Genomic DNA, 121,896 nt, shown 5'->3' with positions numbered 1-121,896 from the left:
CTTTGAGGCTCATAAAATAGTATTTGCTGATTTCGACATAAGGGCGTGATTCTACAGTTTTTGGGTTCGTTTAAAAATTTCCACTACGCGCACTCGATTTTGGATATCTACAGCGGGGGACCTTTGCCTATGTATAAACTTGGAGGAAGTTTACGATTTGCTCTACCAGATTGCCTGGATTGCTATAACTTTTACATTTAAACATTATGACATTACATTGATTTCACTAAACTCTATTGATGATTTAAGCTTAAATATTTTAGGTTTTTCATTACGGTATTCGTTAGAAAGTCAAGACGTACATATATCGAAAAGAATCGCCCAACTGATATGACAAACGTTTGAACACTTATAGTCGTTTTGCCCTTGTCTATGATATAGTTTATTTTCTGGTGGCCTTCAATGCGAACTTCTGATGTGCTAATGCCTTGATAACAATTGCCAATGAGCAGTACGATGATCGAAAGAGTCTCGCCTCTATTTGAACTGCCATTAGGTGGCCGACCCATTTAAGGGCCCATAAATAATATTTAAGAATGCATTCGTTGTGTGTGCTCAGGTCCAACTGGTTAATGTCCGTCAATAAGGTGTCGGAAGTGACCAAAATCGGGCCCATCAAATCGCCATCTAGAGCTGTAGCTCCGGGTCTTTTATCCCGGCTCGACCCGCATAAATCATTTTATTAGCTTATTAAAAACTTTTCCATTTATTGTCATCGTTTTGCGCTATCGTGCGCACAAATCCGTGCCCAGTTCTTGTTCTCCTCCACGCTTATTGTGCTCTATACCCATTCAATCGCTCGTGAGCTTATCATCGGGGCAGGGGATTCTGGATGGGGATTGGGATATTTTTCTAAACTTTTCTTTATTGCTCACTTGTTGGCTGCCTCCGCTGCGAATGTCTAATGGCAGTGGGGACCCGGGACTGGGATACAGCGGAGGATAATGGAGGAGCGGGGTCGGCTGCTGTGACCATTAAATTCAAATCTGCTGCTGTTTTTGGCGCGTGTTTAAAAGTTAAATAATGACCAGCACTGGGCACGCAATGGCGCAAGACGTGTCCAATATAACTTTTCCTTTTTTCGGGTCGGCCCGACTTTGATCTCGGCCTGCGACGGCAGTTCAAATAGTTGCGGCGGGCTTTTTCGGCTGGGCAGGAAGGGATATGTTTTTGGGGGATATGTCCTTCTCCTATTTTAACCGGGACAAACAGATTTAACAACGAGTTCGGGAGTGAGGGAGCTCTGCCCCCAGCATCTCGGCGAGTCCAGGGCTTGGAAGATTAGTTTCACCTTGGGGGTTGTCCCTTAAATTAAAGACTGAACTCGATGCACGGAGCTGGGAACAGGCTCCGAATTACACCAGTCAAAGGTATAGTATACAAGTACAACTACGGTTACACTTAGCTTAAACATTTACAAACGAACGGAGACACAGACACACGCATTACATATACATATTCGTACTTTAGCTACTCCTCTAAATCTAGTAATTATTCTAAGCGACGTTGCCGAACAGGTTTTCGATATGCAGGTGCGTTCAAATTAGTTGTGGTAACGGTTTGGATTTTAAATAATATCGAGATAGAGAAGCCAGAAGTTTATTAAATTTAACTACAAAATCTTGTTAAAATCTTCTTTTTTCAATCAGGGAAAATTATTTTATTCAGATTTTACAACGAATTTTTTTACAAAAGCTTCCCTTTATAATATTAATTTAATTTATTTTCATAATTTAAAATATTCGTTCTTAAAATCACATAATATTCTGATTACTTTAAACTTCCTTAAAGATTTTTCAAATTATTTCTTCATAACAAAAGATTTGATTTTAAATTAAAATTGGTTTATAGATTCTATTTGTATCTAAAGCTTATGTCACAAAGTTAAACAATTAATAAACGGCCATTTTAGATTTGAAATTTTTCGATGACATTTTTGACTATTTACTGTATTAAAATAATTATCCCTTTAGGACTCATTCAAGTCGGATTGTTGGAAATTGTAACTTATAATAGTAGTTTTATACTTGGAAATACTTGCAGCCTTGGCCTTCTGTATTGGTAAATGAAACCAAACCAGTTAAACTGAAAGACTTTATAATCTTTTTTTTGAAACTCTCCCCACCACTAATTTGACCGCAGCTCCACAAGACTAGTTAGTAGTTAGTTCGCTGTCACTTTGATTCGGCTGTGTTTTTGGGCTACTGCTGTGCGCCAGTCTTTTGGTTGGATGCCAGGATGCCAGGACGCCAGGATGACAGTCCTTAGACGCAGCTCTCTGGTCCTGGCAGTGTGTCCGTGATTATGTGGTTGCGTCCTGCCGCCGACTTGTGCGTGATGGTGTTGAGCTGCGACGGCGACAGGCTCGTGCCGGCGGCCATCACGGATCCCATGCCCAGTCCCGCTCCAGGACCCATTCCCATTCCTCCTGCTCCCACTCCGATCCCCATCCCCAGGCCCAAGCCCATGCCCTTGGGCAGCGTCATGTGCGCAGCGGGCGGCTTGTTGAGGCCGTAGTCTATGAGGCTGCTGGTGGTCAGGTAGTCGGCCAGGTTGAGCGGATCGTGGCCCCGCTGCGGGGCCATGTTGTGGGGCAGCGTGTGGTGCAGGTGGGCGGCATAGCCACCTGTTCCGGCGCCTCCGTTGGCGGCCATTGCACTGCTCACCGTGCTGCCGGCGGAGCTGAGGGTGCTGCTGCTGCCCCCTGTTCCCGCTGCTCCGGCTGAGTAGCTGGCCATGCTCAGGCCCAGCTGCTCGTAGCGACTCAGCGTGGGCATGGCGTCGTAGAGGAGTGGGGGGCCGTTTCCGCCCCGGGCACTGGCCACGCCCCCTCCCGCCGCCGGGTCACTCTCCAGCTTCAAGGTGCTGGACTGCGAGGGCGGGCTGTTCAGGTGCGGCGCATTTGCGTCCTGCAATAAACAATGGGTTAGCGAACTACATGGATGATTCCAAATATTGACATAACCGGTACTCACAAGGAATTTGTCTTTCAAAATCTTGAATGGATTTAACCAACTTGGATTTAAGGCGTAATATTTGGTTTTTTTTAAAAAGTATTTTTATAATTTGTATGAAATAACTGAATCGATAAAATCTAATAGTAGAATACCTTTTTTTATCAGTATAGGTAAATTTTACCAATAAAATTTTTTTGTGTGTTGGTATGCTTGAATCATACATTTTACATTAATCATATCGTTTTTTTATTACAGAAACAAATTCGATATGAAATAGGGCAATTCTACTTTATTTCATTTCGAATTTGTTTCTGTGTATTCGTTCTTCAATGTAATCAACGCAAACCGATGTCTTTACAAATATTTAAACTACGAAACTAACTACCATAAAGCGGTTAAAATAAATTGTTAAAAAAATGCTGATCGCTATCCACTCTTCTCAATATGTTAAAGAATTATATGTTTACGACATTATTATTTACTTTAATATATGTTCCATTTATTTAAAGTGCGCTTAAGCCCTTTCAATGAACAACAAACTCCTGTGGTACCGGCTACACAAATGGCACATTCAGGGGGCAACGCCTTCTCCTGGCCACTGGCACTTACATAATCCGTGGTTTTGTGGCCGCCAGTGCTGCCGGTCATGGGAGCGCCAGATGCACCACCGGCACCACCCACTCCTCCACCGGCGAATAAACCACTCGGCCGATTTCCCAGCGGCGACGAGGCGTCACCGCCAGTTGGAGCGCTCTTCTGGGCGCTCAATATGTCCGGCTGCTTCTCGATGCCCTGCTTCAGGGTGTAGGCCACCACGAGGCGCTGATGACCAGCTCCCGTTTCCAGGGGCGCCGTCACCGTCACATCCATGCCTGTCAGGAGTATAAAACATTAGCAAACCGCCTGGAAATGGGTATATCCTGGGGCTTCGAATACCCTGCAGGCCAGTACCTCGACCACTTCGAGAGTACTTTACTTCGACCAAAAAACGTAATTCTCCAAATTATGAGTCATTATTTAATTTATAAGATCAGCTTTTTGGGTGGCAGACGTTGGAGGAAATTATTTTACCCTCTGCAAGGATATAAGAACCTTCTCCATATGGTCATGCGAGTGTTGTAGTGACTCACCCAGGTGCTTGTCCTTGTCATCGCACATGTTCCGGGCTCCTTGGCCACGACGTCTGCGAACTGCGATGACCACCACGGATAGAACTGCTATGCCCACGGTGAATAAAGTGCCGGCTAGGAGGGCAGCCAGGGGCAAAATCGACAGGCCCATGCGACCATCTAAAAAAGCAGGGAATAAATGAGTATACGATTAGGACATTGCTGAAGGAGCTGAGTCTTTACTACATTCTTGCTTTCAAGTTCTAAGCGGATGGATAAACCCGATTTGTAACCAGTTTTATCACCATTGCAGGTTTATATGTTTTTTATATTTTATTTAAGTTTTTCTTTAAAGAAGTCCACTCTTCAATTCTACCCTATCCTCCTCTTTTAAGATATATTTGCTTTTAGTAATGTAAGCAATTGATTAAAACAAATTATTAAAACAAAATACATCATTTGTAAAATGTTGTTTGGTTGATATAACATTATTATTTTACTTCGCTTATTAAACTACTATTTAAGGAGAATTATTTATGGATATGCTAGTATTTTAAATTTACAATTGTACTTGATTTAAAACAAATATTTTAGTGTTTTTAAATCCGATTCATAAAAATAATAAAAGTAAGGAGAAACTGGAAACCTAAAACATGATTTTTAACTAAAATTGTATTACATTAAAATTTTACTAAATGAAATACTAAATATCCGAAGTGCATATTTCTAAAGTAAAATCGGATTTGCAATAAATCCCTTTAAGTCCAAAAGTGATATAATTGAGAATGAGCCACTTAAAATACAATTTGTAAAATAAAACACACGTGAGCAGCACATATACACGTTATTTTTCCCGGTTTCTGATGATGAAAGCAATATGCCAGTTCTTTGTTTGACTGAATTCGATAAATAGCCATTGGTCGTCGAGGGCCCAATAAACTGGATGCGGCGTTGCCCACTTGACTGCTGCTCGCCCAGCTCTTTTTCAGCCGAGCCAGCAGGCATGCCATCGCCTCTGCCCCTGCCACACCCCTCGATATCTATCCATATCTACCCATATCGGCGCGTATTTCCCCGCCCCCGCTATTTGGTGCCCATAAAACGCACGTCGCATGTCAAGTGGCTGCCACAGGCAGCGGTCCTTCAGCCACTCGCTCGCTTAGTTTGTTGTATTTGCGATGGCTTTAACGTCAGCGCTAAGCATTTCAATTAAAATCCGTTTGCCAGCTGGATTTTCGGGCTATTCGGGTAAATCGTAATTGAATATGCATTACAAGGCCGCACACGCTGCGTATACGCAACCTAAGCGATGCGACGCGCCGCCCGCCTTTGTATACTTCGTATTCAACAATTCGACATTCAACAAATCGTGCGCGCCTGCGGATATGCAACGCAGAATTTCAATAAGCAAACATCTGAACTGTCGAAATCAGGCAGCCCAAATACAGGGAAAATTAAATAAAATAAAAATGGAAATAAACCTAGGAAGCAAATTGTGTAAGGATAAAATAAATATAATTATTTATTATATTTTTTAGGTACTAAGTTTTTTTAAATATCTGACAACATAATCTTAAGAGCATTCAATAAATTAAAAGGAACAGTTGAAAATTATATTTAAGCAACAAGCCTATTAGTTTTCACGACCATGCCCTTTATAAATCTTTATAAAGTTCCAGTTTTATGCAGTAGTTACTGTAACAACCAACGACATGCTACCAACAGGCAGCAATGGGAAGGTAATGCATGGGTGGTGCAGACTGTTGCTAATTTATAAACCTGGACTTGTTGTCAGCCAAACGCCAAAGTTGCAAATCAATAAATATTCTTTGGCTGCTGCCGCTGTGCCAAATGTTGACGAAACTGCGCCGCTGGCGAAATTGCTCATTTATGCATGGCTGCGTCTAAGCGAACACATCCGTACAAAATACACATCACACACCAAAACTCCCGCCCACACACCCACTAGCCATCGCTTATGTCCAATTTGTATGTGGGTTGTAATTGCTGGCACATGACTTTTAAAAAAATACAAATGTATGCTTGTAGCTGTGTATCCAGCCGTACACCACATTCAAAATGTGAAAGTTAAAAGTTTTTGGTATTCCGATTTGTATAGTTTGTTTATCGAGTTTTACCTAGCTAAAAGCAATTCAGGCATCCTTTTTTCATGTTATTTAAGGCAATGGTAGCGGGTGCAATTCGTTGTATTTTAATAGTAGATTAACCGATTTATTATTTCTGATGAATATAAATTGTAGGGTTTAGTGATTTCCGTATGAATTTTTACTAGTCTAACTAGATTTTGTAGTAGTATTAAAGTGTAAATAATATACATTCATAATACTGAATTATTAGAAAACTTTTTAAAGTCCCTGCGTTAATATATCATAATATTTTTTAATGGAATAAATGCTTGAATATTTTCTTTCTTCTTGGTTTAGTGTAAGTGTGGTATGAACGCCGTTACAAACTTTTGCAGCTAGCTGTATTTGATTTGAATTCCACAAAAAACTATGGGAAAAGTGGGGCAAAGGGAGAACAGCTAACAAGCTGACGTATAACATTTTTAATTTTAATTAGATCGGGCTAAATGCCTGGCAATTGCAGCCGGCAAACGAACTCTGATTTAGGACAAGGCATCAATCATGGGACCTATTTGCATGGCCCGAATCCAGAGCGCTTAACTAATTTCCAAATTGGACACGGACATAAATACGATTCGAAAAGCTGGCTCCCTATTCATTTCTTAACGCTCATCCGAGCAGATAAATAAAGTGTTATTTAATTTTGGTATGCTCATATAGCGTTTAAATGATTTATGAATCGATGCGCAGATTGGCGAGCGAGTGAATTAAATTAAATGCCAAATTTATTCATTTTATTCAATGTCATGCCAGAGTGGGAATAATTCATTATAAATTCATCATTCCGTTTGGTACTCAGCAATACGATACCACATGGCGGATACGTAATTTACTATCTCATTTATGGCAGAATGTGAGGAATTGGCACTAAGACAGGGACACCTTTGCATGTGAGCGGGAACATTTTCGAATTATCCATACGTATGTGTAGGTATCCGTATTCTTATCCTCCATCCGCACTGCCGGCGACAAATCCCCAATCGCATCAGCCAACCCAACACAAAGGGCATAAAGGAATAAAAACCGAATCGAGCAATCGCTTGCCAAATAAAATGTATATTTGGCAACCAGGAAGAGGGCACTTGAAACAGAAACAGAAACTGAAACGGAGACCGACGACACGGCACACAAGAAGAGATGCCGAAAGAAAAAGAAATTTAATTTAAATATAAGCACACTGGCGTAATGAAATTTTCACACTTGTGCAAATATTTACCAATAAAACCACCTGGAATGGTGTGCCAACCAACTGGGGTCCCACTCTATGCACATGCCCCGACTTAAGCGGATAAGCCAGACAACCAACCCGAGAGCCGTCGAGCGAGTCACTTCGTGTGGGAACCAGGAGCTCAGTGGCTCAGTGGCCCCGGTCCACAGTCCACAGTAACCGTATCCGATACGGACCTCTAGGAAACCACCAGGCAAAGGAGCATCAGCAGCAGCAGCACGAGGAGGAGCAGGTCCTGCGTGCCACTCATAAGCCAATTGTTTGCATGGGCTTCATTTGGATGAGTGCAGGACCTGGCTATCCTCCTTCCGGCTGCGTCTTCTCATAAGCTTAATTCGATTTAATGCTCCCGTTTGAGATATAAATGATTCGATGAGATGATGAAAAAGTGGATTGGTTAAAATGTATTGGGAATACTGAAAGCACTGAGAGGAAATTCAAAATCAAGTGCGAGGAATATAGTACACATATTTAATAAGAATATTTATTTTATTGGACAATCTATTAAACCCAATTCTAAAATCTATTATTAAAAATTATGTTGATGGGATTGAAAAACGCAATTGCGAACTGAGTCTTAATAACCATAGATTGTTTAATTTATGTTTAATTTAATTTGCAAGTCAAGACTAGAGAGTGTTTTTTTTTCAGTGCTGAATTCCGCTTTCTTCCACCAGTGTAAGCCAACGTGCCCATGTGGGTTTTAAGGCAGGAATGCGTTTACACAAAGTAAGCATAAATAAAGAAAACGCTGTCTGCGTCTGGCGCTCCATTTCAAGGAAACAAGGCAGACAGCGGTATAAAAAGTGAAAAGTACAAAAAGTGGCGAAGAAAGGAGCTGGCTGTCATCTATTGCAATGGCGGTCACATTTCCCTGCCGCACCGCTCTTCGATCCGCCGTAACATATAATTTTATTTTATTTTACTTCACTTTCTGCACCGTTGTCTTTTGGGATATTGTATTCAGATAAGACATGTTTAATGTATTTTTTCTTGTCGTACAGTAATCGTTTATATTTTGTGCGCCTGGGCTTTGGGCCCGAGCTCGACGTGAGGCTGTATCAGAAGCTATAGCTCCGGTGTCTGTTCGGTTTCCGTTCCTGCTTTTGATACCTTGTTACCTTGCGACCACAGAGTGGATGTGTGTGCACTGTGCAAAAAATAATATATAGTCCAGACCTTTGTTTATAAACTCTCTTGCAAATATAAATAATTCAATCTTAAAAATATCAAAGTCGTAAAATTAAATTAATTTAAAAAAATAAACGCCTATACCTTTTGTTTAAAGAGAAAACTTATAAAAAGTATATTTCGAGTAAACTCAAAAATGATCATATTTTTGAAAAAGAAAAGATATAAATCATTTCTTGAATTGGTAATGTTTGAACATTGTTATATTATGTTTTGAACATTTCTCGCAGTGCATGTGGGTGTATGCTGGTGGAATAATGTAACTCCTGGGGAATCTCTGTGTGTCAGTTTAGCATAACAAGATATTTCTTTTCTCTGTTGGGGTTTTACGTTGCCATCGCTTTTTTGGCTAAAACATGAAATTGATTATATTTACATTAATGTGCCATCAAGTGTTGCCATTGTAAAATGTTTCTGCCGCCCATGTTTTCCCCCGCACCTCTGACCGATTTTATTCGGCTGTTGGCAGAAAAGCTTTTAGATTTACCAAGGTGCAAATATTGACACTTGGATAGTAGGTGGATTGCATGTACGGGCGTTGCATGTTCCCAAATTAAGTCGCCCACACACAGGGCCAATCGGCTCCTTCAGTCTCGTAACCGAGCTGTGATATAATACGCCGGATAAGTTGGCCAGCATTCAATCTATCCCACACTCGGGACAACGGCCATCTGCTGAAGCCATCCCTTCGCCATCGCCATCTCCATCTCCATGGGCTGGGCTGTGTGCCTGAAGCGCATTAGGAGATGATTGAGTGGATTTGTTGTTCATGGCGATTGGCAGCCCAAGCGTTCAAATATGCAATTGTGCAGATAAACATTATTGGCTGACCAAGTGCGGACAGAATTCGGAACATAAGTAATACATAACTCTCCGTGCGGTGCGTTTAATAATGATGCTGGTCAGGTAGTGTTGCCATTGGAATTGCTGATGCAATAAATACTTGGATGCTGGTGCATAATTCGCTCGTTATGGTATTCGGCTGATTTAATATGGGACAACAAATGCAATTTACCCGTAGTATCGGTGATGCCAAAACGATGGGGAATACAATTGTCAATGTCTCCTCAAAACAAATTGATTTCGGCCTTGCAAAAGTGTTGGACTAATTTAGGGATTTACCGGAAAATCATGCAAATATTTAAATGGTTATTAGAAGCAATCGTTTGCGGTTTCGAATCGCCGAGGTATTTTGATAATTTGTATATCTACAATACTGAAGTCTTGGACAGGCGAAGAATAATTTCTTGATACTTTTGTTAAGCTGCTTAAATTACTTTTCAGAAAATAAATTATAACAGGCTTAAATTTATGCAGCTCAAGCCCAGTACTTGATTTTGCTTACTTTCGAAGGGATATTAAATTATTATGATGTTGTTTGGTTCCCAATTATATTTGGGACAAAAGGAATCGGTCGGCATGCGGCAATGTTGCCCCTAACGAACTACACACAGATTGAACCATAAATAATTTAATTCGATGTACACAGAAGTATTGCTCCTTATTTGTATTAATGCATTGCAGGCAAGTCCAGAGTTGGTTAAACTAATTTCTATATTATTTTTATTTACCCATACGATGTTTAATAAGATTTTATCAAAATGCAAATTGAAGTTAAAAAAATAACTTCTTTGAATAGAATAGAATATGTTCATATCCTTTAAGGGTTATTTTAAAAAAATTTATCTTAAAGAAGCTAAGAATATATAAAAATTACTTTTGTGAACACCAAATTGATAACATTATCAATATTGTTTGGGCGTACATTGCGTGTAAAAAACGTTTTGCTGCATTTTACCAGGTACTCTTCCCCACTTTGTTCAACCCCTTACACACTCTCGAAAAACAAGCACTTTCACACTTTTTACCTCGATTGTCGCAAGAACGGAAAAACTTTTAAAGAAAATTAGCGTCAAAGTTGAATAACAAAGCATGAATAAGAAATCTTTGTGTCACTACTTTGGCCAGCCAGGGATGTGGAGTGAAGGGATGGGATTCCGGGGGATGAGCCGGGGGAAGTGGAGTTGCACTGTCGCCCCAGCGTAAACAAAACTCGTTAAATAAAAGAGCAATTGTACTAACAGCGGCAGCAACAAGAACCACAACAAAGAAATGAATGAAAGAAGGAAACTAAAACGGTTAAGCGGAATATGCAAATACTTGAATGACTTTTTAAAGGTGAAATGGTGCTTAAAAAGCAATGAATGCTCTGGTCCTGGTCTAGGGAAAGTTTCCCCTCCCAACTCCAACTCCATCTTCTCGCCTGGGAAAACTTTGCAGTAGTTTTCCCCTCATTTTTTTGTACACCTACCTGAACGCTTGTCCGCCTCATTGATGGGCACATTCTCGAGGACAATCGGCTCCGAGCGGCCTTTCTGATTGACGCTGTAGACGACCAGGTGCAGAGCAGGATGGGCATCGGGATAGTAGTCCATGGGCATCAGATCTGTGTGGGGACAGGGAAAAGGAAATTAATTAGTCCCGTGATTAACTGAAGGCCAAAGTGATTAACTCCTTTGCTAACTCAGAAAGATTGTCCTGAAAAGCAGAGGTTGTTCCCAAAGAAAGTCTAGGGTTTGCTTTTTAGGTTGCTTTCACAGATGAGATCCGAAAGCGATTTGAAATAACAAAAAAATGTGTAAAATAGTATATATTCTTCAGATTTTACTATATTCAAAACATACTAATGTATAAATTGCAACCTTTTAAATTATTTAAATTCCATAGAGACTAACTAAATTATTTGTACTTTTATTATATTTATATTATTTTATATACACTTATCTTGAATTAATATTTAAAAAAATAATAACAAATAGTTTCTTTTGAAATTCATTTTAGAATTTCATAGAATATTTTTATATATTTTTTATAACCTTTTCATAAGCGTCTAACGCTTTATATAAATTTGTTTGTTTTAGTGCAATGATGGTCAGGTCATCTTTGATCATTAATTTAAAACTTGTAGTGCTCTGTGCAAACTTCATTAGGCAAACAGGCATTTAATTAGCACGTCGCGGTGCGAAACTTCGGTCGCATAAAATGAAAAGTTCCCGGCTGCGTGTGTTTTTCTCCCTCCAGCCCTGACGCGGTGTTTTCTGATTTTCCGATTTTCTGTTTTTCCGTTTTTCTGGTTTTTCTTAATGCGCGCATCAAAAGTTTTGTTTGTGCTCGTGCTCTCCTTGCACCGATAGCAGCTCATTAAAATGGCAACTACTGCACAAGGGCTTGCGAGGTGGTGGTGGCAGAGGTGGGGCGTGGCAGGACTAATACGCATACATTGGCAGGCCGCAGGAACAAAAACACTTGGTGGGAGCCCCCAAGCACCCCCAAGCACCCTGATCTACCCCCTCCAATCCCCCATCAGCGTCGTTAACACGCCTGTCTAACTAATCGTGACTTTACGCTTCGTTTGACTTTGCAAATATCGCCGAAACCCCTTAACCCCGAGTCATCGATGATATGCTATGGAGCTGGCTGAAAAAGATGCCACTGCAGCACGGGGAGCAGGGATCAGATCTCGGGCCATCCCTCCCGTTGCCAAGTTGCCAACTTTAATAATCCGAAATGTGGCTCATTAACTCGCCTCATACCCGCAGAATCAAATGTAATATTATAATTTTCGGCTCCCTTTTAACCCCCATGATAAATCTTGCTTTTTCAACAGCTCGATTCGAATTTTCTTCTGCCTCGTGGCCAACCACGCCCCCAAGTCATCCCATCCCCGCACCCCTCGGCAGCATTCTATTTCATCCAATTCCCCACCTCAAAACGCCATTGGCATAAAAGTTTTGCTGACTAGCTAAAATTCATTACAACAAAACAGGCAACAGCATGTGCCAGCAATGGTTCAGGGACAAGAAAGTGGGGGAGTTTGAGGTCCTGGCAGCCTCAACTAATTAATCTGCGTAGTGCTGGCTGGCTAGCTACACAAAAAAAAAAAAACGCTATAGTCGGGTTGGTGTCCCGACTATCTAATACCCGTCACTCAGCTAAAGGGAGTTCGAACGCTGTACTCAGGTTGGTGTCCCGATTAATAATCGTAACTTAGATAAAGGGAGTGCGAGGGAGATAGATATATAAGTTTTGATTGCGTATAACTTTTTAATGAATGGTCCGATTTGAAAAATGTCTTCTACATTTCGATAGGTATAAGTATACACAACAAAATTGCATTTATACTTTTTGGAAATCTTTAAAGATGTGGGCGCAGGACCCATTTTAAAATCGTTAGTGGGCGTTAGAGGGGGCGTGGCGCTCGGCTAAAATAAACTTGCGCTGCGTAGGAAGCCAAAGAATATATGTGGGAAATCTCAACCTTGTAGCTTTTGTAGTTTCTGAGATCTCAGCGTTCATACAGACGGACAGACGGACAGACAGACAGACAGACAGACGGACAGACGGACAGACGGACAGACGGACAGACGGACAGACGGACATGGCTAGATCGACTCGGCTAGTGCCCCTGATCAAGAATATATATACTTTATGGGGTCGGAAACGCTTCCTTCTAGCTGTTACATACTTTTGCACGAATCTAATATACCCTTTTACTCTACGAGTAACGGGTATAAATATGATGTTTGGCCATAAGGCATATACTTATATTCATATCTTCTTTAAAAATTATGAAATGTGCAGATAGATGTAATAATTTTAATTTAACTGGCTAGACGTTAATATTATTTTAGCTTATTCTAGTAATTCTAGCTTTTTGAAGCCATTATAAAAATAAACCCACAAATTCAAAACTAACTAATTTCATTAATTAAATACGTTATTAGTTTTTTTGGAAACAATTTTTAGGACAACATTTTGTGTGCAATTTTTTGGGAAGTTTCATTTTTCGATTTTGTAATTTAATTTATATCCAATATAGAGGCAATTAAATTCTCATGGATGGCATTAAAAGACCATATAAATTTAATATTTAAAAAAGTTTAAAAACTATGCTGCTACTATTTTCGCTCACTGCAGCTATTCCTCTTCCCAGCCGCAGGATTTTCTCCTTGTCTTGAAGGCAACGCGCAATTTCGCCAGCTCAACTTTTTGCTCAGTTTGTTACTTTGATTTGTTTTTGTTTTTACTGTTTGCCCTGTTGTTGCTGCTGCTGTTGTTTTGTTGCTCCTTGTTGCTGGCCGCATAAAAGTCAAGTCTTTAGTTTGCGGCTTTCGCACAGCACTGTAAATATTGTACCGCCAACACCCTGGGCCTCGTGATTTCTAAGCCAACCTCATTTAAATATAATAATACATAAGCATCGTGTAATAAAACATGGCTCTGGGGCTGTGAGAATCTGCGGAAATATTGGATTTCCCCGGAACCATTAAAGGCCAAGAAATTGAGTGGCCCGTTTAACGGACTGCTGAAACAAGTGGTGTACGTGGAGATTTTTAATTTCAAGGAATCGGACAAAAACATTTGTTTGATTTACATTTAAAATCCACAGAAATAGGGTAACTGTAAAAACATTTGTAAAATTATAGAAAAAATGCGAGTCCAAATTTTATTTGAAAATAAGTTAAAGTTAACTTCTTCTTTATTATGAAATAACTGGAGCTCAACAAAAAGTAAATATTCAATTAAGTTTCGAAAAGTCATTTTAATTCACGTATTTATAAATAATTTTTCTTATCTAAGCCTTTTGAACTTTTTTTGAACGGTACCTAAATAAGACTGGCTTAGCTTCTAAAAAAAGTGTAATTTACCTAATATGTAACAATACCACTAGGACATTACATTCCATTTGAAGAAAACGATTTATTATTTTACATCACAGCTCAACCGTAAATAGTTCAAGTTCCCAGCAATTAAACGTTTTCCCCCAGAGTAAAGCCATAAATAAAGAAACAGACTCACCTGATAGATCGATCCGGAACACCGGCACGTCAACATAGGTGCTGCTCATGTTGAGCCTCAGTTTCTTGGTCTTCGAATCGTAGGCTTCCAAGAAGAACTGCTGCTGCAGGCCGCCGTCGTAGCCGGGCATGCACTCTAGTTCCATGGTGGAGTAGATGATGTTGTCGTAGTTGTCGAAATTTATGGTTCCGCCGCCCGCAAAGCCGTCGTGTCCGCTCCCGCTCCCGGCCCCCGATCCGCCCAGCAGACTCTGGGTGACGACTCCGTTGCTGAAGCTGTACTCCATGCGTGAGTAGTCGAAATGAGGAAGCTGCCATTCAGCGGCGGACTCGGTGGCTTTGTCCTGGATGTGAGGTCCTTCCGTTGTCCTTTGAACGCCGGTGGTTGTGGCCGTGGTGTCGGATGTGGAGAGAGCCACGCTGGCCACAAAGTCATCATCGCTAACATTGTACATATCATCGACCTCGCCATCGTCATCGTCATTGCCAGCCTCCTCCTCCTCGACATTGTCCTCCAGCGACTCCAGATCCAGTTGCTCCTCCAGGGACAACATGTGAACGTGTTTCGGCTGCCCATCCACCTCCTCTACGGTCTCGTACTCCTCCAGGTCGCTGGGCACAGGACCGTCGGCCAAGTAATCGGCATCGGTGGGCAGCTGGGCAACGTCTTCATCCAGGTCTGCATCGTCATCATGGTCCCCTGCCCCTCCATTCTCGTCCTCCTCGTCGTCATTAGTCTCAGTTTCAGCATCCATCTCTGCCCCATCATCATCATCATCGTCGTCGTCGTCGTTTTCATTTTCATTTTCGTGTTCGTCCTCGTCGTTGTTGTTGTCAGCGGAGTCTTCCTTGGAGGACGTCTTGTCCTTGACTCCCGCTCCCGCTGCAACTGCAACCTGGGCCGATGTTGCTGCTGCTTCCTTGGCATTGTTGCCGCTAATTGCTGCTACCGGCTGGTTGCTTATTTGCGGGGCATTCGGCGGCAGCAACTGTTGCTGCTGCTTCGGCTGCTTTTGCTTCTGCTGCAGCTGCTGCTGTTTGTCAAGGATGGTTAGGGATTTGCGAGACCTCTTGTTGTTGCTGCTGCTGGCGGAAGCAACATCCTGCTCGATTTCCACCGCCACGGTGGCAGTGGCTGCCAATGAGGTGGATGCCGAGGAGGATGATAATGATGCCGATGTGGCTGCTGCCGCCGCAGTTGCCAAGATGTCATTTGCTGCCAGCCGTTTTCTTCTCCTCGAACTCGAAGTTGCATAATGATGGATTATATTGCTGTTGTGCTCGTTTGTTTCCTTCTGCTGTTGCTGTTTGTATTGCTCTTGCTGTTGCTCTAGCTGCTTCTGTTTGTGCATGTTTTTCTGTCGCTTATTAAAATACTTTGCTGGCAGTTTGCCATTGTTACTGTTCCCGTTGCTGTGGATGTTGCTGCTGCTGCTGCTGCTGCCTTTGCCTACATGTGACATTGATAAATTTGATTCTGCCGGCTTCTGCTGGCTGGTTATTGATGCTGCACCCAGCTGATGTTGCTGCCGTCTCTGCGGGATTTGGCTGGCACGCCGCACTCGCTGCTTTGGCGACTTGGCCGGCGATCCATCAGGTTTGCTATCGCCACCGGACTTGCCGGCAGTGGCTTGGTGTTGCTGCTGTGACTGCTGATGTTGCTGCTGCTGCTGCTTCTTCTGCCGCTGCCGCTCGATAGCTGCCAATGTCTGCGACGGTGTGAATGATGTCCGCTTCTTGAGGCGCTGCAATTGCTGCTGACTGAGCTGCTTATTATTAGATTTGGCCTGGCCAGCACTTGTTTTGCCCCCCATATTTTTATTGGCCACATTGTTCCGGGCAGTCGCATTCGCATTCCCATTTGCTTTGTTGCTGCCACTGCTGTTATGGCGCTCACGTACGTACTCCATGTGCGGGTAATTCGACTCGTGTCTGCCGTATTGTGTGGGCAGCATTTGATTGGCGTGCATTGTCGTCTGATTCGATGAGTTCAGCGAGGCGGAGGTCACCACATACGGCCGGAGTGTACAGTTTCGCAGTGCCCCCGGCTTGGCTACAATGATCGAGTAAGCGAAACCAATCAATGGCAAACAAGATTCAAAGCATACATATTAAGTTGCAGAAATAAGTCTCGTTTGAAAAGTACATTGAATCAACCTAAGAAGCCCAATTAATATTGTGCTTACTTTTTTTTAACATAATTAAAAAACAAATTGAAAATTATTGTTGCTGCAAAAAAGGGTTGATTTACAACGTTAAAGATTTACAAGAAACGATGATCTTTTTTTAGCTTTCGCGACAAAGGGCTTCGCAAATGGAAAGATATGATATTTAAAATGTTGTATTAGTTAAAAAAAAATTAATTTTACTATAAATAAACGAAGATAATTTTTGACGATTTAAATAAAAATTAAAATTTTAGTAATTAAATCTTTGAGAAAATCCTAAAAATTCCTGTGACTGCTCTCTGCCTTAATTCATCGACGGGCGGCACTTGAACTCACCTGCTGGCACCACCTGGAACACACACGGCTCAGACTGCTTTCCAATGGCATTCCGGCCGTAACAGGCCAAGGTTCCGTAGTCCCGCTCTCCTTTGGGCGTGTAGATCAGTTCGCTGACGGTCTCCACTGCGAATGGAATAGAACGGAATATATAGAATACAGGTGTAAATTGCAATTCAGTTTCGACGCTTATTAAATTGCCCTTTTCGGCAAAGTTAAATGAAATAAGTTCTGCTCGCCCGAGCAGCTCAGTCAAGCCAACTGGGACGGCAGCAGATAATCCAATTTGCGACCGTGCGGTGCGAGTATGTGCATGATATTGATAAAAGTCTGCCGCCGCCCACAGCCGCCCACCTCTATTGTTCAGTTATATAGGTGTTTACCACCCCTGGCCGAACATAGGCCTCTGCGAAATGTTAATTTCTAATGCCTGCTCAAGCGCAAGCACATGCAAATGTCTCTTCATTGCATTTGCACCATAGGCTGGCTCTAAGGTCGCCCGGAGATGGCAGAAACTATGGTCTGTATAGTCTGAGACTTTAAGTAATGCACGGCAAAAAAAAAGTGCAATATAATAATACTGAAAATATTTTTTGAATTGGCTGTCCTTTTTCTATTAACCCATAAAAAGATTGTTCTTGATTATCTTTTTTTATAATAGATTGAAATTGCTATGTAACATCAAGCTTAAGCATGGCTTTGTTATACCGAACAATTTATAATGATTTTTATTTTCAATTATGTTTGCTTTTTATCTATATTAATTTGCAGTGTATGGACTCACCATAGCTCTCGAAGTGCGTCTCGTTGGACTCGACGACGGTGCGCCGGACATCGCTGGTGGTGGTCATGGTGGGGTCCTGGATGGTGGCGTAGTGGCCCGAGGGCACCTCGAAGTGCTCTCCGCTGGTGGAGAAGGTCCATTCGAAGTCGATTTCGGGCGGATCCGAGTTGACGCGGCACGGAATGGGCACGGCCTCCTCCAGGGAGGCCCCAATCACGGTGATGGTGCTGCTGCTGCAGACGGGCGCATCTGTTGGCGACACGATTGAGAGATCGAATTTAGATTTCGAGCAGGATGGGGAAGGGCGAAATGCAAAATAATGAGCAGCTGCAATTGTCCGATTGTCCTCTGTCTATATCAAGTATTTATATTGCAAACAGTCTGCTGACAGGCCGGAGGACGGGGGTGAGCCGGGCAAATTGACAGCTCAGATTTTCAATTTAAACAAAGCAGCTGGCGTACACTTTTTCCTCAGGTATGAGTCTAAGTTTAAACTCGCCATCTTTAAATTTACGCTTAGACAAGATGTATTAAATTACTGGACTTCTCATACAAGATATTAAGAGACTAAAATATAATTTATATCTACACAGAGAAAATTATCAAAACTTTTAGGTGCAAAATAAAAGGTGAAACATTTAAAAAAGTAAAACGTTTCATACAAATTTATTTTACTTTGCATTTTTAAAACGTTTTCGTTTTTATTTTTAAAACGTTTTTATATGAAAACGGCACCTAAAACGTTGTATAATTTTCTCTGTGTAATTGATACCTATATTTGAAACAGGATAACAGTCTAAAAGGTTATTTGATGTGTAAAAATGTTTTTAATATAACATTTTGATTTCTAAAAGGAATGTTCTTAAACTTAAGCTGCATCAATATTTAAAGCCCTAGTCCTTAAGCTTGAAATAAAATTTCCGCAAAAGTTTCGTCATAGCTTAAAGGTGGCGTACTCCACCCATTTGACTCATGATTTATTCAAAGTAAACTCATTTTGCGTTTTTGGTTACAAACGATTGAACTTGAAATTTTATGTCATACACGAGGCATGCCAAAAATGTACCCTCGCCTCCCCGAAATTCCCATGCAGGGAAAAAACTTTTGCTAGCAACTTTTGAAAACTGCGCCAAGTGTGCGATGTGCGTGGCATTCTGTTCCTTGTTTGCCCTGTGGCAGCGGAATTCTGTCATAAACAACCCAACAACAAGGCAGAGACAAAGCAACAACAGACAACAACCAAAACAACGCGGCAGACAACCCACACAACACTCTAAGCACCTGAAGGCATTTATTACCAAAGCCGCAACACTTTTTTTTGGATTTTATTAAAAATTATTCGAAAAGTTAGAGTGTGTCGCGACGTAAGCAGAAAATCGTGTAATGAGTTTATATACAAATATTTGATGTGGGAAAGTGTTGCATAAACTATGTATAAGTAAATTATTGGTTGATAGAGTTGCCATTTTAGGATTGATAGGATTAGGAAAACGTTTCTAAGTCGTAATAAAGACATTTTTGGCTTTGAGTTCAATAAATAATTTAACATTTTAATTTACGCAGCAAAAGCAAGGTTTTATAATAATAAATATGTGCCTTAATATTTAAGATATGCAAAAAAGATTAAAGAAAATTGTAGTATTTATTTTGTGCAGCAGAAATTTCATTTTATTATTTCCCTGTGAATTCAAACTTTTAGTTATTAAATTCCAGCTTTAAGAGGTAGTCAAGATAAAGCCATAAAGAAGACATTTAAAGATGCTTCATTTTCCTGCAATCAACTGTTTTAGTCTACCCTCCACACCTTGAAGTCCTGCCATTTTGCATCCTTCTCATTTGGGTTTCATCTAGATGTCGCTGGCACTCGCACAATTCTAGGCTGGGCCTTGTGGCCAGTGCCAATTCCCCGGAGCACAAGGTGCAATTTGCTGGGAAACTCCAGCCAAGAACTTCGCATGGTCACAAACCAATTAGATGGCCAAAGCGGAGGGAAAACCACGGCATTGTTTGCAGAGCAACGACAGAGCCAGTCGGAATTTTGTGAAAATTATGAACTCGAGCGCATGTCATATTTCTTACTATGCAAATTGGGAAAAGCCATGAATCTGCGGCATAAGAACGCAATTTCGGATTATTATAAACATCTAGAGGGATAAAGCTGCAGTTGATTGCTCCATTTTACGATCCCATGAAAGCAGTCCCGTCCTTGCACTCATAATACTTTTATGACGGCGTCAATTTCGCAATCGTAGAATGTCAATTTTAACCTTTGCTGATTAATTTCTGCGAAGATATGAGCGAACTGCTGGCAGCCATAAATCAATTTATCTCAATCGTGGTTCCACAATAAAGAACCCCCGACCCCAGGCATATGGGGCTCCGCTCTATCTGATCCCGCCCTATCCAAACCCATTCCGTATCCAATCAACCATCAATCCATCCACCCATCTGTATGTAAATGTTTACGTGGCGTATGCGCGATGCTCGTGTAAATAGCCCACGTAGTATTTGCACAGCAGTCGGTGGCGGTGTATGGTGTATCCTTATGCATTGTACTCGTATTTACTTTCAATTATCGTAATTATCAAAAAGGGTAACGGACATTGGGCTTTGGGTATTGGGTATTCTGAATTCCGAATTCTGTATGCGGCGGCGTTAACGATAATGGCAAGGCAATGCAAACGTTTGCTGATGTCTTCGTTTTTCGTTTTTCGCTTTTCATTTCGATATTCCTTTTTCGCCTTTGTTGCCCGTTGTTTCTCATTCATTTCGATTTCATATCCCCCATGCTGATGCTGCGTAAATTTTGTTTAACTGAACTCCACCAGTTGTAGCTACTTATTTGAGTTTGGAGGTCGGAGTCCCAACCAATTCAATTTGGAAGCTGTGCAGCGAGGCGCTCAAATCGGGGATAATTACATGTTTTTCTGGCTTCATAATTTGGTCTGTTTACAAGCATGGGAAATTAATTAAATAATATTGCATAAACTGCCTCACATGATGATCATTATTTGCTGGTTAACTTTAAACTAATTACAGAGTGCTACACATCTTCAACACACGGGCTAAAGTTTTGTATATGCGGAGCAAAAAATCATTGCAAATCGTATGGAATAACAAATTTTAAATTAAGTTTTTTAAATTTTAACGCATATACCTCCATGGGCTGGCGTTTAAAAAGACATGTTTTTCCTATTTATACCCGTTACTCGTAGAGTAAAAGGGTATACTAGATTCGTGCAAAAGTATGTAACAGCTAGAAGGAAGCGTTTCCGACCCCATAAAGTATATATATTCTTGATCAGGGTCACTAGCCGAGTCGATCTAGCCATGTCCGTCTGTCCGTCTGTCCGTCTGTCCGTCTGTCCGTCTGTCCGTCTGTCTGTCCGTCTGTCTGTCCGTCTGTCTGTCTGTATGAACGCTGAGATCTCGGAAACTACAAAAGCTAGAAGGTTGAGATTTCCCACACATATTCTTTGGCTTCCTACGCAGCGCAAGTTTATTTTAGCCGAGCGCCACGCCCCCTCTAACGCCCACAATCGCCCATTAACGATTTTAAAATGGGTCCTGCGCCCACATCCTTAAAGATTTCCGATAAGTATAAATGCAATTTTGTTGTGTATATTTATACCTATCGAAATGTAGAAGACATTTTTCAAATCGGACCATTCATTAAAAAGTTATACGCAATCAAAAAAAATATATCTATCTCCCTCGCACTCCCTTTAGCTGAGTTACGATTATTAGTCGGGACACAAAGCTGAGTGACGGGTATTAGATAGTCGGGACACCAACCCGACTATAGCGTTCTCTCTTGTTTTATTTTAAAATTTAAATAATGTTGAAGTTTGAAATCCCAACCAATTAAATTTGGAATCTGTGCAGCCGAGCGGACAAATCGTAGAAAATTACATTTTTTTTAGTTTAATAAACTAACGATGCAAATTCAGGCTTAAATGGCATCAAAATATTCATTTAACCGGGCAATTAATTAAATAATATTCGTTAACCTGCCTTGTTTGCATGTGGGACTGCCACGCTTTTTTGTTGCATTAAAAATGCAAAATAAAAATTGAATTTCCCCCAGCGCACCTGCTGAATGTGTGTGCACTCGCCTGACCCACCTGCCTGACCAGCGCCCCGTCCGCCTGACCTTTCCCATAATTATAAATGGTTTAATAATGACTGTGAGTTTCGATAATAAAAGCAGATCATTCATTTTTATTACCCGCCCGGTGAGCCCGCCCCCAGCTGACACGTTAAGTTCGGGGGCTAAACTTTTGGCCCCGATGGAAATGCCGGACGGTTACTTTATGAAAGCATATGCATATTTATGCACAGGCAAACACAAAAGCAAACACAAACACAGCCCCGGACCCCCACACAAATGCTGTTTGGTATTTAAGCATCATTAATTATTTAGAAATACAGTCGGAAGTAAATGCTCTATAGCGGTAATTGAGACATTTTCAATATGTGCACACAAAGGCTCCGAGCGGCGTTTATCGGTCATTTATTTTTGTGTTGTCCACAAATTATAATTACATACACTTTTGGCCCCGAAAGTGTGAAAAAGCCCATACTTCGGTTTGACTCCCAGTTAGTTTGCCTACGAATAATAGAACTTCACGTCAAATCAGAGCTGTGACAATTAGAAATCAATTGAGTTATCACTTGTTTGGTTTCAGTTTACACTTGCGGCCCGGGTTTGTTATCAAGGAGCAGCCTGTTTGACTCCGATGGTAATTGGAGTCCATTAAAATGGCTGGGGATTCCACAAAAGTGTCAATTAAGTGGGACAGAGCCATGAGAACTATGACAGGTGTAGAATATTCTAGCACACTTAATGTGGAATGGCCTTAAATTAAGTTTTATTAGAGAAGAAATTGCCGCTTCTATGATTTAACCAGCTATTGCGAACTAGTCTTCGTATGGTTTTTGAGTGTATCCCATTTCAATTATTTCCCTCCACTTAATTGTTAAAATAATGGGCACAATTTACCCCAAGGAGCTATTTTATTTTATATAAATAACAATAATTGGATTGTTCAGAGAACCCGAATTTTGATATGCCCCGAAGAGCTCTTACTAAATTTACGTGATGGCAATGCTTAGAAATTTAATTTAAATTATGAAACTGCCAAAAGCACAGACACGAGCTCTATTTTATTTGTTCAAGATTTTCAGCTATTTTGTATATACAGAAATAATTTATATTGTAAAACAGCCCGTAATAAAGCGAATTAGATAAGTTATAAAATGAAATCCTAGGTATTCTAAAACACGCGATATAGAGTATCGACCATATTTCCGGTGAGAAAATTTGAATTAAAATGTGTGCAAACAGGCACTCATATTTGGGGTTTGGCCAGTAAAAATTTGTGAAGACTAGTCGTTTGTTTGATAAAACACAAACTCAAAATGCACTCACGCACAAAGCTACACATACATATATTATACATATTTCATATGTATTCTATACGGTATGTGGCGATGTAAGCGGATGACAGAGGAGCGGCACAATATAGATCCGTTGCATTGTGCATATTACGGCCTTTTGCACAAAATATTTTCTGTCATTTTAGCATACTTTAGTTTTTGGACATTGTTGTTGGCCATCCTGTGAGTTCGGTTGGCAGCGGGGGAGGGATATTGTGCGATTTTGTCAAGTGCACAGCCGATGTTGTTGTTATTGTGGCTGCCAGTTTTCCATTTGGGCGTGGGCCCGCCCAGTTACCACTGCGGAATGGTATGAAATAAATGTGCAAATGCGACTCATCTCCCGCATTTTCTCTCGGTGTGTGCCCATTTGCGCATAAATTTATGCATATGTATTTTTAATGCTCCGCTCCACTGACATCAACTGTCAGCATAATTTTTGTGCAAATTTTCGGTTTTTTTCTGGTAAATATTACAAAATTGGATTTTTATGTACACAATTTTCGTGTTAACACCGATCGCAAGATATACGTTTTATTCTTTAATTTTGTAGTAACTAATGCATTTAATAGTAGATTTTCATATAATTACTAAAAAAGACAAATATGATTTTACCATTAATAAATCTTTGAAAGCAATATTCAATTTTAGAAACCTTCTATTTAAATCTAGTACTAAACGAATTGTTTATAGTGACATCTCTTTTTTATATCCTACAAAAAAGTTTAATAACTTTGGGAACTGAGTTGTGAAGTTTATCTTAAGAGCACAGCTTAAAAGTGAAATAACTTGGGGAACTTACATCGTATCCTCAAGTTGACCGGAGCTGACTGGGTTTCTCCGCGGTCATTGGCTGCGGAACAGGCGTAATAGCCGGAGTGGACTCGACCCACTCGCTGGAGAACCAGGGAGCGAGTGGAGATGATGATGCCCCAGGACACATTCTGGGTCACCGGTTGGCCCTGGTGGAGGAAGGAGAATCACCCAGTTAATTAATACCAGTTTATTTCCATTTTGGCGGGAACTCACGTCATGCGACCACATGATGCGGTGCTCCTTGGGATTGGACTTGATGTGGCACTCGAAGTAGACGTCGTCGCCCTCTTTTATGTCATCCGGCCGCAGTGTGGAGCCCAGCGACAAGGTTACCTGTGGAGGATCTGGAAAGCAGCGAAAGACCCACTTGTTAATAGTTTGGTTCCCATTTTAATTGCCTGTGCTAATTTCCAAATTCCACTGTGAGCTCCTCGCCTTTCTTATATGTTTATTTAAATTGCCAGGCTGCCTGCAGCCCCATATAAAATATAAAATCGAAAAATATTATTGCATAATAAAACGACGAAATATACGGCGCGTTGTTGTCGCTGCGCAGACCATAAAAGTTAACAGCGCGGCGGAGGAATCGCGTTATAAACCACCGAGCCCCTTCGATCCGGATTCCGTATTCCGGATCCAAACAGGCTAACCAATGAGTATGACAGAAATTTTTAAATTAAAATCGTTCCGCTGCCGCGAGCAACGCCCCAATATCAATGATGGATCATATAAAATATTTAGTGTTTTCCCATCCCTTTTGCCATTTTTACAACATCATGATTGCCCGCCGAAGAAGGTGGATGAAACCGAAGCCCTCGCGAAAGGGAAAGCAACAAATTGTTACTGTTATGGCCGGGTTAAATGTGTGAGAAGGGGTTAACCAGACTGGAAACTGTAAAACAGTTGGTTCCAGGTAGTTACCATGTTTTTCTTTCAGGGGAAAAATGAATCACAGTCTTCCATTTGACCCACTGCGCGCCATTAAAAGCTTAAGCCATCGCCGCTAATCCTTTAAAGCAGGTTTTCCTTGTGTATATCTAATTTTATATTTCCACGCTGGACCGGGTCAAAAGGGCAGAGAAAAACTTTCTCCAACTTTCAGTTCGAAGCTTACGCGCTCGCCATTCAATATTTATGGCTGAATTTCGCATACATAGCTGGGGATCTATGCGTGACTTTAAAATTCAATAAATTTATGATTATCCAAAGAAAAAACCCGTGGCAAAACAAAGTGACAACACGAAAATAACTAACCCATGGAACTTTTTAGTGTGGGACGAACCTTAACCGTTTTCGTTTCCCTTCGACAAAGTAGAAGGTCGCGATTGCTGTTGATTTTAAATTGATAATCATATAAAGTAAAATTTATGACATTTCGCTGGCGCTGCAGCAAATATGCGAAACGAAGCAAAGCAGGCAACAAATTTTTCGCCAGCTTTTTTATGGCCACGCTAAGAGTCAACGGAATAAATATTGACATACAAACGAACGGCTTCATACTGGGCCACTTTCGATGGAAGGAGCGGGTGCTGTATGTAAATAATGCCATATAATTTAGACTTATTTGCACAGGCGACTTTGATTTGTGCCCTGCCTGCATTTATGGAAATACTAATCGCTTTTATGGAATGCGCTCCAAATAAAATGTTTCATTGGCTGTTGTCTAAAAAAAAGTTAATAATTCGGGAGTAGAAAGCCCCTATGAGCTATTTTTTAAGAATTCGCTTTGTTCCTTTGGCCCTTTTCGGTGTTTTTATTCTAGGGTATAAATAAGTATTAAGTATTTTCTTTAATTTCCCTTTTAGGGCTAGTACTCAACCCAACAAAAACTCGTCCAAAACAAAAACTTCATATGAAACAAAATATTTTGACGTTGTTTTTCATATGAAGTTTTTTGTTTTGGACGACTTTTTGTTGGGTTGAATACTAAGCCTTAAGGTAACGGAAAAGAAATAAATATTTACCTAGCTAAAATAATACGAAGAAATTTTCAGATTGAAATTTAACTCAAAAATATTTTAAACTAAAACCAAACTTATCCAATTTCAATTATTTTCTTTTAGTGTGCTCGCATAAAGCGTCCCACTTACAGATGACATTCATCATGAGCGAGTCCTCGATGGCCGAGTTTTGCAGCCGTGGGTTGGAGCCCTCGCACTTGAGCATCGTACCGTCGTCCTCGGGCTGAGGATAAAATGTCAATGTGGATATGACTCTTCCATTGCCCTGGCTCGTTGACAGCTGTGTGGGTGGAGAGATGAAGTGAAATCGATTAGAAAAGTGCCCGCTGGCCAGATCCACCGGAGGAAATTCATAAATAGGGCTTTCGCCTGGCCAAGATTGAGTTAGAGACGCTGGACGACTGAGCGAGAGAGCTTACCTGGCCACGTTTGAAGGGCCGATTATTCTGCGTCCATTTGATTTCCGTGTCCGGCACCGAACCGGCCACAATGCAGGTGAGATTGTACTGCGTGTTCGAGGCGAAGACCTTCAACTTATTGGTTAAATTGACTGATGTGGGTTTGACTGTGGGTGTTTAAGGTTTAAGGGGATTAGGCGTGACTGGCAATATTGACTACTCGTTCCGGCCACTCACGTAACATTTCGATGCGGATGCTGCGCTCCACGGGCGCCACCAGCTTCGTGTTGGAAGCCTGACAGCGGTACGTGTTGTTCAGGGCGGAGCGCGAGATTTGAGCAACCTCCAGGCGGTTGACCGTCACATGGCGGCCCATGGAGACCCCACTGCCCGCCTCCAAGGCGCGCGTCCCGTTCAGCCAGGTCACCGTCGGCTCCGGTCGTCCTGTTGATGGAGCAGGAAAAATCGCAATAATTAGACACACCTTCGGTTTTAACTATTTAACTGAAATTAAAGGTAAAGTGTGCGATGTCCAAACCAGAATAGCCCAAGGTATATTTAAGTTGTTTTAATGCAATACAAGTTATGTACAGATTTTTACAATTAAAACATGTATTTGGTATATATAATTCGGCCAGCCGACATTTTTATTAATCTAAGAAGTATTACGCCAATGGTAAATAGTGATTTACTATCGTGTATGTAAAAAAATAATAAGCTGTTTTGGTACTAATAATTAGTTTCTCGATCTTTGTATTGACGTAGATTTCTTTCGCAAAAAATATACTTATTTTTAACCATTAAAGTTCTATGGCATTTTTTAAAAGCTTTAATGTTTAAGCTATTAAATTTCTGTATTCTCTTATAAATAATTGCGAATTGCCAAAATTAATTGTTGGTGATAAAGGAGCAACGAATTCAGAAACAATCGTGTGTAATGGATTCCATGCTAGAAGCACAAAGGGAAACAGTCCTGCCGTACCCTCGCAATCCAAATTCAAATTTAAATTAATGTTTAATGCATAAATTAATTTTAAATTTCGTGCCAACTGTTTTTCGCTGGCAGCAAACTTTTCCACTCATGCATTATTAACCCGCCCGTCTAGAGAGAGTTTTCCCGAGGTGGTTTTCTAACGGAAGCGGCGTGACCACAGAGCCGCGTTCGAAAATTTATGACCGAAAAAAAATGAAGGAAACTTTCAACATTTTAATGATAATGCGCATTTAGCAGTGTGTACCCAAGGCTTTTAAAAAAGGCTTAGCCAGCTTAACTAGCAAAGTTGGGGCACTGGATGGCCGGGACGGATGGGTGGATGGATGGATGGTCAAAAAAGGCCAGGAGGCGGTCATGGGTTTCCCAGCAAACGCATAAGCGTGAATATTGAATTAGTCGGTTGGGGAGCCAAAGGGAGAGATGCGGAAAGTTTTTGGGGACCTGCTGATGACCCCGAATACAAAAACAATACTGGCACAAGGAGAGAGCGGATGAAAGGCACATTTTGATACATTTGGTGGCGTTGGCAAAGCTGATTAGTGCATCACAAAGCTATGGGCTTTATCAAAGTCTGTTTAAATATTTAAATACATATTAGACAATAATTAAAAGTGAATTACAGAATCGGTCCAATATTTACATTGAATGTTTGATATCACTGCCTCTAAAGAGGGTATAATTTAGTTTTGGCTTTTGTAACGAAATAATGACCAAATAAACTAAATACGTTATTTTATTTACTTTTGTTATGAACCCTTTTCAACGTTTAATAATGGGCAAATTAAAAATTCCAGCAGAGAATATTCCTATTTCATTTTACTACATATAAAAAGTGAAACATGAATTTTATTCAATACCTTTTCGTTATGATTTAATGAAGCAAGTATACCCTTTTGTTGAGTACTTACTCCAATTAAAAATGTTAATCCGAGTAGCCCACCAGATTGACGTATGCTCAAAGGAAGATGGATCCACTCATTCACTTTCGTTTTAAAAACCATCTCTACCTGTCTCAATTTACCCAATGAGTACAAATATTAAATTAATAAAATATGACTTGGCCATATGTTCGATTGACTATCGATTCACTCTCCCGAGCTGGGAGTTCTCGATGCAGTTTTCCGAATCTGCAGCCCGGCATTTCAATTGAAATTCGGCAATCACTTTTTCGCTCTGCTGCCATCGCTCAATGCTCGGAGAAAGCGGTAGGGAAAGGCATTTCACTCGCTCACATATCAAATGTACGAAAATATTTTTAATCCGTTTAAGTGCCCAAAGCTTGGGCCCCAACTGCCCGCCTTTGGCATAGCCATTGGGTTTGGTTTGGGCCATTAAGTGAGCCAAGTGAATGCGGCGGAAATGAGCAACAATAGCAACAAGCAGCTGGGCATTGGGACTGGCATTGGCAGACGCAGACGAGCAGGGGATTGGGTTCCTCGGGGGTTGGAGATTGGAGATTGAAGGGCGAAAGTAGCTGATAGCTGGAGTGTGGACTTGGGAATTTACTGCCAGAATGGCAGAATGGCAGAATGCTGGCTGATTGCAAAGGATACTCGGCGACAATAAGCCAGCGAGGACACACGCACACACGCCGAAAGTTGGGATGGGAATGCAGGGATAATAGACAAATAACAGTTTCCCTGCGGCATTTAGCTGGCTTTCACCTCCCCCAACTCTCGGCACTTTCTTTCTCTTGCTCCTCCGCCCATACACCAACCACCACCCACTTCCTTTGTGTAATGAAGACAGCGCGTTTGCCATTTGCTAAGCCATACTTACGCTTGTTGACAATTGCCCCACTGGACAATGCTCCAAAGGAGTCGGGGGGCAAATATGCAAAGGACTGCGGGACTGAACTCAACTGGAACCGGACACAATGGATAACCCCGGCGCTTTTATGGGGGCCTGCCTAGATTAGCTTTTTATTGCCGGTATTAATTGCTATTAGTCGAAGTTAATAAAGTTGATAAAGCAATTTGGCATTTGGCGTTTATTGTGCTGGGGGGCTATGATTAGTGGCGGGCCATAAAAATGGCGTCAGGATTTGCATTAGCTTTAATCAGGATGCGAGCACCCACCGTTTCTTTGGGCGAATACCTCACCATCGCCCTGTCGACGCCATGTGGCGCTGAAATTGCGATATTAGTTAATTTGGCTTTGAGACCTCCGAGGGTGCCAAATGAAATACAAGCCTGCATTGCGGTCTTTCAAGGAGCCAACCCATGCACTGGAATATAATGCGTTCTACGATCGGGAATAGATTACACATTTTTGGTCAAAATAAGTATTAAAGTCTTAATGGGTATTTTAAGCTATAAGTATTAGTATATCTAAAGGGCTAATTCATTTTATTTTGAATAAACTGAAAGTGTTTACTAATTTATTTAATAATTGACATAAATTCATTCTGCTAATAGATATTTTGAATAGAACCTAGACGAAGTACAGCTGCCAATTACAAAGAGATAACTATCCTAAATGACCTAACTTTTATCTCAGTTTTAGGAAAAGCAATTTCCCTAAGTGCAGGGGGTGGCAACTCGGGGGCGGTGCGGAAAATGTTGCATACAAATCAGAGGCAATGCCACCTGCCAAGAAGCGTGTCGCTCAGCAGGTGTCAAAAGCGAATGTTGTCGACGTCGTCGTCGCAGTTTCACATGGAAGGGGACCCCCCTTGGCACCAAAACCCCCCTCTACGCCCGGGAAACTGGCTGTTTAGCTCATTCACATGCGGTTAGTCAAAGCGGCGACGTGAGGCACTGCTGCCAAAGCAAACCAAGAGGCGAGATGCCAAGGCGCAGGATGAATCCTTTGGCAGGAGAGTGCTGCACGTGAACAGGAGCACTGCAGGCGGCGGTGACAGCAGCCCAGGAATCACCATCAGCCGGAGCAACCAAACACCAGCTGCCATTCGAGAGGTGAGGCGAATAATGAGCTAGCATTTGCCAAGAGTGGGTTGCACAAAGCCCGGAATCCTTCAGTCGAAATTGGGCCACTACTTCGGCCTTTGGAGCCTGATAAAGTTCAAGAACAGGCTTAAAGAAGGTCCTTCAGGATTCCTCTTTGGTATTCGGAATACAAAAAGGAAAGTTGGCTTGGGCAGGGAAATTGTGTTTTCCCATTAGAACATTTAGTTCTGCAGTCGGTTTTTGATGAGTAAAGTCCGATCTGTTTAAAATCAAGCTAGGGACAGCAGAGCTCTTGATGAACAGCGGCAACTTTGCCAGCCAATTCAAGCAGTTCAATGAACTGTATCCACTGGCTGTCTGTAATAATCAACTTATTTCACTATCAAATGGACTTAAAAACTTTCGCGAGCTTCAGTAACAACTTCTACACCATCAGCTGCATTTTCGACCTTAAGCTCTGCCAAAACCCATTTAGTATGGCCAGAGAAAAAAACAGCTCGCAAATCGCGTTGCTAGTTGACATGGAAAATGTCTGGGGTGTGCGCCGAAAATATTGTTGTCAGAAAAGTTAATGATTTATAATGCTGATGTCGGGCATTCGTCGCCGTCGCCAGTTCCGTTGGGTTGAGTTCGAGGCGCTCCGGTTCAGTTTGGTTCGGTTCGTATCCATGGGGTTCAGTCATGCAAGGAGAGCCCCTCAAGCCAAGCCAGCGAAGCGAGCAACTTATACAAAAATTTTTCACACTTGCCAGCAGAAAAGCAAAAAAAAGGCGAGTAAAAAGTTTACTGGATGCGGTCGATGGGGTGCGGGTGCGGGGGTTTTTCCTTTCACCTTGGGGACCTCTTTAAAGATTTACGATGCCGCATATGCCTACAGGTCATAGCTTGGCCAATGGATGTGCCGTGCACGACAAAAGCACGCCAGACGCTCGAAATTGTTGCATTTTGCCTTAAAAGCAAACTGGCAATGACAGCGGCCGCAGACGCAGGAGGATCCTCCACAGACGACGTCCTGGTGGCGTCTGTGGAGCGGCAATGTCACCGCAGACTTTGACATACATTTATTTTTATTATTTACGATGACTTAGCCAGCCTGGCCCTGTCCCCCACTCGAACCAGCAGACTCGGTCACGGCTGGGGCCTATCTGGGGCTTTTCATCTTTAATTCTTTAAATAGACTGCCAGGGTGGGGTGGTAGGAGATGCGAACGAGGCTGAAACTGAATCTCTCACTAAAGATTGCACGGAGAAAAATAAGTATGCAATGTCGGGGTCACCTACCAAGGTGCACTTCTTTATAAACAGCCCCTTATAGTGGTTCATTTTTAAGAAAGGGTGCTTAAAATTAATTAAAGTTTCACTGTCTTCAGTTATTAAAATTTAAAACTTTAAAGTTGTACTCCTACAATATATTAAATATATAAAAAGATATAAAATCTTTAATACCAAATTGCACTGCAACTGAGAGTAGAACCTTTTTCTCTGTGTGCAAGTGGAATCAGTTGCGTTTTTGTGCCGACCTCCCCAGCTTGATAGCCTTTTGTCTGAGTGCCACATTTATGTGGCAGAGGGTACGTGTATGCGTTGGTGTCGTTTATCATGATTTACTTACCGCCACGCACTTCACATGTCAACACAATATTATCGCCCTCGAGCAATGGACCCACAGCTCCGGCAACATCGCGACCGGAGGCATCGTACACGAGTATTTGATGCGGAGGAACTGCAGGAAGAGCGGAGAAAAAGGGACAGTCGTTATAAAAGGGATGCACTAAGAAAAAAAAGACAGTCGTTATAAAAGGGATGCACTAAGAAAAAACAGTTTCAGGTGTTTCAAATTAAACGTCAATCTATTATAAGGAAAAACAGGAAAAAAAGGAAAATCTATACGTTGTAGTCCTTTTAGCTTGGGTAAATATTTAGTCATTATCATGTGTTTTATTATTTGAAATTGTTTTCTTTAGTACTTGTAATTTGAACAAACCATTAGCCAAAGTGTTAATTTTTATGTTTTGTTTTTTCTAAACTATTAAATTCACTTATTATTGGTTGACTTCAATTCTGAATTGACGTTTGATTTACTAAATTATTAAATTCGTTTATTGTTGCTTGGCTTAAATTCTGAATAAAAAAAGTTGCTTTAGCTATGCACTATCTAATAACTCTATAATATTTAACTTTGGAAAGAATATTGAAACAAAAATTTTAGTTATTCTCTGACAATAAAGAGGGAGTTCTTCTTATCTGCAGAAACATTTCTTAGAGTGTTCGTGATAGGGGGAGGCGCAGAGCTTCCTTTAATGGGGGTGCACTGCCTTTCGGGTACTCACCAATAACCGTTAAGTTAATTCTATGATTACGCGTGGGTGAGTTCTGAAAGTCGACGCGGCAGCGGTAAACCTGTTGAGGGAATCCAATAAAAAATATACAATAACATAGCGCAGTTTTCGGCTGGTAATGGTCCAGCTTTAGCCACTTACGCCCTCGTCATCCAGCTGAATGTTGTCCACCGATAACTTGGCCGGCTGCTGTCCGGTAACGAAATACGCACGTGGCCCAAATGAGTTGGTGTCCGACCAGTAGAGGGCCTTCTCAAAGGGCCGTCCTCGGACATCGAAGCTGCAAGGGGAGAAACAGGGTGGGAAATGTTAAAAAGTTGCCTAAGTAGTTCCTCCTTCGTTATCTCTATCTAACGGCCGCAGGGGAAATGAAAAAAATGAGTACATAAAGGGAAATAAAACCAAAATATTGACGATAAGTTGTGTCAGCGATTGCCTACCAGAGCATTTCAGATGTCGCAGCCAAGGTCGTAAATTTTAATGCGATCTGAAAGTTTTCACGGGGTGTGACCTCGGGGATTGACCTTATGTTTTAAACATACTAAATGGATCGCCTTTCTTTGGAACATACTTCTTAGCATAGTTAAAACCTCTAACATAAGTGGAATCAGAATAAAGCCGTTAACCTGACACAATCTCACACATGTATGGCTCTCTAGGAAAATGCTAAGTAGTCATAAAAACTGAAATGAAATGAAGGCACAGAACGAACGGCAAAAGCTAGAGCATGCCACTTAACACTTAAGCTGAGCTAAACTCTGGAAAACTGAAAACATAGTAGCACACAAGGTGGCATGCTTTTTATAAAGAATACTTTAAAGCCTCAAGAGAGGCCACTGCATAAACATAGCAACTTATTGGACCAGCTTGGGCTGTTATTTCTAGTGCAAACCATAAATATTGAATGGAAAATTGTAAAAAACGACACGCTCGAAAGTGGCCTGGGCCAGAATTTTCACGCGTCTACGAAATGACCCTTTTCCTGTGCCCGATGACCCGCGGAGCGACGGGTCGACAAAACGAACCCCGAGCATAAATTTGCACGCAACTAATTTCTTCCGTTTCGCATTATTTTCGCAGCCCAGCACAGACCCAGCAAACGTTTGCAATTTTGCGCATTAAAAAGCCTGACGTGCTATCTTTGGCGCTTTTATTGTATTTGTTAATGTCCGTCTGAGGACTTCGGACGTTCTGGAGGGTAGGTTGCCACCCCTTGTACCCCCACTCCGGATGCCCCAGCGACACGCCGTAAATGACTTGACGGTGGCAAAGCTTTCCCACAATTCTTTTCATGACACTCTGAAAAATATGTTTCATCTGCAAACAATCTATTTCTATTGTAAGGACCAAAGAAATTTCGAAAAATTTTTTAATAATTTAATTTAAATGGGAATTTAGTTGGTAAAATTTATTTAGAAAAATTTAAAGTTCCATTAGTCATTATTATTGATTTTAAAAATAAAAGTAAAATATTTGTCGCCGAGCAAACCCATTTTCTAGTTATACATTTTAATGTATCTGGTTTTGTCATAAAGGAGTAAATCAATTATCTTAGCATTCATACAGGGAAGAATTATGTGTGGAAATAAGTTTAATTTATGGATAATTTATAGAATGACCTAATATTGCGCATTAGATTAGTTGAACAGGTCGAATAACGTACATATATTTTAGATTTAAATTTATTGCCTTATTAGCAAACATTTAACACAATAATATTAATATGAATATGAATATCCACCAATGACACATAATTTTCAATTGGACCAGTTGTGGCCGATATTGCGTATTCGACCTGTTGAGCCAGGGAAAATGTATTAAATTATATTGAAATCAAATAAAAAGTAACTTGAATCGGTGCTTTTCCGATCCTTTTCTTCCAGTGCCCCTTTCTAGTGACCCACACACCAGCACATCGTCTTTGCACAGTCATCGCCAGTTGTGTCCTTTTGTTGTTTCCGCTGTCGTCGTGCAGTCTGCGCTATCTGTGGGTCCTTGCCACGCCCCCTTACCACCCTCCGCCCAGTTGCGGTTAGCGGAGCGGTTTGTCATTGTGCCGGCTGGCAGGATTCTTCGCGGCCTCCGCCCGGCGGCCGTATTGTTTGCGCCTTTAAGTGGTTTTTTATCATTTTGCCGCTGACACAATTTATATCCGGTGCTCATATTTCTTATGCTTATCACTGGGGCTCCTCTGCTACCGTTGGCGCTTTCTCCGTTCTCCCATCTCCGTTTTCCTTGGCCTTGTCATGTGTTTGGCCATTCCTCTAATTGTGTTCAAAGTGCAGTAAGCCATGCGGCGAATAAATTACAGATTCTAAGCCTTGCCCAAAGCCAGGGCACGTACCCTAATTAGCCTAATTAAATATATGCGCGAAAATGTAAACATAACGGACTGCTGAGAATGGGGAACTCCTTGGGAAATTTCCTTTTAAAAACTGCGCTTCAGGTTCGCGCTTTTCCTGGCTTTTCCCGCTTTTCCGCTTTTAATTTTGCGCATTTGCAAACAATAGAGAAACGCCGAATAGTCAACAAAGGCGGAGGAGCAATAGCGATAAGGCAAGGTGGAATGGAATGGAGTTTCCTTTCCCATTCTAATTCCCATTCCCATCCCGTCACCCAAATATGGCCAGAATTCGCCGGTCTTAGCCCGGCTTGCCCTCTGTTGACGTTGTGTTTTCTCGTTGTTGGCCTTAGGAAACAATAATGCCAAGTTTGCACAATGAGCAAAGCAGCAAAGCATCATGGAGACTTCCAGGAGCGGGGGACGTCGAAAAGGACAGAAAACAGAAAAATAAACGCCAAATGCTCGGGCAGTAAAAATTGTAAAGCAGAAAAACAGGGGAAAGCAAACGAGTAGCAAGGAGCAAAATAAAATGGGCCAAGCCAAGAAAAGAAGACAACATTGTGGCAGTTGCAGAAATGTTGACTGTCGTCGAAGACCGGGATAAGAGGAAGAGGGTTGCGGAGAATGTAAACGAAGAAAGGCAAGAAGGTGGAGAAAGAGGAGGAGAAAGTCCGGGAACAAGAAGAAAGCATAGGAGACAAGTGGACGCAACCACGCGACGTCCGTTTCAAGACTTCTGCACTTCAAAAAAGTTTGATTTGTTAGATAATTATATATATAATGTTCAAGTACCTCCTCTTTTAATTTCCACAGATAGCTAAACACAAAACTCTTAATTCTTAATATTACAAATTACAAATTTAAGGAAACTGTTAATCGAATAGGATACATACTATATACAGAATAGGTTCCACTAAAAGTACTTTCAAGAAGTGGTTGATATTAATCTTTTTTTAATAATATTAACAAATAACTTACAACTTTAATGACTTGACTAATTTCCCCAATATTTTTACAAGTGCATCTGTCTCATTCACATTGGCTTTCTTCCACTCACCCATTCTTTGGCTTTTCCTTTGTCGATGGTCTGCTTTTTTCCGACAATTAGTTGAGTTTTATTTATTTTGCGTTAATTGGTAGCACTTTATCTTGGGCCGAATGAATGAGCTGTGTTCTTTAAACAAATCCCGGAGCGAGACGGACCTTGAACTGGACGTTGGTTGCATGGGTTTGGTAATTACGTTTTGGTTTTTTCGGTGGCTGGGCATAAACTTTGACCGCCACACCCCTGCCCCTCAAATTTAGTATTCGCAACCGACGATCCCCGCCCCGAAATCCAATATCAAAGCAAGCTTCTCATATTGCCATTTAATGCTTTTCCTTTTTGTTCGTTCTTCAGTTTGTAACGCTTACAAAATCCTATTCAAAAAGATTGCAAAAGGGCTGAGGGGGCGGGATGGGAAATCTCCCCAAAAAAGTATAAAAAAAATAAAAAAAGGACCGAAAACTTTTGCACTCACAATATCCATTGAATAATTTTATGACAATATGTGTCAGACCGTGTCGGTGTGTGCGTGTGTGCTCGTGTGTGTGTCGGTATTTTCTGACAGTTTAAACAGATGCTGCTGTCGTGGGAACGGTTTTGGCCGAGATTCCGTACGCGACTGCCGAATACTCATGCCAGCTGACTGGCAAAGCTTAAATGTATCGGATCCGTGGGTATACTTTTAATTGATGAAATCATCTTTAACTCCTGTACCACAAATTTAAAAGCCATTGTACGGACAGAAAGCAATTTAAAAATGCACTTATTTTTAACTTGCTTAAAATGTATTATTTATTCAAAATTATTGTGCAAGCTCTTTTTACCGAAATTGCAAATCTACTATTTATATTTTAAAGGCGGTATTTTTTCTTGTTTTATAATAATACATACGAGTATACATTTTATTTTCCGGTTTTGCAATGAATTCATATTGAATCTTTGACCCCGACCTACAAACTTTTCTACAGGGTACCTAAATTGTGGAATCCAACTATGCATCGCTTGACAAAAGGCAATAAACTATGAGGGCATGAGGGTCTGCCAACACACTACCCACTTTGGGCGGGTTATCCACACTCACATCCACGTCCATGGACAAAATTAGACAGGTGAGAATAGGCTCTCGCACATTGTACAGTCGCATATTGTCTGGCGGCCCGTATCAAATTATGCATAAAGAAACCCTATCGCACGGGGGGCGGGGCCTTCCACGCTGAAGCGCCAAAAAGTATGCTCCGTAACTCGACCAAAGTGGCAACAAATTTAAAATTGGTTTCCACACAGAGCCACACACATCGTGCAAACAAAAGAAACGCAGCACCGAGAGAAATATGAAACAATAATAACACCAAAAAAAGGGGCTGTTTACACGCCCCCATATACACATACATACAAAAGTATGCAAATGGTTTTACTGCCCCTTTGTTTTTGTTTTGTTTTTCCTTTTTTTGCAGTCGCCCTTTGTGTGTGGGTATTGGTGTTATTATGGAGCCATGCTGTGTAATATCTGTAAATTTCTTTTGTTATTGCCAACAACAGTTTTCCCTTAGCCACCTCCCCCCCCCCAAATTTTCCCGATCCCCTCGCTTTTCCAGCGAGCGGTGTTGACATTTGTTGGCATCATTCCACACATTGTTGCCGCTGGTGTTGGTTTTTGTTTGGTTTTCGCTTCATCTTCTTCTTAACTTTTACTATATAATTTGTAGCATATGAATATATGAAGGACCCGAAGAAAAAAGCAGGGGCCGCAGAAACAAAAGACACAAACAACGCCGTTCTCGTTGTGCTCGGTGGCCAAGTTCAAATTTATGCAGTGTCGCCCAATAAATTCCGCAATAAATTCAAAATAAAACTTTCATCTTGGGCTTGCCTATTCGGTTTTCGGTATTTCGTGAGTGTGGCCGCAGGTTAGGGTTTCGAGAGCCAAAAGCCATTCATACTGGGAATCCAGAGTTGAAGCACAGATTTTAATATTTTGATTGGGGTTAAAAATTAGCTCGAAAAGGGTTCGCCGATGATAGGGTTCGCTACAGCAGTAGGCTAACAAATATTTTAGTGGGTTTTCGTGCATATTCAGCATTTTTAAAGTATTATCGAGATAAATAATAATAAGTGCTTTAAATCTTATATTAAAATTATGTTGAAATTATATTGAATTTTCTGCATGTTACACATATATGTTTGTGGTGTACAAATTTATTTTTGAGCGGAACTAAACAATAAGCAAAACAATTTAAAACAAAGCGGATTCGGTTTCTATTTTATTGAGTTCAGTCATATACATTTCGGTCCATTAAAAGGAATATAAATACTTAATTGTGGGCACCTAAAACAAGAACAGATTGTTCAAATATACAATGATGTTAAATTCCCAGAATTTTCCAATTACGGCAAATTCCCTCCGTCCAATTACCGAAATCGAAGTCATTAAATGTTAATCACGACGATGGAGAGAAGTTTGGTAATCGGCCTCTCGCCTTGGAATGCACAATCAGTGGAAGGATTGGACCACCATTTCCGACTGTGACCAAGTGGTGAGCCGACAAAGAAAATCCCGACGTTGGCATTTCTCTGTCGGCGGTGGAAACCAGAGCTTAGTGGCGGCCAAATCGATTTGCATGCGCCGCTTGCATTTCCGTTTTCACACACGCACACCCGCGCACCCGCACACATACACCCACTCAATTGCATATACATTTGAAACTTAATTACAGTTTTAAATATCCCATCTAACCTGAAATTCGCGCAAAGTGCGACTACAGAGCAGCCTGCCGCTCGTAAAATGGCCCGAAAATGCACTCGACTTAATTGCCTTTGGACCACGACTTTTGCCTGTCCTTTTTGCTGCATTTTAAAAAATTTTGGTGAACGCAATTCGGATTTTACTAAGAAACTCAGGGAAATATTAAGCTTAAATGCAATAAACTAGTCAGTTCATATATTTTAAGCTTGCCTATATCACCTCATTTATAGTTTCATAAACTATTTTTGATTTAATCGCCTGTAGATAATTTCGCGAAATCCATTTTAAACATTTTCCTTTCCGTGTAGGGGTATCCTTCTCCAGGCAGTGATTCGCCATCTTCAGTTTCTCTTCGCTTCCGTTGGCGTTGGCCTTTATTGCCAGCCATTTTGAATACCATTTTGTGGTTTATTACTTTTGCGGCAGACCGATTCTCAAGCAGCAAGCCAAATACACACACGGCTCAAGCACTTCGAAGTGAATGCACTTTCGATTGCCCCCTCCATCCGGATTTTCCCGCCGCCCGGCTCAGCCTGTATTTATGGGGCGGTTGGCAGGCGGCTGCCGGCGATTATGGCAGTTAGCGTGGCACTCAGATTATCCGCTTTTGACAGCCAGTCCTTTGCCGAGTTCAGTTCAGTTCAGTTGGGAAAGGAGCAGGGTAGAGCAGAGCAGAGCAGAGCAGAGCAGAGCAGAGCAGAGCAGAGCAGAGCAGAACAGACCAATCCAATCCGACCCAGTGCTCGCAGCGAATTTAATTATTCATGCCACGGAACCTACGGATACCTGGCACCCAGCAGCCGGGCGTTCAGGTGAGCTTTAAAAATCAATTAACCTTGATTGTGGCCCTGGCTTAAAGTCCACCGTAACATCGATGTTTACATAAGGCAGTCGGGTATATTTGTTTTACGGAATCTGTGCACTTCGCTCCCCCTAATCTATAAAAACGATTGCTTTTGTTCATATAAATCACAGCAGATCATTGGTATTTTGGTCAGCCTATCATCGTTGTTGAACGATTATTCATAATTGAAGTAGCCCGTTTAATTAAATATATTATTATGTAATTGGGTTAACTTGCAGTTAAATTAACAAGTGTAAAATTACCGAAGAGCTTCTTAATTCTTAAACCATAAATCTGATTTAAAGTCCGTGTCCATGTATAAAAAAAATCAAATGCTCTTTAAATTAAATATACTTATGTTTCCACCCGAGCAGCTCATCAAGAGCAAGTGCAGTTAATTTAATTTAATTTGAACACACTTTCATCGCTTCATTTCGGCTGATCCCAGCGTGAATCGCAGTCGCCAGGGAGCAGGGATGTGGCGAGTGCAGTGCTCCTGTTTGCCTTTTGAATCGCTCCAGCAGTGGCCATTTCCTTTTGCCTTTTGTTTGTTATGTCGGCTTTGTGGGGGGCTGTGGGCGTGGTTGTGGAGGGGCTGCCAATGCCATTGACGGCCTGCAATATTGAACGTGACAGTTGGCCTGTCGACCCACAGAGCTTTCCCTCGCCTCGCACCTCGTTACAGGTGGCTGTCATGGCAAATGTTAATTTTAATAATGGAAGGGCAAGCAGAACGGCCCCTGCTTTTTGGCCTTATATCGCTCACGATTCATAACAAATAAATGTATAAAAATCTTATGAAAATCGCATTCCAAGGGTCAAAGTCAGCAGAAACAAATCCCGGCCAGCAATCCGAGCCATAAAAATGAACCCTAAAACCCGAAATAGCCTAACCCTAAAAAACTGTCTGCTTGTTGGCCAGGCCAGTCAAACAACAAAGCAAAAGTTAACATTATAATTTTTAATATTTTTGCTTTTAGCCTCCTGGGCAGGACATCGTTTTGTTCGTGAGCCTCGGCTTTTGGCTTTGTATCTGGGTGTAAAGCTGTCAAACGCAGGGGAGCTGCTAGACAGGACCTTGCCCAGGATATTTGGGGCGGAGGTGTGTGCGGACCCGTTTAGGTGAGGCTGCCAGCTGTGACGTGCCTTTGGAAATGTTGCAAAGCCTGCCCCACAAAAAGGATGTTCGACACTGAGGCAAAAGATCATGCAGAGTTGGCTTCTTGAATACAGGATGTTAGAATGTAGTCCGCTGAGCGATGGAACATTAAAAATTAAATATTCGAACTATTAGGGTTTACAATTTTCGTGATTTTACTTAAGAAATGCAATATACAAAATGGGCCAATTCAGTATGTCCCTGCCATAATAACTTGACCTATTTTTAGATCGTAATCACCGAGTAATTTCTCCTAGTGTACTATCACTACAGTGGTAAACCTTGGGGATCCCGTTCTGTGTCCTATTTTCCCGCTCTCTCTTTCCGCCCTTCACATGCTGCTTTCAATTTCGGCGCCTTTTCGGTTTTAGCTTTTGGTTTTGATTCTTTTCTAAGCCCCATTCAGCTGCCCCTCTGTGTGTCCTTCGATTTCACGCAGAGCTGGCAATTTTACGCCGCAGCCCGAGTCCTGACTGGAGTTTTTCGTTTGGTATCCTGGCCTCCGCCTCGCAGCTGTTGCTGTTGTTCTTGTTTTCGCCTTGTTATTTATTTCCCTAAATTTCATTCCTATTTCTTGTTTTCCTTTCATTTTTTTTTTGGGCTCCGACTTGTCCTGGACGGGAAATCGAATTCGAATCACTTTCGGATATTTTTGGTTATAAAGTCGGAAATTTTTGCGACATTATTGTTTTCCACATTTTTCTAGTTTTCCGTTTTTTTGCTATTTGTTTTCGCCGGTCCAAACACTCACCTCCTTTCCTCATATTTTCCTCTTTGTCTGGTCTGAAATTTATTGCTTCCAATTGAGTGCACGAAGTGGCAAGAACAACAGCATCAACAAGGATCAGAGTCCTGGGCGGCAGGACTCGTGAACAGTTCGCGCTCGCCCTTGAGATACACGTGCGTTGGTATACGTACACTCGTACGTATCCGTATCCGTATTCGTTTTCGTATTCGTACCCATATCCATGTCGTTGTCTATGTCCTTATTCCCGAAAAGCCCCGTCCACCCCTGGCAACATATTGAAAAGGAAGCACATGTAAGCAAAATTGACAAGGCTAAAGGATATCGATGTCTGCTTATAATGTGCAACATATTAAACCTAAGCACACGTTCGCCAGCGAGCTCTATAAATAACAGCAGCAGGAGTTCGAGGACATTGCCGGGTGGTTGAGGGGACGATGATGAGGATGTGGACGGAGCTCCTCCCACAATCAAAGCTGCCGCCAAAACAGTTTTCACTTTGGATGCCATTATTTTGCTGCCCCCGCATTTCACCCCGGATGTCCTTTGCCTCGGGCCCTCCGGCTAATATATGAGCCCATGTCGCCCTGGTTGGCCTGCCTGGCATGCCGTCGCTTTGTTTTGCTTTGACCCACTCCTGGAGCCATGTCCTGGCCCCTAGGACGCCAGGACTCCAGGACTAGGCTCAAGCGGCAGCTACACGTTGAGAAAATTAATGCTGGGCTAGAGGGCAAAGTAAAGCGGTTGTATCGTTAAGCCGTAATTCTACATTTTAATAGCTATATCCTTGTTTCAAGTTAAAATAATAAAGGAACGCGATAATGTTTATTTTAATTGCTATTAAATAAAAATGGTACACATCTTTTTTTACATAACGTTTACACTTTCGCCCAGTGTAGTCTCCACTCGAACCGACTCCAGTTGAGTTGATATTGATGATGTTATTAAAATAATAAATTATTTGAAAATTATGAACTGCTGCCATTTCTCATGAAGCTGTCGGGTCGAATGAGTGGAGGGAGTGGCCACTGGAGGGGCATATAAATCAAAGGTAGTCGGCACAGGGACCCCAGTTGGCCAGCCCCGAAAAGGGCGGAACTTCTGTCAACCGCACAGGCACACATCCACACACTTATACTTGGAATCTCAAAGAGACTATAAAATTAGCAAGTGGCTGCTAACCTGAATTCAAATTCGACTGCCTCGGATGGGGGAAGACCTGCTTACCTGTAAAGTGGCTTGCCGGCGCTCTCACGGAACCAAAGCACCATGTACACCCGATCGTCCTTCGCCTCCGGCTCGATGTCGCACGGCAAGGATGCGGTTCGTCCCAGAACGGCCTCCACGGCCACTGTGGAAACTGAAAGGGGAGGAGAAACACAATTATGAGTGCACTGCGGTAAAATAATCATATGTGGTCTAGAAAATACATACGCAAATTGTTTTAAAGACTATTTCGTATTTATAAGAATTAAAATCTCTATTTTGACAATATAAGGGCACTTCGTACAATAGAATAGTTTAGTTATACGTATTCGACAAGGTTCTGGACAAGTCGTAGTTCTGTTATCAAGAATTTAACTTATTGACATAATGGAAGATTCTCTTTTGCTTTTATTTACTTTACAATAATTTTGTACATTTGAAAAACTACACACAAAAAATTTTGCTTGGTAAAATTGACCAACAAAGATAGTTACGTAACTATTAAAATAGTTACGTGTATTTTGTTTTTGCTTTGGGTTTGTGTCTTTGCTAATTGTGTGTATTTTGTTGTTGTGAAATGACAATTTACTTAGTAGAATTGACAATTTTGCTGGTTGGGGCCTGTTTGACAATTATTACAGTTGATTTTACCAAGTTTTTTTTTTGTGTGTATGTTTCGGAAGAGAGACATGTTATATGTTCCGTGTCAAAAGAACGGGAGCAGACCGACTTTCAAACTTATGTAAAAACATTTATATTTTTCATAAATACTATTAACATTTACTTGGGATTAAATTAAAATTGAATAAGTAAATATAAATAATTTTCTTCCAAATCAAGTTTTTCTGCGAGTAATCCTTGCCTCATTTTCCCTTGGTGTATCATTACCGTTTCCACCCAATGCAATTGAATGAAACGACAGGTGGGGTGGCTCTTTTGAAATGTCATGACAAAACTATTGCCAAAGTCATTAACACAATATGAAAATGTCCTTTTTGCTCTATGCCCGGGCTGAGCTTTTGGGGTGTTGCCACAATTACTGGGACTCGACTCGACTCGACTCCTTCGTCGATTTCCTAGCAAATGTCAACAAAACGCTGCCTTTTAAGTGTCACGTTGAGACTGCCGTCCCACAAACGCGGAGCACGCAAGGCGGCAGCCGCACGACAACCTCAAGCCAGCTCCATTGAACCAGCCAACCATCTCCCCATTGAACCACCCAACCACCCCGGTCCTTTCAACCACCCAGCTCCTTTCAACCGCAATAGCCGCTGACGTTCATCGTTGTACTCGCATAATCACAACCAAGTACGTGAGTGGGAATATTAATGCCAAATTGAAGCCAACGACAACGATGACGTCGGCAATGGTGATGGCGATGGCGATGACGATGGCCGGTCTGCGATTTCACGGCGGCCTCATCTTTTGCATTTAAACTGCCAATTGATGTCACTGAAAACAGACAAATGCTAAGGGCATCGTCGTCGTCGCTTCCGGATGGCTAAAACTCATTCCCAATCCAATCTAGACCGCTGATTTCCCCATTCCCTCTCCCGAACGATCTTAGGAAATGACAATGGATTAAAGTTGGCCGGCTGGTTGCCTGGAGTTAAAGCCCCTAATTGTCCTTTGGCGTGAGAAGGATCAAAGCGGTCGTAGTGGGCGGCACTCTGCTGTTTAGTTAGTTTTGTCGTCACAAGTCGTAAATTAATAAGAGAAACATGAACTGTAAATGCATGCCCATCAATCAGATGGATGAATAAAACATTAATAGCCATCAAAGAGTTGTGAATGGGTAAATTTAATTGATTAAGTAAGGATCAAGTTGTGACGTCGAATTTGTATAGTTAATAGAACTGGGCACCGTGAAGAGATATTCATGATCGTACTAAAAAAGCCACACATTCTTTTTTATTTCCAAAAAATCTTCTCGTTTGTGCCCCCCAAAATGGTTCACATGCCCAAAGAATTTTAATATCAATTGAATTCCCCACGCAAATCAGAGAAAAAGAGACATTTGCCAACGATTGACGCCCGACACACTCATACGAATCGATTTCGGTGCGGAAAATTGAAAATTCAATTGCTCACCTGTCCGGCTGTCAAAACCCAGAAACTCGAGCACATCCATCATGAACCTATTTTACAGCCTGATGCTCATTAATACCCAAAAGGGAGCCTCACAATCGTGTTACGCGTAATTTAATTTCAGCAGCCACCAAACGAGTGAAAGGAATAAAAGTGCGGGGGCGAAAGGGGCGCAAATGCTCAGCTTGCAGACGATGCCAAAAATTGTTGACATTTATTTAATATGCGCACGTTTTATAGAAAAGCAATTCCCAGTCGGATAATTTATGGCACACTACAGAAATTTGCACATGAAAACGCCGACCCAGAGCCACCCACCGAAAAACACTCGCCCACGCTGGAGAACTGAATGACAAACGGACAAACAGACCGTCAGACATTCAGACAGATATGTGTTGTTGTGCAGCTACAGCTGTATTGGTGAGTGGGCTGTCGCCGAACATGGTAGCAATTTTCGTGCGTTTGTAATTCCCATGTAAGATGTCAAATGCTCGACGAGCAGACAGAGTTAGGCCCTCTATATCAGCTGGCTGGGGCTCCTGCACTGAGAAAAGCCTCTTTAAATGAGATGTGGAGACTCAGATTTGATTGCCTTTCAATTACTCAGTTTTTATTTTATTTTTCATGGTGTAATATGATATTATTTTACTTTCCTAATTCCTTAATCAAAAATGTGTACTTTAAATGCTATGTTTTTCCAGGGAACTAACTTAAGCTAGTTAAGTAATCTGTTCTAGAACAAATAAAAATAGAGTCCACAATAATAGTACAGAGGTTTTGGATCACACGGTTCTATCGATGTGAATAGACTTTTATAATTTGTATTCTAAGGGGATTTTGTTATACTAAGGGCGCTTTTGGCAAAAATAGGTTCCTAATGAAATTCAAACGAATTTAAATGTTCCAAAAACGGATCTATATTATTTGTCCAACTTTTAGGATTTTTTTTCCAGTGTCCTAGTCCTGTTCCTGTCGCTGTCTCAGAGTCCCAAAGGCGGGAGGGCTGTTGCAGCAAATTGACATAATTTGTGATATGCGCCTCCGTCGCCGCCTCCGCCATCTCGTCAGCGAGTCCTTCGCTTGTTCCTGCTCCTGCTCACCCTTCGTATCCTTTTTCCTTTCCAGCTCCATCATCCTGCCGCTCGTCAGCGTCAACGTCGCGCAAGCGTAAGTGTGTAATGAGTGATTTGCCCGTGGGGCTCACTGGGGAATTGAGTAGAAGGAGGGATGACTGGGAGCACCGATTTCGTCCCATCCACAGACCACGGAATCAGGCAGCCAAAACCAACTGCCTGGATTTTGGACAAAGTGGCGCGTGCTGCGGCTTAGGTGGCAAGCTGCTTCTGAGGTCACCGGATTGGGCTGCCACAAGCGGCAACAGTTCAGTTCGGATAGACAAATGTCACTCCATCCAGTCGCGTGTGTGCCGTCGGGTAAATATGTGCCAGAGTTCGTGCAGGCGGCAAAATAGGTCAATTTGGGATTATTAGTGCAAATCGAAGGAGAAACTATTTTTGGGAAATTGATTTCGGAGACTGTGAACACTGTAATCCGTTCGTGATTTTCAAGATTAGGTTACTGCCTCTTGTTTTGTTTGTCAAATGAAATTAATTTGATTAATCACCAGACACTTAAAGAAATTGATTTATTCGATGGGTATTATCCTTAAGAAGATAATACTTTTAAGACACTATTAATTATTATTAGAATAATTTTTAATTTGTGTTTATGTTAAACTTATAATCAGCTTAATAACGTTTATGCAATTTAATCTTGTATTTTATGATAGCTTGTCAATTAAATTTTCTAAACTTTGCATGTATAAAAACTTTGCAATGAAAGAAAGCTTAAGTGGGCTTTAAACAAGTTCAGTAAAGTCTTGTCGCTCTGCCATTTGCATCAATAGCCCTCCCGTATTTTCCTTTGTTTGATATCAATAAAAAGTGATATTCAAGCATGTAACCTTTACCTACATTAACGACATTTTCGCACACATGCACAGGGGAAACACCAGAGCAAACATCTTAACAAGGGAATGGGAATTTCCTGCTGATTTCCGTTGGTTCCTATATGCTACGGCAACGTTTTTTCTGCGTTACCCAGTGTCATTTCACTTTTTATGCTGGCTAAAGTAGAAAACAAACACAAATTTCATTTTGCTGCACGCCCCGCATTCCCTTCGTCGCTTTTTATATTTTTTTGTTATGAAAATTGCCAACAGCTAGGCAACACATACTTAGCACGCACCAGGGCAAACACACAGACACCCAGATGCGGATGCAAAGAGTGGATAGATGGCACATACTGACTACGGCACGTCGTTCGGCGCACTTGGGCTATGCACATAGTATTTATATTTATATAGAAAAGTCGCCGTTCCCATCCCGCTCGCCCTATATAAACGAAAGAAGCTGTGAAACTTATGCAAATTGCATTTCAGTGTCTGCGCAAAAGCTCGACACAAAACACAGCGTGGCGAGAGGAGCTCGAGGAGCACAGGGAGCAGGAGCAGCGGCACAGCGCCTAAAAGTATGCAATGCTAACGCGCCTTGCTCCAAAAAGTTGTAGAAAATGCGCATAATGAAATCCATGGCTACGGCAGCATCTTCGATGCACTTGGAAAAATACTGAACTACAATTTGAGTGGGAAAATCCATTTATTTTATTAAAATAATGCTTAAGTTCCCGAAAGACCCAAAAGTCGATACTTAGTGCATACTTTTAGGCACCTTTATACACAAAATAATTAGTAATTCTTGTGGCATGAATTTTGTTAAATAATAATATTATGAAGGCTTAAATTGGTTGTCAAACTAAAGGCGAAACCATTTTATATATGTATGCCTTCTCAAACTCTTATTAATTTCAATAATTTTGAAACTCCCTTTATTTCAGTGTCGGACCACGGCAGCTTCTTAGCTTGACTTGACTCGGGCTGCTTGCCTTTTTCCACGTTCCACTTTCGCGGCAACGCTTTTGCTGCGCTTTGGCTTATACGTCTTCCTCTTCTTATTTTCGCTGGCGGTGTGTGTGTGCTTGAGTGTGTGCTCGGTGTTGTTGTTTAAGAGAGCGCCAAAGTTTTTCTTCTCGTTTCACGCTACAACCGCAGGGATGCCAACGACAACGCCAACGAGTCCTGAGCATGGTAATTTCTGCAGGTCCTGGATGGCCGCTTGTGTGTGTGCCGGTGTGTGTGTGAGCACTTAACTGTAGACACTTGTAAAAATAGTGTGCGACTGTAAAGGCAGCCACTGATGTCGACCCTGGCCGAAAGCTAAAGCCGAGCTGGAGCTAAAGCAGGTCACGTGTGGCATAAACGTGCCATTGCGTCAGTCGTTGCTGTTGCATTGTTATTGTTGTCTTGGGTGTAGGAAAATTCCTTAAATAAATATGTATGCATATATGCACGACAGTGTGCTAGCGTCTTTCACGGCGTACACCGGAAGAAATTGGTTATTATTCAGTTAGGAAAGGGAAAAAGAAATTGATATTTTCAGATTTTCATATCAATATGATTGGCACTAACAAGCTGGAAATAAAAACTATAATCTGAAATAAAGGTATTAAAGAAAACACAAAAAAGTATTACCTTCCAGGTCTTTTTCTTTCCATTCTGCAAGTCTGAAATGAATTCTTACGGTGCGTGTGTGTAATTGAGATGAAAGTTAATGACCAGCGTAGCATACTTTTGAGCGCCCGAATCGCAAGCTAACAAAATGGCAGACAATGCCAACGCACATAGGTGTGCGTGTGTGTATGTGTGTGGGAAAGTGAATGCCACTAAAAACAACAGCCCAGTGGCATTGTTGCTGCCGCTGCCGTAGTGCCTAAGTGGCACAAGGTAAAGTCGCATTGCTGCAGCCTCCACGTCCTCAGTTTTCATCCTCAGCCTCAGGTTCTCACGTTCTCAGGTGCCACGCCCTCGTTTTGTTTGCGGCGTGTGCGCCAGTGTGTGTGTGCGGCTCTATCTGTGTGTTTGCACTATTTGCACTAATTTAGTTGAAAAACAAACAAAGTCCTTTGTTCAATTTTCGCCTTTCAGATTTGAAAGCATGGAGAATGGGAGAGGTAGGGAGTTTGGTTACCACACTAAAAGAAACATTTTTTAAAGGTCTTGATTCGATGTGGAATCCAGTGCTGCCATTTTGTCCTCTTTCCGGACAGATCTGTCCCTTTTTTAACGACTTTATCCGGAAAAAAATTCAAACATCCCCTATCCGGAAATCTGTCCTTTTTTCAAAAATAAGGTTTTGAGTGTTATTTTTGCTAGTCGAAAGTGTATAAACCTGCTTTTATATGCTAAAACGCCGTTTTAACCGTTATTCTTATAGTTCGGCACTTTGAAAATAATTCTTTTTACAAATTATCAAAGAGATGTAATGCAGTCGATGGACTTTCTTTATAGTACGAATTTTTCTGTAGCAAAAATAGAGGAAAACACTTTAAAAAGTTCTCAATTTTTACTCTCAGCCTTTTTGTCAGAAAAAAATTTCATATTTGAACGACTCTTATTCGGGTTTGACGCAAATATTGCATTTTTTTGTATTACCAATATAGTTACTTGAAATGCTTTTATTATTTTAATAATTTTAGATTATTACGTATACGCACAAAAATTGACCATGGTAAAATGATCAAACGAAGAAGGTTGTGAGTCGGGCGCAATAGATCATTACATAATTGAATTTAATATAAAATCCATTTATATTAAGTAAATATATCACCCTTTGGTAAAAACAGAATAATGGAGGCGCATTTACTTTTGTCCTTTTTTTTGTCCTTTTTTAAATTTTTTTGTCCTCTTTTTCCCTGTTTTTTTTGGCTTTTCTGTCCGGTTTTTCCAGCTGAGTAATGGCAGCACTGGTAGAATCAGTACAAAAAAAAACTGTTTTCATTATTTTTGTAAAATATATCAGTAAATTAAAGTGTCTGCATAAAGAAAAGGCATAATTTCGTATTAGAAAGTTGAAATACTTTGACGTACTTTAATCGTTATAAAATAATAGAACAAATGAAAGAACAAAAGCAATACTCAAATATTGAATTTTGTAAAATTTACTTTGAGCTTTCAGGTTTTTTTCTCAGTGCTCCCTCTGAGATTCTTAGCCAAGGGCTGCATTTTTGATGCCGCTTAGTAAAGCAAGAAGAACAAGGCTGACAACAGCCCCGGGAAAGTGTTAGCCCATTTTCCGTTTACACCTTGCACTCGCATTTTGCCTCTCCGTAATTAGCAAAGTAATTTTTCTGTGCTTAAATTTTGCATGGCTTGCAATTAGGGCGCTTCATTCACTCTGATCCCTGGCAGTGGGAGCACGGCAATTAGCATGTCAATTGACGGGCCGAGTCAACAAACACAAATTCAATTTCGACATGATAAATAAAATGCCAGGGCCAAGAGCAATCGTGACAGTCATGATAGCAGTCACAAAAGTGGCACAATGGCAAATACTTTTACTTCTTTGTGGCCCCCGTAAAACAACGAAAGAAATAACAAACTGACAAGCAGGCATGCCGCTGCCTGTCTACTTGTACATTATTGTTGACCTTCGGCTTGTCGCAGATGAGTGGGTGTTGGGTTATTGATTTCCCATCGCCTCCCAGGGCACAGAAATATCGAATCGATATTTGAATATGTGTGTGCTGGCTGGGTGCTTAAAGTCGAGCGAACTCGGAGCTTTAAGCGAAGGAATTCTCAAGAACCTGGCTTTTCACCCAGTCAAAGGGCAGGTGGCAACCCGAGGCATGTGAATCAACTGGCAGGAGTTCAGATCCTGACCGCACAAACACTGACCTCAGTTCACAGCGTTGTGTAGTTTGATGCCTCGGATGCCAGGGATTACATCAATTACAGAGCCGACTTTCTTCAAACCGACCTGGCCGAAGGAGTAAGAATAACGAGTTGGGCAACAGGACCTTGCCGCCGCCTTACGATGCCCCAGTTTGCCCCAGCCACGCCCCCGGAACTACCTTCATTTTCATTTTTCCAGATGCACAAAAGTCGACGTCGTCGTTCCACTCGTTCGCACTGTGTACATTTGACCCGAAGTGCATTGGTCATCACGTGTGGCCATGTGTCTGCATTTGAGTGCACTTTGGTCAGCAATTATTTTACGTTGAGGTCGCATTAGAGGTGTGCGCCCTCGCTGCCAACAAAGTTGCCTTGGCCAGAACGAGTGCCACAGCGAGGGTCGATTGAGCAGAGAAAAAAGGCAATGGAAATAGTTTGAGTTATTGTCTATAACATGTAAAGATTTTTGTGTATCCCCATATCTCACATTTAAAGATACAAAAAAATTAAATATTTAAATGAAAAACCACAAAAGTAAATAATAGATCTAGTTTTAAAATATAAAAATATAAAATAATTGGTTGGGACACTTTTTTTTCTTATCCTGTAATTTTTTTTTTCATTCGCTTACGAAACGTTTTGGGTATCGTTTGTAAGCTTTCTTTTTCTTTGGGAAGTTAATAAAACTCACCCCAAAAGCACTCCAAACTTTAAGAAAATATTTATTAAAAAACGTTTGTATATTCTTAAGTGTTTAATAACTCATGTTTTAAAGCTTAGACCTCTCCTATACCATGCTATAAGATGAAACACTTTTTCAAACACTTTAATTGTTTTCCAGCTTATGAACTTGTAATTTCAAGTCCTATTCACATAGTTCCTAGTTAAGCAAACGAATCCCAAAGTTTTCAATCCACCCTCTTCACTCCCGTTGGCTGGAAAAAAGCGACTCTTCGGACACCAGAACTAGTCAAGGCATAAAGTACAAGAGAGTTTGCCCAGATCTGCCATCCCACCTAATGGTGGTCTCGTACACAAGGGATCGAAGAGCAAGGAGCCAGGATAGTCGGGATAGTGGGGATGAGAATAGAATGGGAGGAAAGTTGGTAGCCCGCAGGAGTAGTTGGCCACTGGCAATGGCAATGGCACTGGTCCTGATCAGGTCCTGGAACTGGTAGTCGTACTGGCACTGGCTGGCAGCATATTGAAGTGCTGTTCGACGCCAGCATTTTGCAGCTGCATTGTCATGTCAACCGATAAATTCACACATACGTGCCCGCATACCAGCAAACAATTGGCACCTTTGGCTATCCTTTTTTTGGCCTGGGCCACGTCGATGGAGCAATTGGAGCAGCTGCTCGGTGCTTGAAGACCCGAAAATCCAGAGTCGGAGCAAAGTGTGTGCACTGAACTGTTAGTTATGTTTGCTGGCAGGCAGGCAATCGGCTCACGGGTCGCATACGTAACGTTTCCGCTGCTTGACTACTGAGCGGAATGTCTATCAACCCAATACGTTTGCCCTTTTTTTCTGTCCAAAAGCGCTTTGTGTGCGTGGAATCGCGCCAGCGATGATAATAGCCCCAATTGACAGTCCTGGCCAAACTGTGTGCACCGCATAATTTAGTGGCTTCATAAAAACTGCCGCAAAAAACAAAATGTAACGCAAAAAATAACAACCGGGAATTCCAAGAGAGAACGGGTTTTCAGCTTAATTATATTGTTTGCAGAAAAACAAATCGATGGCTGAGTGCAATGGCAACATGCCGGCTTTATGGCCTATTTTCAACGTGGTGTTTAACATCAGATTAAGGAACTGTTACTGTGTTGGGATTTAAGATTACATCTATCTTGTTACTACTTACTTATGAAACTTTTTCATCTTTGTTATAAGTTATTAAAAGTTATATTGTATATTACAAAACAGCATTACTCTTTGTATCTTTTCTCTTTTAGAAATGAATTGATATTTATTATTATTCTATAAGTATACTTTAATCTACAGGTGTATTATCTAAAAGTCGTTAATTAGCTTTCACAATGTAATATCTATGTGTTTTGATTTGCAATATCGTTTAAATTTTGATGGTGATAGGCAATGAAGTTTAATTCACTTAAAAATTGTTAGCGATGAGCACTTTTTATCATCTAAATTTAAAAATTAAAAAGTCTGTTTGATTTGTCAGTAACTGCTATTGAAAACAAGTTGTTGGAGTTGGAAGAGATCAATAAGTGATACATAAATTACTTAAATATTCATTTTAAACAACGAAAAGCTCCCAGACTCCTCGGCCAATAAATATTTTAATTCAATTTATTATGACCGCATTCAGAGGGTATAAGTCGGGTATTTGTTTTAGCGGCAAAAAGTTTACCAATTGCCAGCCAAAAAAGGTCGTTCACGAGGTTTCACTGTACTGGCCATAAAAACAATGTTTGCATCACGCAAAAAATCCCACTGATTCGCTGCACTAATTGAAGCCGTACGAATGGGCATTATATTGGCATTATTCCATTCATGGCGGGATTTCAGCTGTTGTTAATCAGTTTTAATTACTCCGCCCCCAAAACAGTAATGTGTGTGTGCCATGGTGGGCGTGTCATAGATTACAATGTGTGCAATTTACAGAGCCGCATGCAGTGTGGCCATATAAAAAGCCGCAGCATACTTATGCCGAGCTTCAAAAAGTTTTACCAGAATGCCTATGGCAAACATTTTGGCAAAGATTTTCGCAGAGCTCTGCGATTTGCCGACAGTTAGACAAGGCAAAAGTTTTCCCCCTCCTGAGGGGCTGGGGGCGGGATCCTTATGTGCGAGGGGGCGTGGTCGCCGGGCTGGGGACGTGTGTGTGCTGCAGTGGAATTTGCAATTATTGCCGCTTAGCACAAAAATTCCTTGCATGCCTGCGTGCCCACATTGAAAGTAACAACTTGGCAAAATTATTATTGTCAAGAGTTTTCAGCCGCCGCCATGAATGACAAAAATGAATTTTAATAAAGTTGAACAAATATTTGCATATTTGCCGGGGCGCTAAAAACTTTCATTGACTAACTTTTGCCAGACAATAAACCAATTGGATTTCTGTGCTGGCATTTCGATTTGCATGTGATGCGGGTCACGCTAATTAGCTTTCGGCATCGGCCTCGCAAACCAGAAGTACTAAAGTCAATATTATGCCTAAACCTGGCCCAATATTTGACCAAGGCCCAGGTTCCCGGATCATCAGCAATCCCTCTTTAAACCGGCTTTCGGCTTTTGGAAAATCAATTTTCTCGACGGTGGACACGTAGTCGGGCGTAATAACTTTAAACTGTTTCAGAACTCGGCGCGAAAAATTTCATTACCTTCTTGTTTCGGGGGAGCTGAATGGTTTTGGAATGGACAACCTTTTTGGCTGTTATTTTCCGCGGCTCTCAAAGTAAATATTTGACAAGACACAGCAAAAACAACAAGAGCGCTGTCCTTGCCGAAGCACTTAAAACCTAATTAAATTTGCATTACAATTTTTTCGGTTTTTATTTCTTTCTCCCGCTTGTTTTTGTTGCCTCTAATTTTGTTTTGAAAAACAGCCACGAGCCATAACTCGGGGACCGAGGAGACAAAGGCTGCGAAACTGGGCTGGCTGGTTGACAAACAGGATATACCGGACCCGGACAAGGCCAGCTAGCTGGTCAGCGGGAAAGCGGGAAAAGCTTCAAAGCCGGGCCAGATTTTTGAATTAAAATATTTCATAATTTACGCTTTGATCCCACAGCCATCGCGTCGGAAGTATAAGTACTCAAGTGTACAATAATAGGTATAAATATTATGAAAGTATTATTTTTTTGCTCTGAAAGACGAGTACAGGCCAATTAAGAACTTTGAAATATATATAATCTTTTAAAATTAATAAATCAAGAATTAACCGTAATGTGCAAGCTTTTTAGTTTTCCTTATTTAATCTTTCGTTACTTTATTTCTCTTTATGCAATGTAATGAATCACGATTTCAGATGGTTCTGTGGCTAGAAACTTTGCAGACTACTAATGACCCTCGTGATGTCGCTTTATACCTACGACAAGTGCCCGTTGAATGTTTGACACCTTTGAGGACTAAGGCTTCGGCTCGAAAAAATAAATTTCAGTTCACAATTGGTGGCATCCTTTTGAAATATGTCGTTACCACTGGAAATCTCAAGTTGAATGGGCCGAGGAATGCATTTTTTCCGGCTGCTGCAGAAATATCAAGCAATAAGTGCAAAGAAATAGCAAAAGAAATGGAAAAGCAGACGGCATAAATATGTATATGCACAGAGGACATGGTTGCATTTTTCACTCGCAGCTCCAAAGAAACATTTAAACTCGACTTTCCTGTTTCGTCTAGCTTTTGTTGATTTTCCACGTGTACTTTCTGTTTCCTTTCAATTTTTGTTCGTCCCCCACCAAAAGGCTTTATTCACATCCACAGAGTGTTTTCAATGTGCAACTGCAGCTGAAGCAGATGTTGTGCCCAAGCCGAGAATTTATGAAGGATCTTTCACCGCCTGGTTGGACTTGAATACCGAACTAAGTCGGGTATTGAGCCTCTAAAGCGGGCTCGTAAACACGTAGAATATTGGCCATTAAGTGGTGTCAGAAACGGGGAGTGACGTGGCCATAGATCAAGCCCTTTTCGGGCCACCCAGGAAATCATTTAAAAGACATTAAAATTTATTTGAGCGCTCGTTAAAATGTCCGCGGTACAAGTACACACAATAGGCAGTAAAGAGTGCGTGCGTCAGTCCGAAAAGGTTGTACTAACAGTAGATTATGTAAATGCTGCCAGCGAAAACACGTGTTCCCTTAAAGCCCCCTTCAGACCTTCAGACCAGCAGACCATCAGACCGTCAGACCTGGCGTATACGCAATACGTTGGCTGAAGCTGGGGGTGGGATGTATGTAGAGTCGGACAACTGCAATAAAGCAAAAACTTGAAGATTTATTTCCCCTGAATTTGCTCCTGCTGCTGCTGCAGCTGCACACCCACTGCCAGATATATATCCAAAGATATAGATACAGCGCAGTCCATATGTTGCGTGCAAATCACAGAGCAGACGGGCTGGTTTTCGGGTTGGGTTGGGTCGGGCTCCTCAACTATCTCTTCCTATGTCCTTCTGTCTGCCACCGCCGGCTACTAAAGACGTTGCCAACAGGAAGTTTGCAAACCAAAAACGGAAGCGCCAAGATTTATTATAAAAATGCTCATAGCTCAGGCAGGCAAGCGGCAGCATATTACGTTAAAAGTGCCCAACACACACAAAGATACGAAAAGTTTGTACGCACACACAGGCACACACAATAGTTACACAGAAAAAATTAAATTATTAAATTTAATTATTTAATAATTATGGATTAGGTTTATTTTATTATAGAATTTTATTTCTTTGGCTAAACAATTTTGTATAAGAAGAAAGCAATATTGTGATTTATCAATAATAATAAATTATTATACCTCACTGTTAATTACATTTGACTAGCTACCAGACTAATTTTGATACCTGTTTAAGGATTCTATTAAATGCAGCGAGATTTTATGATCTGGCCAGTAATATAGCTGTTTAGATTTTATATTTGTGGATAATGAGAAAGACTTTATGGGCGCTCATAGAATTTCATAATTTAACGACTTTTCCCTCAGTGCTTGCATATACCCATAAGTATTTATGTGGACTGGGCGAAAGTTGGCAGCAAATTGTGCGGTCCAACACTAAGGCGAGCAGCTCTTAATTGCACATTTATTTAGGTTCGCCAAGGCAGTCGGGCACTCGGAACTTAGGACTCGGCCACCCACCCACGTCGGCTAGTCTGCTGCTTAGTAGTTTATCATTCGCTGTACTTAAATTACTCCACCCCCGGCCCACAGGCACTGCCCACATGTGAGCCGGAGGAAAAACTTTGTTCTCAATTCTCGTTGGGTGCTCCTTGGCTTTTTTTGCCTTCGGTTTTCCAGGAAGCAGAAGCCTGGCAAAAGTTTTCGCCCCTTGACGCAAAACGGAAATCTGTATATTAAATGACTAATTATAGACATTTTATTACCTTGAGCAAGATAAATGGCCAACATGTGAGGAGGGCCAAGTGAACTGGTGAACCCAGCTTAAGTTTAGATCGGTAACTCACTGCGTTCTCTACACAGAACAAAAAATACCGTCAAGTCTTAATGATTCAGTTGAATCAGTGGATTCTGAAAGAATTCCTTAACTATTTTTGGAAAGTGCCAAAGAAGTCAATTGGGTTTTAATAACTTATTGAGTTATTGGGTTTTAATTATTATTAAGTATTTTAAATCGAAATATATATCTAGCTTCTGTGCATTTTTCGACTGTAAGTGAAATTATAATCAGTAGTAAATATAAATAAATTGTATATGTCGGGAATTAAATTCAATTCAACCCACAGGATTGTTCTGCCCAGCTTACAGCTTTTAAAAGTGGCAGTATCAGTAACAGCTTGTCAGTTGGCAGTTGCCAGAACATTTTCAATTAAAAACAGCCTAACCTTGAGAAAAAGGGGATGGGAAAAGACACTAGCATGAAATGAAAATGAAAAAATCCGCAAAATTAAAATGACAAAAGCGAGGCGTTTACTTTAAAATGCATTCACACAGTGGCGGCGCCGGCAATTTCCACGTTACGATTCGTTTCATTTCAGTTAGTGTGCCACAGCTGCTGTGTCTGAATAGTGTGCCCCCGTTCTATTTTCTTTTTCCCGCCCCTTCCCGCTTTTTCCCGACCCCTCAAGGGTGCATGAAATTTTTTTGCAAATGCAGCAAATGAATTTTTTCCTTGCTGTTGTCGCTGGCGTTGCCGTTGCATTTAGTGGCATCATGAGATGCTATTGCAATTTCCTTGCTTGTCGCACATACTAATTCGCACAGAGTACGGATAGACATTCGCCCTCCTACCAAATATAATATGTATACAGCCGGGCTCAAAATAATAGTTGGGACTGACAAGAAATAGTAAGATAACAGTAATGAAACTTAGCGATGCCAAAAGGCTGAGTACCGAGAATACATTTATTCTTTTTGTTTTAAAAGCAATATTGTATAAGGATATACACAACTCAGAGCAACTATAAACCGTCGACTTGTAAGTAAAAATGGATAGAAATTCTCTTTGAGTTGCTTTTCATTAGGTTAATGGCTATCAAATTAATGACAGTACTAGAAAGATCTTTCCTATTTTCCATCCCCCACTACAACTAGTATTTTGGACACAGCTGTGCGTAGGATTCTGTTTGGGGAACAACAGAAAACATAACCACAAACCAGCGTTGAAGCAAAGTGAGTGCGCTCAAATGCTTTGCATAAACGGAAAGTAATAATTTAACGCAAAATTTCCTTTTGCTGATGCTGCTTCTGGGTTTCAGCTCCTGTTCCTTACGCTTCAATGGATCCCTTCGAGGATGCCGACGAGGATGAGGATGAGGATGTGTGTGCGGTGGGTGGAAATGCCTTTACCGCTATTGCGCAAATTGAACTTTTAACTGTGGCACGAGCTTCCCCGGGCATCCGGTGCCAGCTGTGTGCGTTGCCAACTGCTGAGTTGCTGCTGTTGCTGTTGCCACTTCTGGCACTGCTGCTGCCGCAGGAAACGACAACATGACCTTCGGGCGATTGCCTGCTTTAAATTTGTTTAGCATCTTCCGCTTACGATATGGCAATAGCCCCCAGATGCATATCGTCAGTTGCAAAACTTCTGGCAACTTATTAGCCCTAGCTGTTTCAGAGCAATCGGCAATAGGGCCCCCAAAATCAAAAAAATTGTATACCTAACTCTAAATATTGAGTAAATATTTTACACAGAAAAATCATCTTTTAATTAGAATGTATATATTTTTATCGTTCGTTTATTCAAAAACAGAAAAAATAGTAACTAAGCATTAAAAACTAATTTATCGGACATCTAAAATGGCGAATCGTTTTTTCAGATTTCTTCAACTTTTATGAGTGTAGTATGTAGATCTGTTTAAAATGCAATAACACGTTCCCCTATACACATGTGATTATCTTTCTACTCTGTTTCCCTTTTTTCGTTACAATTTTTGTACTTGGCAAACATTTCTTTCGGCCTCAGCCTTTTCTCCGGAAAACTGTTTCACTTAGTCGAATGCATGTTTACACTTGAGACGAATGTGCCGACACGCAGAGAGACATGGGCGTAGTATGACACTGGTAAATTGGGAATTAGCAGTCGGATGACCAATGGAAAGAGGTTTACCTGGACCCGAAGAAAGGATTGAGCGGAAATTAATTCGACTTCGGCAGGCTTTTCGAGGATTTTCGGATCGGGGCTCCCCGGAGATCCCCTCAGCGCCACTGACAAATGCAAATTTCATTTTCATGCTAGGCTAAATCGAGTGCGAGAAGAAAAAAGCAACGCGGAACTCGGTACCGCAAGCAACTCCCAAGAAGATTTCAACATGTCCAAACATGCAAATTTTCCAGTCTGTCGCTGCCTCCTCGTTCTCTTCCCAAACTGGCTGCTTTTCTTTTTTGTACCCGTCTTTTCCCACCCGTTCTGTTGTTTTTCCCAAGCGCCGGCATGAAAATAAGTAGGGAAGGAAGCAGGAAAAATAGCAAACCCGGCAACCGGAAAAACGGAAGCAACGTGCAAGCATGCGTGACACAATTGAAGCGCCTAAAACGCCGAAAGCTCAGGCCAAAGACGCAGCTGAAGCGCAGAAACCAGAAACCAGCTAGCAGCAAACCAGCAAACCAGCTCTTACACAAAGAAAAAAAAAGAATTATGAGATTTTAAGTCTGTTAAAAGGAAGAGGATTGAAACATTTCAATGTTGAAGTTAATCTCTGATTTTTTTTTTGGATTTTTAAAAGAATGAATACACTGAATTTACTGGTTATACAGTTATTTTGCGTTATATTTATGATTGAGTATTTTAATCCTCTGCAAATATAATTTCTTTTCACAGTTTGACCTTGTTTTCGTGTGTAGAATAAACCGAATGGCTTGATAAAACTTTAAAAACAAAAAAAGGTACCTAAAAATAAAATGACCGAATAGAAAAAAAGATATTATTTTCAATGTTCAGCAACCAGTTCCTAGCCAAACTGAGTTGAGTTGAGCGGAGCCAAGAGAATATGCTTATCTCTTTCGTTCTCTCCGCCGTAGTCGAGCTATCGGGCCCGGAGGAATCGTTAGCCTGCCATTTTGGTCGCATCGCCCTGACGGCTAAACAAAACAAAACGAGACTCTAGGAAGGGGAAGCAGCTGCAAAGGCAACAATAGACGAAAGAAAAACAAGCTAGATACCTTAGGTTGGACCTACATGCCTTCACATACCCTATATAATAATTCTTTCACTTTAGAATACATCTTTTAGAAAAACCCAACTAATATATGCGGCAGGTCTTTATTTTTAGTATTATTATTATTTTATGGGGAATATCTTAGGACTTACCCATCTAAAAACCATAAATTTGTATAATAAAGATAGCATCTGTACAAGATTGGGTATGAGTGTTAGAACTTTTATTGCCTAACTTGTAAGATCATCTATTTCTTACGTTCAGGAAAATCTCGTTGAAACCGAAAAGAAAGCTCGATTAAAAACAATTACCATATACCCTCCATTGGAGGAGTACCTATTGAAAGTAAAAAAAAGTTCCACAGGACAACGGCGGCGAAGGAGAACGCACTCAAGTGATTTGACGATTGATTTTGCTGTGCTTTTGATTGCCCTTTTCGGGGGTTGGGAAAGGGTTCGCCGGGCTTTTCCAGCAAAACAAAGCCTGAGTGGAGAGTAGAAAGTGGAGTGTTGTAGCCGGAAAAGAGCATTGCCCGCAGCCGGCGACAAGTGCATAAAAATACACAATCAAATGGGAAAGGCAGCAGTAAAATTGTTTGGAAAATTGATTTTTCTTACATTTAACCGAGCATTCAATTGCTTATTTTCAGACAGACAAAAAGTGCCAAGAGTGCAAACAAAGAGCAAACCATCAAGTGAAGTGGAAACATTGAATTATTTATGTTCGGTGCACTGCGTTATGTTCTTCCTTTCTTGCCATTTCCGTTTCCTCCCATTTTGGTAACATTTTTTGTTCTTATTTTCTGTTTGCTAATTTCACTGATTGCTTTACCAGTTTGGGGCCTTCTTTCTTCTTCGGGCTTTCTTTTTCCGCCTTTTCCTCCCGTTTTGTTTGCCAATGCGCTATTTACTCTTCACGCACAAAGACAAAGGCCACGGGTCCCGGCGCACTTGAAAATTGCCTCAAATATTTATATACGAAGCAAGCTTCGTTAGGTTACCTGCGGTTATTTGGCCGAATCCCCCATCCTGCGCCCCATCATGAAGTATTCATAACACGGCAACTCAATTAATTAGGTTCAAGTAAAGCGCGTTGGCAGACCAGAACTAACCTTTGTGATATGGCGATGGCAATGATGAGGGGAGTGAATTCTACAGCATAATGCTAATTATTTTACATCGGCGACAGGGAGGCGGAATGGAAGTTTCAATTACAAGTTTAGACAAACGAAGGGCGGGCGCTTTTTCCCCGTGACATGGGTAATGTGTTGCCAGCTGGAGAGCGAATAATCATCGGGGGAATATCTGGCATACGTGGAAGGACGAAGTGCTCGAAACTCAATTAAAGGAAACCCATCAGTGCTGGATATTTCCCAAGAAGTTGCCCTAAAAACATTGGTACAACTGTCACCTGCAACTGACATGCTCCTTTCCATTTAAATTGCCTTATTAAAATAAGACTTCTGTCACAATATCGGAAACATTTATTGTTCATTTGTTTGTGCTCTCTTCATTTAAACAGAACACCTATGGCAATATTGTACCAAACTGTGTTTTCATAAAATATCAAAATAGTGTTTCATGTCTGTAACCCGCTCATTACTATTCCAATTACATTTTTACGTCTACCTAATTAACATATTCCACGCGTAACACGGGTGTTTACATTTTTGTGTGAAAACGACCAAAGTTACTTATGTATAATGGCTGGCTTTAATTGTGCTTGTATATATAGGAAAATCAAATTAAAGGGAAACTGTAGTTTTTATTGAAATGCAAGTATATTATTTAAATACTAGTAAATATTAAAAAATACTGGCCAGCAAACTAAAAGAACATAATTTAAATTACAGGGATAACGTTTTGTAAAACTTTCGACCTTAATAAAAGATTTAGCTTGCATCTCAAGAGATAAGTTATTTTCATTCTTGTAAATCTGTGTGAAATTAGGCACCCGGAGTTAAGGTAATATTTTCATTTAATTGTATTGTAATTAAATTTGAAATTACCTAAATAGACATCAAAGTTGAAAGGACTTTAAGAAATAATTGTACGAAAATTTCAGTCCCAATCAAAAGCTTTACTTCAACCACAAATAAAAGACATATTTTAGATCCGCACATTTATTTGTATTTGATATCTAGTAAGTTTGACCACAAAGGAAACTTCCGACAGTCCCAAACGCTTCGCCATGGAAAAGTATCGCCTTACACCTTTCGCTGCCATTTGGCAACCACTCATAAAACCCATCCGTGTTTGACCACCTTTGGGGATCCCCCGTGGAACACTTATTGATGGCACTGTTGATAAATTCGAAGTGACATTGTCCGTTGCCAGGAGATGGGATGCGATGCGAAGGAACCGCGCAACTTATTAGGACCCTGCTGGGCGACTTTGTCATTGCCCCGGCTTTGTTGTTGCCGCCGCTTTGTTTTTAGAAACATTATTAATTTTAATAGAAAACTTTGCCAGCCGAGAGGCGTGTGAGGGATGCCAGGGTCCAAAAATTAATGAGGGTTGTCCACTTGGCGCTTGTTGAATTTGTAATTTGTTGCCTTCCCCGTTCCCATAGGAATAAGCGCTGCTTCTTAGTTTCCCTACACTGGGAATAAAAGTTGCAGTTAAAGAATTTAAATTCAATTTTAATTCTGATAAACCCCTGTTATTAATTAACTATTGTAATATCGTAAAGTAATGCGTAGATGCAGTATTTACTCACGCCCAACTATCGAATATTGAGTTAAATTTTTCCGAGTGTGTTCTGCTGTTGCTTTTGATGTTGCCGCTGTTGCTGTAAATGTTGCCCGGAGATAAGCGACAAAGTGTAAGCGTGGCAATTATTTGGTGATTTCTCAATGCTCTCACCGCTCGAGGCGAATATTCCGCGACGAGTCGGAGGTGCAAAGACAGGAAGACAAAAGGCTTGGCCATATCGCAGAGCACTAAACTTAATTTAATAGCGGCAATCGCGGCAGCAGAGGTCGAGATGGAGGCCCCAAGTGCGCATCAATTTTAAAGCCGCACCGCGCACTCTAGTCAAGTGGGCGGCACATAAAATCACATAAATAAGCGTACACTCAAAAAAAAATTTTAGAAAATCGCCTATGGATTTGCTTTACTGGCGATTTTTTTCTATATTTCTGGAATATTTCTTGAATTTAATGAATTTTGATTAATTGGAAGAAAATTTTCTTTACCAGTAGAAAATTTTTTTATTTTAAAGAAAAAAATCGCCAGTGAAGCAAATCCATAGGCGATTTTCTAAAATTCAGGGCGATTCATTTTCTGAGTGTAATAACTAATGTAAACAGCGCGGTGAGCGGTCGCGTAGAATCTCCAATCTCCTGCATTTGCATTTGCGCGCGAGAAATTGCCGCAATAAATTGCGCCGTAAAAACACATCGACATGGGGTTGAGTGAAGGTCCTTCGTAGCTGGTAAGGTCGAATTGACACGGTGCCGCATTAAAGGCAAAGTGCACACACAATTACAATGAGTGGGCGGCGAAAAAAAATTGAAGAAGCGAAGTGAAATAAATGCGAAAACTTCAAAAAACGCTCAAGGTAAATGCCAGCCAAGGGCTACAAATGTGGCCAATATAAATTCTCAATAGCTGAAGTTCTCCCTCTCAGCCCGGCCCAAATTCTCCCCCGGATTCCTACTCCGGAGCTGTACGGTTTTGAGGTTTCCCCCTCGCTCCCGAATGTGTGTGTTTGATTTTTATTACGCTGACAAATGGCGTGGCGCATTTAAGCCAAAACCCTTTTTGCGTTCGGTTCCGTTTGGCAGTGAAAAAATTTGAATTTCAGCTTACCAAACAGCCAAACATATGCGGCGGCGCCTTCATCGTCGTTTGCTGGGTTTTGCAGCACTTGGAAAAATCCAAAAGGGTTTCTATAACAATTTCAAATCTCACAATTCTTTACTCTCCCAAAAAGATGAATTTAAAAAAGTCTTTTTGAAAAACACGTATTTCTTGTAGGTTTTCACCGGTCAGTTTAATGTAGAAACCTGTATGGAAGAAGTGCATATATTTTGAATAACTTATTTTGATCAACTTTTTAAACAGTTTTGAGCTACTTTATTCTAAGTGCAGTGCTGCTGCAGCTTATGTAGCACACTTTGGAGCTTAGCGTGTAAGGCGCATAAATCGTGCAGCATTTTCCCTGCCAAGCCGCGACATGACAGCTCCAGTTCGCCCCGTATCTGCACCCCAAAAACCTCACTCCCACTACCAGCGAAAATCCATTTATTAGCCTTCCCGCGAAAAAAAATTGAATAAATCGCTGCGCGCGATTCACTCACCTAGGCTCAATTGATTTTCCAAAAACCGGGAAACTTCAAGGTTGCTTTAAACGGCAGATACACAACCACCCACTTGACTTTCCACGGGCATTTGTTTAATTTGGCGTAAGACAAAGACGGCGAGGAGACGACGCGTTTCCATGCATCAAATTTTAAACAGCAATCTACTGGGGCCCATGTAAATACAAACCACGCGCTCGAGATTACGCTTTATGATACGTGATAACGCATTGCGTAACCTTTTCGCAGATAATCCTGTTAGACGGCCTACGCACTTATCCCGCGTCCTCCGACCCTTCTTCCTGCCCTCTGACTCTGTGTCAATGTCAGAAAGTGCCTTAGACATTTGCGAAAGGTGAAAGGATACACTGAACGAGGGGGCAGCCGGGCTTTGAGCCCTGTTGACTTTGTCAAGTTGTTTGCAACTCATCCCAAATCCGCATGTCGGCGGGTTGAGCGGAAAAACTACTAAGGATTTATTTTATTTGCTTAGTTCTTATCCAACTGTGCAAGTAAATCATCATGAAATTGTTAGTATTGGTACAAATAATTAATTTTAATTTATCCATACTTTCAGTAGCGGTTATACATATATTATGAATTCGTTCTAAAAATATTTTGTATCTGCTCAATAAAGACCTTAAAGAAAATAGAAAAAGGTACGCTATAATTAAAAACTGGCAATATAACTTAAAATATTACAAATTCCACATTATTTATTTATTACACGTGTACGTTTGGCCGTCTTTTTTCTCATCTTCAAGCGTATTGAAGATTCCCTGTACCGGCATTTGGCAACTGGTAACTGGCGACCGGGGTCTTTCCCCTTTTCCGTTGACATCTTAACACTTGCCGCTTTAACATGCCATGCCACATTTGGCAATGGTGACAGGTGCCTTTAGTTGGGTCTGGCAGGGCATATGGCATAAAGCTCTGATGTCATCAAAAATGTCACTCAAAAATTTATGAAAAGCGAAAAATGTGCGAGAGCGCATAGACGAGGCGGCAGACGAGCAATTCATACATATATATCCTTCTACTGAATTTGTGAGGGTTTTGCGGAGACAGCGTGGGAATGCGAACAGAGGAACCTAGAGCTACTTCTATCGCATATAAACTCACTTAATGCGAGTGCATATTGATAAGAGACAAGGACGCGACAGAGCAGATAGCCCGTGGGGGGGGAGGGGAGGGGCAGGATTATGGGTGGATGTGGACGGGAGGGGGTTCCATATCAGCAACAGCTGCAGGAAGTGCGCTTAAATGTGTCGCCTGGGCCGGATAAAACGTTAAGCCTTTGCGAGGACAACCCATGTGGCTATGAATTATTATTGTTTGGCCCAAACGAGCAGTCACGTCTACTTGCAGCGATATCGATTACCGACCAGGCCCAGAAATCAATTTGATGCTCCGCCACCAGCACTTCCTGATTATCCAGCCTCTATTGTTGTCACCCGGTGCGTATACGCAATATTTTGCATATATTTTTTATTCGCGATTTCGCGACCGTGTTTTCCTTTCGGCTCTCGCGTACGTGCCTCGACAGGTGGATGAGTGTGAGTGTGAGTCCCCCACCTTGTTGTTGTCATGCAAATGAATCGCTCTTTGCGATTTCTTTCCGATGCCAGAGCCACAATCAAATTACGGCCAGGCCATAAAAAAGTTCGCTGCTTAATTGCCAGCACTCCTATCTCAAGTCGAACAGTCGAACAACAAATGCCGCACACATGTGTGCCGATAGGAAACTTTTAAAGCCGATCCAGGCTTTTGCCTCGCTGTAACTTTGGCTCCAGGATTATCGCATATTTTTCATAAGTGCGACGTGACTCCATTATTGGCAGCGACTTTTAAACTGGAACTGCACTCAAAAATAAGATGCTGAAATTTTACAATTTTCCCCGGAGGGTCTCTTAATATTTAAATACAAATCGAAAACAGGCTGTACTGCTGCGACTTTTTTAAGTATACTTAAGTTTAAATATATTTAATAATTATTTGAAATTGTTCCTGTAAAAAACTTAAAGGCCAACAGGTGCTGTTAGAAATCTCGCTAAGCTTAGGTTTGCTCTAAAATCCACATTTTCCTTTGACCATTAAAAATACTATATTTTGGTTTTTTAAAAACTTTTAGGCCTTTAAAATTTTTAACCACGTTAAAAATGCGTAGAAAGTGGTAATAATTTACGAAACCATTTTATTTATATTAACCATTGTGATATTGTCCAAAAAATTAGAAAAGTCTTTAAGTTGAAAACTTGCCTCTATAAGAAGTGGTAGTTGCGAAATCCACGAAATTTATAAAGGTGTAAGGCATATCGGATTAAGTTCGAGGAACTACATAAACGAGGGTCTTTGAGGTCGCTTATTCGCATGCGTCCCTCGCATACATATTGATTAAACCAAGCACTTTCAATACTAAGCGCAATTTAATGTTTCTCTTTATTGGCAGGATTATACGCTGTAGGTCGCTGCAGTCAAAGCATATCGGGTAAATACCATAGCTTCAAATTCCTTGTGTAAGTCCTTGCAATTTGCAGCCGAGACTGGAATTTGGCCGCAGCTAAGAAAGTGCTGCGAAATTAAACGAAAAATCTGTGTGTGATGCCAGGGAATTTAAACTTGATTATTCTGTACTCTTTCCATATCCAAATTAGCCCTTATTTTAGCAGAGAAAAGAAAATTCTAGGGAGATCTAGACGAATCTAGCCGGCTACCCCTGATGTGGTTCATTTGCTCGAGACTTTAATATCCTGCTGGGGACGACAAACAAAAATATTTATTATCATATCATATGCCGGGCCCAAACCAAGCCCATAAAGCATGTGCATAGCCCTCAGATCCCAGCTAATGCCTTGGCTTTTTTGAATTTTTTCCACATTTATTTTGTGGGCGTGCCCGGTGGAAACTTGGAGCGAGGGAGGAGTGCAGAGTCGGAGGCCTGGGGTTAATGGCCTGGGCCTGGGTCATCATCTGTGCGGCGCACATGCATGGCAAATTACTGAATATACAATTACAAAATACACTTTTCTAATTGTAATTGTAATTGTAATGCAGCGTCCAAACAGGACTGGCAAACAAGCCGCAAACCAGCAGCCAGCAACAATAATGCAAACAGTTTAAGGGGCGCCCAAGTCGGAAGGTGAAATTATATGCCTATGTACACACCGGGCACATAAAGCCGAAGTGCTCATGTGTGTTGACATATTGTCCTCGTCCTGGTCCTGGTCCTGGTCCCAGTAGTGTCCCTATCCCAGTCCCAGTCCTGTGTTTCCATGTTTATTTGTTTGCCAAGTTAGTGTTAACTTTAGTCATTCAGCCAGATATCCGTCGGTGGCACTTCAGACGACCTCCATTTGAGCGGCTGCTGCTCTTGCTGCCGCTGCACGTCGTCATTATTATAACGTGCCCGCCCAGCCAAGTGACAGTCTGCAACAACAGCTAGAGCAACCGCACCCCTCATCCACCTTCCACCTGGCTAACAATGGCTTCGAGCTGCTCATGGATTACCACGGCAGACGGCACTCGGCAAAATGGCTTACACTAAAATCAGGTTTTATATTCCATATTTTTAAGGAAAAACTATTTATTTAAGATACTTATGAGGGACTTCAGTTATAATTAGTTTATTTTTATAATTGGTTGTCAAGTTATCTTATCTATTTTTGCTAAAAAAATTGAAGTAGCTTAAATTATTTTTAAAATTGGTCTATAAATGAATCATATTTAAAAAATTTAAACAAAATATTAAATGCAAAAACTACTTTAGCACTACTGTTAAAAACATATATGAAAATAAAATTTATAATGAATTAATTAATATTACATTATCCACTCTGTGTTTTATAAATATTTTACTATCTAAATAATATACATTCACGTTTTAAAGCAGCATGAACATAAAAATTATTATATTATTATTATATTTTAATTAATGGAAATGTAAATCCGCATGAAAATGTTAGCTTCTTTCCCCAACTCGGCTTCTACATCGCTTCTTTTCTTCTAAAGATCTAATTCAAGCTTTTCTGCCGCCAGTCCTCACTTATGTAAGGAAGTAATGTATTTTCTCTGAGTGTAGACCAGACTACGCCGCATCCGTCATTGGCTCTTACACATGACCTCATTAGCCATTGAAACGTGACTTGTTATTTGACTTGTTTCGCGAGCAGGCTGCGTCTCTTAGTGCACGACTGTCCCTGTGTGTTTGCGATGTGCATCTGTCCCTCAGATATCCAGATATCCATGTACCCATATATAGCCATATACCACTCCCCTCGCATTTGTCTGTGAGCCCGCTCAAACTCTAATTAAATTTGCCGCCGCTGCAATTTAGCTGGGCCGAACCGCAGGACCTCGCATATGTTAGCGAAAAGTGTCATTTCCAGCGAGCGAATAACGAATAACGGATAGCGAATAGCGAATTACGAATCACGAGTCCCAAATCCCAAATCCCGACCGGAGCCAAACAATTTTCGGGCATTTCCGAATGGCAGCGGCGGTTGGCTGACCTCAACGTTTTTCCTGGTCCGCCGGTTGCGAATTGCAGGTTGCCGGGGGGATTAGGCACAGCAATTTGCATTGCAAACAAAGTGAAAACAATCAATTTTATTGCAGTTGCATTTAGTTAATTAACACCAATGCGCTGCGCGTCGCAGGGCTTACGGTTGCCCCAAATGAAAACGGTATTCGGGACTCGGAGCTCGGAGTTTGGAGTTTGGAGCTCGGATCTCGGGATTCGGTGGACTAAGTCGCTCGTAAATTAGCCCGAATTAATTAATGCTCATTAATCAAGCGCAAAGACACACAGCAGTCCGGCAGCAGCACCAGCAATGCAAGATCACACAAAAGACGGCAGTAAAACTCAGCCCCTAAATTTATTTATTTTTTGCTCATCAACGAGCAGTGTGTGTATGTGGCATTCATTCAATTTCACTTCCTACGGAGTCTCCCAAAATCTGAACTTCAACGCTTGCCACAACTAATTATGCCACTAATTGAATTTTCGCATTAAGCGCTGACCTAGGGAGTCCAACCCCACCTCCATCGCCTGCCTCCTGATGAACGTCCATCTAGTAGGACGCTGGCCATTTCATTGCGATGGCTTTGGGTTCGTTGTGCACGAGTGCTGGAGTTAATTCAGTTGCCGCGCTATTGATTATTTCCTCTTTTCAGGCGGCCCAACTTTAATTACAATATTCACTGGCAGCCATTGTGTCATTATACTGAATCAAGCAATGGGCTAGAATGACTAAATACAGATGGCTTGCTCACTTAACACCTTGCTATATAAAATAGCAAAATCTGCATATGCAGTTCAGAGTAAGGAGGAAACTTTAAATTAGTCAAATGTAGGGCAAACATCTGTAATATTATATTATTATTAAATCTTTTTTTATTTAGTGTATATAATACTTTAGATCTAAAACAGAATAATATCTTTATTCATTTTCATTACTTGACTATTACTAAAATTCCACAACCCCACTCAAAAACACTATTTTGTTAACTATTTAGTTTATGGTAATTTTAAATGCAAGAGTAAGGATTTAAAATGGAATGACACCAGTGGGTTAAGTTCCAAACCAATTCAAACGTTTGTCAAAGTCCATCGACGTTGCTATTTGGCTTTATTTACCAAACGAAACCATTCTCGGTGGCAGAGCAAATGTTTGGATTTATGTAGCGGTTTCAAATATTGAATTGAATATTATGGAATATCTGCTGGTCGCTTCGTTCAGCTGATGCACACAACTGTTTTTGTTTGCCTGGGCTGGCGATTGCTTTCTATTTGTCGGTGCCGTGTTAAATTGCCATGGCCGGAAATAAGTACCACTGTGCGAATGAAGTCTAATATTTTGCTATGGCTATTTGAAATTGAATCATTGAATTAATCGTTTAGTCTTAAGTTATTTCAAATCAATATTTTATTTTTATCAAATTATGGTTTTTAATATTATATAAAACTAGTCAAATATTTTGTAAAAACTTGTTTAGTTTATACATTTTTGGGATCAAAATACAAATATTTCAATTTCACTTTTAACTGAAAAACCAAAAGGTAACTTACCATGTTAAGTTGGATGGTTTTCCTATGATTTACTCTAAAACTCTACGGGATACAGCGCACTTAATCCGAGTGCCAAGCAGAGATGTAACATTAATTGAAAACTCTGATTGAACGTAAACACACATCCACATATACAGGGCACAAATCAACACTCGAATATGTGTGTTGTGGGCTAACCAAGCTGCCCACATTTTGGTCTGCCTGTGTCTGTCTCTCCGACTTTGTGTGGATTTTCCTTTGCCATTTTCCTGGCCCATTGCCGCCGCCACTCCCCTCTCGATTTTGTCGCCGGACAAGCGGCATTCATTTCCGTATGACTTGGAAATTTTGCGGCTTTTCACTTTGCGGTTATCCCCGAGCACAAACCGCAAATGTAAAACTAATGGCATTCCAAAATTTATGAATGCAATGTGCGCAATTGTACCGGAGTGTGGAGTTTGGGATCTTGAGTGTACGTAGTCCTGTGATAATTATTTTGCCATTAGAATCCGATTAGTTGGAGGGCTTTCATTTTCAGTGTGTGTGCGGGTGCATTTGATTCATTTCCGCTGCCATGTGCGGGCTTCTGGGCCCCGGAGACCGAGGAAGGAGAAACGGTCTTCTGGCTGCAGTTTTTGGCTTAAAAATTTAACGCCCTCTAGCGCGATTATCGCTGGCATTATGAGCTGCCTGATGAAGTTCAAACAGCTAAAATAAATAAGTTGCCTCCACGCCACCCGTTATCCAGCAGCTTAAATATTTTCAACGTCAATACTCTCGCAGTTTCACCCATTTGGCATCAATAAACTATAAAAGCGGAATGCTTGCGGCCCTGTCTGCGATGTTTACACCCAGCTAAAGAGCGGGAAAAGGGTGGAAAATGGGGGAAAGCGGGAAAAAGGGGAGACGGGGAAGGCTGAACTGAGATCCTGCGGGCTGTAGTAAATATAAAAGTAAACGCCAAGTACATAGACAAACACAGTCAGTGCAAGTCAATGGCAATGCCTCGGCGAAGGCAACCGCCGCCAATGTACTGTAAAATTTATGACTTGAGCGCATTCCACAAAACATTTGTGCCTCGGTCTACAGAGCAAGAAACGTGTAACAAAACCGCACACATAATATTTACCAAAAATCTTTTCATTTTTAGAACTCTATTTTAATTTATGTTTATTAAATATGGTAATTTAAAATAATTTACGAAGGATATTAAGCTATTTTAAATGTGTAGTAAGTGGATAAAAAAATTATTTAATATACCATAATTTTAAATGTTAAGTATGATTTTGAAATCTGCAATCAATTAGCGTATTTTTTTCACTGTATCGGCAGGAAAAATAGGCAAAAAATATAGTTTAAGAGTAAGACCCACGGACAGACGAGCGTGGTAAAGTTTACTGCGGTGATGGAGTGTGGAGAAAGCTCCTATTTCAGCTCCTTCGTCCTTTCTTCCTGCTGATGCTGCAGCTTGCATTTAATGTTCTGTTGGCCGCATAACTTGGGGCATAAATAATGAGGCCTGGCAGTAACAATAACCAGATATTGGTTGCGGCTTTAAGTTTTACGCCGACCATAGGCTAAGTCGTAAAGTCAACTGGCTGGAGTGAAAACTAGTTTCATACCCAATTAATATAGCCATAATAATAAGGATACCCATATAAACAAAAGCCACTAAATCTAAATAATATTTGCCAATATACACATACACAAATTCGATATGGAATATGGGCAATTGGAACTTATTTCATATCAGTAAGAACTAGATATGATTAATGTCAAATTTATGATTTAAACATACACCCAAAAAAAAATCGACTGAAATCGCCCTTGGTTTTAGAAAATCGCCTATGAATTTGCTTTACTGGCGATTTTGTCTATATTAAAGAAAGTTGGTTTTTAAAATCAAAGACGTTTTTTCTAAAAATCAAAAAAAAATAGACTGCAATTTAGAAATATTTTGCTAGAAAGTAAAAAATTATTTCTTAGAATTTAGAAATAAAGGTTTTCTAAAAAATAGAAATACGGTTTTTTTTAAATATAGACAAATATTTTTTAAATAAAAAAAAAAAATTTCTCAAATTCAGAAAATACAAAAATCTATTTTCGGGCTTCGGAATTATACCCGGTTGCTTCTGTGACGCCACGGCCTTTGTGTTGTTTTTTTTTTCGTTCTTGTTTGTCACCTTATTTTAATTTCCTTTAATTGAGCACATGGGTGGTTTCAAATTGGAACTGAAATGAGAGTACAAATTACAAATTATAAATATAAAAACCCAATAACTTACTATTTTGAGAAAAACATCTTGGTCGCCGCACGCGGGATTCGAACCGCTAACCGCTCGCGCCTCACAGTTTGCAGTCAAGCACTCTACTAGCTACGCCACGGAAGCATCACGTGAGGCGCTGTACAAAGTCTATTCACATTTTGTTCTCCTATTTTTACTCAAATTGATCTGGCTTTCTTCTGGTTATTCCTTTTAGTTTATCATTTAATTTTACTTTTAAATATTTATTGATTAATTTTAATATTTATATATTTATTATTATTATGGTTCAATAGTAACAGTAATTGAATGTTTCAAATTTGAAAAACTTAAACAAAATGCAATACATTTTTTTTATTAATATGTAACTATTAGTGTTAAAAAAAAAACAAAAAGACACCACGAGTTTTTAGTCTCGACGTGGGTTTGAACTCACTCTTGCAGCCGCAAGCTTGAATAACATATGCATGCACGCACGCGTTAGACCCCTAGGCTACCAATCCCGGAAATTTTCTTCGATTAATAGCGATTTTTTCTTAGGCTAAAAAAAACTTTTCTAAAAAGTCTATAAGAAAGGAAATCGATCAAATACGGTTAAATTTTTTATTTTCTAGAAAAATATTTCTTAATATCACACATTTTTTTCAAAATGTTAGAAAAATCTTCAAAAAATTTTTCTGTTATTAGAAAAACAATATTTCTATTATGTAGAAATATTTATAATTTTAATGTCAATTTTTTTTTAGTTTTAGAAAAGTTCAGTCTTTTTTTTTCTAAAATCAATGGCGATTTTAACCCTCAAAAAAAGAAAGGATGATTAGAAAAATAAACCTTATAATTTAGAAAAAAATGGATTTTTCTGTATTTCAGAAAATATTTTCTAAAAACACTCGTTCAATTCAGAATTTTTTTGAAGATTAGAAAATTTTTCTGAAGATTAGAAAATTTTTCCTCTTTATAGAATATTTTTTTGAAGCACAGAAAAAATTTTTTTTTCTATATTTAAGAAAAAATAATTTTTTGAGTGTATTAACTTGATATTTTATCATATCAGTTATTTCATAAAAATTATAAAAATTAAGATTAAGATACCAAATGTAGAATTTTTAGAACAAACAATTCAACAATTATTCCTATCAAATTCGATATAAATAACTTAATCCCTAAAAAAATTTTAGTAAAAATATAAAATTTACCTGCACATATCAATCTCAGCTTTTGTCAATTTTTTTCTGTGTATGGTATTTAAAATCTCCATTCATATTTCACTTGTTTAGCAAATATTTTAATCGACAATCCACTTTTTAAGGATCAGTTTAGGTTTCAATAATAATAGGTTAAAACTGTATTTTATAAATATATACATATTTATTCACCTTAGCCATCTGTGCTTTTGAATGATGCGATAAAAATGTAAAATGTTTTCATGTCACATTTAATTGAACAAATACAATTGTAACCAGCTCATGAGTGCATTTATACAGTTAAATAATTACGTTATACTCCGCAGGCAACATAAAAGGATGTCGACAGTGACTAATCTTGGCCAAGGCCAAGAGCAAGTCAAGTTTGGGTTTTTGCTGAGACAGGTTAATTTGGCAGGTCAATCAATCTTGAATTACCGAGGCGCACTGATTACAAAGAGATGCATCATTAGTCTGTCGGAGAAGTAATCTTCTTGTGTGCTGTTTCCCCACGATTTGGGCCTTCGAAAATATTGTAAAATGCTTTGAATTAAATGCAGACTTTGAGTGCAATTACTCGGGTTAAGCTCATAGTGCTGCCAACTGTCTGCCAAAAAGTTGTCTCCAAATTCCTTTGGCTTTAAATGCTAATTATAAGTTGTTTTTGCACAGACAGTGAAACTTTATCCAAACTAGATATGCATATGCCAAATAAACAAGTGTATGCATATTCACAAATATATATGGTACACATGCGATAGAAAAATTACTGAGTGTTTAATTCAAAAAGCATATGAAAAGTTTATCCTTCGGACAAGAACATGATGTCTCTTAATAACTTTTTGCCAGCATTTTGTTTGCTGTTTTCCTCGTTTTTGCTTGACTCTTTCTTGTTAGCCTGCCAACACACACATTTATATATATAGTCGAGCGAACTGGACATAAAATGGGGGCGATGGGGGCGTGGCTGAGCCTTTGGCAATGTCTACTTTGACATTGTCGTAGTTTCCCCAACCATGTTCGTGGCCATGATGCTGGTCCTGGTTCTGGTTCTGGTCCCGGCAATACTCTGGGCAAATTAACTTGTTTCAATTAATAATCCCCCAGCAAATATGTCAACCACATGGGCCTCGGGCCGGGATCTGCATCTGGGGGTAGCTGGGGGGACCTCGGGCCGCTGCTGAAAGTCAAAAACTATGCAAACTTTTAGCTGACTTTGACATTTATGGTTTTCCCCCGGGCCTGGCCAAAGTTTTTGCACCCTCCCCATCCCCATTTGATTTTTGCCGATCGGAACAGTCCGAACATTCCGAACGGTCCTCCCTGTTGACGGTTCAAAGTTTTTCGGCAATACGTTTAGTTTTTGGCTACATTTGGCTAATGAGTTGACCCGGACAACGGGTTTATTTGGCTGGCCTGAAGTGCTCTCCCGGCGTCACGTGCATCGGCTCAAATTTGTACACATTATCAAATATTTTGGAGAACTCCTTACTGGCTGGAGTGGAAAATGAAAGGGGTTTTGGGCTAGATGGGATTGGAAAACAGAAACCAAGATGGCAAGTTGTGTGACTCGCCTTGGCCCTTTGGCCGCGCTGGTGCCATCTTTCTGGTTTAATCCAATTTATGTTGCTGACGAAACTTTTGCGGAACAACTTAAAAGTTTTGCGTTTAAATAGCATCAAGTCAAATCGAAAAAACAAAGTATGAAAATGACTTTACTTGCACATGCTGAGAAATACTGTGCTCTTAGGACTCAAAATAAAATAAACATCTTGACATAAGTTACAAAAAATCTTTAAATTTAATTGTGTGATTTTTCTTTATTTATTGGTTGAGTTAATGAGCTAAAAGTGTTTTACTAAATAATACATAAATACAAAGTAGATACTTAAATTGGGTTGATTTTGAAGAAATGAAGAGCCTAAGACTTACGTTTTTGTTTTAAAAGACTTTAATGTTTTATCAAGGCATAGGCGTTCTAAAACATATTTTTTCCGAGTGAATTTAAAAGAGCCAGCGAAAATGGAAAAGGGTCGGATCACAATGTGTGTGTGTGTTGAGAATTAAATAAATTGCGCATTTTGACACATTTTGCCACGTTGACTTATTCGCCAGCTTCCCGCTCGCCACTCATCCGCCCTATTGGCCAGCAGCCTCGTTAGCCCCGCCCTGTTCGCCGCCCCTGCCCTTTTTCCCTCCGATGCCGACGACAACACGAATCAGCTATAAAATAGTTTTCGACGCTGACGCATGCCGCATAGCAATTTTCCACACTGGCCCCTGCCGGTTACAAACTTGCCTTTTATTTATTTGTTTAGAATTTTTCGCACGCCTCTCCGGGAAAAACCCTTTTGCGCACGGGTCACTCGATTCGGGACGGGCTAATAAAGTTGTCGGAAAAAATTGTTTAACCATAATGATATGCTTGGGGGACAAGTGTTGTAATCCTTTTGCGGCATAACCCGTTTAATATGTATTGAAATTCACAAAAGAAACCCACATTAAGTGGTGTCCTCGGACCCGGGTCCTCGCCTCCCCTGATCACTTTGATAAGTTGTAAAGCTTAACAACGGTTGACGGCACAAATTGCCGCACGGAAGAGCCGAAGTCAAATATGCAAAAGCCAAATGGAGGCCATTGATGCTGGTTTGTGTTGTTGGTTGTTGGCTGTTGCTTGCTGGCCGTTAACTGAAGGCCGCTCTTGTTGGCCGGTTGGCGGTCGAGCAAGCAATCAGGCCTCACAATTTGCATTGGCCAAAAGCAGAGCAGCTGCTCCATCCACAATTTGTATGTACACATGTCCGTCGCTTTAGGGACTGTTTTGCACTGCACGTGCCAAACAGTTTGTTGTGTTTTTCCTCTTATTTTTCTGTTTCTCGTTCTGTGCAGTTTTGTTTTCATTCCAGCAATTGGAAAATGTTGCACAAAGTGCACGCCACACCCACTTCCACTTCCACTCGGAGTCGCAGTCCGCAGTCCGGTGGCGGCGATTAATCAAAAATTGTTTACTCCAAGTGATGGATGTGCAACATGGTTTTAACTTGCAACCGAGCGTGTCGGGCAGCCAGTCAAAAGCTAAGCAGAAAGGCACATTTCTGGCATTCCCTGGTCCCAGATAGGGGTCTACAGCAACGGGAAGCTTTTTAGCTCAAAGAATCAATGATTAAGATTGTTAAATATGATTGACAATTTTCTGGCAATAAAAATAAAATTAAAACGGTTGAATGAAAATATACAAGTTAGTGCTTTCACTGGATTTGTAAACTTTTGTAGCTTTTTATAAAATTTTTACCAACGTTCTTGGGTTCTTTCATTAAAAAAAGGTTGGCCAAAAATATTTTATTTTATTATTTTTTTAATATTTGTAATTATAATGTAAGCTAAACACGAAAACTGTACTCAATTGAAATTAACACCCAGAAAGTAGGGAACAATTTTTGGACCAAAACTGTCAAAATACTGGTATTAATGCCTTAAACTAATTGTAAGGAAAGCGGATTAGCAGTTCTATCACTGCGGCCATCGCCGTATGCCGGTACTGGGCAATCATATTTACATGAGATATATAGAAAATGTTGCAGTGGCAGGCTCTCTAACATCGCACCATTTCCCGTGCAGCTGTAGCTGAAAAAGTAGTTTCTCTTCTGGCTTTTTGCGCTTTTTTTTTAGCATTTTCCTTTTTTGCCAGTTTTTAAGCTGTCAGAGGATGGGTTGGAGTAGCAACTGTTTGACCATTTGTTCTGGCCCAGAAAGAGATAGGGCGGGATGAAAAGCGGGAGGAAAAGCGACTAGAGACTGGTTGCTCGACGGGCTTCGTTTTCATTTTTCCATGTCATGTGTCAGCGCAGCGTCTCTCGCCCAGCGGCAATCACAGACGCTGGTTCTATGCAAATGCGAGTATAAATGGATAACTCCATCATCGCAATTCATGCCACTAGCTGCTGCAGCGGCTGTAGCTGCTGTAACTGCTGTAACGCAACTGTAACTGCCGCAGTAGTGCACCGAGAAAAAATGTGTGACTTTTTGTTAGACGACCTTAAAAATAACAAGTTTACAAGGCTGCCTTAATTTTTATACCCTTGCAGAGGGTATTACGATTCCAGTCAGAAGTTTGCAACGCAGTGAAGGAGACGTTTCCGACCCCATAAAGTATATATATTCTTGATCACCATCACTAGACGAGTCGATCTAGCCATGTCCGTCCGTTTCTACGCAAACTTGTCTCTCAGTTTTTAAGCTATCGGCTTGAAACTTTACCAAAAGTCTTCTTTCTATTGCAGGTAGTATATAAGGCGGAACAGACCGGATCGGACATTTATATCTTATAGCTCCCATAGGAAGGATCGAAAAAAAAAATTTAAAAAAGTCTAGCTTCGGTGTTTTTCGAAATATTACCTTCTACTCTTGGGGATATTATTTTTTAAATATTTCTGAATTTTGAATTAAATATTTAAAAAATCGGAAGACTATATCAAATAGCTGCCATAGGAACGATCGAAAAATGAATGGGAATGTAATAGGAAATAAATGTTAGCTTCTTTGGTTTTTATTAAATTCCCTTCTACTCTGGGACATGACCCTTTTTAAATATTTCTGAATTTTAATTTTAATTTTATTAAAATCGGACGAAGATATAATATAGCTGCCATAGGAAGGATCGAAAAATTAATGGGAAATAAATTGGAAACAAATTATAGCTCCGTTGCTTTTTATTGTATTCTCTTCTATTAGGATATGATTTTTTTTTCGGACCGAAGCTAGCTTTCTTTCTTGTTTAAAATTACTTATTTAGAATTAAATATTATGTTATTTAAATATTCAACGGATAAGAATCAAAATAATATTATTAGTTAGTGGATTCTAAATATAAATGCAACAGATATTTGAATATTTTTTATGATTTCTCTCTGTGTATTGGCAGTGGCGCTCGGAATCGCGTTCGCCATTGTGTTGGTAAGTAGCAGTCGAGCCATGACCGCGAAGAGACAGTCGCAATCGCAACAATTGTATTTGCCTTGGTCCTCCTCGGCCATCCTGCCGCCCCGCCCCAATCTCTCCGAGCCACCCCATTCGTCCTTCTGCCGAGTGCAATTTGGCCAACAGCAGAAATTATGCAAAACCAAAAAAATGGCATGCGAACTTGGCATAAATCAATAGAAAATTTATACGTTTCGCCGAAGTGAACAGTTTTAGCGTGTCTGCTGCGCGACAGTCGGACCGGAGGTCTAGGATTTCGCGTGTTCTACCAGCTTTAGTTCTCCTTTTTTGACTTCTGCCTTTTATACATGACATTTGAAATGCTATTCTCTTTGTCAGGCAAAAATTTCCCGCTGAGCCAAAGTCGGCTAAATCACTGGATAAGCACATTGATGTTGTCAACAGCCAGGATTCTCAGCAGTATGCAAATCCGGACTTTATTGATTACACGTTTAACGGTTCAAATTAAGGGTTTCAGGACTTAAGTTGGTTTCCATAAATATAGAAGAGAATTGCGATAAATAAATTCGATTTTCCTAAATCTAAGCTTTCTTTTCTTAATTCATGTCTCCTAGATATGATTTGGTTAAGAATTACCTTATAAATTAGTTGACTTGAAACGAAACATTCTAAACTAGGAACATTTTAATGTATTCATCTATATTCTGATACAAATTAAAAAAAAGTAAAAAATATAATATTTTATACATTTTTTAAAGAACTAAAATTTAACTGAAAACCAATTTATCCGCGGAAGGTCAATGATCCGGGCACAATATTAGCAATATAATTGAACAAATTGTATGTACTTTCTAAGGGCTCTACGCAAATAGCAAATCCTTTAAGGCCGAATTGTATCTAGCTAAGGCAATTAATCATCCATTGATTTCCCCGTAGGCTCCAAACGTGGAGTAACTTGGCTCTTCTAATGGCCCAAAGGAGACCTGGGGAGCGAGGGCGAGGTGAAGTCAGGCATTACATTGTCAAGACGAATCGAGACACCTCGCCATTAGACGGCTTAGCTAATTATTAACTGCATTAGATTCTGACAAATGACAAATTGCGTTGCCACATCCAGCTCCTTGTTTGCCCTGCCGCACACATTCCATACATGAGTGTGTATTATCGCTGTTGCCGCTAAGTATTTTTGACACAAAATTAGTTACACGAGTGGGTGGGGAGAAACACGCCCAGCACATAAACACTCGTGCGCCGAAATATTCGGCATAAGCTCCGAAAAATTTCCAACACTTTGGGCCCGGTCATTTATCATTAAAAATAACCACACTGCGAAAAAGGCGAAATGCGTAATTATCGGGCTGCGGCCATGCCAGGCGAATGATTGAATGTGTTTCATCAAATATGTAACATGAATTATAATTTTTACATATTTGCGGTCCCCCTCAATCCGCTTTCTTCATATGCCATCGGTGGGGAAGTGAAAATGGAAATCCATCGCGTGCCTCAAGGAAATCCAACATTTTCCAGCGCCTGGCGAACGACAGCAAAATGAGCTATAGAGAGCACGTCAGAAGTGCCGATTTGTGGTCTGACTTCGAACCGCACAGTGTTAGCCGTACCATTCATTTCGCAACAAAAATATTATTCTTCAAGAGCGGAAGTGGGAATATAGAAATGCATCCACTGTTTAGGTCAAGAAAAAAAATTCAATAAAATTATCTACTTTAAATATTGTATCTTTATTTTTAATTATCTTCTTTAACAGGAAATAATATTACTGCAATAATCCATTCTACGCCATTCAGACTTCCGTTTATTTTTGAAGCATAGGTGAAAGAATATAAATTCAAATTCTTTACACACATTTAAAGTGTGTATTAACCTAATAACTTAACTAACCTATTAACTTATTAATTAAAAGTATTTTGTGAATCTTCGTGATGTTTACCCAAGTTGTTATCTAATAAGCCAGTCAGTACTTGTGTATTCCAACCTTTATTATTGCATAATTCTCAAAATTAAAAACAAAAAAGCATTTATCTATCGTTCCATTCCATTGACTCACAAATTATTTAATTAAACTTGAGATACATGTTCCCCCCTTTTTGAAAAACCGTTAATCGGAGGAGCTCCGAACCTGTGTGCCTGCTATCTGCATACATTGTGTGATATGGGGAGATCTAAAGTAGGTACACTTGTGACGAACTGGGGCATAACGCACTCAACACGGCATAAATTAAAATTTTTATGTCCAACGCGTTCGCTCTTCCTTGCTTTCCTTCTAGGATCAGGATGAGTGTGTTTTGGGCTCCGGCAATTCACAGGTCACGTTGCGGATTGTGGATTGCGGATTGCGTGTGGCAAGTGAAGGAAACACGCACGAGACAGAGCAGAAATACGCCAAATACATACGATTTTTAGTGGTCCGGCGCGCGAGTCACGTTATAATTTGCCGGCCAAAAATCCTACAATTCCAGGCAGCATTTGCTAATCAAAACAAATGAAAACAACATGAATTATGGCCGGCTGGGGCGAAAGGCTAATAGGGTTAAAGCCGCAGAGTTCAGCAAATGAAATAACCCGAAAAGCGTCCCACACATGTGGCTCATTTTTAATGAAATTGTTCGAATGTGGTTTTCCGTTTCCAGTTTTCCGTTTTCGGCCCCTTGGAAATGGTCTTCGGCTCCGTGTGACACACGTAATTTGAATATATGGCACTAGGTTTCGGTTCCGGCCACAGGTCAATGTGGATTTGGATGTGGGGAGTGCGGTTGGACGCCAACTACTAATATTCCGGGACACTGTGTCCCTTTGACGCTTTCCAGCCCGGCCGTTTGATAAATAATGAAGTCATATGTCTAAAGTTGAATTTTATACTATCACGCAATTGCCGGGGTTCGCTCTCAGCCCCAACCCCGAACCTAAAATCCAAGTCTAGGACCTCGGCGTACATTGTAAGCGACGCCCACATTTTCGCAACTTTTTATGTAATCGTAAAAATATTTTTATGATTTCATAATTTTACAGTGTTGGCGGGGCCAAGAAGAACGCTCGTTGTTTATGGCCATAGCCACATTGCCCTGCGTCGTTGTCTCTGCACTTGGAAAAAATAGTCTATGGTTTTTGTTAAGGCTTCAAAGGACCATTTAAAAATTAATTTTTAAGGCGCATACAAAAAGTGTTCTAGACATAGTTAAAGCTTTCGCACTAGTTTAAACATTAAGGCCTGCGTATAAAAATACTATACATTCTGCTGCCAGTTTGTTTTCCAGTGCGAATTCTGCAAATTTGTGGCATTTTTATTTCGCCTCCTCCCTGGATTAATTTTTGTAATTTTCCACTGGCGCATCCGCAGCATTCCGTACAAAACGGTGCTTTAAGATCATGCCTGGCCAATCTTAGCCTTGACTCATATCGCAGCATTTATTCGCAATTTTATGCAAAACCATATTTCCCAGCTGTAAAAGTTGCCAGTGCCGTTCGCTGCTGTTGGCCGGGCTGAAATGGAATCACGGCGGGTGGCCGAGCTGTCTGCTCCCATTTCCACACACACGAGCCACATATAGTACACACACTGGGGGAATAGAGCTCTATCTGTATCTGTATTTGTTTAAGGCTCGGCTACCTTGCAACAAGGACAACACACAGCTCACAGCTCACAGCTTGAAAAATGTTTGTTGTCAACATTTTCAGTTTGCATCGTTAGCTTAAAAGCGTGCGCCACCGAGCGCCTCGCACAATGGGGCGAAAATCGATAAACGAGACAAACCGTGTGATTTGGCCCCCTCCGGGCCACAAAGGACTTCCATTTTGATCACAAAATAGAAAAGTGTGGAGGTTACAAGGCCATCCGTCCGTCGGTGGGTGTGGCTCAAGCGCCGTGAAAGCGTTCGCCTCAAAACAGAAATTAATTATTCCGATGAATTTGATTTGGTGGGAGAGGAGGACGAGGACAAGCACCTCAGCAAAAAAAAAAAAAAAGACTGCAAACTCTAACAAAAGTTTATGAATATTTGTGCTAATGGCTTGGCCGAAGATTGAACTTTTCGCCCACAGCTGCTGCAAATAAATAAATTAAAATATGTGTCCAACAGGTATCCGAAAACACAAAGCCTCAGAGCATTTCCTTGGGCCTGTCACAACAACTGGATTTATCCGCTTCTATAAATATTCTCCTCGACGCTGCCAAAGTTATGGCAAACTCTTGCAATTAAACTGTCAGACTTATGAATTCATTAAATATTTTAATTGTAGCTTTTGAATAATTAAAATTCCATTTATATGGCCGTACACATACCTCAAGCCATAAATCTGCGATTAATTAAAAGCCCCTTCCTCGACTCCACCGCTACCCGTTGCCCGTTGTTTTGAGGTATCCAGGGCGCAAACGTAATGGCAATTAAACTTAATTACAAAAACATAACCAAACTCAATTGGAAATGGCTTCGACTGCTTTGGATCTCCAGTTGATTGAACTGTCTGGTCCGACAGCGATTTGCAATTTATGCAAATCACGGCGCTCGAGGTGAGCGAGAATAAAAGAAGTAGCTAGTCGCTGGCTGGATTGTTTTGCCTAACTTAGCGTTCGACTCGAATTTAAATTCGTATCGGCACAGGGAAAAAAAAGTATGTTGTTTTACTTAAAAAAATTTTAGACAAAACTAGTTTTAGTTTTTTGAACTTTTACAGTTTTTCTGGATATTTCTGTTAAAAGCAAGGCGTGCACTTTAATTCATTTCATCGTCTGATATACAGATTTATTTTTCATTGCCCCTAATCCTTACACCCAAAAATCAATCGATATGAAAAAATGCTTAACTTGTTATTATGTGGTATCAATATTGACTTCTTGCTCGCACTTACGAAATAAAAGTCGCCATATTGCTTCTGGCTTTGTTTTTCAAAGTCAGAGAACTTAAAAAAAAAAAAGAGAAATCGGCAAAACTGATATTAATTAATGCCAATTTTACCAGTATTGCATGGTAAAAACGATATGTGAATAAATAGTAGTCTCTGATCTTTAATAACACTTTTTAAAAAAGTAAAAACACCAATCAAATTATAAGATGCTTCAATAGTTGATGATACGTCTGAAAAAGGGTTTGCATACCTAAAAGTTTCCGCGCAAAAAATGTATTTCTTTGAAGGATTTTTCAGTGCATTCAAATTCACTCACCTGGATCATCGTCGTCGTCCCAATCGATTTGACCGGAAGTCATGCTGATGTGTGCCGCGAACAGGAAGAGCGTGAATAAAGCCAGGCAGCTTCGCCTGATGTTGGCTTTGTAGGAAGTTGTTACGGGCATTGTGGAAGTCCTTCTCGCTGGCAAATCCATTGTGTAAAGTGTAACAATTTATATGCAGGCTCGTCTCGTATTTCAGACTGTTTACTCGCCTCGCTTCTGATGTTGTTTTCAATTTAATTTTCTCGAAAAAGTGCAGCCACTCTTTTACTCACACGCGAACACTTTTACCGGAGTTTGCGGCTCCTTCGGCGAAATATTCCCTAAATTTTCGGCGTGGTGCTAGCTTCCACGTCCACTTCTACTTCCACTTTCTCGACCTGGGCTGAGCTGGGTTGCTGGTCTGATTCGGAATTCAGGGAGTGCGCGGCTTTTTGCTCTCGACTCCTACAACTACTAATTAAGTTGTTTCATTTTCAGTTTTTGCCCAGGGCATAACTTTTGCGCTGCTGTTGCTGCTGTTTCTGCTGATGTTGCTGCCGTTGATGTTGCTGCCGCCGCGTGGCACTGAGGTGTGCGATGCTCTCCAATTGTTGCATTGTTTTTCCGATTTCAATTTTCTGCAAAAGGTGGAGGGGATGGAAAAATAGAGAGGTGTACAGAATTATAATTTTAGTTTTGCCGGGGGAAATACGAAATCCGTTTTAAGTGGATTAATAAATTAGCTAATTGCATGTTTGCTAATGAGATAATGTTGCCGTTGTAGATTATAGTTTTTCGCAATTAATAGAGACAATGTATCATTTGCTTAGTTTTCGGTTAACTCAACCCTTGTGCCTTATAATTACTTTGCCAAAGCTTATTAGATATTTTTTTAACTGATGCTTTCTTAGATCATTATAGCTTATAACGAAAAAGGATATTTATAAAAAAATACTTCGGCATAGTTTTTAGAAGAAAGTTGTTTGCCCTGTGCTAGTTTTCACTTCCGAAAGATTCACACGGATTCGAATTTCCCAGACCTGTTCCAAGACTCACTTCCAAAAGAACTGCACGAAATCGAATTTCCCTCTCTTGTTACTCTGTTAACTTCCGAAAAATTCACACGGAATCTTTTCGCAAAGCATATGAGTATAAAAATTAATTATTTAAATAAACTTCGCGATAGCTTTATAAGTTAATAATATTTTTATGCTATTCCTTGATGTTTTATGTTCCTAATTGCATCATCGGAATCGAAATTATTTGCATATATGACTTATTAATAATTATTTTGTGGTTGAACCTTAAAACCCGGTAAATTCTAGCCTTGACAATTAATGCAAATTCCGATCGGATAAAAATGGCCTAGAGTTGTCACGGTATGGATATAAGTAATTATTTCGTTGGGACTTATTCTAAACTTATCTGATAAGGTTAATGGTTCTTTTAAAAGAAAGATAATTTATCCTAATTAACGAAATAAGTGTTTTGGCTCGGAATACCACATTATTTCATGTGAAATTTGAACGGGGACATTTGATAGGGCCGGAACATTTGATAGGAACAGGCCGGAATATTTCCATTTCTATAAAAGTCATTAAAATTGTTTGACTTTGTATTCGTTAGACATCATTAAGAAAGAGCTGCCTAGATTTGTTCCAAGCTACAAACTCCTACTCTTTGACCTAGTTTTTAGCAAGTTGTATCCACGTAAAAACGGAAATTAGTTTCACTTTCGAAAGCTAACAAGCTGCGCAATGATGACGGGCTCATTGAACCCCGGTCTCTGTCGGCGGAGCACTTTTCACTTCTTTTGGCCCCCAAAAACGGTTGCCTACTTTTCGGGCCACTATCTGCAGTGCCTAATTTGGCATGGTTTGGGGCACATCCAAGTCCCCATCCCCATGCACAGCCCTCTGCCCGGCTTATTATGCGCACTTCAAACTTTAGACAACGCGGCAGCACCAGCACCAGAAGCAGCAGCAACAGCACATTGTTGTACATGTTGGCAAACATCTCACGCCACGGCTGCCTGCACATCCCAGCCGCCCAGGCCGAAAAACAAACCAAACACTCGGGGAAAAACCTTCCCTTCGAAACTAAAATATTGTTTAATTCGGAATTTTTAATTTTAAGATGTTATATGGCCGGTTTTCATTTTATTACTGTTTAAAATCTTCTAATTAATACTTTTATCGAATTTGGGTTATTAATTTGATTTGTACAAATATACAACACTTTCATTTAATTTTGTAAACATTTTCTAAACAATTTAATGTTTTGAAAGTTATAAACATTTTATCTGTATATATTCTATTTTGTTCCGTCCACTCATTGCTTACACCCGGAACAGACATAATCTTAGTTCTAAAATCGTATTATTTTCTAGAATTGTTGCTGATGCAATACGTTTGAACTTTGGGAGGAGCTTTGTTTATATGATATTTCATATCTTGTGATCTGGACGGATGTTTTTAACTTTACGAACCGGCTGCCAAAGGCAAAGAAAAACATGGTCCAAGTTCTATGACAAAGTGAGAGCTAAAAATGTTTTTTATAAAAGCCATAAGTGACTTGGATAGCTTGGATAAAGTAAATTTATTTTGTATTCATAGTAAAAATATGCTTAATAATTTAAATAATTCAAATAGTTTTTAAAATGTTTCTTAACAAAGATGGTGTTTATTGTGCTCCCAAAAATGTAGCTAGAAAGTTTGTTTAATCCGCGTATAAAATCTATCTAATCGAGATCTTTTTCCCGCAGTGTGTCCACTGCTCAGCCTTCAGCATTCCGCAGCTGGTGGGGCTTCTTTATTTTATGCAGGCAGCCACTCACTCAAATTTCGAGTGCAGCAGCGCCGCTGCAGCGAATTTTGTATACATTTCGTTTAATTTGGCCCGCTGCCGAGTGCCGTTCTCCTTGCCCCCTGCGCCGCACGCCTCTGGAAAAACTTTAGCGACACTGTTTTGGGAGGGGGAAATGTAATACAGAAAAAACAAAACACAGGCAGAAAATAAAAATCAAAAAAAAAGAGGGGGGTGCGGGCGAAAAACTGAAAAAGTTGTCTGCCGAAATCAACGCCACTTTCGCCACAAGCATTAAGCGTTGCATGCAAAATTACCAGCGAGTGGTTTGTATTTCCACTCTGATTGCTGTTTAACATGGTTACATTGTCCTTGGAACCGAAACAGAAACAGAAACTGAAACTGAATCAGAGTCCTGGAGCCGGGAAATCCTGAATTTCGTTCCGTTGTTTCACCCGTGCCCGCTTTTCTCGTTTTTGATGGTTGTTTCGGTAACGATGCATGTGCATCAACATCTATGGTGGCCGTGCATCATGACATGCTCTAGTTGCGAAACTTTTCTTCCTTTTACCCTGCCGAACCAAAGCATTTTTTTATCGCTTTATTTATATGCATATGGGACAAGTGGCACCCAAATGTATGGGTAGAAGAGGGCAAACACGAATCTGCTGTTGCACAAATCCAAACTTTTGCCCCTGGCCGGACAAACTAATTTGCGCTTAGACAGGAGGACCGAGCGGGCCAGAACAAAAGTTTGCGCCTAAACACTCACTTGAGGTGAAACCGGTTTTTAGGAACTTATGCACGACAAGAGGCAAACGGCAAACATGTGCGGTTACTTCATCAACATTTCACGCTCGACTTGGCCGGCTTGGGTGGAAAATGGTAGAAAAACTGCCAAGGCACGCAGCAAAAATGTATGCAATGCCGGCTGCTGTTACCTGTTCCTTGCCCCAATTCCCCCTTTCCCCAGTTCCAACCTGCTCACAGTCTCACCTGGCCGGCAAAATAAACTCGACTCAACTGTTGAAAATCAACTAGCTGCTGCCCCCTATTCCTGCCCCACACGTGGCACAAAGTTTGCCTTCAGCCCGACGATTCTCGTTCTTTTTTTGCCTTTGCGGCTCCTCCTTTTGGCCGGTGCAAATACTTGCCAGCGTATGTGCTCTCCGGTCTGTATGCATTCATACGAGTATTTGTCCAGGCATGAGTTCATGTAAGCATTTATCGGTCAGGGCTCAGTTTCTGACCGAAATCCTTTTTAGTATCTCTCTATCGGGTAGTCGCAATTTGGGTCCGAGCTTGTACAAATTGGCATATATATTCCGCTAGCTTATAGTGCATTTTAATTTGCATTATGGTAAGTTAGCAATTACCTACTGAACATGTGACTTTTTCGAAAATTTAAAGAAACCAACAATTTAAAATAAACATTTAATTTATTGAAGTCAAAATATTAAAAAAAGAGTAGCTTTAATAGATTTAATATTATTCAAAGACTATGTTCTTATATATTTAAATTTGTTTTTAAGAATATCTGAATCATTCTTGATTTTGAAAGCACGGTACCCTTTACTTAGATCGAACAGCAATTCTTGACTTTAAACATCTAGTTATATGTATGCCACTACGATTATTTCGAGAGAATGTCCAGTTTTCAGTAAGAAATGGGTAATTTATTTTATGGTTGTGGTCCTCCTCGAAGCGTTTTCTTTGCACCGCGCTCACGACTTTTTCTGCGACCATGGACGTAGACTGCCATCGATTTGGCACGTTTTGTGGGTTTGGGAGCTCCGCAGTTGTCGTGCTCGGAGCTACCCAGATCCGTATCCCCGTTTCCGTGCGGCAGTTCGGACAACGAGTTAAAGTGTTTCGCCACGCACTTCAATAAAAACACCTCCACGTACACAGCCGGTAAGCAGCTAGTTTCGTGACGATACGCATACGCAATGTGGGCCATCGGCGGAATAAAGTGGCGCAGTCTGTTGGCAGCATATACTCGTACTGTGGGTGTATCCTCTGTCTGTCTGGCGGAAGTTTGGCTCTCCTCCCGGCTGCGCCATATGTTCAAGTGCTTAATAACTAAATGCCAAGTGGCTGATAGCCGAGTCCAATAAAATATTCGGGCAATCGGGTGGCCTGGTGCCCCTGCCGCGCAGATTTTCGCATTAGTCACACCCTGGTGGCTTGCGGTGGTCTCAATTTAATACAAATGGCATCTATTCAAAGATAATTAAAAACCGATAGCAATGCCAACCCCGCCTCCAGGCGCCTTAAGTAATAAGCTTCTCTAAGCCATTTAATCTGCGTCCCACGCTGGAAAGTTGGGCATTATACGTGAAGGGTTTACTCCATCCGCAAGCTATTAAAATTCAATGGATTTAATTTGTTTTTTATTTTTTTACAGAAAATAAAAGGAGTATACTTTCGAGTTACTGTTATAATTTTGTTATATTTAAATTACGAACTCAAGATTATGTTGGTCAGTAGCGGTGTTTTTAGGTAAGTTTCTTAACAGATTGAAATAGTTTACAGTTTTTTATTGTTTAAATGTAAAGAAATTTTTATATTTTTAAGCACAAATATTTTCATATGAAGACAAATATATTTCTGTTTATAAAATTTAAATTTAATCAACATAATTAAATGAATGGTTTATTTTTTTTATTACGTTTATTAAATACTTCGACAGGCCAAAACTTAAAAAATCGTAAAAATGCTTTAGAGCAATTATATCATTTCAAAGGACCAATTCAGCTGTAAAAGCTTTTTACAGAACACGCTTCCTAATTAGATAACAACATTAGCAGCTTTTAAATTTCACGGCAATATAACCCCAAGGCCTTTGATTAAATATTTAGCGTTTAGTTGCTTAAATTTTTAACATTTCGACATGCTTCCCGGGCAATGAGCCCCCAGAAAAACCCCAACCAAGCCAGTCAGGTGTCAATGTCGCAACCCCAGCCCCTTAATTGCCAAAGACACCAAGGCCGTTGGAGGCAGAAGCGGAGGCAGTGGCAGAGGCGGAGTTCTTGTTTGGCAATTTCCAGATGTGTGTGGCCAGAAGCAGATATACACGTTTTCCACACAAAACCCAGTGAAGGCTCGGGCCCGAAAAACAGGCAGAAGTAGCAAATTGGCGGTGACATTGACAGGGCGGAATGTGGGAGGACATCCGAGCAACTACGACACATCGAGACTCAGTCTCAGACTTCGGGACCCGGCTACAAAGTACACAAAAAGTTTTCTAATTATTTTGTCATTAAACGCACACAGAGACACACAAGCAGGCGGCCTTGTTTACAGGCATACACATGTTTGCCGAGCTATAAAAAGGGTTGGGTTTTGGATATCCGAAGACCCTCCGGAAAATCGGGTGGTTCGAGGGATTCGAGGGGGCCAAGGGAAAGTGTCCTTAGCAAGAGGCAACTTTTTCTCCTAATTGTTTCATTTCATGAAATGGAGGTAAGATATTTCGGCAGCTGTGCGTGTATTGCCCCAGGCACTCGCACACCCTCACACCAGCACTCCCACTCACACACATTGCATTAAAACAAGACATCAACTCGCACTCACACTTGAAAGCGCTGCATATAAAGCGATTAACACGACGAACGCTCGAGAGGTTCGGGGTTTGCTGTTGGGGGTTCGGGGCTCGGGGTTCAAGGATCGAAGGACGAGAAGTGAGAAGTGAGGAGCGAGTCGCGTGACTGTGGCTGTCTCTCCTTGTTAAACAACAATTTGTTGAATTATTATCATACACCGCCACCCCTTCACCAACACAAACACGGACCTGCGGAAAATCCTTCAGCATCCGAACAGTGCTGCTAACTATGGGCCACGAAAAGAGCTAAAAATACATAGTTAGAGGTACAACGTAAAAAGCAAGGGAATATTTATAACAATCTGTATATAACTCACACTTTTTCTATGTAAGGCCTAGTAGGGGAGAGTGGGGGAATTTCGTCACAGGGGCAATTTCGTCACCTGCAATATCTCGGAATCCATAAGTCGTAAAAATATATAATTTTTTTGTTTTAGTCCTTCAAGACGGCCAGACACAACCAATGCATTTGTTTTGCACAGAAGCCCAAGATAATTAAGCTATAATATTAAATGTGTTTTAACAGTTCAAAAGCTACATTTAGTTCTCGACGAAATTTTTTCTGTATGCCACAATTCAAAAGGAATAAGATACACGATTTTTTATATAATACACAGTGCTATAATGTGCATTTCTGCGTCAGTGATTTTTAACTTCGCGCCTAATTTCGCAAGAAAAATAATTATTTCTAAAAAAGTACGGTCTGGGGAAATTTCGCCACCCTACGCTAAGGGTAAATTCGCACCTATTTTAAATACATATTTTTATATTTGACGAGCTGGCTAACGAACAGACTACCAGCAGCAGCAACAAATATAGGACGTCAACAAAAATGGTACGCTTGATCAGTGTAGCATATTTTCAGGCTCTAAACTCCCTACATTTTTCAGGTGACGAAATTTCCCCAGTTGTGTGGTGATTTTACCCCCCTGTGTGGTGAGATTGCCCCAGTATATTGGTTTTACATTTTATTTTTTTATAAATCACCAAGCTAATTAAAAAAATAGGGGAATGTCACATTTTAAAGCTTGGTGCTAACCGCATTCAACAATAAAAATAGAAATATGATAACGTGTCTCAAGATGGAAAAAAATAGCTTTGAAAAAATGCTGACGAAATTCCCCCACTCTCCCCTACTCACTTCAGTCGAAAAGCCTACGAAATGAAAATCTCCATACAAAATTTTGAACACGAAATTTTCCGCCTGTCATTTTTGTATAGAAATTTTCGTTTCGTTGGCTTTTTGATTGAAGTGAGTACTAGGCCTAAAGCAATAAGTGTTCACCTTTATAAAGACTTTAGAACCCAATTTATTGGAAACTATTTATAGGGTCTAAAAGTCCTATTTCTGTCAAAATTTTGAGTTTTTTCTAAGTTGGCTTAAGGATACTTTTTGGTTGTGCTTCATTTCCACCATAGCAATTTAAAAAATCAAAAGAGACCATACAAAATGCGTTCATGTTTGATCCTCGGAAATAGCCAGTTCTAGCTAAAGAATAGCCAAGTTGTCAACGCAGCATCCACCAGGGGGATCCAAGTGCAAGTGTGTGTGCTTTGCTCACTTCGACGGCAAGTCAAATATGTTTAATAGCTAACTCGCTGTATTTGTGCGTCAGCATTTCCTCCTCAAACACTCAGAGCAAATAAGGCCGTGTACGTTGTAATTTCAGCTGCCTCCGCCTCCGCCTCGCCGGTCAAAGTTTAAGTAATGGAATGTGTCGGGGAAAATTATGTTTCGAATAGCTCATCTGACAAAATGCTATTAAATTATAATTGCAACGCTTGATAAATGTATTTGTTCGGCATCAATTGTTTTGCGCTAATTATCGGCTTACCGAACGCTTCGGGAATAACACATTACTGCGTGCATGGAATTCCATTTTTTTTCCTGGTCCAAAGTTGCTTCAGTTGCAACAAATACCAACTAACATGAACATGACAGCTTCGGTGGTAAATGAAAGCGATTTATATTGCCGCTATGGTCAGTTAATGGAATGTCCTTTTTATGCGAAATCATAGACATTTTTTTTAAATAGCTATTTATAAATTATTTTTTGTAAATATGTGCAACATTATTCGCAAAAAATCATCACCATTATTTATTAATTGAAACTTTCAAGTCGCTTTTCGTGTAACTCGATATACCTATCCACAATTTCAGTCGTCCTTCAGTTATACATCATTGGGAAAATTACGGTAAAAGTATCTGATTCCACCATTCTATTATTATTCCTCATACTCTTTAGTTCTGATGTATTCGCGGGCTTTCTTTCAACCCAACTCTTTCACATTTAGATTCTTTAGCATAAATATTTAATTCCGATTCCGCTGCTAAACGCGGTGTAGGCCCTTAGACCTGTACTACAAACACACTCACTAACATACATATATTTCGAAATATTTCTGCGCAATCCACAAAATTGCGCGTTTGTAAGTGAAAAAGCTGTGCGATTACTCAAAAGAGCAACTTTCGGATTCAACTGCAACACTGCTGTCAAAATGTCATAAATTGAAGGGGAGCTACGCTCGCCAAATAAAGCACACACACCAAGTGTATCCATTTGAACCCGGCCGAAGCCATTGCAAAACTCACCCATACAACGCCAGCAAGAAAACAATCAAAGTCCTTACACGGATACGCGGTCACACATACCAGAGCACGTTGGTACACACACAGTGGCGAGTGCAATCGTAGCATCTAAAACTCAGCCATAAACTACTGAAATCCACCAGCTAATGCCTAGTATTCACTTCAACAAAACTGCTGCCAAAACAAATATCGGGGTAAAAAACTTTTGAAAGTTCTTGCTGCAATATTTTGTAATAGTTTGTAGGCTTTTCCCTTGTAGATTTGGTCTAAAACCAATTTATGTAAAACAGAAAATATTCGAATTTAATATTCGAATACAAATATTCAGAAAGACTACAGAAATATCATACCAGACTTAATTATAATTAAATCCGAATTATTAAAATGACAAATACTGTTATAGGTTAAAGTGAAATCATAAAGTCAATTATCAACATTTATCTTAGGAATCAGAAATATTAAAATTGGAACAAGAAATATATAAACGAATAAAAGATTTAACTAATGAAATCCATATATCAATTATATATATTTAATTTAATTTTTTATTAAAATTATTTTTTAAGAATAAAAACCTAATAAAAAATTTAAGAAATAAAAAGAGTGCATTCATAGAAAATTTGATAAAGTATTGGATTCTTCCCAAATATTGAATTGCAAACTCAACTCTCCCAATACATCATTTTTTATCGCCTTTAATATCATTCCTGGCCACAACTGTAGCCAACTCACACACACTCAGAAGCGGACAATTAAAAAGCCCAGAAGTAAATGCCGACTGTTTGAGCCGCAGTGGCTGCAGCGCGCAGATCCCCCGGGCATGGCCTATGATTTTAGCCTTGTTGGCTCCCTGGGAGATGGAAACTCGTCCGCTGCATGGAAGTTATTGTTAGTTTTCTTTGTCGCGCTACGGCTGCCAGACGCAATATATCGAAACATTTGCCGTTCGGCTTTCAAGTGGATCCTCATTCGCATTTGCACCGCCGCAACGGCAACTTTACTCAATTACGTGCCTTGCTGGCTGCTTCCTGGCCCAAGATCCCCAGGATTTCAGGATCCCCGATCCCCGGACCACACCCCATCGATTCACGTCAACTACTTTGGCAGACTTTCTGAACGAGTTGAGCTCACCTCTCAGCTATGAAATCAACGACTTTAGTGCAAACTTTCAACAATTTGCGTTTTGGCCACGGCCTGGCACGAAAATGGGAATGGTTAGGGGGAGCTGGCAGCAGCAAATCGAAAGCGAAAACTTTCTGTGACTAAAGGCCCCAACCAACTAACCAACCATCGCCAGGTGAGCTCAGGTGGGGATGAGGTGGCCGGGGTGAGCTGAGCAGCGGGGGCAAAGTTTACCAAAGCTCCAGCCCAAATACCCAATGGGCTGTTTGATAAGAGTGAGTCCCAGGGGCTACCCGTTTACATCTACATTAGCGAGGACGTCGGCATCGACAGCGATACCTCGCTATAAATATAGTTCGAGACACAGAGCGAAAACTTAGGTATTTTAATATTATTTTGAATTTTAGTAGGTAACAAGGACATTTAAATTTCACTTGTTTTTATCATTTTAACAAATAGTGATGTCTTGTTTCCACTACAAAAATATAAATCTAACAAAATGATCACTGAATTTTTTCACCAATTACCTCCAGGTACTCCCAGTGCACTGATTCCGAGTTTGATGAACTGTTGTAATAATATAGCGTCCGAAATGTCGTCTGGAGTTAAGGTGGTGACCCCACCTAGCAGTTGGCGCTGCCGAACTGCCAACATGCGATATTGTGCAAACAGTTGGGGAAAGTTTTAAAGTTTCCGACAGCCGCCATCGATTGCAGGCGAGCGAAGGTGGCAACTAAATTATTTTGATTCCGGGCCAAGACGGTGGGGTCCAGGCTTACCGCCTGCTCCCCAGATGACTTTGTATAGATTCTGCGCTGAAAAGTTAAGTCGCAACCTGAAGGGCGTGATGAGCACCGGGGGCACTGGAGTATTGGGGCATTGCAGGTGCGTGAATGTTAATTAGTGGCAAAGTTCAATATTTCAGAATCTAATGAAAGGGTTACTCGCTGATTCACTGATGATGCGGCTGGATGAACAATTTCGAGAGCTCAAGGTTAAAGCCACAAATCAATTCTAGATCGGTTAGGGTGTTTAATTAATGAAGTTTCAAGCCAAGCAAATTGTTGATTTAACAAACAAAGCGAAGCAGAAAATAAAATGGGCACTCAATGCTCTTTGGAAATTTTCAACTTTTGGAACCCCTCATATTTCATTTGACTGGGAGCCCCCAGACAAATAATAACATTTCTATTAGTTGGTAAAGTTTCATTTCGTTTCAACTTTGTTTCCCGTTCGCCTCTCTGCCTCTCTAAGCGGGTTTTGATGGACTTCCAGCCAATTTCACCGATTTCATTGTTGACACAGCTGGGAGCTGGAGTTGTGGGGCGCAAAAAGCCAAGAGTAACAAGTAAATTGGCCACTTTTGACACTTGCTAAATTGCTTTTTTCAGCCCGCTCAGGTTGTCAAGCATTTTGGCCCGCATTTCGTTGGTCCTAGTTAATTGGCCCTCCGATTAAACACACAAATCCCGACAATGAGCCCTCATGGACTGCAATAAAACGTTTGATAATCACCATCCAAAGTATAGAACATCAATTCCCAGCTCGGAGGCCCTGGCTCGAATCCCTATCAAACGCCATCGATCTTGCCAATTGAGTTATTACTGACAGCCCAATACGGTGTATCAACGTCGTTATTATCATCGTTATGGCGAATGGAAATCAAAGTCAAACAATGGCCACCGTTGCGTGTTGGAATAATGTGGATTTTCAATAAAAAGCACCCCTGGCCACCTGATTAGGACTCACTCGACCCGTAATTCATAGTTTCTCGAATGCAATAAAACTCTGAAATGGCCGATTTTGATTTGTATCAATGGACTCGACTGTCGTGCAACACCTCCATAAGGAGTTGGCCGTTGTGCGGCCACCCCTTTTTTCCCACAAACCTTCTGCTCGCTGTCAGTCATTTGTTTACATTTTATTGTTATTGTTGTCGTTGATGGGATTAATAAATTTACCATTATCAAGATTTTGTGCTCCAAGCTGCTCAACTTGTAGATAAGTCGCTCGGACTGGGAGTTGGATTGGGGACTTAGAAACTTGGGAGCACGGAGCCCTTGGCCATTTGTCTATCGGGCATTATTTTCTGGCTGGTTAAATTTATATACACACCGAATGCAGGCTAACGAGCGTTTCGTAGTCGACTTAAGTGCCGCTTTTTATCAGCCCGTAAATTATAGCGACTGCCTGCCAGCGAAATCATTTGATTCTCAATTTTTTAACAGCATCATTCATCTGCATTAAGCCGGGCGACGCGACTAATCACATAAATCACTTAACAGGCCACGCAACAAACTGAGAGACCGGCTTAGCAGTAGTTGGTCTAGACTTAAGTCCATTCGCGGCTAATGCAATCATGTCAGGAACACTGTTGCCCGCTCTGCATTCCAAAGAGTTGATAGATCTGAGCAGGGAAAGAAGCCAACTGTGCCGATGCTTTTATAATAATATTTAAGTAGAATTTGTTAGCATATAAATTGTATAAAAATCGGAATACTTTACTAGATTACTGCCAAAAACTGCCCTAATTTGGTTTAACATATGCGTAAGTCAATCAAACCTTTTCTTAAATTTTCCGAAATGTATTTAAAATTGTCTCGCAATGCTAATTTTTTTTATCAAATTGCTGCAAGGGCGTTGTTTTAAATAAAAACAAGAGAGTCGGGTTGGTGTCCCGACTATCTAATACCTGTCACTCAGCTAAAGGGAGTGCGAGGGAGATGGATATATATATTTAGACACCAGACACATTTTAAAATCGTTAGTGGGCGATTGTGGGCGTTAAAGGGGGCGTGGCGCTGGGATGAAATAAACTTGCGCTGCGTAAGAGGCCCAAGAATATGTGTGGGAAATCTCAACCTTCTAGCTTTTGTAGTTTCCGAGATCTCAGCGTTCAGACAGACAACAGACGGATCAAAGATATGGCTATATCTGTCTGGCGCCCACACCTTTAAAGATTTCCGAGAAGTATAATCCAATTTTTTTGTGTATATTTATACCTATCAAAATGTAGAAGACATTTTTTAAATCTGACCATTTATTAAAAAGTTATGCGCAATCAAAATTGTATATATCCATCTCCCTCGCAGTCGCTTTAGCTGACTGACGGGTATTAGATAGTCGGGACACCCACCCGACTATAGCGTTCTCTCTTGTTTTTTATTTCGGATTAAACTTTAAAAAAACCGGACGACTATATCATATAGCTGCCATACACACAAAAAAATTTGCTTGGTAAAATTGACCAACAAAGATAGTTACGTAACTATTAAAATAGTTACGTGTATTTTGTTTTTGCTTTGGGTTTGTGTCTTTGCTAATTGTGTGTATTTTGTTGTTGTGGAATAACTATTTACTTAGTAGAATTGACAATTTTGATGGTAGGGGCCTGTTTGACAATTATTACAGTTGATTTTACCAAGTTTTTTTTTTGTGTGTAGGAACGATCTAAAAATAATGGTGAAAATGGAAAAAAATAATGTTAAAATAATACGAAATTAAAAATGATGACGAAATGAAATGACTGATCTGCAAGGGTATATAAGCTTCAGCTGGCCGAAGCTAGCTTCCGTTTTTTACTTTCCTGCACTAAGTATAGCCAACCTGATGGCACTGTGCGCAGCCAGCGGATCCGTTGGCCGGCCGCTAATAGTTTTTAAGTATAATGCAATAAAGATGAAAATCCAAATCATGCTTCATCAACATCAACGTCAACAATATAATCAACCCCCCACAGAGAGACAGCGACTTTTCACTGGAGTTGCCAGTTGGTCCGGGTTTTAGGTTGAGAACTGGAAAGTGGGTGCTTTGGAGGTCGGAACTCGGAGTTCGGAGGTGGGCGGCATGTTCGTCAAGCCGTCAAGGGCTGCTGCGTAGCCCCTGGTTGACAATTCAATGTCCTGCTCAATTTGTCGGCATGAAAAGTGGGCGGCAGACTGGCGGCCCTCGGCCTTTGCTTATTTGTCAACAGAGGAGGCTTCAACGGCCCCCGAGTCGCTGCTGCTGCCCAGTGAGCTGATGCAGCTTAGTCGCCCAAGTGCACAGCACCACGACGAACCGACAGCCTCTTTGTCTGCCCTTCACTGAGAAAAAAAGGGGGAATCTTACCTATCGCTGACAAGGAATAACGCAATAACTAAATAATGATATTGTTAAATAAACTGCAATAAATTACAAATTAATACAATTAAATAATATAATAGCGTATTGTATTGTAATTAAAAATGCTCAGACTAGTTGGTACTTGAGACAATAAATACAATCTTATTACAAATAGTTTAATTTTTATTAAATCAAAGTAAATTCCCAAAAATACCTTTATATAAAGTTGCGTTAAATAAAAAGTTCAATTTCGAACAGTTTACTAATATGAGGCCACAGTTGTCCTTTGAAAATAAAAAATAAATTTCGCTCAATGTGGGTGATAGTGAAGCGGCTTCTGCTGCCGGTTTCCCATGTAAAAAGCGCAGCCAGCGGCTCTGGCATGGCCTGTTCTCTGTTCCCTGGCCCCTGTTCCGTTCTGGCCCGGTGCTCCATCCTTCGTCCTCCGGGGTCTTCCGACTCCGTCCGGCTGTCTGCATGTCTGGCAGTCCGGCGGTGTCATCGTCCATGCTGACAAACAAAAGTGCCGACAACGAGCTCAAGGGAAGTGAGTGACTGTGACTGACCCGGAAAACATTAAAGGCTGACTGCCTGGCCTGGTTGCTTTGTGCGTCTGAGAGTCGGGATCTGGAGCTAAACTAAATGCCCTTAGCTCGCTCAGCAGCTGCGGAATAATAAAGCTGGCTGCATAAATATTTATGGTTCGAAATTAATCAAAATCATAAAAAGCTCGGAGAGCGCAGCCAAATGAAATGAGGCAAATGCAAAACTAGTTAATTAGTTTTTCTCACGCACACACATATGCTTTTGCATGTAAGGATATGTGAGGACTTACAGCTGCGGTCATACTGATAGTAGTGGAAGGCATGTCCAAAGAAGTGTTGATTCGATCTCTGAGATCAATTTAAGAGTTGAAATATCAGTAACTAAAAAGTGTTTTAAATAAATAACGTTTTTCAACAATAATAATTTATTATAATTAATTTATTAATAATAATCAGGGATCGTAAATAACAGTTATTTGTGATTTTTACTACTGTGATATTTGGTTTTAAACGTCAAAAATAACGTTCTTTTTACTCTTGTCCACATAGTATATGCATTTCAACAAATCTGAAAAGCAAATTAATTTGTTCATGTCTATAAAGTGCATAAAAACCAGTTAAATTGTTAATAAAAACTTGTACAAATCTCAGTAGGCCTTTTAAAATAAAAATCACAAATAACTGTTATTTACGGTCCCTGATAACACTAGTTTACAGCCGAAATGCTCCCCAGCAATTGATGGCAAATTCTGTTAGATTTGGACCCCTAGATCACGAAAATAGCACTAAATTTTTTTTCGATGGCGCAGTTTTTTTTTTAAGATTTTTTAAAGTTTGAAATGTTAAATTTCGGACTTTTTTCGAATTTCTTCTTATATCTCGGCAGATATAGACTCGGTTGGGCCAGTTTTAGTTTTATTTTAAAGTCAATAGATCAGAGCTTAACTTTGCCATACAGATCAATACGATTGGATGAGTAATGGCAGCGCAGAAGCTCGACAAATAGGAAAAATGTGTTTTTTGGTCGTCTGTAAGTCGGCTGTATATATCGTAAAAACTCGAAATAAATCCGTTGAAAAATTATAATGGGTACAAACTTAAAGTTTACATCCTACCGAATAAAACAAGCTGGATATGGCCCAAATCCATGGAAAACTGGATTTATGGTGGATTTTTAAAGTTCGGATTTTTCCACTTTTTTCGGTTGACAGACTCCAAATTTAAGATTTATCATAGGCGGCGACATGTAAACAAAAATAATTGGTGTTGGCAGCCGGGTCACTAAATAGCTAAATCAGATATTTAAAAGCTAGAAAATTATTAAAGTGAATTTAATTTTTTAATTAAGGTTACTTTTTTCATAAGAATGAACTATCCAAATGAATAGTACTTAGTTAAAAATACTCACAGTCATAACGCAAGCAATTTTATATTTTTAAAGAAATTTTCAGAAATTAAATTTATTTTATAATTTTCTAGCTTTTAAATGTAGCTATTTTTTTGACCCGGCTGCCGTCACTACTTATTTTTGTTTACATGTCGCCGCCTATGATAAATCTTAAATTTGGAGTCTGTCAACCGAAAAAAGTGGAAAAATCCGAACTTTAAAAATCCACCATAAATCCAGTTTTCCATGGATTTGGGCCATATCCGGCTTGTTTTATTTGGTAGGATGTAAACTTTAAGTTTGTATTATGATTTATGATTATGATTATGATTATGATTTTTCAACGGATTAATTTCGAGTTTTTACGATATATACAGCCGACTTACAGACGACCAAAAAACACATTTTTCCTCTTTGTCGAGCTTCTGCGCTGCCATTACTCATCCAATCGTATTGATCTGTATGGCAATATTAAGCTCTGATCTATTGACTTTAAAATAAAACTAAAACTGGACCAACCGAGTCTATATCTGCCGAGATATAAGAAGAAATTCGAAAAAAGTCCGAAATTTAACATTTCGAACTTTAAAAAATCTTTTAAAAAAAACTGTGCCATCGAAAAAAAAATAAGTGCTATTTTTGTGATCTAGGGGTCCAGCACTAACAGAATTTGCCATCAATTGCTGGGGAGCACACCAAGAATATTATTTTGTAAACTAGTGTAATAATAGTATATAATTTTGTTTAATAATAATTTAAATATATTTTTCAAACCAAAATAATAATTATATTTATTTATATTCCTATTCCTTTTCCATTGGCATGTTAATGTTTATTTTTTATTATATGAAAAGCTTTAGAATATATGTTCTAAATTAAAATACTTCTTTAAAATGTTATTAATTGTTAAAATATAGACTTTCGGCTTTTGTAATATTTTTTACTTCTTACTTATATGGAGTAATATTATTTGGCAATATTTAATTGCGTTTCATTGCGAAAATATAAAAATTCCTATCTATTAGTTTAACCGCAGCTGTAAATGGACACGAATATGGCTGCCAGCTGGAAATTCGTTGGCAGCTGCCATGTAGCCGTTTGACCAACGTCCCACTACCACGTCCACATCCCGAAATGTGACTAAAGCTCTCTGGCTCCGAGACCGATGGAATGTAGTGGCCATTACTGAATTATTAACAAACTCAATTAAAACGAGCACTAATTTTGCCAACTCTCCGCCGGACAAGCCAACGCACACTCGCACTCAGTATAGAAGGCTTTTTAAAATGCCTGTGCATGTGAATGCAATGTAATTGTGAATGCGAATTGGCCAAAGGCTCGGTCGACATATCTTTACTGGCAATTTATGGCCTCAAATAAATTAATGAAATTAATTTTGAATTTAAAACAAATGACCGCAAGAATATTTACAACAAAATTAAATTATTAGTCAGGGCGAGAAGGAGAAACTTCAATAATAACTCAGGACGATAGCAGCTGATGGAAATTGAATTTGGCAAGCAAATGTTTGGGCCGCAAATGCATATTTGAATAGTTTAGTGGGCATCTCGGACAGCTCGGCTTGTTTGCCCTGCCACCAGTCAGCCAGCCAGCCTGCCTCCCTGTCTTAGGTTGCCTCAACATTTGTTGACTCTGATAATCCTTCAAGTTTGTTGACAATGCGGCTGCGACTTTTGCCCTCAAAAATATGGCGCATACGCCCCGAGGAGCAAAAAATGCCACAAGTCTCTCGAACACTCTGGCAAACATACCATAAGTAGAGAAAAGTGCAACATGGTACCCGGCCCATCCTCGGTTACCGCAAAGAGCAGTACTTAATAATTACTTGAGCATTTTGTGATGTGCACTGAGAAAACTTTTGAAGGTCTGGTATCCTGTGCATGCATCATGAGGTATCATACAGTTTTACAGTGCACCTTATTAGAAAATTATAAAAGAACATTATGTGACTAGCGCATTAAATTATACGTATTGTATTATACATCTAGCGTTAGGATGAAGAACTAAATAAATAAATAAATAAAGATAGACTCCACATTCAGATAACGAGTTTGATAAAATATAAATAAATTTATAAGTCCCTTTGGAAAGCTTTTCCTTCAAATTCAAATAAACTTATTCAAGCTAAGTAAGTATATTTGGAGTCAAGTTTTTGAATTTTTTCGGTGTAGGTATATGCGCCAGACTTTGTCTGAGAGGCTCTTCTCCAAGGGTGTTTGTATGTATACACAACATGCTGTAAACATGTGTTTGCTATGGTGTTAAGTAAGCGCCCAAAAACTTGCTTGTCAATTTTCCGTAGCTGCAAGTCTCATGTGTGAGGCTGCTGCAGCCACTCTAATGAACCAAACTGAATTACTTTCTAGACTGGCACTTAAAATTAAACTCATGTCTGGTTGTTATAAATTGAAACTATGCCAGGGTCCTCGAATAATTAGCATGGACAATTTTCTAAAGCTCTTTCGGCGGTTTCTCACCTCTATTAAAGTGGAGCCATTGCCGTTGGCAAATGCTTTTAGCGACTTGGTTTATTTATATATTTTTGGTAAAGTCACATTTTATGCGCTCTTGTTTGTTTGCCTCATGTGTTGAAGTTGAGAACAGCAAACAAAAAATAAATGAATAACCCAACAAAACATCGAAGGCAAAAACTTTTGTATTCCTCTGCTGTAGCTTGCGGTTTACTTCAGTATCCGTGTGCACTTGTAAAAAAAATAAATGCACTTCTAGGTAACTTAAAATAAACAAATAACAATTCTAAAATCTTAGTAAATTATGTAAGTTTTAATTATTTTACAATATGATTTATTCGATAAAACTATCTTACATTAAATAATTCATTTTTTTTTGCATAGAAATTCAATTTTCTAATTCCAATGAAATTATATTTAAAGATAATAAAAAAAGAACATAAAAAAAATACTAAATATATAGAAATTTGTTCTATTTAACATTAACTCATTTTTTCGCGTGCTTTGGGTTGTATGTGCCTGTCTGCTTGTAGACTTACGTTTTTTTCGTTCTATTTAGTTTGTTTTGGTTGCTGCTGAATAAAACATTTTCACGGTTTGTAGACCGAAAGTAACCCGCGAGCTACCTTCATATCAAATGGGCTCACACCCCGCAGGAGCACATACCACATACCACCGCGCCATACAGGGCGTATGCTTGATGTGTTTTAAAAGTGTGTGTTTATGCCCAGCACAATGGACGTCGCCGTCTTTGTGTGTGTGGGAGTTTGTCTTGGATGGTTTTGTATGATGTATGCATGTGCACGCCTCCTTCGAAATGCTCGACGGTAGTAAAAACCCTTTTCATTGTTGTTTACAGATCATTGACGTTGATTGTTTAAATGAAATGTTTGCCGTGCATTATTTGCTTTAACCTTTATTTGTACTGCAAAATTCAGCGAGGGAGCGGGCAGTTTGCGGCCACATAAAATGCCGAGAATAAGCTAAATATATACCATGGCTGGAAGGTGTAGTATGAAGTAACGACCTGGAAAACCGCCTTGCGCAATGTTTTATTGATAGGGATTAGATGTGGGGCTACACGTGCTAATATTAGCACTCCGTTCTGCCCGATAAGTAGGCAAGAATTTTTTTGTAAGCCCCCAAAACCGCGCGCCGCCTCCGAAAAACCAACGGGGCTGAGATCTATTTTCCGCCCTTTTCGCCTGACTTCGACTGACTTGAGTTATAGCCAACCCGCGGCACGCCCCCTAAAACACGCCCTCACTTAGCGCTTTTCGTTAGCTTTCACCTTGCCGCGTTATTAGGGCTTGAAATTATAATTTTCCCCGAACTCCTTGCTTTGTGGTCCGAGCCATGCAATTATGGAAGAACCTTCGCAGGCGAATACAAATTTAATTGCTTTTTGCATTGCCACACAAAAGGCGTGCAATTATCCATCCAAAAAATATAGGGGAAAAATGAACTTAATTGAGACAGGCCATTAAAGCGAGTCCTTTCTTGACTCTTTCTTTAGGTGTTCTTATAAATAGTTTTAAATATCACAAGTCAATGTGATGGGTAAAATAAAAATATATATTTACTTTCTAGTTTAAATTTGACTTTAAAGTACAAAAGCAAATTTAAAAATAAGTTTTTAAACTGCTAGGACGACAACACTGTCTAGTGGCCAACTACTTTTTGCACAAACTGTTGACTGTTTCGAGTAAATTTTCGGTTGTCGGACACGTGCAGGAGCAGAAAAACTTTTCACTGTACACACATTAATTTCAATATAAGCTTAATTTCCGTCTGGCCTTCTCATCTCGGCAGCTGTAAATATATTTGCTGCAGGAACTTGAGCTTTATTTGGTACGAGTACACATCAAAAAAGCATTTGAAAAGGCAGTTAAAGTTGTAAATCCTTGAGGAAACCCAAGTTATTTAAATGCAACCTCTTTTTGAGTTAACAATAATTATTGTAAAATAATAAAGGTTAGTCCAATTATATAAGCCACGTAATTCAAAATGTCGGTAAACACCGGTTTTTTGTATTCTTAGCTGTACCGCGGAACCTGTAGGTGATGGAAAATAATTTTGTATGGGACTTTTACTCAGAAGCACCCACATATCATGGAAAACTTGAAATGGTTCGTGGAAATTTCACAAAGTTTAATTTTGTGTTCCTGTGTAATTAACAGAAATAAAAGTGTATGTAAAATTAATTTTATTAATACAATATAAAAATGTAAATTTTCAAAATATTAAAGATGTTAATTTTTAAAACCCATTAAAACATTTCGAGGGCGCAAAAAATTGCAGTCTAACCTTTGGCATAATTTGTTTTCTGTGTAGCAGTGACGTGTGTGTTCTTTCGTTTTTCATTGTTTTGCTTTTTTGGTTCGGGTTGGTTCGTTTGTGTTTTGTATTTTGGTTCTTCCAACGCGCCCATCAACAACAAACGGCACAGATGCAAATACAAACAAAAGAATTCATTATTTTACTGTTGTGCATTTAAATTTGATACAATACACGCCATTTCTACACACCTACAACTACACACCACCACACTCGCACTCCCATTTCGGACATGGCCCTTGCATCGTATATGTATTCGAACCTATGTATGTTCTTTCGTGCCTTTTTTCCAGCCGTTCCCGGTTTGTTTTGTTTTTTTGAGTTTTGCATAAATTTTCGGCCCTTTCGTTCTGTTTGCTTTGACCTGGTTTTTCGCCAGGGCTTTTCCCACCAGCCTGTGTGTGTTTTCCTTTCCGTCTCCTTTCGCTCATCGCCGCTTTGGTGCGAGCATTTTTCGGTTCTCATTAAAATAGGTAAACAAAATCGCATAAAATTTCCTGATAGACAACAGATAAGAGTTAAAACTTTGCGCAAACTCCGGGCGGCAAACTCTTTGGAGGCCAGTTTGGTTAGGCAAATGAAGTGTAATTCCGGATGAGAGCGGAGCCCTCAAAACGCTTTTCCCGGACTTATTGGGAGTTAACAGCTCAAGTGCCGCAATTACAGGTTAACTTTGGACTCGATAAGGGTTAAGTGCCAGCCATTACGTCAGCTCTGGTATATTATTAAAGTTAGTAACTCTTTCAATTGAATAAGGCTTTGCAATTTGTTATTTCAAATTTCAGCGCAGTACTAGAATTAAATTTATATAGCTCTTTAAAATGTTTTAAATTAATGTCTTTTTCTACCGTTAAATAAACTCTCTTAATAATAAGTAAATATGTTATCTTTTTTATTAGAATATTTAAATTAATCATTTAAAGAGTTACATAGGATTTTCAAACAAAAAATTGTTTAGATTACACAACAAATTTCAGACGCACTTTTCCTGAAGATACGACTTGGAAGCCGGTGGACACCATAACTTAAACAATTGTGAACCGATTTATTTAAATTTGTCACTTGTGCAGCATTTAAAAAGCTACGGTTGGTACAAAATATTTAAACTAATTTTATAAATTTAAAGTCTCAAAATATTTATTAAAAAGTTTTTTTTTAAAAAAACTTTGCTAAAAACTTAAATGTAATTTGTTTTTAAATTCCTTAGTTGAAGCCTTACATTTTTGGAAGCAAGAAACTGATACAGCCTTATTATCCTGATATTTTTTTTTTCGTTATAATACACTGACGTTTGCATTGTGATACAGTTTAGGCAATTCAATGTTAACTTCTTAAATGATAATAATGAATAGTGAATCAAATACAAATGAGTAATTTAGAGTAGCTTGACGCTGATAAAATTTCCATTAGCTTTGCTGGAGATTTCCAAATGGATTTATTTTTAAGTTTGCAATATAGTACATTTTAAATTGGATGTAATTTGCATGAGTATTTAACCATCCTGAGCCCAAACAACCGAATTTTTAAATTTAAACCAAGTAACTGAAACCCCGATTTAGATTAATTCAAAAAACTCGGAATATATTTTATTAGACCAAATTCCCAAAGTTGTTTTCTATGAAAAAATTGATTATTTTTCAGTTGAGTCGTTTTAAAAGCAAGTACATCAATGCAGATCAAATTCCCTGAACTCAGCCGAGCGGAATGAGTACTATAAATTTATAGGTGGAGCGATGCCAGCCACATTCCCTTACAGTCCCTCTATGTAAGCCTGGATTTTATGAGCACCCCAATAATTGGGGCCCAGATATGCAACGCCTTTCGGCATCTAACTCACATCACTTCAGTTTCTAGACCTTAAAGCTTTCACTTGGGAATCCTAAATCAGCCTTACGACCATAAAACATCCATACTTCTTTCCGATTCTTTTTCTCTCCGTTGCCATTGGCACTGCAAGCTTACTAGGTCAACACAAATCAGCATAAGCCACACAACTCCACATCGGACAATAACATTTTTATGTGTTAAGCTTTATGACAAAAGGCCAACACGAAACAAGGAGCGAATGCACAGGGAAACACTGCGTACCACGGCCACAACGTGAAAGTTGCTGCAAGTTGGCATAGAAAGTTTACCGATTTGTTTTGGCCGTAATAAATTTGGACAGCTGTAAGCAAGCAACAAATGGGGAATAAGCAAAACAAACGGTCTCGGCCACTGCGATAGTTCAAAGGAAAAGTCAAGGACCATGGGAATCGCCATGGCTTGGACGGCTTTTTTCTCTTTTTTCTCTACGTAGCAGCGAAGGATCAATCTTTTTCCGCAGCTGCTCCACATGTTCCTCTCATTGCGAGTGGCACTGTCAAAAATGTTGAGCTTGTGTAAACAAGCCAACAGCCAAGTGGGCGTCGAGATGTTCTGCTTAGCTATCTGCCAGCCATTCGCATTTAACCCATTATTTACAAACGAACTGAAAAACATTTTCTGACTTTTGACTCTGTTTTTACCATTTACCATTTAATAGACGTCGTAATACATAAAAATAATTTAATATACATATCCAAAGATTTGCTAATTTGTGATAAAAAAAAAAGCATTTTTAAATAACGCTTAGACCAATTATTATGCTATAGTTAAATAAAAATTTTCGAGCCCAAAACTAAAACGAACGTTTTATTCTTTTAAGTATTTAATAATTTAAAATCAATTTGAAGTAAAAACAATTTTAACTCCCTAGTATGTATTTCAACTCTAAAAATATTTAGAAAAATAAAACAAAAAGTTAAGTGCGAAAATCATTACAAAATACATATGGCTCATTCCACGTGAAACGTGACAGGCCAATTCGGGTCAAATCTCAGAATCAATCGAAACTTTTTTTTCCGATAGAATATTGAAATATAAGGATCGGCTTTTATTTTTTTTTTTAACTCTTACCGTTTATTTTTAAAAAATATTTTTGGAAATTAGCTCAGATTTTTCAGTTATGCAGCACTTGAGACTCGTTTGAGTTATTTTAATATTTGGTATGCAACTTTGCGGGACATCTAAAAATCTTTCAGAAAAATATTTTAAAAAATTTTTAATTTTAAAATTAAGTATTTTTTAATCTGTATATCTGCTCCGACGGCTGATGTATATTCCTCAATGGGTTAATTCCATCCCACATCAACTCAAGTCGACCGTTTTGTGCGTGTTTCTTTGGCTGCACTTGTTCTGTTTTCCTTGGCTTGTTTTTATTTCGTTAATTTTGTTGTTGCGGCATCTGTTGCCTGGCTTCTGTTTTGCCTGTATTTGTGTTTGTTTGCCCTAACCCCTGCCAAGTAAAATAATTTTAAATGTAATTCTCGGATGCGCCTACCACTCGGATATGCATCGCTTCGAATGCCCTGGCCCACTTCAGACTGGAGTGTTACTTTTGGCAAATGTCAGAGTGCCTCTACACACACTCCAAATCCACGTTGCCTGTTGGTTTATTTTTTAACCCTCATCCCTGGTTAACCCCTGAAACCCCCGAAACCCCTCAAGACCCCTTAGAACCCCTCAAACCCTCGGACCCCCAGTATGAGTGCACATCTCCTGTTGGCAGGGACATGCATAAATATTATAAAACGTGCTGCTGCCGCAGATAGGTAAGTGCAGATCCCGAATGTCTGGCCAAAATGCTTACCCCGGCTCTTACAAATAAGCCCACTTGCTGATTGTCTGTCGGCCTATCTGTGTGGTTGAATTTAGGCCCGGATTTTTGGCGTACTCTTTGGCTTGTTGTAAGGAGCTTTTATGCCTGGACTAACTGGCTTGAACCACTCTGCTTTGGAGTCGGGCCATAAATTTTGGTCTAATGCTGGTATCTGGCCATTTCTTTATCATTTTTTCAACAGCAAGAAATGTGCCTTTGTTTAAGCAAATTTGATTTCAAATGAATTGTGCTTGCTGTATTTTTTCCTCCCGAAAATAAAATAAACTTTTTTAAGCTTTATCTAATATTTTTCATTACAAAACATTGTTGAGCTGGCTTTAGAAATATTTTCATACATTGGCTTGGCTGGTAATCCCTATTCCTATTCAGATTTTCTAAATGAGACTTTAAATTGGGAAAATTCCATAAAAAGATATTATGATAGAATGACTGTCGAAACAAATCCACGAGCCCTTCGCTTGTGGGTAACCAATTTTTCCAGCTCAAAGCCATTAACTGCCAGTTAAATGCAATTAAGTGCAGCACGCAGAAAGATTCCATGAATATATTTACGCCCGTTACAGCCATTTTAATCGACTACAAGGCGATAAACATTAAAGAACTTCGTGCTTGTATTATTAATTAAAGTGGAGACTTAAGCCGGGATTTGTCATATGCAGGGCCAAAAACTTAATTAACTTGCAGTTTCATACGCACTTTTCGAGGACGTTGCAGGTTGTGGAATATAGGTGGAGCGCTCCGTGCGGTAATCGCGATAAGTGCAACAACAAATGTGAAGAAAATCTGGAGCGGTCGCAAAAGTCCACAAACAATGTGTAAAAACACGCGCGAGTTGGGGATTTACAATTTTAATAAAGTCATATACACGCACACCCGATAAGGCCAAGATGCCGATATACAATATGTATGTATATAGAGGGGCAACTTATCCCGCAGAAGGACCGACTGTAAGGCCGAAATACACCATCAATTTTTAATATCTATTTAACATTTCAATCAGCGGAATCGCAGCACTCGCCGCCCGGTTCGTATGCAAAATTTAATTAATATTTAATTTTTCATTTATTGTATTTCTGCGTTTTGCCTGCAATTTTCATGACGCATCGCGAAGCGCTAATAAAATTAAACGGCCCCAAACAGCACAGGACCGATCCACTCACACAGATACTCCCGCACTCATACACTCTCACACAGGCACACTCGAGCGAATCAGTTGTGCTTTTGCTGCTTTTTTGCTTTGTTGCTTTGTGGGTTCCACGCGCCGCGCTTTGCTCCTCCAACGGACTGGATTTTTCGCGTATCCTTGAGCAGAAGACCGTAGCGCCACGTTCCGACACGAATACGAAACTGAGCCACGGCATTGGCAAGAACGCTGCCGAGCTCCAAAATATCCTTTGGCTCGGTCGATTCCATCTCGGGGACTTTTGTGCTCGTCGTGCGACTCCTTCGGAGGACCAGCGTCGTTTTCACTCAATTGCCGAATGAAAGTAAAAATGCCACGAGTTCGGCAAAGAGAGTTTCGGACGTTTGAGTTTGTTTTGGTTTAAATTGCATTTAAGGAACTGGAGAAGTGGGCCTATCCCAAGCTGTTTTGCATTCTGAACTTGCCTGCAGGATGCCTTGAAAACGTAAAACTTATTTCCCCCCACTTACATTTTTTGAGTTTCTCTGATTCTTTTATTTATAAACCAATTTTCTTTGATTTGTATTTATTTATTTAGCTCACTATATTGTCCAGTTATTTCTCCTTACAATTCTTCAATAAAGTAATATAATGGCATATCCCAATTACTAGCAGTTACTTTGCAACATTACAACTATGAACACTCAAACGGCGAATAGAAGAGATTCTTGACATTTTTAATAAGCTTCTTATAGTTATAATAATACCACTTAAGACACTTATTGACTTAAATACTTTCTACTCTAACCCAGCTTCAGGCAAACTGAGATAAAAAGACAGAATGGAAGAGAGAATAAGCCTGCAATATAAATATCCCTTATTTCTCTTTACAGACCAGCGCCTGCGCTTTAAACAACTTCCAGTCAGCAAGTCGAGGAATTATAAGAGTTATTTCCCTTCTGGGACTTTTTCGCTTTATTCAGCGCGGTTGAAGTTCAAGATTTTGTTGAATCAAATGCATTTATAATAAAAAATAATGTCATGATTTATAAATGTTGATGCAGCTAGATACCTAAAATTATTTAGCTTTAGGATGCATGTAGGTTTAGGTATTGAAGTTATTACCGAATAAAAGTTGGATTAGTTCCACGATTTTACATCTTCATAATCTTCCAAATCTATAAAAATACAAAAAATAAATTAGGAAAAGTAATTTAAAAAAAGTTTAAAAATAAACAAAATTGCTAGAATAAATATAAGAGAGAGCGCCATAGTCGAGCACTTCAACTATCGGATACCCGTTACTCCGCTAAAGCAAGTGTTAGGAAGATCTCTGGATGTAGCAAACAGACTGATTGCACTGCTTGAATTCCACTTTTTGCTTTACAACTTAAATGAATAATCCAAATTATTGTGGGAGTTACAGGAGGCGTGGCGCCCCGCTGAAATAAACTTAAGAATCTGCATGGCTAATCCCAACTTTCTAATTTTTATATTTCTGAGATCTCAGCGTTCACACGTACAGACAGACAGATGACATGGCTAGATCGACTCGGCTAGTGATCGTGATCAAGAATATATAGGTACTTTCTAGGGTCGGAAACAATTTATTTTATCTGTTACATACATTTTCAGGAATACAATATACCCTTTTACTATAAAAGTAACTGATATAAAAAAAGTTTTTTACTAATATTTAAATTTTTGCTCACACATTAGCTATAATAATAAAACAAATAGTGACAGGACATTTTTCTTTTTTAATAGTTTTTGAATTCCTTAATAATAAAAATCAAAATTAATAGGCAAAGAAAAGCTAAAAAAAATACAAAAAACAGTTTGGTGGATAAATAAACTAGAAACACTTAATCTAGACATAATATAGAAAACTGTTTGGTGGATAAATAAATTATAAAAACCTATTCTAGACAATATTAGTTTTACTAAGAACTTGAATTCCTTATTTACTCTTTTACCAAGTGACTAGAAGGTCTTACCCTATCATGAGTATTGGGCAATGGGGGTCGAACCACTCCCGTTCCAGTCGGTCGGCTCTTATTGGAGGTGGAATTGGATGAGGAAGTGGATGGCCTGGACCCCTTGATGCTGGTCAGGGTCTTTGGAGGTGACTTCGCTGCTGGTTTTTCAGGCATTTTCACGCAGTTTCTACTTGTTTCCAGAGACTATTGACAATAAAATTTGTAAGCTCAGAAATTTGAATTTTTTCACTCTGGATGAATTTATTGTGGTCGCCCACTAGATGCGAAGAAAGTCGAATCCGATTCTCATGACGACTTTCAGCCAGGCAAAAGAATACCTGTCTGACTTTGAGTCTGACTTCCAGTCACAGGCCACAGGGCAGTCCAGTCATTCGTCAGTCGTCACGGCAACTTAACTGATGGTTCATAAATATATTTACAGCTGTGTTCATAACAATAGAAGCGAATGAAAAATGTTAAGGGTAATACAAATAATTGTATTTTGTTCGACCTTAATGATTTTTACATTAAACACATTTTTCAAGAAATAAAGCAAAGTGGAAATGAGAAACAACAATCTCCCAGGAAACAAAAATATATTTAAGAAGACTTGGAGTTATGGAATTAAATTGTCTATTACTATGAATGCAACTGTATACGAGAACATACATCATAAATGTCAGCGCCTGAAATTACGCATAAAGCATAAAGCCATATAAATGAGTCTACTTTAAGGCGCACTATATTTACGTACTTGCCGGGAAAATTGTCGCACTTGCGTGAAATATGTCCCCGTCCATAGAAGGCTGTACAAGTACATACATATTTTTATAAATTAATTTGCATAAATTATGGCATATGAGGGAGTCCATGTTGAAGCTAGGCCAAACGTTTGCTATTTATCAAGGCAGCGCAGCGCAAATTCCTCTAAATGTCTGGCTCCCAGCAACAATCACTCACTCATTCATTCATTCCATCATTCGACGCCCCATTCACTTCATTCCGCCACTCGCAATTTGCATTTTTCGCACGGGCATTGTCCGCCCTGTAAACGGTACCCTTGTAGCAGCCCCCAGGGGTGGAAAGTGGGTGGTGTTTTGGGGGTGGCGGTGGCAACAATGTTGATTGTCTGCTAAAGAGCATAAAGTCGTAATGGAGTGAAGCAGATAAACATAAAAATAGCATAGAATTGTGGGCACACAAAGGCACAGGCGAGTCGAGAAATGCGAAAGGAAATAGAAAAGCCGAGCTCGTAGAATGGAAAATGCACGCGTACGCGCAAATGTTATGGCCAATCACTTTATTTCACTTGTTTTCAATTTTCTTCATCGCTTTTTTTACCAGTCCCAGTTTTTTCAGGGGGTGGAATCACGTAGAGGTCATGCTAATCAGTGCGACAGCTTCCTAAACGATTCCGACCTCCTTCAGGAAAGTAACAGTAAACACTGTAACACTTTCCCATGCCAACACTAATATCGTCATAAAAAAGTTAATAACACATTTTTAGTTCTTAACGAATTTCCAATATATTTACCTATACTCTTTAAAGCAAATTGGTATGATTACCTAAGTTGTAACCCCTTTAACTGGTGGATGCTTTTCCCGCAGTGTATTCTACACCCCTCTACAACCCTCATGTCCCCAGCATAACCACAAAAACCATCGAATAATTGAGTCATCAAATGTTTGGCGCACCCTTTTACTTTCGGCTGCTCTCACCACTGCTTTGACAATTAACCGAACTATAAAATGTTTAAGTTTGAACACCTGGTTGGTAGAAAAACGTTTCCCCAAAATACCGAAATACCGCCGCACACAAACACAGACGAGGACACACGCATACATTTAAGCCAATTAGCATTTATGTGCGTCGCTGGCTGGCAGAGCAAAATGCGTTACATTTTCATCAAACGCACGACACTTTGTTTTAATTTGAGCAACCGCACGCACACAAACAAACAGAGAAACCCCCCACGCACACACATACTCACACACCCACCCATACAGTGACAGGCTCTGGTTTTGGTCTCGTCACGGTTTACAGATTTCCGTTCCCCAAAGGTCCTTGCACGGGATATTACATTGTGTTGGGCAATTCGCTTTTACTGTGATTAATTTAAATGCACCCCTTACTCCCGATCCGCCTGGATTTTTATTCTCCGTCACGTGTTTGGGATTCATAAATATCCTTGAGGCTCCCGCGCCGCAATTTTAAATCGAAGTGCTCATAGCGAGAGGACGGGTTTTGGCTACGCGCACAATTAGCCCTCAGTGGCAGACAACGCCTAGAGTTGCCGTGCTAATGTGGAATACCCTTGACTCGGCTTGGGGATTAGCCGTAAGGAAACGGAATCATTGTGCGTCTGGAATTTATATGGGAATCGTAATCATATATGAATTTTATGGGCATAGAAGACGGAAGGAGGAATAAGACACACCAAACATTCATAAACTATGATTATAAGCGAAGTTTTCCATTTTACATCTTAATTAGGGGTTGAGCTATAATTTTTGTACATCTATGCAGTGGGATATTATCTTAATTTTTTTACAAATTAAATAATTATTTGGTTACACATTTTATTTATATTAAGTTTGCAGGATTTTAATAATTTAATAAGCCTATTTTAAATGTTATTGATACTTTACCTCAACTGATACAAACCCAATGAAAATATTTATTTTGAGGATGAAAATTTAATTAGAACTCAAATATATATAAAGTATACACTTTTTATTAAGATTTTATTTAAAAAACATCCTGAAACTTAACTATTTTTACTGGAGTGAACCGTTTTAAATCCGCGTCTGTCAGGCAACCGATGGGAAAGTCTTTGGTTGCCTTGTGCGAGTGCTGAAATGCATTTGAGCCTGGTCATCCAATCCGTTTTCGCACCTCAGGTGTAAATCAATTTAATTTTTGGCTACTGGAAATCCAGGCCGGTAGAAAGAGGAGTATACATACTAACATATGAACATGTGCACATGTCCGGATAGCATTACCTATCTGATCCAGCGTGTGCGTGTGGGGTTTGGGTTTCGAGTGTGCGTGCAGCACAGATGATCATGCATCATAATCCAAAACCCAGGCTCACACGCACACCCTCTCATACGGACACCCACACACAGATACACATCAGTTGCTTTGTAATTAATTACTTCACACATTGACGCCGGCCAGCTTTGGGTGCGGGTATTCCCAACAACAACCAACCAACACAAATGTAAAGTTTACTCTCTGATTCCGATGGTGTCGTACACCCAGGAAAAATGCACAATACAATCGTTGATAACATAATTGTTAATAGATTTACCAACTAATAAATTCTTAACTATTAAATATTGGAATGTTTTACTTTACAAATATAAGCCAAATTTTTATAAAGCGACCTTTTATTATAGCATATATTCTTGGTTTTTGAGGACACACAAATTTTAGTTCCTAGGCATTTTTAAATTTTTATGTTATTTTGTACGTTACTTTTTTTCAGAGAGAGCCCGATGTTCTCCTGAAGTGATTTTTCCAAGTGTGATTTTGTATCTTTTGCTGCTGTTGCCGCTCATGCTAACTAATATTGTTACCAGCCTTTGGATAGTTAGCTGCATGTTTGGTTAGCTGCCCCTGCTGCTCCTCTCCGTTGTTCATATCGTAAATTATGTGCCATTTATGCGGCATTGGCTTGAAATGGAAATTTGTCCCATTTGTTGCTCGGCGAAACACTTGAGTATTCATATGGGAGCCCCGGCCTGTTGTTTGGCATTGATTTATGTGACCTAGTAAGTTTGGCTAAATATTAAATGAAACGTTAATGCTCTTTGTCCTGCAGATCCCCAGCAAGATGCCTTGTGGCGAGGGTCAACTTTAATTTGACTTATAATTAGGGATAGACCGCTTTGAACCCTGGCGAATAATGATGCCCTCAATTAAGCCAACAAAAGTTTGGCCCACAACCCGACGGAGCCGGCTGCAATTATACGCGCAGGCAAATTGAGTTAGCGCCTCCGACTTGAGCTGCATTGCCATGCATTTGAGAGTCGGTGTCGGGCGAAGAAATTATATAAAATATCCCGGCAACTGTGTAAGGTGAGAGCGGTTTGTTTGCTGTTTTTAATGAGCCAGAGTTGAAGAAAAAGCCTGATTACGGGGCCAACTTGCAGCGCAAGTGGCTTAATTATGAGTTGAAATTAGTTTTCCTTAAACGGAGGCCACCCTATCGCATTACGCACCGCACATGCGAGCTTTCTAATTAAACTTTCATGCCAAAAAGTTGCGCATTTGATTATGCTGCTGACCAATAAGTGCAATCATGTTGCAGCGGCAACGGCAATTAACTAACGGCGGATGACCGGCAAACAAACTGTTGGCTTAAACTCAAAAGCGGCAACAATTTATGCGGGCCAGGGCCACAACGAGTTGTGCGGCCACCAAAACAGCCAAAACAACAAATGCACCAGCAGCAGTAAGAGCAACCAAAAAACCAAAACGACAACATAAACAACTCGCATATGAGCATTTGGCAAGTTCGCTGTCCCATCGCCACTTCACGTACATTGTGGTTACCACATTGCAACCGAAACAGCCAACAAATAGAGAACTTTTTCTGGTAGCTGGTAAAAACCCTTCCATGTCCGTGGTATGCAAACATTTCGAACAAATAGTTAACTAATATTTCGAATGATGTTACCGTGCCCGAGCTCGCTTCCGCGTCGAAAAATATCTGTTCAATTAGCAGCTATTCAGCTTGTTCTATGATTGGCCTTTCACTTTCTTTCGGGGCTTCATAAAATTCCATTAAACACTTTTGAATCTAAAATGTTTACATTTAACATTTTCATGTAGCAACGAGGCGATTCTATTTCTACCTGCAAGTAAATTGCTTTTAAATTTATGAACAACACTTGCAATTAAGAAGGCCCGCTCTGATGATTCAACTTCTTTAAAAGGCCAACACGATTCCGCTCCTTTCCTCTGCGGCCAGCTGTCTTCAAATGTTCCACTAGAAGTATTTTCACACAGCAATTTTCAGACTAGCACAAGTGGCAAGCAGCAGCAGCATCAGGAGCTGAAAAAACGAAAACAAAATATTATGTAATTTTACATTCAAGTGAGCGGAAAATATAAATAAGCAGCAGGTGCTCATTTCCTGTTCCGCAGCAAACATGGTACAGTCAGCATACAAGCACTCGCACACCAGCTGCCCACCATGTCCTGGCCCAAAGGGCGAGCAGCGGGGAGGAGCGACGCATCCTCGTGAACTATGGCCAAAACACACAGGCACTCGGAAAAAATATTGCATATTGTCCGGAAGAGCTGAATGAAATTTTAAAAAATTCAAACTCAACTAAGAGAGCAATAATGCAGTACCTACTTAAAACTTTTTTTTAAAGGTATCAATATTAGTTTTACTTCTACTTATCTTGTTATTAGTTGTATTTGTATGGATGAGTATAGATCTCCTCTACTCAACCCAACAAAAAGTCGTCCAAAACAAAAACCTTCATATGAAAAACAACGTCAAAAAATTTTGTTTCATATGAAGTTTTTGTTTTGGACGACTTTTTGTTGGGTTGAGTACTAGCCCTAACTGAAAACTAGGTATAACATTAAATAGTTTATTTTTCATTTTTTTAAATAATCTGGTTAACTAGTAGTGAAAAAAAGCAAAAAATTTAAGCACTTATTGTTTACCATATTTACAAGGTTATATCGGATTATTAAGATTAAAATCAAATCTAAACTTTTTCATAAAATTCAATTTGAAAAAAAATTAAGAATATAGTTATATATTAAATTAAGTACTCATTTCTTCTAAAGTTTAAAAAATGAAATAATGTTAACATGTTATTTAAGGTAAATTGATTTTGTAGAAGATGTGCAAAAGGATTTTGAAACTATAGATAAATAAACAAGAAAAAGTTAACTTAGACAAGCCGAAGATTGCATACCCTTGCAGTTAAAATTACCTCTACTTCCTACAAAGCGTGGTACTTTAAAAATACGTTGGCAGCAAATCGAACCAAAAATCCATTTGCCCGTAATACGCCCCAAAATTCGGCAAATTACAGAATTTTTTCAACTTTTAGGTTTTATAAAAAACGAAGTTCAAGATGGGGATTCGAAGCGAACACAATTTTGTGGCATCCATCGAGGTAAATTGAGAAAACATTAGCTTTGTAACACAGTGTACTTAATCTAACCCAATGTTGCGATTATGATATTTTCAAGCAATAATCGGAATTTCTCCCAGTGTATACACACGATGCCCGTACCCTGTTTGTGTTTCTCCAGCGGAGAGCTGCGACTGCGACGAGTTCATTTATATAAATGCGTCGTCGTGGGCGGGAGGGGCAAGGGGCCGAGGGGCTTCGTCTGAGGGCGTCTGCCACGCCCACGTTGTAATGAGCCCGGAGCAAAAACTAAACAACTTCAAAGTGGACAAAGGCAATTACTTTGCCAGGTGTCAAATGTGTGTGCGTACGAGTGTGTGGTGCGCCGGTGATGACGACAGGTGAGTCCGTTGAGTACCTGTACCTGGTCAAAGTCTATAATTAACAAATGATTAATTATGCATGACTTTGGCGCCTTCGCTCGTTATCAACACGCCCACATCACTTTCGGACCGCCCGACCCACCAACCCACAGCCCCCTTCCGACACCCGTTTCCTGTGCCACCTCCGTAGTTTTCCGCAAACTTTTCGTAGCCTTTGATTCATTAACATTTTGGCAATGTGACTCCGCAGCCTTTTCTATAAACTCCGACTCCGAATCAGTCTCTTTTGGCCAAACTAAAGCAGGCCTAATGGCCTTGCCAGGTTTACGATTGCGTCTTGTTTTCCATTTGGCCGTCGGCTTATTTACATAGAACATGAGAGCAGGCAGAAGTCTCAGCACAATTTGCATACAATTGCAACAAGTTCTAGAGAGCCTGAGACAGGGTTAGGGATGGTGTTTCTGAGTTAATTTGTCTATAAACAAACCACAACGTTATTTGTACCACAACTTTTAGGTTTACCTTGAAATTTAAATTAAATATTTGAATCAAATTGAAATCCCAGACTTGTTATCTATGAAGAACTATAAAGAACTGTATGGAAGATCAGTGCTCAGCGATTACCACATACTTACATAAATATGTTAAATCAAAAACCGAAATTTGGGAATAGTATTTCAAGGTGCAGACTAGGAAGGGATTTTACAGCCGACAGTCACGACCCACTCACGAATACATCGCCATTGTTAGGTGAAGACCCCCGGGAGACACATAATCAACGAGCCGCTGGGACATACAGTGCATTCGGATTGGGTTGAGCGCACACTACCATGTCAGGCGGTAACAAGTCGGACACACAGGCATTAAACTATGGAGGTTAATTTGACTAGGGCCGCCGTTTGTGGTGCTGCCAGATGAATCGCCATGGGCTGACGTGGACACAATGCCGAGCACATTGCTCCAGTGCAACAATGCTGCAACAAAAGACAAAGGATAAGCTGAAGTATATGTGTTCTTGCGGGTGAATGCTTGTTTTGAAATCTTAGCAGTCCTGTTTTGTATTCCTATTCTGCGCGATATGTGTGTCGGGCAATAAAATGTCTTCCACTTCAAGTCGCAGGCTAGCCCGCCTTAAGAGGCAACGTTGCGTATGCGCAATTATTAAATGCAGCATAAGGCCATTTGGCAATGGCAACACGATGCAAGTGAGCGTAATTGCTGCCAGGACCCTCACCCTCCATGCTCCGCACTGCAAATGTTTTGTCAGTCGATGTTGACGCTATTAACATTTACTTGTGCTGAGTGAAAAATGCGAGGCAAATGAACCGTGGAAAACCCTAAAAAAGACTGAAAAAGGAGAAAACCAGATGACTGCAAAAACTGGGAGTTTAAATACCCTTTGAAGGTAATAGCAACATTGCTACTATATACTTTATGGGGTCGGAAACGCTTCCTTCTAGCTGTTACATACTTTTGCACGAATACAATATACCCTTTTACTCTACGAGTAACGGGTATAAAAACTAAAACATAACTCTAAAGGGTTAAAAAAATTTTTACTTTTAATGCTCAACTTAAAATATCACGATTTTTCCTTGTAAAGCCCCAATTAGTGGTTCAGATGACATAATGTTGACTTAAATTTGGCAATCTTTTCCATCATCATTAGTTGTAAAACTGGATTTTTTTGCCTCCACTAAATCTTTTGTGGCCTGCCGCTATCCAAGAAGAGTCTGCTCGATTTTAAACAATTTTTCGGCTTCTCGCTTCACATCTAACCGGGCATGCAAATCCGATAACAGCAAAAAATAAAAGATATGTATAAAAGCATAATAAAAATCGGCGACCACTACACAACATTGCCGGATGTAGGAAGGCCGGGAAGGGTTGGGTTTTCGACCAAGTGAGAGCTGATTGCTCCCGGCCTTGCGACCGAACCGATCCCCCACCCACAGCTTTTTTGCGATGCCTCAATTCAGTTACTTTGCTGCTGCTGCTGTCGCTGTCCAAGGGAATGTGTCTCTGTTCCTAAACACTGAAGGAAAAACTTACCGTAAAGGAAGAAAGTGTATAGTTCGGGTACCGTAAGTGCTATAGGTTTTATTTAAAAAATCACATTTTAAACAAATGTTTTCTATTTTTTTAAGTAAAATTAAAAAGTGTAATCGTTACTTTTCTATTTTTATGATAAAAGTTGAGAAATGTTGCAATTAAAAATAAAACTCAAACTTTATTTTTAGCAATTCTATGGGTAATATACATTTACAGAAAATTTAGTTATACAACAAGCTCGGTTTGCTTTTTTAAAAGATTTTTAATAAGTTGTATAAAACACGTTAGTCACGTTTTTTTTTAAATGTCAAGGAATGAGTGATACTTATCCAAAACTATTTCTCCACAACTCAAAAAATATAAATGATTCCGGATGTGTAAACTGCGGTGGATAAAAAAAAATTGCTGTATTTACGACTTTTTTAAGACTCTTCTAAGTGCCTGATTTTTGTTGTAAGAAAAATGTACCATAGTTATACCCCTTACTCGTAGAGTAAAAGGGTATATTAGATTCGTGCAAAAGTGTATAACAGGTGGAAGAAAGCGTTTCCGACCCTATAAACTATATATATTCTTGATCAGGATCACTAGCCGAGTCGATCTAGCCATGTCCGTCTGTCCGTCTGTCTGTCCGTCTGTCCGTCTGTCTGTCTGTATGAACGCTGAGATCTCGGAAACTATAAAAGCTAGAAGATTGACATTTTGCATGCAAATTATAGGAGTTCCTACGCAGCGCAAGTTTGTTTCAAACCTATCGAAATGTAGAAAAAATTTTTTAAATCGGACCATTCGTTAAAAAGTTACGCCGGATCAAAGTTTTTATCTTCATCTCCTTCGCTCTCCCTTTAGCTGAGTAACGGGTATCTGATAGTCGGGGCACCCGACTATAGCGTTCTCTCTTGTTTTATGATATGTTATATTTATATATATTTATATATGATATGTTTCACACTTATTATATTATCAAATTTTCTTATTACGTGTATTTTTATTCAAATTTGCATTGTAACTTGTTGCATTCAAAAACTATATTTATTTTTAGGATTTCTCTAGAAAACATAAAATTCATTTAAAAGCAGTTTTACAAAAATGCGACTACAATTTTTGATAGTGTGCCTATCGCTGCATTTCTGGATGGCACACTAATTTGATTTTTTATACAAATCGAGGGAAAATTCCCGCTCTTATTTCGTTATCGAGTTTTGTTTGTTAACGCTTAGCTTGGCGATTTTGGCGTTAGTCTCCCCTCTTTTTGCGTTACATGGAAAACAATTTTGATCGCTGCAGTTGTAGCGTGGTGACAGAAATTTGCATTCAATGTCAATTTATGCAAATCCTATTGCCAGACCTGGCGGGCACTTGCGGATACTTGCGGATACCGGCAAAGACAAGACAAAACTGTGGCCAATTGTCGAGTTATATGCTAATTATACGGCCATTGCGACTAACCTAAATTTTTCGCGAAAGCGAACACAAGCATGGGAAAATTTAATTCTGTTTGAATTACTTTTGCCCGGGAAACGACAGGAATAAGTTGTGAGTAAGAGCAAAGGCAAAAGCAAAAGAAGAAAAAAATCACGGGAAAATATGAATGGGTCGACCAACCGGTCGACCGGTCAGCCCGGGAAAGTGGGGAAAGTGGGCTCTCTGCTCGGGACGTGGCCAACAAAACGAACAATAGAGCGTAAAATAAGTGCAGAGGCAGCGGGAAGCGGCGGCAGCGTTTAGCGAAGAAAAAAACTTTGCCAACGCGCGGAAAATCCAACGAAATGAAAAATGAACAAAGTG

General features: G+C 40.0%; 2 protein-coding genes and 2 long non-coding RNA genes across 7 annotated transcripts; all 4 read right to left on the bottom strand.

The window, feature by feature from the left end:
- Positions 1-1,659: 1,659 nt before the first annotated feature.
- side-III (sidestep III) lies at positions 1,660-109,792 on the bottom strand. 2 transcript variants are annotated; one of them, XM_044394732.2, is made up of 18 exons: positions 109,160-109,792; positions 83,789-84,415; positions 42,741-42,873; positions 32,775-32,913; positions 32,625-32,694; positions 31,907-32,017; positions 26,630-26,836; positions 26,414-26,559; positions 26,124-26,274; positions 24,247-24,377; positions 24,020-24,179; positions 17,779-18,027; positions 16,995-17,120; positions 14,492-16,543; positions 10,944-11,078; positions 4,088-4,246; positions 3,567-3,829; positions 1,660-2,909 (listed from the first exon to the last, which is right to left on the bottom strand). In XM_044394732.2, the coding sequence occupies exons 2-18, from the start codon at positions 83,946-83,948 to the stop codon at positions 2,265-2,267; spliced, it is 5,037 nt and encodes a 1,678-aa protein (XP_044250667.1). In that variant the 5' UTR covers positions 83,949-84,415; positions 109,160-109,792; the 3' UTR covers positions 1,660-2,264. The 2 variants fall into 2 exon arrangements, with proteins under 2 accessions (XP_044250667.1, XP_070073581.1); XM_070217480.1 differs by lacking the exons at positions 83,789-84,415; positions 109,160-109,792 and adding an exon at positions 42,948-42,966.
- Positions 72,375-72,724, bottom strand: LOC138913603 (uncharacterized). The gene is made up of 2 exons (XR_011419398.1): positions 72,512-72,724; positions 72,375-72,458 (listed from the first exon to the last, which is right to left on the bottom strand). It is a non-coding gene; the product is annotated as an uncharacterized lncRNA (long non-coding RNA).
- Positions 109,793-110,364: 572 nt separating the features above from the next.
- Positions 110,365-111,872, bottom strand: LOC108070202 (uncharacterized). The gene is made up of 3 exons (XM_017160625.3): positions 111,584-111,872; positions 110,712-110,764; positions 110,365-110,658 (listed from the first exon to the last, which is right to left on the bottom strand). The coding sequence occupies exons 1-2, from the start codon at positions 111,737-111,739 to the stop codon at positions 110,741-110,743; spliced, it is 180 nt and encodes a 59-aa protein (XP_017016114.1). The 5' UTR covers positions 111,740-111,872; the 3' UTR covers positions 110,365-110,658; positions 110,712-110,740.
- Positions 111,873-115,521: 3,649 nt separating this feature from the next.
- On the bottom strand, positions 115,522-117,015 carry LOC138913537 (uncharacterized). 3 transcript variants are annotated; one of them, XR_011419307.1, is made up of 4 exons: positions 116,935-117,015; positions 116,769-116,876; positions 116,429-116,628; positions 116,012-116,373 (listed from the first exon to the last, which is right to left on the bottom strand). It is a non-coding gene; the product is annotated as an uncharacterized lncRNA (long non-coding RNA). The 3 variants fall into 3 exon arrangements; XR_011419308.1 differs by lacking the exon at positions 116,935-117,015 and having other exon boundaries at positions 115,522-116,373; positions 116,744-116,926; XR_011419306.1 differs by lacking the exon at positions 116,935-117,015 and having other exon boundaries at positions 116,009-116,373; positions 116,769-116,926.
- Between the last annotated feature and the right edge of the window lie 4,881 nt (positions 117,016-121,896).

The sequence above is a fragment of the Drosophila takahashii genome, chromosome 3R (genome assembly GCF_030179915.1).
Source record: "Drosophila takahashii strain IR98-3 E-12201 chromosome 3R, DtakHiC1v2, whole genome shotgun sequence".
Classification (NCBI taxonomy): domain Eukaryota; kingdom Metazoa; phylum Arthropoda; class Insecta; order Diptera; family Drosophilidae; genus Drosophila; species Drosophila takahashii.
Note: the sequence above shows the minus strand (reverse complement) of the source record. Positions and strands in the feature narration are given on the sequence as shown.

What these genes read in the sequence shown, in the direction of transcription:
- side-III (XM_044394732.2), bottom strand. Translation starts at nt 83,948, where the DNA reads ATGGATTTGCCAGCGAGAAGGACTTCCACAATGCCCGTAACAACTTCC. An exon ending in TTCAGCTGGATGACGAGGGC is followed by an intron (nt 32,695 to 32,774) that starts GTAAGTGGCTAA and finishes TTCCCTCAACAG; the next exon opens with GTTTACCGCTGCCGCGTCGA. An exon ending in GTTCCGGATCGATCTATCAG is followed by an intron (nt 11,079 to 14,491) that starts GTGAGTCTGTTT and finishes GTCCCCACACAG; the next exon opens with ATCTGATGCCCATGGACTAC.
- LOC108070202 (XM_017160625.3), bottom strand. Translation starts at nt 111,739, where the DNA reads ATGCCTGAAAAACCAGCAGCGAAGTCACCTCCAAAGACCCTGACCAGC. An exon ending in TGCCCAATACTCATGATAGG is followed by an intron (nt 110,765 to 111,583) that starts GTAAGACCTTCT and finishes GTATTTTTATAG; the next exon opens with ATTTGGAAGATTATGAAGAT.